Source organism: Panicum virgatum, chromosome 8N (assembly GCF_016808335.1).
Source record: "Panicum virgatum strain AP13 chromosome 8N, P.virgatum_v5, whole genome shotgun sequence".
NCBI classification, from domain to species: domain Eukaryota; kingdom Viridiplantae; phylum Streptophyta; class Magnoliopsida; order Poales; family Poaceae; genus Panicum; species Panicum virgatum.
The window spans coordinates 47,650,507-47,751,447 of record NC_053152.1 but is presented as its reverse complement, the minus strand read 5'-3'; the positions used below and the strand labels follow the sequence as shown (position 1 = coordinate 47,751,447).

The window sequence follows — 100,941 nt, the reverse complement described above, 5'->3', positions numbered from 1 at the left end:
ACTGAACACAACAACTTTAGTTTCCCAATTAGTTCTTTCTTTTTCTGATGCCTCCACATATTTGCTGCAAAGTGTCGCATGCACCACCTATGCACAAGAGGTGGAAATCCATCCATGTGCTCTTTAACACAGCTTAGGAGACCATGGTGCCGGTCAGATATCATACAAACTTGCCTCGAGGGACCCAACACATACAGCCGCACCAGCTTCATAAACCAAGACCAGCTGTCGTTGTTTTCTCCTTCGGTCAAAGCAAATGCTAGAGGGACTAGTTGCCTATCAGGGTCCACGGCAACGGCCATCATTAGTGCCCCCTTATATTTACCCGTCAGGAATGTGGCGTCCACGAGAATCACAGGTCGGCAATGCTGGAATGCTTCTGCACATTGGGGAAAACACCAGAACACCCTTTGTAAAACATGCTTGTACACTCCGTTATGAGGGAGCATCATGTTTCCCGTGTACGTGAACCATCTTATGCCTGGATTGAAGAGAGACATGCCCGTCAACACCCTGGGCACCCTGGCATATGACTCTAACCAATCTCCCCATAACAGAGCTATGTTGCTTTGCACGCCACGCTTTGGAGTACTTCACCCGGTACTAACTTAAAGCGAAAATAGACTCCATAAGCGATGGAACTGAGGTGTCGCTGTCCTTCTGAACAATACCAAGGATCCGATGAGTAAGGTAACATGCGGTGCACTGTGCATGAACTTGCTTCGGCTTCGACGATGCACATGTGTGAGGCTGTTTTACATTGGTGATCTTCCACTGACCAGTGCCACTAACGATACGTGCCCAAACACCCCAAAGACATCCCTGCTTGCATAGCACATCGTAGCGTACCCTCTTGTCTGAATGAACCACATAAAATGGTCGGTGGTGACGCACTGCATAATCAGCCAAGAAAAACTGCAACTCTAGAAGGGAATTGAACTTCATGCCCTTTCGAATCTCTGGACAGTCACTATCAATTACACACTCACTTTCAAAAATAGTTGTCACAAATGGCTCTATCGATCCTGCTAAGGTCCTTAGCATTTGATACCGCAGGGACTTCAACGTGGGCTAACTTCAACATGCGCAACTCCTCGGCGGTATAAATAAATCGTTGATCATCATCAATTGCGTTGGCTCCATCGCCGGCATTATTTTCCTACTCTACTTGGGCCTCTACACCATTACCCTCCCATTCTTCTACCCCGGTGTCTTCACCATCATCGTCCTCATCACTACTATCGTATTCACTGTCCTCCGAACCTAAGAAATATCATCATCATCTGCAGCATCCATGTCATCTTGTGCCTCGAAGATATCTAGCCCCAAATGATCGGAAGCGACTGCCATATCGTAATCCGAAGCACAAGTGGGATTTGGGACATCTTCTACAAAGGTTGACTCTTGAGTCATTCTCAATAGGAAATGGAATTTCATCTACTCTCCCAACTGGTTCTTCTAATCTTGTTCTACGGGTTAATTCAACAACCACCTCCAAACAAATCACATTTGCACGAGCTACTATATCCTTGTACTTTCTCCAATGCATCTCAGATTCCAATGTCATCAAAACATAATGTGCTCTAGCTTTACCACAATCAAATCTACCCCTCAGAGATATTTCATCAATTCCACATGAATGTTTGGAAACCACCCGGTCTACCAAATCCTTATCCTCTACCATATTCTCAAACTCTCCATTTTCCTTAACCATACCACCATGAAAAACCCGAACTAATTCGTCCATCTACAACAAAAAAGAAATCGGAGTACCTTCATCACTTATACAAAGAAATCAACTACAAAAACAATTCTTCACGGTGCCTAGTATCCATGAGTGAAACCCATATTAACATCCCCACTACTCAATCCTAGAAATCATATAAATCGATGCATGCACGTGCTACCTCACGTCCAAATCGAGAGCAGAGTACCATCTACGCATCATCTAAAGCACTAATCATGAGAAAACTATCAACTACGACATTATTTTTCAAATCAAGAACCAAACCCTAATCACCAAGAATCGCTAATATCTACAAATGTGCATGGTTAAAGGAGGAAAAAATGGGAGCAATACCTTCGGGGAAGGGTGGGGAACGTTTCCCCCCACCCCCCCCCCAAACACCGGATTTGGGGGGAATCTGGGAGGGGGGCGGCCGGCGGCGACCCTGGACGCGCTCTGGTCGGGGTGGAGTGAGGGAAGGAAAGGGAGTGTGGGGAAGAAGAGGCCGGTGCGGGCCCAGGACATTGGCCTTGTCGCGCCAGCCCGCCAGTGCTTGTGGCGCGACAGGGAGGGCCACGTCATCGCCGACGCGGCGCAGCGCTGGCTCGGGCCGCCAGCGTGGCCACCCTGTCGCGCCACATGCACTGGCGCGACAGAGGCTATCTGTCGTGCCGGGGCAAGTGGCGCGACCAAACTGCAAATAAAACCCAATACGGGTTGAAATTAAAATAATATTAAAAAAGGTTAAAAATAAAAAAAATCTCGCACCTCCGGGTCCGCTCTAAGCCAACTCCGGCATCCGAGTCGCCCGCCTCCGGATCCACATGCTGCCTGCATGAGCCGAGCCGAGCAGTATGCTACCTACCGGGTCTGGTCCCACGGGGGAGACCAGCCAGCTCCTCTTCGTTGCGCCCGCGCCCCGCCGCCCGGCCCTCCCGCGCGCTGCCGCCGGTGCCCCTGGTGGAGGGTAGAGAGAGCAACCAGAGAGAGGGAGGAGGAGGAGGAGATGAAGGGTCCGTTTGGTTATTAGACCAAGTCTAGCCTGGCTAGAATTTTAAGCCCGGTTTGGCAAAGCCTGGCTTCACAGATACAATAGACCATGTTTGGTTGCTTGATTTAGATAAGCCTGGTTTAGGTATGCTCATGTTTGGTTTCTTATTTTAGTTGAGTAGCATCACCTCTTCTTTGCAGCGGTGACCACTCACCTCCCACCTTTCGTTCTTTCTCAATTATGGTTGGAATTATCTGTTGTCACATAAGGAAACAAAAAAAGAGATGTTCGCACGGAACAAAAGTAAAAATAGAAAGAAGAAGAACAGGAAGATTGATTCCATACCAAATTCCTAATGCGCAAAAGGGAAGAAAAAAAGAAAGGAAGAAGAACATGGAAGATTGTTCGCACGGAAGAAAATCAAAAAAGAAAGAAAGAAAGGAGAAGAACAGTATGATTGATTCCATCCCAAATTCCTAATGCGGGTGGGCCCCTTGGTGTTCCCTGAAGGAGAAAAAATGGAAGAAAAAAGAGCATGATGACGCACTGCTAGCTGACGATGAAGAACATGCTCCAGCTGGTTCCTCTCCCCAGCGATGGGGATGGCGAATCACTGGACCAAGTGGCAGTCCTGCTACTGCCGCCGCCGCCCATCGTGCTTGCCCAATCGGCATGGCCGCATCAAGATCGCAGGTGGCCGAATCGAGCTCCGGGTGACCGTATCGTGGACCAGGTGGCCGAATCAAGCTCGGCATGGCCAGATCGAGGACTCAGGCGGCCGAATTGAATCGAGTTCTGCCGCTTCCATCACCGTCGTGACCTCGAGTTCCAATGGAGATGGAAAAGCACGAAGGCAAGAAGCAGTGCGGTTCGCGGTGAGCACCATCTGTCTGCGACCTTGAGCTCCAATGGAGAAGGAACGCACGGAGGCGAAGCAGTGCGGCGTGCCGTGAGATCCATCCATCAGCCTTCTTCTTCTCCTCCTTCTCCCTTCTCGCCACCAGCTGTGCGGAGGAGCTTCACCGCCGGGGCTCGTCGCTGACCAAGCGGGGGAGCTCCGCCATGGGGAAGGCATCTCTAGTGAGCAGACAACGGGGAAGATCGATGGGCAAATGGGGAGGTGAGCAGACACCGGGCCAAAGCTGAGCCAAGCCTGGCCCCGTGGAGATGCTCGATCTGGGTGTTTCCAGCAAGCCTGGCTAAGGACCCCTCCTTGCATTAGTAGAGCCTGGCTAAGAACCTTATACAGGCAACCAAACATGAGGTACCTGTATTACTGGAGCCTGACTAGGACTTGTGCAGGCAACCAAACGGACCCGAAATGAACAACGGGAGGAGAGGATCTACGGAAAAGGTTCTAGCGGTGCGGAAAGGAAAGCAGATCGAGCCGGCCGTTTCGATCAACCAAAATATGGCCGGGTATAGTAAAGTCTTTACCATAAAAATTATTTAATCAGCTAACTAAATAGTACCGCTTCTAGGTACGGAGCAGGTTCAGCAAACTAAATAGTACCGCTTCTAGCCTTCTAGGTACGGAGCAGGTTCAATAGATGGCATTTTGATTTACTGTGCATTTGATTGCGGTAGAGGCTCCTGTCGCCGTGCTCGCCTGTCGTGCTCAGCGAGCATCTTCTGCAAGTTGCCCATCGGCCATCATCCCGGCACAACAGGCACGTCTCTCCCTGCGCTCGCAGACCCCAGCAGCCTGTCAGGCTCGAGCTGGCCATCCGATGGTTAGGGGTGAGGAGAAGCCCGCAACGACAGCAGTGGCTGGCGAGGGAGAAAGGTCAGGGTGGTGGTGGTGGCGGGCAAGGATAAGGGGGCAGGGTAGAGCCTGAAGTTAGGGGTGTGGCTCCGTTTATGGATAAATATGCTGTAATCGACCAATGCATGTTCAGCGACCTGTAAGAGCTCAAATTCTGTTGCAATTGGACATAGGAGGCAGCCCTACACATCCACCACTACACCACAGAGCTATCAAGGATAAAATGATCCATGAGTAACAGACCCAACAGGCAACACAACTGCCAACCACATAGCTACCAAGGATAAATGATGATAAATGATCACAGAAACACAGGGAGTAACAGACCCAATGTATCTTTTGCCTTTCCAGACATAGTTCAGTAGTTTCCAAAACAATATTCTCAAGCAAACAGACAGCAACAAAATTAAGGATAGTACTACATAGATTATAACAGCACAGGGTCGAAGGCACACGCCCGCCTAGCACTTAATCTCCTTCAACCCGTGCGCAAAGTAAAGGAAGGTCGGGTCGGTGGCTCCATCCTTGTAGTATGCGAACACCAAGCTCCCATCATCATGCATGCTCTCGCCAACAAAGCTGCCACAAAAGTAAGATTTAAGTTATTTTTGATATAGCAACAAAAAGAAGTCAATGATGCACATCACTGAAGGATAAATGGCCACAGTATACAACCATAGTGATAACATAGTGATAAATGGCTACAGTACAACCATAGTAACTACCAGACAACATGATTCCATTACTAAAACTCCTGACACAATATATATGAATATTGGTGCTTACACAGTGCACAATTTGATCTGGAAGAATGGTTTTGCAAACAAACAATCCAATATAACATTTACTCAGTTCCAAAACAAAGGTTGTTTTAGCTGTCTTAAAACAATTTTTTTCATAATCTTGGTCGAACCTAGTGATGTTTTACTTAGGGGACAAAGATAAAATGACCATAACAAGTACGCTTTGCAAAAAATGATGATATGTGAAACAGAAGGAAAATGAAACTTACAACTGAAGGTCCTTGAGCTTGCTAAGAAGATACTTGGTGGCACCCTCAATGCCCTTCTTGAATTCATCAGCCTTCTCCGGATCCAGCTTGGCGGTAAGGTTCTTGATGTAGCGTTTGATAAATGTGACAAACTGCTTCTTGTCAAAGGCAGGTTGTTCCTACAAATAGAAAGGGCAATTAGCACCCAGTACATCCGGGGCCACACAAGTTGGGCGAATAGGATGTTGGAGCAACCTGAAGACGAAATGTGTCGACAATGTCGACAACCTTTACCGCTTGATCGTCAACGCCCTCATCCTCACCACCCTCAGCAGAAGGGTTGGCACCAGTGTCCACGTCAACAGCACCTTGGACGACCCACTGCAAGCACCCAACCAGCATCATGTAAAACAGCAGATTAAACAGACTAATGCAGTACCATGGCATAGGAAGACAAACAAATATAATCGCGCATTACTAAAGCAGATTCATCCAAATTGAATCACTATTGTCTGTAAAACTAGACCATCGGAATAAACTACACCAATGCACCAGGATTTGAAAAGCACCTGTTTTTGCAACTATGAACTGAAAAAGCATCTGTTTTTGCAACTATGAACTGAAAAAAGCCCCTGTTTTTGCAACTATGAACTGAAAAAATCCATAGGACCAATCGATTCTTACATACAAGACAAGACACGCCACATCAAGCAACTAAAGACGCTGCAAAAGTGGTACAGATCCGAGTAACCAAAGGCCACGGGTTAAGTCAAACTAGCTACTGTAAAGTCTGAATGACATGAAGGTTCAATCTGATCGACAAATTAGCTCTACAAACGGGAACTTGAGGAGGCACAGCACTCAATTACAGTCATTGTACAAGACCAATTTGCTGCCCCCTGAAAAGAAACCACTGCAGCATCGCATAATTCGGGGATCTAACGGAGCATAGCTCAGACAACACACGAATTCCGCCCGACGAGTGTCAGGACAGCGCAGAGGAGAGCAGACGTACCTTGCCCTCGACCTCCCAGAGCACGCCGTTCTCGATCTCCTTGTACGGGAACGAGTCGGAGAGGAGCTCGTCGCCTGCAACGACACACACACAGGGAAGCACACGCACCGGTTAGCCAATACTCGGGGGCAAAAAATCACAGCACGATTCAGTGGAATAAGACGACGGCACGAACAAATCCGCGCGCGGATCTACCCATCCGAGCCCAGAAAAACACAATCTTTCGCCCGCAGATCCGTCCATGGCGACTTCCTAGCTCCTACTCTTCCCCAAATCCGAGCCCCGCCCCCGAGGGGGGGAGAACAAAAAAGGAAAAAACAAATCGGGACACAAGAACAAGGCGGCGCACGCACCGGTGAGCAGATCCTGGTAGACCAACATGGCGCCGCCTCTCGAGGAGAACCCTAGCCTGCGGGTGCGAGGGGAGGGGGAGCGCAGCGCAGCGGCGGGCGGAGACGAGGCGCGAGCCGCCGCGGATTTATAGCCCCGGAGAAATATCCGGCCCGCGCTCTGGTCCGTCCGATCCGCGGGGATATTTCGCCCGGACGGCCGGGATGCCCGATCCGGGGTGGGGGTCGGTTTTGGGAAGGAGTCCCCTGTCCTTTGGGGAAATTCGGGAGGGGTCCTCGGCGTGGCGGGGACGAGCTGTCTGGTGGGGGGGCTGTGCGGGCGTCTGGGCCGTGCGATGGGGGTATCTGGGCCGGATATTCGCGCACGGACGGCTGGGATGCGCACGTGCGCCGCCGTGTCGTGGTGGGGTCGGGCCAGCGTCGGCGGCACGCTACCACCCCCGCCCGCCAGGCGTCTGGGCGCAGTGCAGCACGGTTGGATCTCCGTCTCCTGCCGTGTGAGAGTTTCCGTGTCCACGCACGGCTTCGTGCTGCCGCCGACTAGTCAGCGACATGGAACTAGATTTTGCACATGGCTTTCTTTGGGGCAACAGAGGGCTCACTTCAGTGATGGGTTTTGTTTCTTAATTGAGCTTGTTTTGAGAGAAATTGTAGTCACTCTGTTGGTTTGGTTTGGTTTGGTTTGTCAGTCAACCAGTCAGTAGTATTTTTCTCTCAAACCAAATCAGCACCAGCCACCAGCCAGCCAGCAGTACTTTTTTTCATAACAAATCAACAACACCAGTCACAGTCAAACGAACAGAGTGATTATATCGCTTTCATCGAAATGTTACCACTGGTTGCGGCTAAGTATTCGTAATTTGTAAAGCTCAATAATTGCGGATCCATACGCTCACTAGTAGATGATATGTAAGGTGGGGGCGAAGCCAGATCAAAATAGCGTCGGAGTCTTGTCTATTGTGAGACAGGATCTTTGTCTTTCAAGAATAGTGCGGCACAGTGTTTCTTATTAAGTTTGCGCGAATCCATTGGGTTGGCAGACCCAAGTAAGAAAGGGCAGCTCTCGCCCTCATGTAACGTTGCGGTACTACAGCAGGGGTTGTTTAGTTCCCAAAATAAAAAAAATTTGGATGTCAAATCGATTGTTTGACCAGATGTCGGGAGGGTTTTTCAAACACTAATTAAAAAACTAATTTCAGAACTCACCTGGAAACCGCGAGACGAATCTTTTGAGGCCTTTGACCGCATCATTAGCACATGTGAGTCACTGTAGCACTTATGGCTAATTATACACTAATTAGGCTCAAAAGATTCGTCTCGTCGTGTACATTCAAACTGTGTAATTAGTTTTATTTTTTAACTATATTTAATACTACATGCATGTGTTCAAAGGGGAGGTAAAAATTTTTGGGTGAAATTTTTTGGTAACTAAACGGGCTCATAATTCCTCTTTCACCGAATTTGCACGTCGTCTCCAAATTCTTCATAACGATTATGGGGAATCGTAACATTTTATTTTCAAAATATAAAAGAATATCAACATCTCTTTCACCGAATTTTCACAAACTTTCCGAATACAGAGGGAATCCACAACGTTGTGGCCTGTGACTGTTATCAGAGAACAAGACCTCTTTTGGCAATACTAAATTTCAGCATGCGGTCGACCTCAGTCTTTTCCACAGAAAAAAAAAAGGAGCGGGCCGAAAGCGAGGCGCTAAAGCTGGCTGGGAGCCTGGGACAACACACAAGTGGGATTCCATGCTTGCTGCTATGGACGATGGACTTGGGATCCCGATGCAGCAACGGCAAAAGTTTCGCGGCAAAGGGAGTGAGTGAATGGAATAAAGCTGCAGCCAGCGGGCCGCGCGGCCCATCATGTATAGTCGCCGCCCGATTCTTTATTTCTGCATTATCTTTCCCTGCAAATATTTATAGTTTTTGGTTTTGTCATTTTTATTATATTTTTATTATATATATTATAAAGATCGAAAATAACTGAAAATATTTTTCGTCTGGATCCGTCTATCAGGTAGAGGGAGGTGGGAGGAGGTACACCTATAGAAGCCGCTGCCGCCGCAGCCTGCTCAGTAAAAAGGGCAAATGGAGTAAAATTACAGTTCATAAGTTTCGATTTGATACGAGTATTCGGTACATGCGCTGCTGGGTGCAGGGCTCCTGAGACAAAAGATCCGCACCATCTTCGGCGATTTGCATTGTCATGACTCATCATGACCTTTCTCAATTTCTTGTGCCCAGATCAAATTTGAGCTCTTGGAAGCCAAGCCTGTGATCAGCATACCCGAGCCACGATGCTGTTACACGCACATCAACTTCACCGCAAGGTCCAGCATGGAGGAAAAGCTTTTCTTCGCTGAGATTTACCAGTGTGGCAAAAGGCAGGCTCCGAGTGGCTTCATCGTCACTTGCTGTGAGCCATTGGGCTCTGGTTCTGCAGGTGATCACTTCTCTTATCAGACGAACATATTAGCAGTTCCTGTGTAAATAAAAGAATGTACACGTATACAAGTACTACTAAATTTAAAACGAACATGGATGCAACTCTGAATCTTCGATGCAAGAAAAATTGTGATGGGTTTCAGCGGTTAGTGTGTTCGCATCTTTTAGATGGATTTGCTATGATTGCAGTAATAGGTTTTGCAGGATGGCTACTCTGGGGTCTTATTTTAGGTGATCTTGAGAAAACATGATATTTAATTGACAATGTTGTTTTGCTAAATTATTGGAAATCTCAGCTTTGACGGCTATTAGGAGGACTTCATATCTTTTTTATGGTTGGGGGGGGGGGGGTGATAGTGACATAGATGCATTCATACCTACAGTTGCATGTGTTGTTTTTGAGGAATGAATCGCTTAGTACCTGTTGACACAGAATTGCGCCAACACACTCGAATGCGCTAGAACGCGCGAACGATCGTCAAAACGATCAACACCCGCGAAACCCTGGGCGGACCGGTCTAACCGGTACCGCCGACCGGTCTGACCGGTGCAAGCAGGGACTCGCTGGAAACCTAGAACAGCGAGCTCGGGAGGGACCCCGTCGGAGCTCGTGATCGTAGGGTTGCTCTGAGGTCGGCAGGCCACTCAGAACGTCTTCAAACGCCGCCGGGACGAAGGAAGAAAGCAATCTATGGTTGGAAAAGGCTAGGGTTTGAGAGATAAAGTAATGCGATTTTTGTATTGATTCGATTGGGAATAACCTCAATCGGCCTTAGCTTTTATATTTATAGGCCGGGGAAGACGTACCCCTTCACGAGTAGAATTACATGAGGACTCTTTACAAAAAATCTAATTCTACTCGGACTGTACAGACCTGACCGGTCTGACCGGTCGGTCCGACCGGTCAGACCGGTCGACCTCAGCAGATGCCAAATTTGGCTGTCAACATATGCCCCCTGCTTTTTGACGAGTTTCACAAGCCAAAAAGCAAGAACTATCTTGATGTACATGTTTCACACAGGACATACAACTCTAAAAAAACAAAACTAAGGGCGATATACAATACCGGCCGTCTTTGTCTTCATGCACTTTGCCATATGCTAGGATAAAATTTCTTCAAGTATCTCCCGTTAATAGCTCTAGGTAGACGCTCACCTTGCAACGTCTCCATCATATATGAATTACCGGAGATAACCTTGATAATCTTGTAGGGACCCTCCCAACTTGGCGACCATTTACCAAACTTGTTGCTTTTCATCCCAAGAGGCAAAATTGTCTTCCAAATTAAATCTCCAACCTGAAAAGACCTAAGTTTTACCTTCTTATTGTAGGCTCTAGCCACCCGAAGTTTGTCCTTCTCAATTTCCTTCAAAGCCTTCAAACGCTTATCGGTTATCTCATCAATATTATCCATCATCATATCATGATAATCAACAGCGGAGAGGTCATTCTGTTTTGCTAATCTATATGCGTCCAGATTTACCTCAACAGGTAAAACGGCCTCTTGACCATACACAAGCTCAAAAGGAGTAACCTTAGTAGCACCATGTCTAGATATACGATGCGCCCATAACGCTTCGGATAACACTTCATGCCATCTCCTAGGATTTTCTTCTATCTTCTTCTTGACAAGTTTGATCAAAATCTTATTACTAGACTCGGCCTGCCCATTGGCCTGAGCATAATATGGAGATGAATTGAGCAATTTAATCTTGTAAGATTCGGCAAAGGCACGCACCTCTTTTGATATAAATGAAGTACCTTGATCCGTTGTTAAAATTTGTGGAATGCCGAATCTATGAATAATATGCTCAGTAATAAACTCAATTACCTCTTTATGTGTCATATTCTTCAAAGGAACCGCTTCAGTCCATTTAGTGAAATAATCTGTAGCAACCAGCACGAAGCGATGCCCCTTTGAAGATGGAGGATTAATTTGTCCAATGAAATCCAACCCCCAACCTCGGAACGGCCATGGTTTAATAATAGGATGCATCAACGCAGCAGGCACCAATTGCAAATCACCAAACCGCTGACATTCCTCACATCCTTTATAGTACTTGAAACAATCAGATAGCATAGTGGGCCAATAAAAACCGGCTCTTCTAAGTAACCACTTCATCTTAGGAGCCGATTGATGAGTACCACAAATACCTTCATGAACCTCACCCATAGCAATCCGGGCCTGATCCGAGTCTAAACATTTGAGAAGCAAATCTTCGGCAGTTCGACGATAAAGTTTGTCGTCAATTAAAATATACTTAAAATCCAAACGCCGAATATTTCTCTCTGCACCACGACCAGGATCTCTCAAATATGATATAAGAGGGACCCTCCAATCCTGAGCTTCGGCCGAAACAATTGAATCAACTTTTTTAGCCGAATCAGATTTAACAGCTGCATCACCGGTCAGACCGGTCTCTGGACCGGTCAGACCGGTCTGGGCGGTCAGACCGGTATCGCCGACCGGTCGGACCGGTGTGTCCAGAACCAGAAACTCGGCTTTCGTTTGCATCGGCTTGCGAATGTTGAAATATTTTTTCGTAACATTATAACCAGATGCTTGCTGAGCCAGAGCATTTGCCTTTCCATTTTCTTCCCTCGGTATATGTTTAATAATAAATTCATCGAAGGAGGAAATAATATCAAGACATTTATGAAGATATGCATTTAGAGAACCATTATAACACTGGCATACCTTAGATACTTGCTGCACCACCAGAAGAGAATCTCCAAAGGCTTCAACATGCTTCATGCCCATGGATTGCAAGAATTCCAAACCAAATAGAAGAGCCTCATATTCAACTTGGTTATTTGTGCATTCTTCTTCCAATCGGTTTGAAAATTCAAAAACAGCACCATTCGGAGAGATAAGAACAGCACCAATCCCTTGACCATCATCACAAACCGATCCATCAAAGTACAACTTCCATGGTGTGCAAGTAATATAGCCAACTTTTAAATCATGCTTGTCATTAATCCGATGCTCAACAATAAAATCTGCTACAATTTGGCCTCTCATAGATTTTAAAGGTTCACAAGCCAAATCATACTCAACTAAAGCATAAGCCCACTTACCGATTCTACCACTCAAAATCGGTTTCTGTAACATATGTTTGATCACATCGGTTTGACACACTACTATGCAAGTACTAGATAATAGATAATGTCTCAATTTGGTACAAGCATAATAAAGAGACAAACATAACTTCTCAATAAATGTATACCTCGTCTCCGCATCAATAAGTCATCGGCTTAAATATGTAATAATATATTCCTTCCTTTCGGTCTCTTGAGTCAAAACAGCACCAATAACCTTGTCTTCAGCAGCCACATAAAGTCTGAAAGGTACTCCTCTCTTAGGTGCTTTGAGTACAGGTGGTGAAGACAAATAAATTTTAATCTTCTCGAATGCTTCTTGCTGTTTTGCCCCCCAAGTAAATTCGGTTTCATCTTTTAACCGAAGAATAGGAGTAAAAGCATCAATCTTCCCGGACAAGTTAGATATAAATCTTCTCAAGAAATTCACCTTGCCCAAGAACTTCTGTAAATCTCTCTTGCGTAGGGGCTTCAACCTTCTTCATGGCTTCAATTCTCTTAGGATCAATCTCTATTCCCTTCTCATGAATAATGAAGCCAAGAAACTTTCCAGCCGATACACCAAAAGCACATTTGAGTGGATTCATTTTCAAACCATACCGGCGCATCCTCTCAAGAGCAAGTCTCAAATCGGCTAAATGATGATCTAAACCGGCCGATTTAATGACAATATCATCAATGTACACTTCCAAGATAACACCAATTAAATCATGGAAGATTAAATTTATAGCTCTTTGATAAGTAGCACCCGCATTTTTCAAACCAAAAGTCATAACCACCCACTCAAATAAGCCGACAAATCCCGGACATCTAAAGGCCGTTTTAGATATATCTTCTTCGGCCATAAATATTTGATTATAACCGGCATTACCATCAAGAAAACTAATGACACGATGTCTGGAAGCCTCATTAATCAACATATCGGCTATAGGCATAGGATACTCATCTTTGGGAGTAGCTTTATTAAGATCTCTAAAATCAATGCACACTCTAATTTTCTCTGAATCCTTTTTCTCAACAGTCACAATATTAGAGATCCAATCAGCATAACGACAAGACCGAATAAATCCAGCATCAAGTAAATGATTAATTTCAGTTTTAATTCGGTCATAAATAATGGGATTGAAACGCCTAACCGGTTGTTTATAAGGTCTAAAACCGGCTTTAATTGGCAAACGATGCTCAACAAGATCACGACTCAAACCAGGCATTTCATGATACTCCCAAGCAAAACAATCAACATATTCCTTTAATAAATTAACCAAATCGGCTTTATATTCAGCCGATAAATTTTTGTTTACAAAAGTCGGCCTAGGAATAGTCCCATCACCAATATCTACCTTCTCTAAAGGATCAGCTGATGCAAACCCTTGGCCCAACTTATCTAGATCACCAGAATCTTCAATGGCTTCACACATATCGTTCGTACGCGCCCGATATTGATCTAACCTCTGCTGCAGCCATTCTGCGTTGGACCGGTCTGACCGGTCGGGGTGTCCGGTCTGACCGGTAGGCCCTGTGCGCTGAACGAGACAGGACCGGTCTGACCGGTCGGCACTGGCGGTCTGACCGGTCTCCTCTGGAATTTCTGTTGTACTCATCTGATTTACATTAAATGATTTAACCGATTATTCATCGGCTTTAGCACAGCAGAAACAAAACCATCCTTAGTGCAACTGATCAAATCATAATCGGACAGATCCACGCCCGACAAACACTTGACGTTGTCGTGTGCACTAATGGAATCCGAATCGGCTAAAGCAACAAAGGATGAAGTGTCCCCATGGACAATCTCAACCTCATCGCCGAACCACTGAACAAGAAACTGATGCAAGGTAGAAGGAACACACTGATTTGCATGAATCCAATCCCTCCCAAGAATCAAATTGTAATTACCTTGCACTTCTGCGACGAAGAAAGCTGTAGCAAGCGTCTTACTTCCAATGGTGAGCTCCATGGAAGCAACTCCTTTGGCGCTAAGGGGCTCGCTCCCTCCAACACCACTGACGGTCATGTTCGTCTTGATCAGGTCTTCGTCTTGACCACCGAGCTTCTTATACAGTGAGTAGGGCATAAGATTTACAATGGCCCCACCATCTATTAGCATGCGTGTCACCGGTTTCCCGTTGATGTGTCCCCTCATATAAAGAGCCTTCAAATGATTGTCCTCTTCGCTTGGCTTCTGGAACACAGCTTCACGGGGCCCGAACTGAAGATGAGCCAAATCCTCTTCCGGAACCACGAAGTAATCCGAAGATAAGTGCACCACATTGATCTCCATATTGGTGCGCTCTGGAGACACTTCGTAGTCTACCAATTCCTCGTCTTCAGCTGTCGGAGGAACTGTTGAGGCTTCATCAACAGAAGGAGCCGAAATGGGCGGCACTGATTCGGCCGTTACCTCTGCACTGGGCTCGACTGGTCTGACCAGTTGGTCAGAGCGGTCTGACCGGTCCTCATGACCGGTTTGACCGGTCGGCTGTGGCGGTCCGACCGGTCTGTCTGGCTGGTCAGCTGCCTTAGCTTTCCACACCTTGCTTTGAGGGAACATAGGCCTGTATCTATTGAATTCCTCATCCCTCATCTTCTCCTTCTCCTGTTCCTTCTTTTCTTTGCTGCGGAGGCGCTGCAATTTCCTTTTTTGAGTATGAGTTAATCCTGAAGGACACCATCTAGGCTGATGGTACTTATCCGCTGTGCTTTTGCTGCTACCAGCCTCATGATCATTGGCCATAACCGGCTTTTGCGAAGGAACATCAACCGATGCATCTATATCCATCGATTTCTTGCCCGTATCTCTTATGGGCACTTCAATTTCACCGACTTGAATAACATCGGCTTTGGGCTTTTCTGAATCAACCACGGTCTTGTTCTCCCCCCTCTTTTCCTTGACGCGATATTCAAACCTTGGAACAGGAGCTTGACCCGGCTTCTGATGAGACCGGTCTGACCGGTCAGCGTGTACCGGTCTGACCGGTGTAACCTGCTGCCCTGGACCGGATTGGCGTGGTCCCAATCGGTCATGCACTGGCATCCTGAAGCTTTCCCCTTGATAATGTGGAGGATAAGGCATCGGAAAACACTGCATCCATATCCCCCCATGTTCCCATGCCGGATTTGTCGCATTTGAAGCCGGTGGCATCCATGGCATGGTAGCATACATATTCAGAGGAGGATATAACGTGACAACATCACCTCTGCGCCTACTAGATTCCCTCCTTGGGGACGCTGGACGATCTTGACGCAGTGATGAACGCGGTCTCTTTTTTAACGGCCGATCATTTTGAACGGCCTTTGTATACTTGTTCAACAACTGGTTGAAGGTGGGTTTTTGATTAGCAGTTCTTCCCTACACCTTCACTTCGTTGGTCTTCCAAGTACTCACTTCCGGACGTTTCGGCTTGAAAGTCCGGGGACGGTCACCAGGGCGGTCTGACCGGTTGGAAGGACCGGCCTGACCGGTCGGACCGGTCTGACCGGTTTCAGACACCGGTCTGACCGGTCGTGCGTGATCAGCAGACTAATTTTCTGATGGGGAACTTCCTTGCCCCCCGAGTCTGGGATTTCTGACAATGATCTTCAGAGTACTCTTGCCATCATCAGTTTTCTCTTTGATAACTTCCCGGGCAAGGATTTTGTCACTTGTGTTCATCGGTCTTGGATCACCGATGACAACATGCTTTCCCTTAGCTCCTTCGGCTTGTTCCGGCCGAATGAGCACCTTTGGATTGTTCAATTCCAGCGTATGAACAGGGAAATGAGCTTTGTCAATCTGCATCTCAGAAAGTACCAATCGTCCTTCATTAATGGCCGATTGTACCTGTCGACGAAAAACATTACAATCGTTAGTAGCATGAGATGTAGAGTTATGCCACTTACAATATGCATGTCGTTTAAGCTCGTCGGGAGATGGAATAGCATGCGATAATTAGATGTTACCATTCTTAAGCAATTCATCAAAAATCCGATCACACTTAGAAACATCAAAAGTAAACTTCGGCTCATCCTGCCGATTCTTTTGAATCGGCTTGAGAGACGGAACCGAACCGGGTTTGGCCTTTGATGGCCAAACAAATTCGGCGGCATATACTTCCTTACTATCATCATCCGAACCATCCGAATCATGATCAAGAATGTGTGTGTTGGACCGATGAGGCTTGAAAGTATCTTTGGCATTTTTAAGTTTAAATTCTAAACCCATGACTTTGACTTGCAAGAAATTCACGGTATGATATTAAAAGCCCTCAAGTTTCTCTTTCAAATAAGAACGTAAACCATTAAATTCCAAATCCGCCAAATCTTTTTCGGAAATTGTCAAACTAAAAACACCGATTTTTAATCTCTTTAAATCTTTTGAAATAATCCGAAGAAGATTCATCACGTCCTTGCCTAATCGATGTTAAATCCAACAATTTCGCTTCGGTTTCCCCACTAAAGAAGTGATCATGAAATTTACGCTCCAATTGAGCCCAATTGCGAATAGAGTTAGGAGCAAGTGAAGAAAACCAAGAGAAAGCTGTTCCAGTCAAAGATAAAGAAAATAAACGCACACGTAAAGCATCATTAAAACCAGCTTCCCCTAACTGCAATACATATTGACTAACGTGTTCCCAAGTTGTACGAGAATCATCACCATTAAATTTAGTAAACTCAGGAATACGCCAACCAGCAGGAAAAGGAGTGAAATCAAACTCAACGGGGTAAGGTTTTTGATATAAACGTGTAGTACCCATATCCACCCCAAGCTTATTCTTAATCGCGTTTGCCAGATCCTCTTGGAACTTAAGAAGATCGGCTTGATAGTGCTGGCTGGTATAGAATTCAGAAAACCGATGTGCATTAGGATTTCCATGTGCCATCGTCTGTAATGAAGTTGGGATCGGTCCTTGATTAGGTCCAGATCCCTGCGATACTCTCGCTACAGCAGCAATGCGGGGCGGTGTATAAAGTGACAATTCATTAGTTCGGCTAGGGGCAGCCGAACCTGGAATTGTCTCGAGAGGCGTCGGCGACGGCACTGAGTAACCGGTCTGACCGGTCTGGTAACCGGTTTGACCGGTCGTACCGGTCTGACCGGTCTGTGGGACCGGTCCGACCGGTGCTGTGTGCACGGTCGATGATGGCGGGGTTTGCCCTGAAAACGAGTTCGGCGGCATACCATAAAGTGGTTCAGATGTGAACTCAGGGGTAGCCGAACTCGGATCTGATGAGTTAGGATCTGACATAGGTTGTTTACCTTTAAGCGCATCAACATCAGTACTCAATTTAACTAACATGTCACCTGTGGCAGCTTGTGCAGCAATAATCTTCTGATCCATTAAAGATGACATCCTATCAAACATATCAGATGGAGAAAGGCTTACATTGGGGATCTCTTCAACCTTATCCTGGTTAAGCTTGAGAGACGGCAGAACGAACTCCTCCACTCTTTTGACGAGGCCACCACGATCCTTCTTGAAGCCCTTCAAGAATTGTGCCTTTACGTGCTCCTCCACAAGAAGGTAGGCCTTGCGTTCCTCCTCGGTGAGCTCCTCCATGGTAGCCGTGATGATGTTTTCCTTGTTGATTTCTGAAGAGCCCATCTTCTTCAGGGAGTAGATCAGATCGGTTTTAAAACCAGATTAATCTTTCCCCAGCGGAGTCGCCAAAAAGTATGTTGACACAGAATTGCGCCAACACACTCGAATGCGCTAGAACGCGCGAACGATCGTCAAAACGATCAACACCCGTGAAACCCTGGGCGGACCGGTCTAACCGGTACCGCCGACCGGTCTGACCGGTGCAAGCAGGGACTCGCTGGAAACCTAGAACAGCGAGCTCGGGAGGGACCCCGTCGGAGCTCGTGATCGTAGGGTTGCTCTGAGGTCGGCAGGCCACTCAGAACGTCTTCAAACGCCGCCGGGACGAAGGAAGAAAGCAATCTAGGATTGGAAAAGGCTAGGGTTTGAGAGATAAAGTAATGCGATTTTTGTATTGATTCGATTGGGAATAACCTCAATCGGCCTTAGCCTTTATATTTATAGGCCGGGGAAGACGTACCCCTTCACGAGTAGGATTACATGAGGACTCTTTACAAAAAATCTAATTCTATTCGGACTGTACAGACCTGACCGGTCTGACCGGTCGGTCCGACCGGTCAGACCGGTCGACCTCAGCAGATGTCAAATTTGGCTGTCAACAGTACCAACTCATTCGTCATGTTTTTTTCCCTCTCTTGTTAGAAGAAAGAAATAAGCTGGTCCGTCACCGGCTTGATCCGTGATGAACATAGTAATGCCTCCTTTTCTGTTTAGTAACCATTCAGACTAATGCATCATGTGCTATAGTATCCCTGAGTCATCATTATTTCTGAAGCTGCTTCTGTTTGTTTGCCGCAGAGGGACAAAAATTTACTGCTGATTAGGCCTTGTTTAGATTCCAAAATTTTACACCTAAAAACGTCGCATCGAATGTTTGGACGCATGCATAAAGTACTAAATAAAATATATTTGCAAAACTTTTTGTATGAATGGGTTGTAAATCGCGAGATGAATCTAATGAGCCTACTTAATCCACGATTTGCAACAGTGATACTACAGTAATTATCTGCTAATTATAAATTAATCATGGATTAATTAGGCTCATTAGATTCGTCTCGCGATTTATAACTCATTCGCGCAAAAAGTTTTATAAATAGATTTTATTTAGTGCTCTGAAATAGTAAGATTCTCTTTCAAAAATTTACTGCTTCGCCTGCACCGAGAGGATGTTGCATCCGAGGGGTGAAAACTATGTCGCTGGGCACTGCAGTATCCCGTGTGTTCTCAACTATGTGCGTTAGTAAAATGCGTATGTCTGGGGGTGCAAAAACATTATCTAGTACAGCCAAGGGGCATATATATGGAACTCTGAGACCTGTACCTTTGCATTTTATCACTTTACTGCAGGAGACTGCTGACACAGTTACTGAGGCTTGACCTCACCTTTCCACTCTTGAAAGCGCTCGGTTGGTGAGTGCTCATTATTCTGGATGTCCTTGGTTTTCTGAAAGGGTAAAGTCCGTTTTTCAACTCTGAACTATCAGGGTAGTCCGATTTTGGCCCTTGAACTACAAAACCGGACATCCTACACCTCCAACTAACGAAACCGTTTGAAAAACAATCCTGGCTCAGCCAAAGGCGGTTTTGCTACAGTAAAATCTCCGAATTTCTGGAATTTCACACCTCTCTCAATTAAATAATAAAGAAAGCATAGTTAATATTGTCTAAAAATCATGATATTTTTTTGGGAGGTAGATCAAAAGACAAGGAATTTATTTTGGCTAGATGTGATACATTAAACATAATGAAATTTGAATTATAACATTTTAAAAATGGGTAGAATTCAAAATTTCTTGAATTTTTGGGTTAGCTAAACCTTTGATAAAAATAAAATAAAAATATTATAATTCATAATTTTTTATTTAGTTTAATAAGGTATTTTTTAGTGGCCCAAGTTTTTATGAAAGTTTTTGAATTCCTTCGCAATGCTCAAATTTGAATCAAATTTGATTCCTCAAATTTTAATTTATGAATTTTCTATAGAACTTGGAACAATAAAAAGTACCTAACTAAACTAAATAAAAAATTATGAATTATCATATTTTTAATGCATTTTTATCATAGGTTTAGCTGACCTAAAAATTCAAGGAATTTTGAATTCTACCTATTTTTAAAATTTTATAATTCAAATTCCTTTATGTCTATTGTAGTACATCTAGACAAAATAGATTCCTTGTCTTTTGATCTACCTCCCAAAAAAATATCATGAGTTTTAGACAATATTAACTATGCTTTCTTTATTATTTAATTGAGAGAGCACTACAAGAAACCATTTAATCTGTGACGATTTTTGACGAAATTTTCGTAACGTTTTCAGATATCGTCACGGATCTGCAACTATGGCTATAAGGCCCATAACACAGTGACGGTTTATTGATTTCGTCATGAATGAGCCCAAAACCTGTGACGTTTTAGCAAATCCGTTGCAATTAATAAATTTAGAATTACTATCATGGCACAAGGTGAGAACACAAAAATACAAAATGAAAAAGGAAAAAGGCATCACAAGGTGAGAAATCCAAAATACAAAAAGAAAAAAGGCCTCGCACACGGATTAGGAGAGGATAAAAAACCAATCTGTGATTAGGAGAGTAAATTGATGATAAAAAAGCCAAACAGCCGCTCACCAGAAAAAATAAAGATAAAAAAATAGGAAAAAAGAGAACCAGAACAGCAGCCTCCCACTTGCGCGCTTGTGATAAATAAAAGGAAAAAAACAATACAAAAAAGAAAACCAAAATAGCATGTACCGAGCGAGAGTCGAACCACGACTGCGGGCTTGAAGGAGCAAAGCAATAACCACTAAGCTATCACTTTGTTAGCTGAATATTGATTCGTTAAATTATATTTATACTAGCTCTCACAGCGGAGCTAAATTTGGAGAAAAAAAGAAGTGTATTGAGGGAGGGGGAGTCGAACCCGGGTCACCGGTAGAAGACATGAACGCCCTAGCCAGTGCACCGAGCATTTGTTGGAGTTTATTTTGGGTAATAAAAATTTTAGATAGTATTGTTGGAACATGGCCCTGCAATGAAGAACACATGTGTGATTCATCTTTTTCTTTTTAATCCGGAATTAAATTTTGTAGTTGGTATTTCTCCCTCATAAGAAGTCCATATTTGATGATTCTTTTTTCTAACTTTTTCAAAAATTGGAAGATTTTATTTTGTGGCTTTTGTTTATATGTTAATTGCTATATCTTGATTGTTTTCGTATGACATGTTTTACTGCAACTAAATAAAGAATAGAGAAAACATGTTTTTGAATAATAATTGCTAATATAACTTGATATTTTTCAATATTATGGTCAACATAAGGTGGTGTCCAAAATTGAGCTGTATACGGATTCGATCGTGTTATGATGTGTTCAAATTTCAAAGTTTGACTTCAATTACAAGAAACTATATGAGAAATATACAATTTTGTGAACAATTTACTGTCTCACTTTATGCAAACTATTTAAATTTTTTATGGAAAGGTTATAAACCAAAAATATGTTGTCATATCAATTTATAGAATTTTTTACTAGATTTGGATATTATTGTAATTATTATATAGTAATTCGGAGAAAGAAGTTTGAATTATCCCTCGAAGACAATTGAATTTTTCATCCATCTCCGAGACATGGGCCAAAATGGAACATATGAGCCTAAATATAAATTTTCTACAATTTTTGTATCCTTTTGGGGTACACATAGCTCAAATTATAATTACTTTCAATAAACATGCAGAAAGTCATTTAAACCGTCGAAAATAGTAAATGAGTTTGAAAATTATCAAAACTTCTACAAGACAAATTATATGTAGTCTATTATATTTAGAAAATATATTAGTGTATATAAGATAATTATTTTTATATGTTACTTCACAATGGTGCAATAAAATGGGAAAAGAAAAAGAAAAATATTAAATGGGCCGAAACACTACCTAGGATCGTTTTCTATCAGAGCCCAACTTCTCCCGACCGTCCATCTCCGATCCAACGACTCAGATCAATCCATACATGTATAAATAGGCCAACAAACCCTAGGCCAGCCTCTCTCCCATCCCCATCCCCATCCCCATCCCCTTCCCCTCCCTCCCTCGCAACCCTCCTCAGATCCCGCCGCCCCTCCGCCGCCGCCGCCTCCCACCTCCACTGCTGCCGCTTCTCCAGATCCAAGCGCCGCGCCCGCCGTCCCCCTCTGTTCCCACGCCCTTGCCGATTCGCTCGTCACCGCCGCTCCTCGTTGACCAAGGGTGTGGGTGCGGCCGCATCCTCGTCGATCCCTCCCTACGAGCGCGTGTTGGGGCTGGGGGCCATGGTTGCCTTCCTGCTCTTGGTGGTGATGCTGCCGGTGGCCGGACTGCATGTGGAGGTGGGGAGACGGGCGGTGTTCGCCAAGCTCAGCGATGGCGGCCGCGCCTCGGGTGAGGTCGTGTCCTCCTCGTTCTCAGATCGACAAGGGCTCCCGCGCGCCTGGGTCGCGATGTGTGGTCAAGCTTGACCCCCTCTTGTTTGAGGATTGCGTCCACGCCGGAGAAAACATCTACTGGCACATCGGCAAGTTCGGCCACATGCTTGCACGCTAGATTTCTCCTCCCTAGCCTGGCCATCTCCTCACCTCACCCGCCCTCCTCCTCGCCATCCCCGCCCGGCGCCAAACCATGGGGGCCTGGCCGGAACAGGATCCATCCATGGCAGGCCTAGGTCCGACAGCCTCCTTGGCTTCGTGCTGCAAGGCGGCGCTGCAGGGAGCGGGCCGCTCGAGCCAGGCCAGCGCATGCGTACCACTCGCCCGCGCCTGAGCCGCTTGCCTGCCTGTTCGTGAGCGCATGGGCCTGTTCGCCCCTTCCACGCAAGCCTGAGGCCTGCTCGCCTGCTCGGGTGCCGTCCAGGCAAGTGGATCCCTCTGATTTTTTTGTTCCCCATTCAATTCAAGCCATTTTACTTCACTTGCACCTCTACTGGATGCAAAATCCCTCACGATTTCTTCTCAAATGTGCAGTACACGACTGGGATCTATGGTCTTTGCTTGGTCAGAGGTGCAAAGGCAAGTTCCTAGTGCTCAGATCTATTTTTTCTTGCATACTAGTTCATTTCGTTTAGACCCGGAGAGTAAAATGTTTACTTCTTTATGCAGAATTGCAGATCTTTTTCCCCTGACTCTTTCTCTCTCTGATATGTCACCCAGTAGGATTCATTTGTGCTGCTGTGGTAAAGAAATGAAGAAAAACCTTTCCTTAAATCCCTGTATGCATGTTCCTTTCGATTTCATAGTGTGTATATCTGTATGGTGATTTTGTTCTCTTTTTACTACGTATTTTGGATGCCACTGATGCCGTGTGAACAAACTGAGCCTATGTTACTTTTCAGTTTTCACTTTTGTAGCATTTCTATAGATGGCTTTTGAAGTAAATAATTTCTCCACTTCTATAGATGCATTTTGAACAATCTGAGCATTTGTTTTGAACAATAGAACCTGAATTTCTATCTACTGCATCTGGTCTATCGCAAAACATTGCTCCACGAACTAGTATGTGTTCTCTGGTTAAGTGATTCCATTTACCTGATAGCAGTTATTTACAGATAATTATAGGTTGTTTTAGACCTTGTGTTTTTATTGCCACTATCAAATGCACATGCTTTATCTTCAGTGAGTGAGTTTTTTCTGAAACTATAGGTTTATTTGTTGGCTGAGGGATATAACTAGAGCTTTATTTCCTTTTTCTCTTATAAATGAATAAATGAGTTTTATTTGTGAATATGACTAGTGGAGAGTTTATGTTCAAAATTCACCTTAGCAGCTATGTCACTTTGTTTGGACTTAAATCTGATGAGATGACTGAACTAATCATAAGTATTTCTTTTCCCTTGTCAGGTTGCATTACTACCGAGCAAGCTGAGCGTGAAAACCTATGTGATCTATTGTTGGTGTTGCAGGTCTTGTTGGTGCTCTCGAACATTTGCTCCTTTGCTTCTGGAATCAAATTGCTACTTGTATCATGTGCTTGGATTTTTGGTGCTGTAGGTCCTGCTGGTGTGTATTTTGGGTTGTTGTATCTCTTTTCAATGTAAACATGAGATTGTATCCCTTATTTTGGGCTGCTAAAATTTTATATGTATTTTAGGCTGTAATGATCATTCTAGTGTATGGTACGAGAAATTGGATTGAATTCTGGTGTATGGTATGAGAAATTGGATTGAATTGATGAGCTCAATTTTTAATGGGCATGTTTTGTGGGCTCTGATTTGATAGTGGGTAAAAAAATGGCCCAACTGACTGGCCTAGTTCAAAAATTGGCCTGCTAACCAATGGGCTGTCATTGTGACGTTTGTGACGAATTTTATGACGTTTAATTTCGTCATGGATGATGGGTCTGGGCTTGGATGCATGGGCCTAAGAGTGTTTTATGACGGTAAAAAAACGTCATAGATTGCATTGATTTGTGACGATTTTGAAAAAAACGTCATCCGATTTAATCTGTGACGCTCAATATATGACGCTGCCCGAAAACATCATGAACAAAATTTTATGACGAATTTTCAACGATCTATGACGAAATTGTTCTGTCATGGAATAAATGGTTTCTTGTAGTGGAGGTGTGAAATTCTAGAAATTCGGAAATTTTACTGTAGCAAAACCGCCTTTTTGCTGAGCCAGGATTGTTTTTCAAACAGTTTCGTTAGTTGGAGGTGTAGGATATCCGGTTTCGTAGTTCAAGGGCCAAAATCGGACTATCGTGATAGTTCAGGGTTGAAAAACAGACTTTACCCTTTCTGAAATCAATAATTGATTTCGCTGTAGTTGTCTGAACAGCAGCAAGTTGTACCAAGACTGCAGGGGAAACAAAAACACATTTGTCACAATTCCAATTCTGCATTTGATCAGAGGAATACTGCATGCTGAGCTAAACATCATGGCAATACTCAATTAGCTTGCACATTCACCTACTCGATCAGGTCCTTTTTGTAATAACAGCGGCCTCATTTCACTGTCCTTCTCTGAACCTTAACATATACTGTACAATGACTGTAGGAATAACAGTATATTTGTTGCCACTCGCCAAGCTCTATCTTAGGGATGTTTGCTCAAAAAATGTTTCTTAAAGATGTTGAAGAGCATCGCAAAAAATACATAGCTTGCGTAGTCACATACGTAGTACATGGCCAGGCCTTGTGCGATCAAAGTGTAGCATTTTCCAACATTTTAGAAGGCTGAAGATGCTTCACTCTGGAAAGAGCACCCACCTGTCCTTGGGATAAAGCCACTGCCATTGTCCGATTTTTTATACTCTGCAAAGTTTATTTATGTTATCTTTCTCCAGAAAATATTCTGGTCTCGTCCTTGAATGTGCTTAGGATTGGTAGAGCAGCGTACTTATTTGCTGTCAGCGAGAAATCGAAGCGGCAAGACGAGCTGCACAGATCAGTTTCAGTTGCAGTTTATATCTAGTAAGGTTTTAAATAGCCGGCTATAGCTTCCGCTAAAGACAGCTATAGCTGCTAGGCAGGGCAGCCGCTATGGTATTTAGCCCGCTAAAGCCGGCTATAGCTCGCTAAATGCCGGCTATAGCCCGCTAATGCCATAGCAGCAGTCTTGACCTGCCGCTAAACGCCTTGGCCGGCGATTTAAAACCTTGCTATCCAGTTGCAGTTTCAGTTGCCTCAAGGTGTTCTCTCTGAAGATTATGCAGGCACATGGTGGTTTCAGACTTTCAGTCCACCATCATCGAAAGCTAGTAGCCGGTGCGAGCTCACCGTCCATGATGCCCCAGTCCACCATCATCGAAAGCTTAAGCTGTAATGGTGTGAGCTTGTGGCCGCACGCGGGCATCCCCCGAAGCCGGCCGGACGGCCGTCTCTTTGATTTGGTGACCTGTACCGCGTCCTCGACCGGCGACGAGCTGCGGCACCAGCTCGCGTCAGCAAGCATAAAACAGAGCCAAGGCCAGGCCGCCGTTCAGCAGCGGCAGGCGCTCGGCACCACGCACGGCCCGGCCGCGCGCGCGACTTGCTGTGGCGGCCGACCGGGCGGCGGCGGCGAAGACGGCGACACGGCAGGCGGCACGCACCTCTCCAAGTCCAAGCTTGCCGGCCGCCGCCCGCCGGGGCGTCTCCCCAGGCCAGCAGACACGCTTCTGCCCAGAATGGATCGCGAGAGCTCCGGCGAGGTTTCCGGGGCCCTCGACGCCCGGCGGGCACTCACCGACGACGAGCCCGAGCGACGCCGCGCCTGCCTGATGAGGACGACCGAGTCGTTGATGCAGTCCACGTCCGATCCGGGACGCTCGTGCTTGATCCGACGGCTCCCAGGGACCCAGGGGGGACGGTATTTGAAATACCGTCCACCCCTTGGGCATTGTTTCGCTCGCCGTCCGCCCCTGATCACCCGCCTCCGCTGCACGCAATGAGCGGAGCTCATGCCGGCCTTCAGCAGCGGCGCGGCGGGCGGCGCGCTGGGTCGCCGCGCCAGACGGAGCCCAGGACAGAGGCGGCCGCGGCAGCCGGCAGGCGCAATTGTCGCCGGCGCTGGGAGTTGTCGCTGCTGCCGTCGCGACAGGCGAGCCCGGCGACGAGAGCCTCCGGGCCGGGACGTGGTCGGCGGCCACCAACTTCCTCTGGTGCTGCATCTCATCTAATTAGCCCGTCGGTCACTGTCAGGTTTCTTGTTCGTGGTATGCTATTGCTGACAAGAGTGCATCTCGCCGGAGCGCCGCTGGACGACGACGGTTCTGATGGGCGTCGCTTGCCTTGCCTTGCCTTGCCACTTTGCCAGCACGCATGATGACCGAACTTCCTCATGAGTTATCGCAACAAAAAAAAGATGTTCTTGTTCATTAGATTGGTATATAGTAGTCATATACCGAAGTCTGCGTGCCCAATTGATCCTTGGCTCTTATGGGAAGCTAGAACTTGATCCAAAGCCACACATGACACTACTAGCTGCAATGCAAATGCAAAGCCTGCGTCAAACACAAATACAATAGTCCACCATCATTGTTCTCCAATATAATCATACAACATTTTATAGTAGCACAGAAGCGAAGCAAGGAAAATTGACAACACCACAACCATCACAACAGGCTTGTAAATTATATAAGACTAGAGTCCAGCTCTTAGATTACGACTTTTTACCACCCCTAGCACGCGGGCGTGAAGAAGAAGATGTCGTCGAGCCGGTCATTGGTCGGCGAGTTCCCGCCGTACACCAGCAGCCCTCGCCGGCCGTCCTTCTCCCCCGCCGCAAACGCGCACCACCCGCGAGGCCCCGGGTGGTGCTCGGCCCCGGCGCCGTCGTCCAATCGCGTCCACGCGCCACTCTCCATGTCCAGGGCGAACGCCTCCGCCGAGAACTTGCCGGCGCCGAGGTGGCCCAGGTCGCTGGGGTCCACCTCGCCGCCGAACACGACGACGCACCCCGCGACCCCGGCAGCGCAGAACACGCTGCGGGGGCTCGGCTTGTCGCCGGCGGTCTCGACCGCCGACCACCGGCCCGTGGCCGGGTCGTAGCAGTGCACGTCGTCGAGCTCCGCCTCCCCGCCGAAGCCGTACACCACCCACAGCCTCCCGCCGGCGACAGCCAGCCCAGGCCCGCCGCGCGGGCGGCATGCCTCCCTCGGCGGCGGCGGCTGCTCCCACCGCCCGGCGGCCACGTCGTACCCCCACAGGTCGTTCAGGCGGCCGGCGGCGCCGCACCCGCCAAAGACGTAGACACGGCCGCCGCCGCCAGCAGCATCGCCGTCGGCCGCCATGGAGTGGTAGCTCCGGGGCGGCGGGCCGTCGGCGCCAGAGGAGTGCGCCAGAGGAGGGCCCACTTGCCTGCTGACATGTCGAAGGAGTAGAGCTCGTTGAGCTCCTTGTGGCTCTGGTCGCGCCCGCCAAACATGTACACCATGCCGCTGATGGCCGCCATGGTCACGCCGACGCGCGGCGGCGGCACGTCGCCCGTGGCGGCGAGCGGCGACCAGGTCTGGGTCTTGAGGTGGAAGGCGTACACTGTGTTGTCCACCGGCACGCGTGGGGTGAGCTCGCCGCCGAACGCGTAGGCCGTGTCGCCGACGAGGGCGATGGCGTGGGAGCTCCTTGCTCCTGGCCCTGTTCCCTTCTGCTCCAGCTGGTGGTGGGTGATTAATACAGTAAGTGGCAGAGTGATGAATCTACAGTGTCAAATTTGGTAGAAATCTATGCTCATCCGAGCTCCTTATACCCAATCCAAGCAAAACTTTATTACTTTAGCATGGATCAGCTGCTGAAAAGTGACCCGAAAACAAAACAGCTCTAATTAAGCCGTCGTAACATGCATATTATCCTGTTGACTTCCTTCAGGCAGACTAACTAGACAGCTAGCCGTAAATCTATAGGTAGATCGGCTGATAGTGAACGCTACAACTAGAAATTTGGTCCTAAAATCATCTGAAGTTGCTGTTACAGCAATAGTTAGGACGCACGCAGCTGTTGACTTGAGCACAGGACTTTCCTGTCGACCAGCGTTGGCATCAACACAGATCCATTAGAGAATCATCATAGAATTTCTTGCATCAAGAAACAAATCCCTCCCCTCAACTTCCCCCAAATCAGAACCAAAGCCAAAATCCGATCCGGACTTTAGAAAAGTCCTAAAAGAATAATTTGCAGATGGTTGCTACTAAGAATTTGAGCAAGGAATCAGAAAAATTGAAGCTTCAAGGGTAGGGGAAAGGGGAGGCACTCACCTTTACCCAGGTGCCAGCCATTGCCACCCACAGCGCGGAGCTCGTCTGCTTCCTCTGCTTTTCCGTGCTGCTGGCTGCTGCTCTGGTTCGTGCTTGCCCTTGGTCTGACGACTTCTAACCACCGCCTTTGGCAAACAATTGCACTTCTTTCTATTCTTTTCTAATGTTTTGGACGAGGCATTTGGGTGTTTTGTGGGGCAGGTGTCCACTAGATAGTCATCAGCTGCATCACACGTGATCACGTGAATCACTGGGGTGTGTTTAGTTGGTGAAAAAATTTAGATTTTGGTACTGTAGCATATTTCGTTGTTACTTAACAAATAATGTTCAATTATAAACTAATTAGGCTTAAAAGATTCAGCTCGTGCTAATCAAAGACTGTGTAATTAGTTATTTTTTCAACTGCAATTAATGCTCCATGCATGTGTCCGAAGATTTGATGTGACAGGTATTGTGCAAAAATTTTTGGGAACTAAACAAGGCCTGAAAATATCCCTAATGACACGATATTATGTTGTAGACCCCATTTTATACACAGTAAAATTCCTCGTCTCTATATATGATTCACGCACAAAAAGAGATCCAATGAGTGTGGCCACGTCACGGGCAATTCTTGGCCGTCGGATCAGCCAGGATCGTGCCTGGTTATTTTGTAAAAAGGTCCTCACATTTTAATGAAATCAACCAGTGGTCCGGACACCTCTTTCGGAAAATTTTGCGAAAAACTCTCAACTTTTCTTGAAATCAACACACCGCCGCTCGCCGGACCGCTGCTGGACGATGACGGTTCTGATGGGCGTCACTTGCCTCCTTTTCGCCCAATATCCTAGGCGACGAGCCGGACCTTGATGACGGTCCATCAGGAAGAAGCTGCCAAACAGGCAAGCTTGGATCACTGAAGCAGAGTCGTCGAAGATTGACTAGATAGGAGGCACACATCAATGCTCTGATTTACTCTGCAGGCTGCAGCCTTGAGCATTTGAACTGCATTTTTTTTGTTTTATACTCCCTCCATTCATCTATGCAAACACACGGATGAAAACTCGCCCGCCACAACTGACACCAAAAATCTCGCACCCCAGCAAAAATCGGCCGCCCTTCCAAAATTCGCGAATCAATCTACCCCGTTATCGCCGGAAAAAAATTCTATGCAGCCGGGCTGCAAACTGCTCCCGATGCAGCCCCTCTCTAGATTCGTGGCACGCGTACATCTACGAGATCCATGCTCCTCTGGCCGTTGGCCGTAAGAGGCGAAGCAGATTACACGAGTGCGTCTCAGAGAGACGCTGCGAGCACAGACGAGCGACGGGCGAGCCGCGAGCCGAGCGCGGGTATGGAGCGCAGTAGAGCCGAGTATAGCCTTCATAAAAAAATGCGTGGTATCCTATCCGAGGCCGCGGGGAGCTCTGGATGAACGCCTGTCGCCAATCCAGGGCAGGCTGCACGAGCACAGTTTGCAGCCCGACTGCACAGAATTTTTTTCCGCCATCGCCTCTAGTATCTCTCGACCGAAAACTAAATTTTCGTCACCCGCCATCGTCTGATTCAGTCGCCAAATTTCAGACTTGAAAAGTTTCTCCGACCCCCGCCATTCCACTCGAGAATGCATCGTCTATATAAATCGGCATAGAGAAGAACGCCGATCACCAGTCATCCTTGCTCCTATGATTACAGGTGTTGGACCTAAACGCCGATCCACCCTTTGATTGGGATGAAAATTGGGGAGTGGGAGGGTCCTGCTCATGAACTTGATTATGATATGGTGTGGTCTGATTAAGGTAACATTTGTTCTAATTTTACTGTACCAATAAATTTTATCAACCTGACTACTTAGCTTTTGGTTTTGTAGATGGTGGAGAAGGAAGATCAGTTACTCATGGTGACGATGAAAGAACAGACACTGATGGGGAAGGAGCAGGCTCTGCCGTTCCTGAAGGAGGATCAGTTACTGGTGATGATGGAGGAACAGACACTGATGAGGAAGCAGAAAAAGCAGGCTCTCCGTTCCTGAAGGAGGTTATGTTCTTGCTGAAAATGAAAATCCCATTGATGTGAATGCCTCTCGCGTTCCTGATGGACGAGCCGACGCTGACATTGGACGAGTTGAGAGTAAGTTTATGGGCTGGTCTTCGCTTCTCTACTTTGATTTTGGTTTACAAGTGGTACTCAACTTTGCATTATTGAGTTGATGAGTATTCAGATTAGAGTGCTTGGATTAGTCCCTATTGTCAGATTAGTGGCACTGTACATTGTTAAACGGTCTACAGTGCTCTGAGTTTTGCTGAATGTGTTGTTTTGTCCCTATTGTCGGACACTCTACAGTGAAACGATATGTTAAACTGAGGTTCTTTCCCTATTTTGTCGGACATGATAGCTATGTTGTCGTACAGTCTATCTGTGCTGTGTAGCTCTGTTTCCCTATTGTTGGACAGTCTAGCTGTGCTGTGTAGCTCTCTAGTATTCAGACTTGGTTGACTTGTTCCATATATTCAGAGTATTTGTTTGTCAGTGCTAAGATTAGAATCCTTGGAGTAGCACTTTACACCTAGCTGTCTGTAACTGAAAGTTTCAGTTTCTGAACATAGTAACTGAAAGTTGCTGTCTGTTGCTGAACTTAGTAGGAGTATTTTCAGATCATTTTTGCTCAGATCAAGTACATCTGTGTAAGCAATTTTTAATTCTTGTTTGCAGATTCAACCGTCAAAAAGAGGAAACACTACTTGGATGATATTAAAATTGCCATTTATCTAGAGTTGTTGGCCAAGACAGATCCACCTATTTTGCACCGTGGTGTTTCGAAACAAGTTGCTGAGAAGTTCGGTGTGCCAATTAGAGTTGTGCGTAGAATATGGCGCAATGGACAGGACGCTGGTGGGATAGCTGGTGTTAAGAACAAACTGGTTAATTGTGGTCGTAAAAGAATTGAAATAGATCCTGAAGCCATCGATCATGAAGCGTATTTCTTCTTATTATAAGACGTGATTTGATGAAATAGATCCTGAAGCCATCGATCATGAAGCGTTCTAGAGGGAATAGGGCTCCCAAATATGAATTTTTTAGAAATCCTAAGGGGCCTTGCATATAGATGAATGTAGGGAGTAGTATTGATTTGAGAGACATGACATGGCGTTTCACTAACTGCCTGATCCTCCAATGTTTTTTTTTTTGAGAAGCTTGATCCTGCGATGCTACATTGAACAAAACAATATGAACTCTAAACATGCAGAACTCTGTGCCTTTGGCTGCCGCCGCCGGTAAAGGAAGGCGGCGACGAGGCACCGGCTCGCTGCCGCGCGCACCTCCAGCTCCGACGACGAGCTGCCTCCGCGGCGCGAGCTACCTCGCCGCCGCCGTCGCGAGCACGGAGTCCGCGCGACTTCTGTTCCTGTCGCTGGGCATCTGTCGACACGCGTAGCCCGCCGTGCGCTGCCGCATCCGTGCATGGATCCGGCGTGTGCCCACTGCCCACACGGGACACGTCCTGGCCGCGTGCTCGCCAGGCCGTCGGCCGACGAACTCAGGTGCTGCTGCTTCGTGCTCTGGTCTCTGATCGACCGACCGTGGCAGACTACCAGCCTCTTCGCCGGAGCGCTGCCACGTCGCGGGCGTCGCTCGCCACTGCGCTGACGAGGACGACCGAGTCGCCGCCTGCAGCCCACGCCCGATCTGGGCCGCACATGTTTCATCCGACGGCCCTCACCCCTCAGGGACCTCAAGGGTTGGACGGTATGTGAAATACCGTCCACCCCCTGGTCGTCGTTTCGCTCGCCGACCGCCCCTGATCGTCCGCCTCCGCTGCGCGCCGGCGCTCCGCGGCGCCCCAGGACCATCGCCCCTTCCGTCCAGGTCCCCTCCTCCCGTGACCGCGTGATGACACCGGCTCGGATCGCACATGCCATGGCCACGGGCAACAGGCAAGGAGCAAGGAGCGGCGGAGTTCATGCCGGCGTTCGGCAGCGGCGCCAGACGGAGCGGCGCAATAATTGTCCGCGAAAGCAGGGAGAAACGCGCTGCGCGAGCTGGCGTGCAGGGGTGATCGGCGACTTGCTGTTGCCGTCGCGACAGGCGAGCACGGCGACGAGAGCATCCGAGCCGGGAAGGACGTGGTCCTCTGCTGCTGCATCTCATCTAATTAGCCGGTCACTGTCAGGTTTCTTGTTCGTGGTATGCTGACAGGAAGTCAGGAATGCATCTCGCCAGATCGCTGCTGGACGACGACGGTTCGGATGGGCGTCGCTTGCCTCGCTCTCCCCCAATCCTGGATGTTGACGACGGTCGATCCGGAGAAACTGCCAAACAGGCAAGCTTGGATCACTAGAGATCAGTCCTCGAAGATTGCCCAGACAGGCACGCATCAATATTATGATTTAGGGGGTGTTTGAGAGAACTCTGCTCCACCAAAAACAGCTCCAGTCAATAAAAATATACCCAAATAGGTTAGCCAGCTCCACTCCACTTCTAGAAAAATTGATTCCACTCTAGGTTTTTTGGGAGCTCCTTAGGAGATGCTCCACCAAATAGTGGAGATGGTGGTAATTATCCACCTGCCACTGTTTACACATCTTTCTCATACCTTTTCACACAAAAAATAGAAAAGTCAACATGCTGCCCGAGCTCCCAACACCGCGGTGCCGTGCGCAAGTGCTCCCGTCGCCCCTGCCGCTACCCCTAGAGCTCACCGTCGCCGCTACCGCCAGGGCTCATCGCCGCCCATCGCCTACGCAGGTCGCTAGGGCTCGCCCCCCACCAGCCGCCGCCTCCACCCCTGCCGCTCCCGGCCGCTGGGGACTCTGCCCCGCCGCCCATGGGCCATCGCCCCCAGTCCGCCCCGAGGACGTGCTCGCGCCGCCCAGGAGCTCCTCCCGTCGCCGCCCTAGGGTCCCCTCCTGCCCTCGCCGTAGGGCGCGAGGTCTAGCGCGAAGGGGTCGAGCGCGGTGACCACGGCTAGCACCCTGCCGTGGTGGCGCGCAGCGCATGCCAACACGAGGAGATAGGAGAGCGGTGTGGCGGCCGGGAGCGACTGCAGCAGGCGCTTCGTGGCGCGGAGTAGTGGTGGGCACAGTTTCCCGAACTCTGAACCCGAGTTATCCGAACCCGAACCTGAACCCGAATTACCCGATCACTATTTCGAGTAGAAAGTTGAGAAACCTGAATTTAATTCGGGTAATTCGGGTTTTGACTCTCGGTACCCGAATTCTTTTAAAACCCAATAGATATGGCCTAATCCACTGACTTGACCCAACAACCCAATAAGAAATTTAATTGTTTTATTTATTGATTCCTTGTTTGTTTGATTTGTGCAATAATAGCGATATGTTGATTTTACTTTTGTATTTCATCCCCTTTTTTAGTTGTTGCCTAATGGGAGAGACAATAATTTGGCAATTGATGGGATATTTCGGGAAAACCCTAACCCAAACCCGATATTTCGGGTACCAAAGATTTCGGGTATTGCTTTTTTCGGGTCAATTTCGGGTAGCATTTTTAGATACCCGAATTACCCGAACGCCCAGGGCTAGCGCGGAGCGACAATGGGGCCGACGAGGGCGAGGCGGCGGTGTCGAGCGCTTCCGATACGAGGCAGGAGATGCAGAAACTGTCTAAAGGTAGAAGATTAGGTGGGGGCCACATGGAAGTGGGGTAAGGAAAGGTGGGCTAAGTGGGCTGCTGCTTGCACAATGGACCGCGTAGGGTGGAAGGAAGTGGGCTTGTAAGATCTGTGGAGCACAGCTCCCCCAAATATGATGGAGTAAAATTGCTGGAGTGGAATGCAAAGGTGTAGTGGAGTTTGAGTGGAGTTGCTTTTCTTGGAGTTGAGTGCTCTCAAACAAACACTTAGTCTGCAGCGGAGAGCACCGAGCAAGGCTGTATTTTTTTTTATTTTACAATTGAGGCATATATGGATACTGAATTTCACTAACTGCGTCACTGTCAGGTTTCTTGTTCGCGTGGTCTGCTGACAAGAGTGCATCTCGCCGGCGTCCTCCCTGCGCGTTCTGCTTTCCCGCCTAGAACGCAGACGATGACGATCTCATCGGCGCCGCCGACGGCCAGTGCGGATCCTCCGGTAGATCTCGAGAAAGGCGCCGCCGGCCGGCCGAAGGCAGCGGCGACGACCGAAGAAGAGGAGGAGGAGGAGCTGGTTGTGGTGGACCCTTGCAAGGCCATGTATATCAAGGCCACGCTGGTGATCTTGCTTTTCTCTCAATCTTCCCTACTGCTGCTGCATCTGATGCTATTCGTTATAGAATTGCATGCATACAGTTTACTAAAAACAAACTAACAACGGTGTGCCAGCTCAGAAAAGGAATCCTGTGTTCGGAAATACGCCACGCAGCGTAGACCGTCCGCAAGTGACAGCACTGACCTGACCTTAGCGCTAAGCTACTAGCATCCGAGGACACAAGTGCCTTCTTCTTTATTAGTAGTCTGTTAGTTTCTTGAGCATTTGTACACCCTCCTGATAAATGGAGCAGGAACCTTGCAGATATGGAGTGCTTTGTAATCTGTTTCTTGATGAGTGCCTGTGGGCTGTGGCTTCTATGTTTGTCCTGTCAGATTGCTCAAGTCTATGGAGTGCTTTGCAATCTGTTTCTTGGTTATGGTATATATTGTGCGTATACTAAACTCTTCTCTTCTGGCAGCAGTTTTTGCGTCGGATCCTGATTGTGGAGGGGCTCTAGCCCTTTTCGTTGGCGTTCGAGATCTGGGCTCCTTAATGGGCCGATTGCAAAGCTTAACAGTTTGGCCTACGTCCCTCTGATTGCGATTATGAGAAGACATGAGTAGTACTTTGCGGAGCATTATTAGTACCACATCGCCTGGTCAGAGCCGCGAGGCCGATGAGTAGGATACAAAACAAGGGGTACCGCAGCTTACCAACTCATACCTTTCTCGGCCTTTTGGCTAAGATCAAGTGTAGTATCTGTTCTTATCAGTTTAATATCTGATATGTGGGACACATGCCCACAATGATATTAAATTTATTTTTTATGGGAGAGGATTTGCTATGATAGCTTGCTATCTGGCTCCTCGTGTGTTGCTCTAGCGTTGCACTACTGCTTGAGCCTGGCACACCCCAACCAAATCAAAATTTAAAATTTCTCAAGATGTATTTTGATAGAATTTTGTTTTCTAACACCTGCCTTAGCTCTGCATATGGTATATGCAGTGCTTTGCACACACAAGTACTGAATACTCTTTGCTGTCGACCTATTTGGTGAGTGTCGATGACGAAAAAGACAAAAGAGGTTGTGTTCTCTGCATTGTTATGGTTTCCACTATCCACTTGGCACCAATATGCAACCCCAGTTCTTGCAGACGAGTACAAAGGAGCGGGCCGAAAGCGAGGTGCCAAAACTGGCTGGAACAACACCAAGTGGGATTCCATGCTAATGCTACTGCTGCTGCTATGGACACCGATGGCCAAGCTCCGGCCTTGCAGATCCCGATACAACTTCTTTTCAAAAAAAAAAATCCTGATGCAGCAATGGCGGAAAGCTTAGGCCAGTCTCAATAGATGGTTTTATGACATTAAATATTATCAATATTGCTGATATGATAAGGAGAGAGAAGGATGAAGTTTCATAGGATGTGAGGAGAATCTCATCATCACCATAAAACCTATCTGACAAAGTTACCTAGTCCTAGACTAGATAACTATGCCATGAAACTACGTACCGAGACGGGCCTTAGCAGCAAAGCGAGCGACTCAACCTTTCAAAAAAAGGAAAAAGAAAAAAGAAAAGCGAGTGGGGTTCAACCAATCTATACACCTAGTATCTGGGGATTTGCGTCCCTACCCGTGTTTATATCTTCCTGTGATTGCTTTCAAACAACAAGATACAAACGAGGATGAATCTTAACAAGCGCATGCATGTCGATGATGTTTCATGTTTGTTTTGTAAGGAGCAAGAAACTGTAACCCACCTTTTTCTTTTATTGCTGTGTTGCCAAAGCCCTCTGGATTTACCTTTCTGACATCTTTCATATATCCCTTGGAGCTAATTTTGAATCTGTTGCCCGTTGGTGGGTTAGCAATAGAAAATATAAGATTTTGAACAGTTTCTGAGCCACATTGATGTGGTATTTATGAAAATTCCGTAATGAAATGTGTTTTCAAGGCAAAAGTTGGATGGGGAAAGCTGCTACTACAAAAACTATGCATCATGGTGAAAAAGTGGCGGATCTTGTTCTCAGAAGGGGATTTGGAGCTGCTGGATCAAACGCTGACAAGCCTCTACTCCAAATTGGTGCAACCACTCGGCCTCCCCAACGTGTCCCAGAACTCTCCTACAAGATCATCGCCGGAGAACAGATCAAGTTTGGGAATGTTGCCTGGGAGAGTCTCTACCAATGCTCACTGGGTGACCTCTGAAGATGATGGGTTGTCGACTAATGCGACCCATGCTATTACTGCCTTTTCTCCTGTACTACCTAGTTTTGCTAGTCTTGAACATCTAGCTACTCTGAACTCTCGAATTGCTCTGTTGGACATGCTTTGTTTCTATGAAATAAAGCGGGGAACCTTTTCTCTAAAAAAAAAGAAAAGTGAGCGACTGAATGGGATAAAGCGACTACCATTGGGCCGTGCAGGGCTGGCTAATTTGCGGGTGACTGTTCCGAGAGCCTCCGTGCAGTCGATTTGAGAGACAAGTAGCATCCATGTGGTTCCTAGCATTCTGGTTTCTTTTGCTGCTACCGAGGCGCAGCCCAGCAGTATATATAAGATTTTATTTGCAAATTTATATAATAAATTATATAAACAAGTTTTTATAATAATAGATAAAAAAAGTTTAAGTACAGAATTATTATACAAAGAACATCGATAAACTTTTACATACAAAATTTTTAATCAAACAAATTTTGCAAAACCAAATATTCCAAACAGTGTGGAAAAAATTTGGAGACCAAAATTTAAAGAAAACAAATGTTGTGAACACAAAATTTTGAAAACAAATTTTAAAGAGAAAAATTTAACAACAACAAAATTATTACAACCCAAAATATATAAAAAAACAGACACACGTTACGTTGAGGAGCACCGAGCATGCCTGCAGGCTGCAGCCTGCTTGCCGATGCTATCTCCGCTGCGCTGCCAAGGTCTCGGTGCGCGGCTCCGTAGATAAGTTAGATAAGGACGGGTCGATCGGAAATTGCACGGAACATGCAGTTTGAGCGGTCACCCGTAAAATTAGTTTTGCGGGGCCGTGCGGCCCATCATGCACTCGCCGACCGATTTTTAATTCTGCAAAGTTTATTTATGTTATCTTTCTCCAGAAAATATTCTGGTCTCGTCCTTGAATGTGCTTAGGATTGGTAGAGCAGCGTACTTATTTGCTGTCAGTGAGAAATCGAAGCGGCAAGACGAGCTGCACAGATCAGTTTGCAGTTGCAGTCGAGGCGCCGCGCCGCGCTCCCGCGCCCGCCTGACGAGGCCTTGACCAAGCCTGACGAGGACGACCGAGTTCGCTGACCGCAGTCTACGTCCGATCCGGGGCGCTCATCTTTGATCCGACGCAGGACACCAGGGGTGGACGGTATTTCAAATACCGTCCACCCCTGGACGTTGTTCCGCTCGCCGTCCGCCCCTGATCGCCACGCCGGAGCTCCCCAGGACCGCCGCCCCTTCCGTCCAGGTCCCCGCCCGCCCTCCCGTGACCGCGTGATGACACCGGCTCGGATCGCGCCGGCCATGGCCACGGGCAGCAGGCCAAGGAGCAAGGAACGGCGGAGTTATTCATGACTGCCGGCGTTCAGCAGCGGCGCGCTGGGTCGCCGCGCCAGACGGAGCCCAGGATGGAGGTGGCCGCGGCTGGCGCTCGGCACCATGGACGCCCGCGCTCGGCGGCGCAATTGTCGGCGGCGCTGGGAGTTGTCGCTGCTGCCTGCCGTCGCCGGTCCGTCGCGACAGGCGAGCACGGCGACGAGAGCCTCGTGGCTGGGACGTGGTCGACGGCCACCAACTTCCTCTGGTGCTGCATCTCATCTAATTAGCCGGTCACTGTCAGGTTTCTTGTTCGTGGTATGCTATTGCTGACAAGAGTGCATCTCTCCGGAGCGCTGCTGGACGACGACGGTTCTGATGGGCGTCGCTTGCCTTGCAATCATGGACGACAAGCCTGACATTGACGACGGTCGATCAGGAAGAAGCAGCCTGCAAACAGGCAAGCTTGGATCAGGACAGTTTTCAAGTTCTGAAACTTGTAGCAGGATCCGAGGTAGTAGTAGTAGTCGTGTTCTTCCTGTGTAGCTTGAGAACTTTGTAAGCGTCCGCTTGATCCTTTCATGCTTTCCTGGTGGTTCATGCTATTTTTTTTGGGGGAATTAATTATTCAATCAGAGGAGCTTTTTGGGTTTAAATTTTTAGTGAAGCTTCTGTCAAATTTGGCCGTTGAATATAGCATCTGGGCTCTTTAGAAGCTTATGCTCTTTGTACAAGCTATAAACTCTTCTAGCATCTTTTTTTTTTTGTCAGATCCTCATCGGAGGAGCTCGCTCTAGCCCTTCTCGTTGGCGTTCGAGCTCTGGGCTCCTTAATGGGCCGATTGCAAAGCTTAACAGTTTGGCCTACGTCCCTCTGATTGTGATTATGAGACATGAGTAGTACTTGCAGAGCATTATTAGTACCACATCGCCTGGCCAGAGCCGCGAGGCTGACAAGGAGCATACAAAACAAGGGGCACCCGGGCTGGGCAACTCATACCTTTCTCGGCCTTTTGGCTAAGATCAAGTGTAGTATCTGTTCTTATCAGTTTAATATCTGATATGTGGGACACGTGCCCACAATGATATTAAATTTATTTTTTATGGGGGAGAATCTGCTATGATAGCTTGCTATCGGAGTCCTCATGTGTCGTTCTAGCGTTGCACTACTGCTAGAGCCTGGCACACCCCAACCAAATCAAAATTTAAAATTTTTCAAGAAGTATTTTGATAGATTTTGTTTTCTAAGGAACGTATGACATATCTTTGATGCTAACACCTGCCTCAGCTCTGCATATGGTATATGCAGTGCTTTGCGCACACAAGTACTGAATACTCTTTTGCTGTCGACCTGAACTTCATTTGGTGAGTGTCGATCACGAAAAGAGAAAGAGGTTGTGTGTTATCTGCATTGTTGTGGTTTCCACTTTCCAATTGGCACCAATATGCAACCCCAGTTCTTGCAGACTTGTACAAAGGAGCGGGCCGAAAACGAGGTGCCAAAGCTGGCTGGAACTACACCAAGTGGGATTCCATGCTAATGCTACTGCTGCTATGGACACCGATGGCCAAGCTCTGGCCTTGCAGATCCCGATGCAGCTTATTTAAAAAAAATTCCGATGTAACAATGGCAAAAACTTAGGTTAGTTTCAATGGAGGATTTCATAACATTAAATATTATCAATTTTGCTGATATGACAAGAATAGAGAATGATAGAGTTTTATAGAATTTGAGAAGAGTTTCATCACCATAAAATTCATCTGACCTAGTTACCAGACTAGATAATTATACCATAAAAATGTGCACTAAAACTGGCCTTAGCAGCAAAGCGAGCGAGCGACCGAACCTTTCTAGAAAGGAAAAAAGAAGAAAGTGAGCGACTGAATGGGATAAAGCGACTACCATTGGGCCTCGCGGCCCATCATGCAGTCGCCGTCCGATTTTTTATTATGCAAAGTTTATTTATGTTATCTTTCTCCAGAAAATATTCTGGTCTCGTCCTTGAATGTGCTTAGGATTGGTAGAGCAGCGTACTTTGTCTGCAAGAAATCGAAACGGCAAGGCGAGCTGCAGAGATCAGAGGTCGGTTCATCACAAACGCATGCTGCTCTCAGTCTCAGTTGCAGTTTCAGGGGATGCATGGTACACTCTGGAACAGGCTGAAGGTGTTTGTCGCACGCACTAGCTAGCTGTGTTCAGGCAAGTCACCGGACGGTGGTGTTCGCTGGAGTGCTCAAGGAGACTCTCTCCACTCGGAGCTGCCACCGGCCATGGCAGACCGAAGCTCGATCGCCGCGGCACGCCGTCTCGTCTCCCGGTGCATGCAAGCTAGTTCGACCGGCGACGAGCTCCGGCGGCACCAGAAAGTCAGCAACGCTGCAGCGCCGCGCGCCGCCTGACCTGGATGACGGCGTCGCCGACCCGACCGCAGCCCACGCCCGATCTGAGCCGCAGATGTTTGATCCGACGGCTGCCCCAAGGGCCCTCGCGCCCCGTCCGCTCCCCCGCCGTTCAGCAGCGGCGGTGCCGACTCGCCTCGCCGCGGCAGGCACTCGGCACCACGCACGGCGCCGGCCCGGCCGCGCGCGCAGGGAGAGATGAGCGGCGCGACTTGCTGTGACGGCGGCCAGGCGAAGACGGCGACACTGCAGGCGGCACGCACCTCTCCAACTCGATCTCGAAGGAAGCTTGCCCGGCCGCCGGGGCGTCGTCTCCCCAGGCCAGCAGACTCTTTCGCCCAGAACGGATCGCGAGAGCATCGGCGAGGTTTCGGGGTCCTCTTCGACGGCCGGCGGGCACTCGCCGACGACGAGCCCGAGCGACGCCGCGACCGCCCGACGGGGACGACCGAGTCGCTGACCGCAGTTCACGCCCGATCTGGGACGCTCGTGCTTGATCCGACGGCTCCCAGGACCCCATGGGTGGACGGTATTTCAAATACCGTCCATCCCCTGGGCGTTGTTCCGCTCGCCGTCCGCCCCTGATCATCACGCCGGAGCTCCGCCGCGCCCCAGGACCACCGTCCCTTCCGTCCAGGTCTCCCCACCCTCCTCCAGTGACTCCTGTGACCGCGTGGCGACGCTGGATCGGATCGCACCGGCCATGGCCACGGGCAGCGGGCAAGGAGCAAGGAGCCGAGTTCGTGCCGGTCGGCATTCAGCAACGGCGCACTGGGTCGCCGCGCCAGACGGAGCCCAGGGCAGAGGCGGCAGCGGCAGCCAGCTGGCGGTCGGCGGCGCTGGGAGTTCTTGCTGCTACCGTCGCGCTCCGTTGCGACAGGGGAGCACGGCGACGAGATCCTCCGGGCCGGGACGTGGTCAGCGGCCACCAGCTTCCTCTGGTGCTGCATCTCATCTAATTAGTCGGTCGGTCACTGTCAGGTTTCTTGTTCGTGGTTTGCTGACAAGAGTGCATCTAGCCGGCGTCCTCCCTGCGCGTCCTGCTTTCCCGCCGGGAACGCCGACGATGACGATCTCATCGGTGCCACCGACGGCCAGTGCGGATCCTCGCCTCCTCGGGTAGATCTCGAGAAAGGCGCCGCCGGCCGGCTGAAGGCGGTGGCGACGACCGAAGAAGAGGAGGAGGAGGGGCTGGTATCAAGGCCACGCTGGTGAGGCTTGATCTTGCTTTTATCTCCATCTTCCCTACTGCTGCTGCATCTGATGCTATTCGTTATAGAATTCCATGCATACAGTTTACTAAAAAAAAAACTAACAACGGTGTGCCCGCTCAGAAAAGGAATCCTGTGTTCGGAAATACGCCACGCAGCGTAGATCGTCAGCAAGCGACAGTACTGACCTTAGCGCTAAGCTACTAGCATCCGAGGACACAAGTGCCTTCTTCTTTAGTAATCTGTTAGTTTCTTGAGCATTCGTATACATCCTCCTGATAAATGGAGCAGGAACCTTGCAGATATGGAGTGCTTTGTAATCTGTTTCTTGATGAGTGCCTGTGGGCTGTGGCTTCTATGTTTGTCCTGTCAGATTGCTCAAGTCTATGGAGTGCTTTTCAATCTGTTTTTTGGTTATGGTATATATTGTGCGTATACTAAACTCTTCTCTTCTGGCAGCAGTTTTTGCGTCGGATCCTGATTGTGGAGGGGCTCTAGCCCTTTTCGTTGGCGTTCGAGATCTGGGCTCCTTAATGGGCCGATTGCAAAGCTTAACAGTTTGGCCTACGTCCCTCTGATTGCGATTATGAGACATGAGTAGTACTTGCGGAGCATTATTAGTACCACATCGCCTGGCCAGAGCCGCGAGGCTGACAAGGAGCATACAAAACAAGGGGCACCCGGGCTGGGCAACTCATACCTTTCTCGGCCTTTTGGCTAAGATCAAGTGTAGTATCTGTTCTTATCAGTTTAATATCTGATACGTGGGACACATGCCCACAATGATATTAAATTTATTTTTTATGGGAGAGGATTTGCTATGATAGCTTGCTATCTGGCTCCTCGTGTGTTGCTCTAGCGTTGCACTACTGCTTGAGCCTGGCACACCCCAACCAATCAAAATTTAAAATTTCTCAAGATGTATTTTGATAGAATTTTGTTTTCTAACACCTGCCTTAGCTCTGCATATGGTATATGCAGGGCTTTGCACACACAAGTACTGAATACTCTTTGCTGTCGACCAGACACTTGGCACCAATATGCAACCCCAGTTCTTGCAGACGTGTACAAAGGAGCGGGCCGAAAGCGAGGTGCCAAAGCTGGCTGGAACAACACCAAGTGGGATTCCATGCTAATGCTACTGCTGCTGCTATGGACACCGATGGCCAAGCTCCGGCCTTGCAGATCCCGATACAACTTCTTTTCAAAAAAAAAATCCTGATGCAGCAATGGCGAAAGCTTAGGCCAGTCTCAATAGATGGTTTTATGGCATTAAATATTATCAATATTGCTGATATGATAAGGAGAGAGAAGGATGAAGTTTCATAGGATGTGAGGAGAGTCTCATCATCACCATAAAACCTATCTGACAAAGTTACCTAGTCCTAGACTAGATAACTATGCCATGAAACTACGTACCGAGACGGGCCTTAGCAGCAAAGCGAGCGACTCAACCTTTCAAAAAAAGGAAAAAGAAAAAAGAAAAGCGAGTGGGGTTCAACCAATCTATACACCTAGTATCTGGGGATTTGCGTCCCTACCCGTGTTTATATCTTCCTGTGATTGCTTTCAAACAACAAGATACAAACGAGGATGAATCTTAACAAGCGCATGCATGTCGATGATGTTTCATGTTTGTTTTGTAAGGAGCAAGAAACTGTAACCCACCTTTTTCTTTTATTGCTGTGTTGCCAAAGCCCTCTGGATTTACCTTTCTGACATCTTTCATATATCCCTTGGAGCTAATTTTGAATCTGTTGCCCGTTGGTGGGTTAGCAATAGAAAATATAAGATTTTGAACAGTTTCTGAGCCACATTGATGTGGTATTTATGAAAATTCCGTAATGAAATGTGTTTTCAAGGCAAAAGTTGGATGGGGAAAGCTGCTACTACAAAAACTATGCATCATGGTGAAAAAGTGGCGGATCTTGTTCTCAGAAGGGGATTTGGAGCTGCTGGATCAAACGCTGACAAGCCTCTACTCCAAATTGGTGCAACCACTCGGCCTCCCCAACGTGTCCCAGAACTCTCCTACAAGATCATCGCCGGAGAACAGATCAAGTTTGGGAATGTTGCCTGGGAGAGTCTCTACCAATGCTCACTGGGTGACCTCTGAAGATGATGGGTTGTCGACTAATGCGACCCATGCTATTACTGCCTTTTCTCCTGTACTACCTAGTTTTGCTAGTCTTGAACATCTAGCTACTCTGAACTCTCGAATTGCTCTGTTGGACATGCTTTGTTTCTATGAAATAAAGCGGGGAACCTTTTCTCTAAAAAAAAAGAAAAGTGAGCGACTGAATGGGATAAAGCGACTACCATTGGGCCGTGCAGGGCTGGCTAATTTGCGGGTGACTGTTCCGAGAGCCTCCGTGCAGTCGATTTGAGAGACAAGCAGCATCCATGTGGTTCCTAGCATTCTGGTTTCTTTTGCTGCTACCGAGGCGCTGCCCAGCAGTATATATAAGATTTTATTTGCAAATTTATATAATAAATTATATAAACAAATTTTTATAATAATAGATAAAAAAACTTTATGTACAGAATTATTATACAAAGAACATGGATAAACTTTTACATACAAAATTTTTAATCAAACAAATTTTGCAAAACCAAATATTCCAAACAGTGTGGAAAAAATTTGGAGACCAAAATTTAAAGAAAACAAATGTTGTGAACACAAAATTTTGAAAACAAATTTTAAAGAGAAAAATTTAACAACAACAAAACTATTACAACCCAAAATATATAAAAAAACAGACACACGTTACGTCGAGGAGCACCGAGCATGCCTGCAGGCTGCAGCCTGCTTGCCGATGCTATCTCCGCTGCGCTGCCAAGGTCTCGGTGCGCGGCTCCTTAGATAAGTTAGATAAGGACGGGTCGATCGGAAACTGCACGGAACATGCAGTTTGAGCGGTCACCCGTAAAATTAGTTTTGCGGGGCCGTGCGGCCCATCATGCAGTCGCCGACCGATTTTTAATTTTGCAAAGTTTATTTATGTTATCTTTCTCCAGAAAATATTATGGTCTCGTCCTTGAATGTGCTTAGGATTGGTAGAGCAGCGTACTTATTTGCTGTCAGCGAGAAATCGAAGCGGCAAGACGAGCTGCACAGATCAGTTTGCAGTTGCAGTTTCAGGGATGGTACGGTCTGGAACAGCCTGAAGGTGTTCTCTCTGAAGATCATGCAGGCACATGTGCGCTGGCTGCTCATCACATTACATCCGATCCAGTGCCTTCCAAATCAATGCATGTAGCGATCTGTTCCTTGGACCAGGGAACGCAATCACGATCGAGGCGCTGTAATGGTGGTTTCAGACAGCCCTTGAGTCCACCACCATCGGAAGCTCTAGTAGCCGGTGAAAAGGGGCATATATCAGAGGAACAAGTCACCGGACGGCGATCAGTGTTCGCTGGAGTGCTGAACAAGACCTCACCGTCAGTGGCCATCAGCGTTGACGGCGACGAGCTCCGGCCGTCTCTTTCCCGGAGCTCGCGGCCGCACGCGGGCATCCCCCTAAGCCGGACGGCCGTCTCTTGATGCGGTGAGCTGTCCCACGTCCTCGACCGGCGACGAGCTCCGGCACCAGCAACACCGTCGGAGTTGATTGCTGCCCTCCCCTTGGTCCAGGCAGGTTCCCTCCCCCAGAGCCCGTGACGCCACCATCTCGCATCACCAAGCAAAGAAACAGAGCCCAGGCCCGGCCGCGCGCACAGGGAGAGACGAGCGGCGCGACTTGCTGAGGCGGCCGCCCGGGCGGCGGCGGCGGCGAAGAAGCTTGCCGGCCGTCGGGCTGTCTACCAAGGCCAGCAGACACTTCTTCGCAGAACGGATCGCGACAGCTCCGGCAAGGTTTCCGGGGCCCTCGACGGCCGGCGGGCACTCGCCCGAGCAACGCCGCGCCGCGCTCCCGCGCCCGCCTGACGAGGCCTTGACCAAGCCTGACGAGGACGACCGAGTTCGCTGACCGCAGTCTACGCCCGATCCGGGGCGCTCATCTTTGATCCATCCACCCCCTGGACGGTATTTCAAATACCATCCACCCCCTGGACGTTGTTCCGCTCGCCGTCCGCCCCTGATCGCCACGCCGGAGCTCCCCAGGACCGCCGCCCCTTCCGTCCAGGTCCCCGCCCGCCCTCCCGTGACCGCGTGACCACACCGGCTCAGATCGTGCCGGCCATGGCCACGGGCAGCAGGCCAAGGAGCAAGGAACGGCGGAGTTATTCATGACTGCCGGCGTTCAGCAGCGGTGCGCTGGGTCGCCGCGCCAGACGGAGCCCAGGACGGAGGTGGCCGCGGCTGGCGCTCGGCACCATGGACGCCCGCGCTCGGCGGCGCAATTGTCGGCGGCGCTGGGAGTTGTCGCTGCTGCCTGCCGTCGCCGGTCCGTCGCGACAGGCGAGCACGGCGACGAGAGCCTCCGGGCCGGGACGTGGTCGACGGCCACCAACTTCCTCAGGTGCTGCATCTCATCTAATTAGCCGGTCACTGTCAAGTTTCTTGTTCGTGGTCTGCTGACAAGAGTGCATCTCGCCGCAGCGCTGCTGGACGACGAGGGTTCTGATGGGCGTCGCTTGCCTTGCAATCATGGAGCCGTTTGGGCGTCGCTTGCCTTACATTGACGACGGTCGATCAGGAAGAAGCAGCCTGCAAACAGGCAAGCTTGGATCAGGACAGTTTTCAGTTCTGAAACTTTTAGCAATGTTGTGCTTATTCCACTATTAATTCAACTGTTTATTTAACTAGCATAAACGCACGTGCAACACGCACGTGATTTAAAAATTCTAATTAGATTTTAATTGGAACATGTATTTAATTAAATTTTAATTAAATTACTATTCAAAATAAAGTCTAAAATATCTGTCGTATTAAACTTCACAGCTATCTCATTGATTAGGTCAACACAGTCTAATATCCCTAATGACACGATATTATGCTGTACACCTCATTTTGTAGACACAATAAAGTTCCTCATCTCTATATATGATTCACGCACCAAAGGAGATCCAACGAGCGTGGCCACGCCACGAGCAATTTTTGGCCATCGGATCGGCCGGGCGGACGGTCTAGATCGTTCCTGGTTATTTTGTAAAAAGGTCCTCACATTTTAATGAAATCAACCAGTGGTCCGGACACCTCTTTCGGAAAATTTTGCGAAAAACTCTCAACTTTTCTTGAAATCAACACACCGCCGCTCGCCGGGCCGCTGCTGGACAATGACGGTTCTGATGGGCGTCACTTGCCTCCTTTTCGCCCAATATCCTAGACGAAGAAGCTGCCAAACAGGCAAGCTTGGATCACTGAAGCAGAGTCGTCGAAGATTGACTAGATAGGAGGCACACATCAATGCTCTGATTTACTCTGCAGGCTGAAGCCTTGAGCATTTGAACTGCATTTTTTTTGTTTTATACTCCCTCTCCCTCCATTCATCTATGCAAACACACGGATGAAAACTCGCCCGCCACAACTGACGCCAAAAATCTCGTACCCCAGCAGAAATCGGCCGCCCTTCCAAAATTCGCGAATCAATCTACCCGTTATCGCCGGAAAAAATTCTATGCAGCCGGGCTGCAAACTGCTCCCGATGCAGCCCCTCTCTAGATTCGTGGCACGCGTACATCTACGAGATCCAGCACTTGTGCGGCCCCGGCTTTCAGGTGCGCGTTATGCTCGCGGCTCGTACGTGCTCACGGCAGCTCCCTCTGATGAGTTTTCAAGCCAACTAGTTGCTAAGGGCCGGGTTCCCATGGCCCCGTTTGGTTTCCTAGAATTCTAGAAAACACTTTAACCGCTAATTACGGTGTCAAACTAAGTCAATTTACAAAACTAACTCCATAATCCCTGCGCTAGAAACCTTGAAGAATCTAATGAGACTTTTGACCGCGTAGTTAGATGATGGTTACTGTAGCATTGCTGTAGCCAATCATCGATTAATTACCGTCATTAGATTCGTCGCGAAAAGTTACACCCATCTCATAAAAGGTTTTGCAAATAGACTTCATTTAGTACTCCATGCATGTGAGATTCTCTTATCGGGATAGTGTACCAGAGTTGCTAGAAGGAACCAAACAAGGTCCATATTTGTTACATCACATCTGCACCTGCACCACGCGCCAACGGCCAACGAGGTAGCCTTCAAAATCGATAGCAGTTTGCATTGGAGTTCATCAACGCCGCGATGCGTGAGATGGGTGCGGCTGTCTCCACTCGACGTGTACATGGAGCTCATGGCGGAGCACCCTCTCTGATCTTAGCTAGTAACATAGAACTCGTATTAAATAAGAGAACATAATCAAGCAGCCTTCTAAACAACTCTAGCTCCAAATAACACTATAGCAGGCTGACCAATGGCACAAAGCTGACCTCGGGCCGCGGCTGCTGAGATGGAGCTCCATCTCAAAGTAGTCACCATCCTCGGTTCGACCTCACAGCTGCGGCAAATCATCGCCGTACGGCCGTAGCAGTAAACGCGAGGCTCCTCTGGCCGTTGGCCGTAAGAGGCGAAGCAGATTACACGAGTGCGTCTCAGAGAGACGCTGCGAGCACAGACGAGCGACGGGCGAGCCGCGAGCCGAGCGCGGGTATGGGGCGCAGTAGAGCCGAGTATAGCCTTCCTAAAAAAATGTGTGGTATCCTATCCGAGGCCGCGGGGAGCGCTGGATCAACGCCTGTCGCCAATCCAGGGCAGGCTGCACGAGAACAGTTTGCAGCCCGACTGCACAGAATTTTTTTCCGCCATCGCCTCTAGTATCTCTCGACCGAAAACTAAATTTTCGTCACCCGCCATCGTCTGATTCAGTCGCCAAATTTCAGACTTGAAAAGTTTCTCCGACCCCCGCCATTCCACTCGAGAATGCATCGTCTATATAAATCGGCATAGAGAAGAACGCCGATCACCAGTCATCCTTGCTCCTATGATTACATGTGTTGGACCTAAATGCCGATCCACCCTTTGATTGGGATGAAAATTGGGGAGTGGGAGGGTCCTGCTCAGGAACTTGAATATGATATGGTGTGGTCTGATGAAGGTAACATTTGTTCTAATTTTACTGTACCAATAAATTTTATCAACGTGACTACTTAGCTTTTGATTTTGTAGATGGTGGAGAAGGAAGATCAGTTACTCATGGTGACGATGAAAGAACGGACACTGATGGGGAAGGAGCAGGCTCTGCCGTTCCTGAAGGAGGATCAGTTACTGGTGATGATGGAGGAACAGACACTGATGAGGAAGCAGAAAAAGCAGGCTCTGCGTTCCTGAAGGAGGTTATGTTCTTGCTGAAAATGAAAATCCCATTGATGTGAATGCCTCTCCCGTTCCTGATGGACGAGCCGACGCTGACATTGGACGAGTTGAGAGTAAGTTTATGGGCTGGTCTTCGCTTCTCTACTTTGATTTTGGTTTACAAGTGGTACTCAACTTTGCATTATTGAGTTGATGAGTATTCAGATTAGAGTGCTTGGATTAGTCCCTATTGTCAGATTAGTGGTACTGTACATTGTTAGACGGTCTACAGTGCTCTGAGTTGCTGAATGTGTTGTTTTGTCCCTATTGTCGGACACTCTACAGTGAAACGATATGTTAAACTGAGGTTCTTTCCCTATTTTGTCGGACATGATAGCTATGTTGTCGTACAGTCTATCTGTGCTGTGTAGCTCTGTTTCCCTATTGTTGGACAGTCTAGCTGTGCTGTGTAGCTCTCTAGTATTCAGACTTGGTTGACTTGTTCCATATATTCAGAGTATTTGTTTGTCAGTGCTAAGATTAGAATCCTTGGAGTAGCACTTTACACCTTGCTGTCTGTAACTGAAAGTTTCAGTTTCTGAACTTAGTAACTGAAAGTTGCTGAACTTAGTAGGAGTATTTTCAGATCATTTTTGCTCAGATCAAGTACATCTGTGTAAGCAATTTTTAATTCTTGTTTGCAGATTCAACCGTCAAAAAGAGGAAACACTACTAGGATGATATTAAAATTGCCATTTATCTAGAGTTGTTGGCCAAGACAGATCCACCTATTTTGCACCGTGGTGTTTCGAAACAAGTTGCTGAGAAGTTCGGTGTGCCAATTAGAGTTGTGGCGCAATGGACAGGACGCTGGTGGGATAGCTGGTGTTAAGAACAAACTGGTTAATTGTGGTCGTAAAAGAATTGAAATAGACCCTGAAGCCATCGATCATGAAGCGTATTTCTTCTTATTATAAGACGTGATTTGATGAAATAGATCCTGAAGCCATCGATCATGAAGCGTTCTAGAGGGAATAGGGCTTCCAAATATGAATTTTTTAGAAATCCTAAGGAGGTAGGAGAGCGGTGTGGCAGCCGGGAGCGACTGCAGCAGGCGCTTCGTGGCGCGGAGTAGTGGTGGGCACAGTTTCCCGAACTCTGAACCCGAGTTATCCGAACCCGAACCTGAACCCGAATTACCCGATCACTATTTCGAGTAGAAAGTTGAGAAACCTGAATTTAATTCGGGTAATTCGGGTTTTGGCTGCTGGAGCTCCTCCTCCTCCATGACCCTCCCCAGCAAGAAACAGATTCGTTGTTCGACCAAGAAGGCATCCGTGCAAGTTCGTCGATCTCTATCCGTTACAGATAGTGCGGAGGATTTGATTCCCGTGTTGGGGAAAGAGACGACGGAGATCGAGTGGGCAGATATGGAGTGATTCTTAATCTGTTTCGTGATCAGTGCCTGTGCAAGTCTATGGAGTGCTTTTCAATCTGTTTCTTATGATATTCAGTTTTTGTCAGTTTTTGTGTCAGATCGTGTCTCGTTGGCGTTCGAGCGCTGGGCTCCTTAATGGGCCGATTGCAAAGCTTAACAGTTTGGCCTACGTCCCTCTGATTGCGATTACGAGACATGGAGTAGTACTTTGCGGAGTATTATTAGTACCACATCGCCTGGTCAGAGCCGCGAGGCTGACGAGGAGGATACAAAACAAGGGGTGCCGCAGCTTAGCAACTCATACCTTTCTCGGCCTTTTGGCTAAGATCAAGTGTAGTATCTGTTCTTATCAGTTTAATATCTGATATGTGGGACACGTGCCCACAATGATATTAAATTTATTTTTTATGGGGGAGGAACCATTATGATAGCTTGCTATGCACACCCCAACCAAATCAAAATTTAAATTTTTTCAAGATTCTAGATGTATTTCATGATAGATTTTGGGTGTGTTTAGTTAGTGAAAAAGTTTGAGTTTTGGTGCTTAAAAGATTTAACTCGTGCTAATCAGTTAGATTGTGTAATTAGGATTTGATGTGACGGGTACTGTGCACTTTTTGCACACACAAGTACTGAATACTCTTTGCTGTCGACCTGAACTTCATTTGGTGAGTGTCGATGACGAAAAGAGAAAGAGGTTGTGTGTTTCTCTGCATTGTTATGGTTTTCACTTTCCACTTGGCACCAATATGCAATCCCAGTTCTTGCAGACGTGTACAAAGGAGAGGGCCGAAAGCGAGGTACCAAAGCTGGCTGGAACAACACCAAGTGGGATTCCATGTGCTAATGCTGCTGCTGCTGCTGCTATGGACACCGATGGCCAAGCTCTGGTCTTGCAGATCCCGATGCAGCTTCTTTTTAAAAAAAAACCCCGATGCAGCAATAGCAAAAGCTTAGATCAGTCTCAATGGAGTTTCATGATATTAAATATTATCAATTTTGCTGATTGCGGTGGCACGTCTCGTCTGTTGACTAGCTGATCCATGTATGGGGATGGGCAGCCACTACTTGTCTCTGAATATTATGCAGGCACATGCATGTGCGCTGGCTGTTCATCACAATCCATCCATCCGATCCGGTGCCTTTCAAATCAATAAGAGCTAGTTGAAGTTGCGGCTGCGTGTAGTAGCGATCTGTATGTTCCCTGGACCAGGGAACGCCGGAACGCAAAATCACGATCGGCACACGGGCGGGCACGGCCGCCTGGGCGTTGTCTCCCCAGGCCAGCAGACGCTTTCGCCCAGAACGGATCGTGAGAGCACAGGCGAGGTTCCCGGGCTCCTCGACGGCCGGCGGGCACTCGCCGACGACGAGCCCGAGCGACGCCGCGCCCGCTTGACGGGACGACCGAGTCGCTGACCGCAGTCCACGCCCGATCTGGGACGGTCGTGCTTGATCCGACGGCTCGCAGGGACCCCAAATACCGTCCACCCCTTGGGCGTTGTTCCGCTCGCCGTCCGCCCCTGATCGTCACGCCGGAGATCCGCGGCGCCCCAGGACCACCGCCCCTTTGGTCCGGGTCTCCCCATCCTCCTCCCGTGACCGCGTGGCGATGCTGGATCGGATCGCACCGGCCATGGCCACGGGCAGCGGGCAAGGAGCAAGGAGCGGAGTTCATGCCGGCCGGCGTTCAGCAGCGGCGCGCTGGGTCGCCGCGGCAGCCGGCAGGCGGTCAGCGGCGCTGGGAGTTCTTGCTGCTTCCGTCGCGCTCCGTTGCGACAGGGGAGCACGGCGACGAGATCCTCCGGGCCGGGACGTGGTCGGCGGCCACCAGCTTTCTCTGGTGCTGCATCTCATCTAATTAGCCGGTCGGTCACTGTCAGGTTTCTTGTTCGCGTGGTCTGCTGACAAGAGTGCATCTCGCCGGCGTCCTCCCTGCGCGTTCTGCTTTCCCGCCGGGAACGCCGACGATGACGATCTCATCGGCGCCGCCGACGGCCAGTGCGGATCCTCCGGTAGATCTCGAGAAAGGCGCCACCGGCCGGCCGAAGGCAGCGGCGACGACCGAAGAAGAGGAGGAGGAGCTGGTTGTGGTGGACCCTTGCAAGGCCATGTATATCAAGGCCACGCTGGTGATCTTGCTTTTCTCTCAATCTTCCCTACTGCTGCTGCATCTGATGCTATTCGTTATAGAATTCCATGCATACAGTTTACTAAAAACAAACTAACAACGGTGTGCCCGCTCAGAAAAGGAATCCTGTGTTCGGAAATACGCCACGCAGCGTAGACCGTCAGCAAGTGACAGCACTGACCTGACCTTAGCGCTAAGCTACTAGCATCCGAGGACACAAGTGCCTTCTTCTTTATTAGTAATCTGTTAGTTTCTTGAGCATTTGTACACCCTCCTGATAAATGGAGCAGGAACCTTGCAGATATGGAGTGCTTTGTAATCTGTTTCTTGATGAGTGCCTGTGGGCTGTGGCTTCTATGTTTGTCCTGTCAGATTGCTCAAGTCTATGGAGTGCTTTGCAATCTGTTTCTTGGTTATAACTTAGAAGCTTATGGTATATATTGTGTGTATGCTAAACTCTTCTGGCAGCAGGTTTTGCGTCGGATCCTGATTGTGGAGGGGCTCTAGCCCTTTTCGTTGGCGTTCGAGCTCTGGGCTCCTTAATGGGCCGATTGCAAAGCTTAACAGTTTGGCCTACGTCCCTCTGATTGCGATTATGAGAAGACATGAGTAGTACTTTGCGGAGCATTATTAGTACCACATCGTCTGGCCAGAGCCGCGAGGCCGACGAGTAGGATACAAAACAAGGGGTACCGCAGCTTACCAACTCATACCTTTCTCGGCCTTTTGGCTAAGATCAAGTGTAGTATCTGTTCTTATCAGTTTAATATCTGATACGTGGGACACATGCCCACAATGATATTAAATTTATATTTTATGGGAGAGGATTTGCTATGATAGCTTGCTATCTGGCTCCTCGTGTGTCGCTCTAGTGTTGCACTACTGCTTGAGCCTGGCACACCCCAACCAAATCAAAATTTAAAATTTCTCAAGATGTATTTTGATAGAATTTTGTTTTCTAACACCTGCCTTAGCACACACATATGGTATATGCAGTGCTTTGCACACACAAGTACTGAATACTCTTTGCTGTCGACCTATTTGGTGAGTGTCGATCACGGAAAAGACAAGAGGTTGTGTGTTCTCTGCATTGTTATGGTTTCCACTTTCCACTTGGCACCAATATGCAACCCCAGTTCTTGCAGACGAGTACAAAGGAGCGGGCCGAAAGCGAGGTGCCAAAACTGGCTGGAACAACACCAAGTGGGATTCCATGCTAATGCTACTGCTGCTGCTATGGACACCGATGGCCAAGCTACTGGCTGGAACAACACCAAGTGGGATTCCATGCTAATGCTACTGCTGCTGCTATGGACACCGATGGCCAAGCTCTGGCCTTGCAGATCCCGATACAACTTCTTTTCAAAAAAAAAATCCCGATGCAGCAATGGCGGAAGCTTAGGCCAGTCTCAATAGATGGTTTTATGGTATTAAATATTATCAATTTTGCTGATATGATATTGCTGATATGATAAGGAGAGAGAAGGATGAAGTTTCATAGGATGTGAGGAGAGTCTCATCATCACCATGAAACCTATCTGACAAAGTTACCTAGTCCTAGATAACTATGCCATGAATCTGTGTACCGAGACTGGCCTTAGCAGCAAAGCGAGCGACTCAACCTTTCAAAAAAGGAAAAAGAAAACAGAAAAGCGAGTGGGGTTCAACCAATCTATACACCTAGTATCTGGGGATTTGCGTCCCAACCCGTGTTCATATCTTCCTTTGATTGCTTTCAAACAACAAGATACAAACGAGGATGAATCTAACAAGCGCATGCATGTCGATGATGTTTCCTGTTTGTTTTGTAAGGAGCAAGAAACTGTTACCCACCTTTTTCTTTTATTGCTGTGTTGCCAAAGCCCTCTGGATTTACCTTTCTGACATCTTTCATATATCCCTTGGAGCTAATTTTGAATCTGTTGCCCGTTGGTGGGTTAGCAATAGAAAATATAAGATTATGAACAGTTTCTGAGCCACATTGATGTGGTATTTATGAAAATTCCGTAATGAAATGTGTTTTCAAGGCAAAAGTTGGATGGGGGAAAGCTGCTACTACAAAAACTATGCAACATGGTGAAAAAGTGGCGGATCTTGTTCTCAGAAGGGGATTTGGAGCTGCTGGATCAAACGCTGACAAGCCTCTACTCCAAATTGGTGCAACCACTCGGCCTCCCCAACGTGTCCCAGAACTCTCCTACAAGATCATCGCCGGAGAACAGATCAAGTTTGGGAATGTTGCCTGGGAGAGTCTCTACCAATGCTCACTGGGTGACCTCTGAAGATGATGGGTTGTCGACTAATGCAACCCATGCTATTGCTGCCTTTTCTCCTGTACTACCTAGTTTTGCTAGTCTTGAACATCTAGCTACTCTGAACTCTAACGGGCGCGCTTCGAATACACCATGAGGATGTACTCTCGAATTGCTCTGTTGGACATGCTTTGTTTCTATGAAATAAAGCGGGGAACCTTTTCTCTAAAAAAAAAAGAAAAGTGAGCGACTGAATGCGATAAAGCGACTACCATTGGGCCGTGCGGGGCTGGCTAATTTGCGGGTGACTGTTCCGAGAGCCTCCGTGCAGTCGATTTGAGAGACAAGCAGCATCCATGTGGTTCCTAGCGTTCTGGTTTCTTTTGCTGCTACCGAGGCGCAGCCCAGCAGTATATATAAGATTTTATTTGCAAATTTATATAATAAATTATATAAACAAATTTTTATAATAATAGATAAAAAACTTTATGTACAAAATTATTATACAAAGAACATGGATAAACTTTTACATACAAAATTTTTAATCAAACAAATTTTGCAAAACCAAATATTCCAAACAGTGTGGAAAAAATTTGGAGACCAAAATTTAAAGAAAACAAATTTTGTGAACACAAAATTTTGAAAACAAATTTTAAAGAGAAAAATTCAACAACAACAAAACTATTACAACCCAAAATATATAAAAAAACAGACACACGTTACGTCGAGGAGCACCGAGCATGCCTGCAGGCTGCAGCCTGCTTGCCGATGCTATGTCCTTTGCGCTGCCAAGGTCTCGGTGCGCGGCTCCTTAGATAAGTTAGATAAGGACGGGTCGATCGGAAACTGCACGGAACATGCAGTTTGAGCGGTCACCCGTAAAATTAGTTTTGCGGGGCCGTGCGGCCCATCATGCAGTCGCCGACCGATTTTTAATTCTGCAAAGTTTATTTATGTTATCTTTCTCCAGAAAATATTCTTGTCTCGTCCTTGAATGTGCTTAGGATTGGTAGAGCAGCGTACTTATTTGCTGTCAGTGAGAAATCGAAGCGGCAAGACGAGCTGCACAGATCAGTTTGCAGTTGCAGTTTCAGGGATGGTACGGTCTGGAACAGCCTGAAGGTGTTCTCTCTGAAGATCATGCAGGCACATGTGCGCTGGCTGCTCATCACATTACATCCGATCCAGTGCCTTCCAAATCAATGCATGTAGCGATCTGTTCCTTGGACCAGGGAACGCAATCACGATCGAGGCGCTGTAATGGTGGTTTCAGACAGACTTTGAGTCCACCACCATCGGAAGCTAGTAGCCGGTGAAAAGGGGCATATATCAGAGGAACAAGTCACCGGACGGCGATCAGTGTTCGCTGGAGTGCTGAACAAGACCTCACCGTCAGTGGCCATCAGCGTTGACGGCGACGAGATCCGGCCGTCTCTTTCCCGGAGCTCGCGGCCGCACGCGGGCATCCCCCGAAGCCGGACGGCCGTCTCTTGATGCGGTGAGCTGTCCCACGTCCTCGACCGGCGACGAGCTCCGGCACCAGCAACACCGTCGGAGTTGATTGCTGCCCTCCCCTTGGTCCAGGCAGGTTCCCTCCCCCAGAGCCCGTGACGCCACCATCTCGCATCACCAAGCAAAGAAACAGAGCCCAGGCCCGGCCGCGCGCACAGGGAGAGACGAGCGGCGCGACTTGCTGTGGCGGCCGCCCGGGCGGCGGCGGCGAAGAAGCTTGCCGGCCGTCGGGCTGTCTACCAAGGCCAGCAGACACTTCTTCGCAGAACGGATCGCGACAGCTCCGGCAAGGTTTCCGGGGCCCTCGACGGCCGGCGGGCACTCGCCCGAGCAACGCCGCGCCGCGCTCCCGCGCCCGCCTGACGAGGCCTTGACCAAGCCTGACGAGGACGACCGAGTTCGCTGACCGCAGTCTACGCCCGATCCGGGGCGCTCATCTTTGATCCGACGTCTGTCAGGACACCAGGGGTGGACGGTATTTCAAATACCGTCCACCCCCTGGACATTGTTCCGCTCGCCGTCCGCCCCTGATCGCCACGCCGGAGCTCCCCAGGACCGCCGCCCCTTCCGTCCAGGTCCCCGCCCGCCCTCCCGTGACCGCGTGAAGACACCGGCTCGGATCGCGCCGGCCATGGCCACGGGCAGCAGGCCAAGGAGCAAGGAACGGCGGAGTTATTCATGACTGCCGGCGTTCAGCAGCGGCGCGCTGGGTCGCCGCGCCAGACGGAGCCCAGGACGGAGGTGGCCGCGGCTGGCACTCGGCACCATGGACGCCCGCGCTCGGCGGCGCAAATGTCGGCGGCGCTGGGAGTTGTCGCTGCTGCCTGCCGTTGCCGGTCCGTCGCGACAGGCGAGCATGGCGACGAGAGCCTCCGGGCCGGGACGTGGTCGACGGCCACCAACTTCCTCTGGTGCTGCATCTCATCTAATTAGCCTGTCACTGTCAGGTTTCTTGTTCGTGGTCTGCTGACAAGAGTGCATCTCGCCGGAGCGCTGCTGGACGACGACGGTTCTGATGGGCGTCGCTTGCCTAGCAATCATGGAGCCGTTTGGGCGTCGCTTGCCTTACTTTGACGACGGTCGATCAGGAAGAAGCAGCCTGCAAACAGGCAAGCTTGGATCAGGACAGTTTTCAGTTCTGAAACTTTTAGCAATGTTGTGTTAAAGCTTATTCCACTATTAATTCAACTGTTTATTTAACTAGCATAAACGCGTGTCGCACGTGATTTAAAATTCTAATTAGATTTTAATTTGAACATGTATTTAATTAAATATTAATTAAATTACTACTCAAAATAAAGTCTAAAATATCTGTCATATTAAACGTCACAGCTATCTCATAGATTAGGTCAACACAGTCTAATGTAAGATGGGACTACAATTGATAATTGGGAAGAAATTATATGCACCTCATCCACAGTCATCCACAGGGAGGGCACTCTTGCAGTTCAGGTTGCGGCTTCGTGTCAATATAGGAACATCTCTACAAGCTCGCTGCTAGATACACGTCCCTTACCCATTGCAAACGCGACCATACCAGTCTTGATGGCCAGCATCAATCATGTTCCGCACCGTCTCCCGCTGTCCCGCAGCACCTCTAGCGTTTCGCTCGGGAAATCCTGCAGCACCTGCGCCATGGTAGCCACCGAAGCGGACACGATCTCCCACAGGCCGCGAAGAGTGCATCCGGCCACGGCTGCCGTCGAAGCTGCCGCCCGCGCTGAGCGTCGCTGCCGATGCTACAATCCTCGCGGGGAGCTTGGTTGGAAAGGAGGATGTGCCCTTCTTGAGCGGCACCGTGGCGAAGGCGATGCTGCCGTCCCCCATGGGGCGGAAGTTGAAGCGGCTGTGGACGGAGGTGAAAGGATCGAGGCCCAAGAAGGGGGGTTCAATTGGGATTTTTTCAAATTTCAACCTAGTCCTTAACCTAGACTAGTATTGCTCAATCTACAAATTTGAAACATAGTCACTAGAGCACGCTAGCAAAAGGTTCTTAGGTAGGTAAACACACTATCATGATCATTTTGTCTAGATGGAGGCACACTAGCAAGATCAAAATCTAAGCAAGAGATCACACTACCATACAAGTTGTCCTAGTCAATCTACAAGCAATCAAAAGCAAGAACAATAATAAATGGAATTAATTGCTTGAAATAAAAGTAAGAGACACGAGATAACCGGATTTTTTTCCCGTGGTATCGAGGAGTTGACGCTCCCCCCTAATCCACGTTGGATCACCCACACAAGGGTAAAGCTCCCTTGCTTCATCAAGGAGCAAGTGATCACTAAGAATGCTCCTTCTCCATCTCCGGAACGGCGAGCTTCACACCGTGTATAATCTTCTTGTCTTAGGGCTCCCACAAACTCCAAGAGCTCACCAAGAACCTCCCGATCACCGAGACCGGCTAGGTGCCGTAAACACCAACAGTAATAAGCTCCTAAGCCTTCACTTGACCTACACTCAGTTGGCCTAGCTCAGACACACTTGCTATACTTGCAAAGGTTGAAATCTTCAAGGTTGAAGCACAATTAATGTACTAGATCTTCACTCTTTTGCTCAAAGCACTTTCTCTTCTTCTCAAGGGTGGCCTCAGGTATTCAATGTGTCAAAGGCAGTTCAAATGAGCCAATGAGCCAGGGGGTGCCCTTATATAGAGTGGAGAGGGTCAAATAGCCGTTAGAAGTCCACTACAGAAAAATCGTGACCATCGGAAGAACCGACGGGTGAGAAATTGAAGGCATCGGTTCAACCGGTCTCTCTGTGTCCAAATAATAGCCGTTGGGGGTTCTGACACAGTATCCAGGCTTGCGTCATTGCACCAGTGCATGATCCGTAGGGGCATCGGTTCAACCGGTGCTGAAGAGGTTCACTGATCAACTCAAACAAGCTTTCTGGAACATAGTACATCCAATACACCGGTGGTTAATTCTGAAGCGTCGGTTCAACCGGTGCTGAAGACGAGTTGAGGTCCACCAAACTTGCTCTCTGGAACAAAGTACATCTAATGCACCGGTGCTTTACTTGGGACCATCGGTTCAACCGGTGATATAGAGTGACTTGACTTGATTTCAGCTTGCTTCCAAGAGAGATAGACCGACAGGGCGTCGAAACTTTCGCCAAGCATCGGATGCTCCGATGATAGGGGCATCGGTTAAACCGGTGCTGCTGTTTTTCTTCATTTTCAACTGAATTGACTTGGATTTGAATGTAACTTCGATTGTTTCTTCTTCCAAGTGTTGTGTTGACTTCTATTGACCATATTGGGCTGTTTTTGAGCAAGGGTGCAAGATATCTAAGGCCAACTCAATTTTGGTAAATCTACTAACTCACGGACCCCTCTTAATAGTACGGTCAAGAACTAGAAACTATAAAACCTAGCTAAATCAAGTGTTCTTCATCTCCTTGTGACACTTGAGACTGAAAAGATCCTTAATCTTTCAAATTTAGTCCTTGGCACGCATGATTGTTTTGAATTGAGGGGTCTCCTTTCATATTTCATATGAGACTAATCCAATCATTGATTTTTACTTCAAAACACATGTTAGTCGCATACGGTTGTCATTAATCACCGAAACTTACCATTACCATCTATCGGCCTAGATGCGCTTCAGGAGCCGTTAGTGCCCTTCCCGGCGGCGTAGATGTCGGTGGAGTTGTGCGTGAGGGAGCAACTCAGGTTGTGCGAGAACACCGAATAAGAGTAGGACATGTCGGAGTTGATTTGCAGGCGGGTATAACCGGGGTGGATGAAAAAAAAACAATTAGTTTTCGGCAGAAACATCCTGTAACATGCTGTTTTTATGGGTCTCCACCCCCTCCTCCCTCCCTCCCTCGACTCTAACAGACAGGTCCAATGTGAGGAGTAAGGTGGGTCCGATTTGAGTAACAAATATTTTTAATTGTTTTCAATCTTTATAATATAGATAACTTTGAAATGATCGATCGAAGCAATCAAGCAATGTAAGCTGCTGGAGAGAATCTGCACAAGATTATCTTAGTAGGAGCCCAAGGGACCTATAATTCCAATTGAGTAGCTTGACACCCTTGGAAGCGTTCGCTTGATCCTTTTCATTCTTTCCTGGTGGTTCATTCTTTTTTTTTTGGGAATAAAACTGGTTCATGTTATTCACTTGGCGAAGTTCGGGTTTCAATTTTTAGTGAAGCTTCTGTCAAATCTGGCCGTTGAATATAGCCAGCACACATGATGACCGAACTTCCTCATGAGTTATCGCAACAACAAAAAAAAGATGTTCGTGTTCATTAGATTGGTATACAGTAGTCATATACCGAAGTCTGCGTGCCCAATTGATCCTTGGCTCTTATGGGAAACTAGAACTTGATCCAAAGCCACACATGACACTACTAGCTACAGCTGCAATGCAAATGCAAAACCAGCGTCAAATACAAATACAATCGTCCACCATCACAAATATAATCAGACAAGCGAAGCAAGGAAAATTTAACACAGCCATCACAACAAGCCTGCAGATTGCCCTACTAGTACTATACATTGCAAATGCACACACCGAGAGAAGAGAGCTGGCAGCCACCGCATGTAGGCGTGGTGATAATGGATCATGATCCTAGCGGGTTTTTTCACGATCCAACTTATATAAGATTGGAGTTTAGCTCTTAGATTATCTAGGCTAAATTATAAGACTCTTTACCACCCCTAGCACGCGGCCTCATGAACGGGCGCGGGCGCGAAGAAGTAGATATCGTCGAGCCGGTCGTTGGTCGACGAGTTCCCGCCGTACACCAGCAGCCCTTGCCGGCCGTCCTTCTCCCCCGCCGCAAACGCGCACCACCCACGAGGCCCCGGGTGGTGCTCGGCCCCGGCGCCGTCGTCCAGGCGCGTCCACGCGCCGCTCTCCGTATCCAGGGCAAACGCCTCGGCCGAGAACTTGCCGGCGCCAAGGTGGCCCAAGTCACTGGGGTCCACCTCGCCGCCGAACACGACGACGTGATGCCCGATCCCGGCGGCGCAGACCACGCTACGAGGGCTCGGCTTGTCGCCGGCGGTCTCGACCGCCGACCACCGGCCCGTGGCCGGGTCGTAGCAGTGCACGTCGTCGAGCTCCGCCTCCCGCCAAAGCCGTACACCACCCACAGCCTCCCGCCGGCAAAGGCCAGCCCGGGCCCGCCGCGCGGGCGGCACGCCTCCCCCGGCGGCGGCAGCTGCTCCCACCGCCCGGCGGCCACGTCGTACCCCCACAGGTCGTTCAGGCGGCCGGTGGCGCCACACCCGCCGAAGATGTAGACCCGGCCGCCGCCGCTGGCAGCGTCGCCGTCGGCCGCCATGGAGTGGTAGCTCCGGGGCGGCGGGCCGTCGGCGCCGGAGGAGAGGAAGGCCCACTTGCCTGCTGACGTGTCGAAGGAGTAGAGCTCGTTGAGCTCCTTGTGGTCCTGGTCGCGCCCGCCGAACATGTACACCGTGCCGCCGACGGCCGCCATGGTCACGCCGACGCGCGGCAGCGGCACGTCGCCCGTGGCGGCGAGCGGCGACCAGGTCTGGGCCTTGAGGTGGAAGGCGTACACTGTGTTGTCCACCGGGACGCGTGGGGTGAGCTCGCCGCCGAACGCGTAGGCCGTGTCGCCGACGAGGGCGATGGCGTGGGAGCTCCTTGCTCCTGGCCCGGTTCCCTTCTGCTCCAGCTGGTGGTGGGTGATCAATACAGTAAGTGGCAGAGTGATGAATTTTAGGATAACTGAGAAACGAAATAGTAACAAATTGATCTACAGTGTCACGTTTTCAACACAGATCCATTCGACAATTTCTGACTTTCTGCGGTTCTGCCATCAATTTGTTTTTCATCAGTACCGACTACTACACTCCATGGCAAAATGATCTTGCATCAAGAAACAAATCCCTCCCCTCAACTTCCCCCAAATCAAAGCAAAGCCTAAATCCGATTCCGACTTTAGAAAAGTCCTAAAAGAATAAATTGCAGATGGTTGCTACTAAGAATTTGAGCAAGGAATCAGAAAAATTGAAGCTTCAAGGGTAGGGGAAAGGGGAGGCACTCACCTTTACCCAGGTGCCAGCCATTGCCACCCACAGCGCGGAGCTCGTCTGCTTCCTCTGCTTTTGCTGTGCTGTGCTGCTGCTCTGGTTCGTGCTTGCCCTTGCTCTGACGACTTCTAACCACCGCCTTTGCGAAACAATTGCAGTTCTTTCTATTCTTTTCTAATGTTTTGGACGAGGCATTTGGTGTTTGTCGGGCAGGTGTCCACTAGAGAGTCATCATCTGCATCACACCTGATCACGTGAATCACTGAATCTAGTATACTACGACCCCTAAAAACACGCCAGTTATTACTTTTGCTAAGTCTACCCAACTAATATCCCTAATGAGACGATATTATGCTGTACACCTCATTTTGTAGACACAATAAAGTTCCTCATCTCTATTTATATGATTCACGCACCAAAGGAGATCCAACGAGCGTGGCGACGCCACGAGCAATTTTTGGCCGTCGGATCGGCCGGGCGGACGGTCTAGATCGTTCCTAGTTATTTTGTAAAAAGGTCCTCACATTTTAATGAAATCAACCAGTGGTCCGGACACCTCTTTCGGAAAATTTTGCGAAAAACTCTCAACTTTTCTTGAAATCAACACACCGCCGCTCGCCGGGCCGCTGCTGGACGACGACGGTTCTGATGGGCGTCACTTGCCTCCTTTTCGCCCAATATCCTAGGCGACGAGCCTGATCTTGATGACGGTCCATCAGGAAGAAGCTGCCAAACAGGCAAGCTTGGATCACTGAAGCAGAGTCGTCGAAGATTGACTAGGTAGGAGGCACACATCAATGCTCTGATTTACTCTGCAGGCTGCAGCCTTGAGCATTTGAACTGCATTTTTTTTGTTTTATACTCCCTCCATTCGTCTATGCGTACATCTACCAGATCCATGCTCCTCTGGCCGTTGGCCGTAAGAGGCGAAGCAGATTACACGAGTGCGTCTCAGAGAGATGCTGCGAGCACAGACGAGCGACGGGCGAGCCGCGAGCCGAGCGCGGGTATGGGGCGCAGTAGAGCCGAGTATAGCCTTCCTAAAAAAACGCGTGGTATCCTATCCGAGGCCGCGGGGAGCTCTGGATCAACGCCTGTCGCCAATCCAGGGCAGGCTGCACGAGCACAGTTTGCAGCCCGACTGCACAGAATTTTTTTTCCGCCATCGCCTCTAGTATCTCTCGACCGAAAACTAAATTTTCGTCACCCGCCATCGTCTGATTCAGTCGCCAAATTTCAGACTTGAAAAGTTTCTCCGACCCCCGCCATTCCACTCGAGAATGCATCGTCTATATAAATCGGCATAGAGAAGAACACCGATCACCAGTCATCCTTGCTCCTATGATTACAGGTGTTGGACCTAAACGCCGATCCACCCTTTGATTGGGATGAAAATTGGGGAGTGGGAGGGTCCTGCTCATGAACTTGATTATGATATGGTGTGGTCTGATGAAGGTAACATTTGTTCTAATTTTACTGTACCAATAAATTTTATCAACGTGACTACTTAGCTTTTGGTTTTGTAGATGGTGGAGAAGGAAGATCAGTTACTCATGGTGACGATGAAAGAACAGACACTGATGGGGAAGGAGCAGGCTCTGCCGTTCCTGAAGGAGGATCAGTTACTGGTGATGATGGAGGAACAGACACTGATGAGGAAGCAGAAAAAGCAGGCTCTGCGTTCCTGAAGGAGGTTATGTTCTTGCTGAAAATGAAAATCCCATTGATGTGAATGCCTCTCCCGTTCCTGATGGACGAGCCGACGCTGACATTGGACGAGTTGAGAGTAAGTTTATGGGCTGGTCTTCGCTTCTCTACTTTGATTTTGGTTTACAAGTGGTACTCAACTTTGCATTATTGAGTTGATGAGTATTCAGATTAGAGTGCTTGGATTAGTCCCTATTGTCAGATTAGTGGTACTGTACATTGTTAGACGGTCTACAGTGCTCTGAGTTGCTGAATGTGTTGTTTTGTCCCTATTGTCGGACACTCTACAGTGAACGATATGTTAAACTGAGGTTCTTTCCCTATTTTGTCGGACATGATAGCTATGTTGTCGTACAGTCTATCTGTGCTGTGTAGCTCTGTTTCCCTATTGTTGGACAGTCTAGCTGTGCTGTGTAGCTCTCTAGTATTCAGACTTGGTTGACTTGTTCCATATATTCAGAGTATTTGTTTGTCAGTGCTAAGATTAGAATCCTTGGAGTAGCACTTTACACCTTGCTGTCTGTAACTGAAAGTTTCAGTTTCTGAACTTGGTAACTGAAAGTTGCTGTCTGTTGCTGAACTTAGTAGGAGTATTTTCAGATCATTTTTGCTCAGATCAAGTACATCTGTGTAAGCAATTTTTAAATCTTGTTTGCAGATTCAACCGTCAAAAAGAGGAAACACTACTAGGATGATATTAAAATTGCCATTTATCTAGAGTTGTTGGCCAAGACAGATCCACCTATTTTGCACCGTGGTGTTTCGAAACAAGTTGCTGAGAAGTTCGGTGTGCCAATTAGAGTTGTGCGTAGAATATGGCGCAACGGACAGGACGCTGGTGGGATAGCTGGTGTTAAGAACAAACTGGTTAATTGTGGTCGTAAAAGAATTGAAATAGATCCTGAAGCCATCGATCATGAAGCGTATTTCTTCTTATTATAAGACGTGATTTGATGAAATAGATCCTGAAGCCATCGATCATGAAGCGTTCTAGAGGGAATAGGGCTTCCAAATATGATTTTTTTAGAAATCCTAAGGGGCTTTGCATATAGATGAATGTAGGGAGTAGTATTGATTTGAGAGACATGACATGGCGTTTCACTAACTGCCTGATCCTCCAATGTTTTTTTTTGAGAAGCTTGATCCTGCGATGCTACATTGAACAAAACAATATGAACTCTAAACATGCAAAACTCTGTGCCTTTGGCAGCCGCCGCCGGTAAAGGAAGGCGGCGACGAGGCACCGGCTCGCTGCCGCGCGCATCTCCAGCTCGGACGACGAGCCGCCTCCGCGGCGCGAGCTACCTCGCCACCGCCGTCGCGAGCACGGAGTCCGCGCGGCTTCTGTTCCTGCCGCTGGGCGGCTGCCGACACGCGTAGCCCGCCGGCGCGCTGCCGCCTCCGTGCACGGATCCGGCATGTGCCCACTGCCCACACGGGACACGTCCTGGCCGCGTGCTCGCCAGGCCGTCGGCCGACGAACTCAGGTGCTGCTGCGTCATGCTCTGGTCTCTGATCGACCGACCGTGGCAGACTACCAGCCTCTTCGCCGGAGCGCTGCCATGTCGCGGGCGTCGCTCGCCACTGCGCTGATGAGGACGACCGAGTCGCCGCCTGCAGCCCACGTCCGATCTGGGCCGCACATGTTTCATCCGACGGCCCCCACCCCTCAAGGACCTCAAGGGTTGGACGGTATGTGAAATACCGTCCACCCCCGGTCGTCGTTTCGCTCGCCGACCGCCCCTGATCGTCCGCCTCCGCTGCGCGCCGGCGCTCCGCGGCGCACCAGGACCATCGCCCCTTCTGTCCAGGTCCCCTCCCCCCGTGACCGCGTGATGACACCGGCTCGGATCGCATAGGCCATGGCCACGGGCAACAGGCAAGGAGCAAGGAGCGGCGGAGTTCATGCCGGCGTTCGGCAGCGGCGCCAGACGGAGCGGCACAATAATTGTCCGTGAAAGCAGGGAGAAACGCGCTGCGCGAGCTGGCGTCATGGCGTGCAGGGGTGATCGGTGACTTGCTGTTGCCGTCGCGACAGGCGAGCACGGCGACGAGAGCATCCGAGCCAGGAAGGACGTGGTCCTCTGCTGCTGCATCTCATCTAATTAGCCGGTCACTGTCAGGTTCTTGTTCGTGGTATGCTGACAGGAAGTCAGCAATGCATCTCGCCAGAGCGCTGCTGGACGACGACGGTTCTTATGGGCGTCGCTTGCCTCGCTCTCCCCCAATCCTAGATGTTGACGACCGTCGATCAGGAGAAACTGCCAAACAGGCAAGCTTGGATCACTAGACTAGAGATGAGTCCTCGAAGATTGCCCAGACAGGCACGCATCAATATTATGATTTAGGGGGTGTTTGAGAGAACTCTGCTCCACCAAAAACAGCTCCAGTCTATAAAAATATACCCAAATAGGTTAGCCAGCTCCACTCCACTTCTAGAAAAATTGATTCCACTCTTGGTTTTTTGGGAGCTCCTTAGGAGATGCTCCACCAAATAGTGGAGATTGTGGTAATTATCCACCTGCCACTGTTTACACATCTTTATCATACCCTTTCACACAAAAAAATAGAAAAGTCAACATGCTGCCCGAGCTCCCAATGCCGCGGTGCCGTGCGCAAGTGCTCCCGTCGCCCCTGCCGCTACCCCTAGAGCTCACCGTCGCCGCTGCCGCCAGGGCTCATCGCCGCCCGTCGCCTACGCAGGTCGCTAGGGCTCGCCCCCCACCAGTCGCCGCCTCCACCCCTGCCGCTCCCGGCCGCTGGGGACTCCGCCCCGCCGCCCATGGGCCATCGCCCCCAGTCCGCCCCGAGGACATGCTCGCGCCGCCCAGGAGCTCCTCTCGTCGCCGCCCTAGGGGCCCCTCCTGCCCCCGCCGTAGGGCGCGAGGTCTAGCGCGAAGAGGTCGAGCGCGGTGACCACGGCTGGCACCCTGCCGTGGTGGCGCGCAGCGCATGCCAACACGAGGAGGTAGGAGAGCGGTGTGGCGGTCGGGAGTGACTGCAGCAGGGGCTTCGTGGCGCGGAGTAGTGGTGGGCACAGTTTCCCGAACTCTGAACCCGAGTTATCCGAACCCGAACCTGAACCCGAATTACCCGATCACTATTTCGAGTAGAGAGTTGAGAAACCCGAATTGAGAAACCTGAATTTAATTCGGGTAATTCGGGTTTTGACTCTTGGTACCCGAATTACCCGAATTCTTTTAAAACCCAATAGATATGGCCTAATCCACTTACTTGACCCAACAACCCAATAAGAAATTTAATTGTTTTATTTATTGATTCCTTGTTTGTTTGATTTGTGCAATAATAGCGATATGTTGATTTTACTTTTGTATTTCATCCCCTTTTTTAGTTGTTGCCTAATGGGAGAGACAATAATTTGGCAATTGATGGGATATTTCGGGAAAACCCTAACCCAAACCCGATATTTCGGGTACCAAAGATTTCGGGTATTGCTTTTTTCGGGTCAATTTCGGGTAGCATTTTTAGATACCCGAATTACCCGAACGCCCAGGGCTAGCGCGGAGCGACAATGGGGCCGACGAGGGCGAGGCGGCGGTGTCGAGCGCTTCCGATACGAGGCAGGAGATGCAGAAACTGTCTGAAGGTAGAAGATTAGGTGGGGGCCACATGGAAAGGTGGGCTAAGTGGGCTGCTGCTTGCACAATGGACCGCGTAGGGTGGAAGGAAGTGGGCTTGTAAGATCTGTGGAGCACAGCTCCCCCAAATATGATGGAGTAAAATTGCTGGCTGAATGCAAAGGTGTAGTGGAGTTTGAGTGGAGTTGCTTTTCTTGGAGTCGAGTGCTCTCAAACAAACCCTTAGTCTGCAGCGGAGAGCACCGAGCAGGGCTGTATTTTTTTTTATTTTACAATTGAGGCATATATGGATACTGAATTTCACTAACTGCGTATTCTCCCCTTAACTGATCAATCAACCATCGTGCTATCTATCTAAAGATGATACATGGGGCTGACTGTGAGTAACTATTTTTACCGTTCTGCACAAATGAATCAGCATAGGAGGATCTCAATACCATGCTAGCTATTTTGCTAGAAGCATGTCATCCATCTCGTGAATGACAACATCCATGCTATTCATTTGAAAAACTAATGGCGGATGATGAGGGGGAGGAACCCTACCCCCGGCTGCTGCTGCTGCTGGAGCTCCTCCTCCTCCATGACCCTTCCCAGCAAGAAACAGATTCGTTGTTCGACCAACTGGAAGGCATCCGTGCAAGTTAATCGATCTCTATCCGTTACAGATAGTGCGGAGGATTTGATTCCCGTGTTGGGGAAAGAGACGACGGAGATCGAGTGGGCAGATATGGAGTGATTCTTAATCTGTTTCGTGATCAGTGCCTGTGCAAGTCTATGGAGTGCTTTTCAATCTGTTTCTTATGATATTCAGTTTTTGTCAGTTTTTGTGTCAGATCCTGTCTCGTTGGCGTTCGAGCGCTGGGCTCCTTAATGGGCCGATTGCAAAGCTTAACAGTTTGGCCTACGTCCCTCTGATTGCGATTACGAGACATGGAGTAGTACTTTGCGGAGTATTATTAGTACCACATCGCCTGGTCAGAGCCGCGAGGCTGACGAGGAGGATACAAAACAAGGGGTACCGCAGCTTAGCAACTCATACCTTTCTCGGCCTTTTGGCTAAGATCAAGTGTAGTATCTGTTCTTATCAGTTTAATATCTGATATGTGGGACACGTGCCCACAATGATATTAAATTTATTTTTTATGGGGGAGGAACCATTATGATAGCTTGCTATCAAGGTCCTCATGTGTCGCTCTAGCATTGCACTATTGCTAGAGCCTGGCACACCCCAACCAAATCAAAATTTAATTTTTTTCAAGATTCTAGATGTATTTCATGATAGATTTTGGGTGTGTTTAGTTAGTGAAAAAGTTTGAGTTTTGGTGCTTAAAATATTTAACTCGTGCTAATCAGTTAGATTGTGTAATTAGGATTTGATGTGATGGGTACTGTTCACTTTTTGCACACACAAGTACTGAATACTCTTTGCTGTCGACCTGAACTTCATTTGGTGAGTGTCGATGACGAAAAGAGAAAGAGGTTGTGTGTTTCTCTGCATTGTTATGGTTTCCACTTTCCACTTGGCACCAATATGCAATCCCAGTTCTTGCAGACGTGTACAAAGGAGAGGGCCGAAAGCGAGGTACCAAAGCTGACTGGAACAACACCAAGTGGGATTCCATGTGCTAATGCTGCTGCTGCTGCTATGGACACCGATGGCCAAGCTCTGGTCTTGCAGATCCCGATGCACCTTCTTTTCAAAAAAAAAACCGATGCAGCAATAGCGAAAGCTTAGATCAGTCTCAATGGAATTTCAAGGTATTAAATATTATCAATTTTGCTGATCACGGCGGCACGCTGTCTCGTCTCTTGACTAGCTGATCCATGCATGGGGATGGGCAGCCACTACTTGTCTCTGAATATTATGCAGGCACATGCATGTGCGCTGGCTGTTCATCACAATCCATCCATCTGATCCGGTGCCTTTCAAATCAATAAGAGCAAGTTGAAGTTGCGGCTGCGTGTAGTAGCGATCTGTATGTTCCCTGGACCAGGGAACGCCGGAACGCAAAATCACGATCGGCACACGAGCGGGCACGGCAGGCGGCACGCACCTCTCCAACTCGAAGCTTGCCCGTCCGTCAGGGCGTCGTCTCCCCAGGCCAGCAGACGCTTTCGCCCAGAACGGATCGTGAGAGCACAGGCGAGGTTCCCGGGCTCCTCGACAGCCGGCGGGCACTCGCCGACGACGAGCCCGAGCGACGCCGCGCCCGCCTGACGGGACGACTGAGTCGCTGACCGCAGTCCACGCCCGATCTGGGACGCTCGTGCTTGATCCGACGGCTCGCAGCGACCCCAGGGGTGGACGGTATTTCAAATACCGTCCACCCCTAGGCGTTGTTCCGCTCGCCGTCCGCCCCTGATCGTCACGCCGGAGATCTGCGGCGCCCCAGGACCACCGCCCCTTTGGTCCAGGTCTCCCCATCCTCCTCCCGTGACCGCGTGGCGACGCTGGATCGGATCGCACCGGCCATGGCCACGGGCAGCGGGCAAGGAGCAAGGAGCGGAGTTCATGCCGGCCGGCGTTCAGCAGCGGCGCGCTGGGTCGCCGCGGCAGCCGGCAGGCGGTCAGCGGCGCTGGGAGTTCTTGCTGCTTCCGTCGCGCTCCGTTGCGACAGGGGAGCACGGCGACGAGATCCTCCGGGCCGGGACGTGGTCGGCGGCCACCAGCTTCCTCTGGGGGCTGGGGCTGCATCTCATCTAATTAGCCGGTCGGTCACTGTCAGGTTTTTTATTCGCGTGGTCTGCTGACAAGAGTGCATCTCGCCGGCGTCCTCCCTGCGCGTTCTGCTTTCCCGCCGGGAACGCCGACGATGACGATCTCATCGGCGCTGCCGACGGCCAGTGAGGATCCTCCGGTAGATCTCGAGAAAGGCGCCGCCGGCCGGCCGAAGGCAGTGGCGACGACCGAAGAAGAGGAGGATGAGGAGCTGGTTGTGGTGGACCCTTGCAAGGCCATGTATATCAAGGCCACGCTGGTGATCTTGCTTTTCTCTCAATCTTCCCTACTGCTGCTGCATCTGATGCTATTCGTTATAGAATTCCATGCATACAGTTTACTAAAAACAAACTAACAACGGTGTGCCCGCTCAGAAAAGGAATCCTGTGTTCGGAAATACGCCACGCAGCGTAGATCGTCAGCAAGCGACAGTACTGACCTTAGCGCTAAGCTACTAGCATCCGAGGACACAAGTGCCTTCTTCTTTAGTAATCTGTTAGTTTCTTGAGCATTCGTATACATCCTCCTGATAAATGGAGCAGGAACCTTGCAGATATGGAGTGCTTTGTAATCTGTTTCTTGATGAGTGCCTGTGGGCTGTGGCTTCTATGTTTGTCCTGTCAGATTGCTCAAGTCTATGGAGTGCTTTTCAATCTGTTTTTTGGTTATGGTATATATTGTGCGTATACTAAACTCTTCTCTTCTGGCAGCAGTTTTTGCGTCGGATCCTGATTGTGGAGGGGCTCTAGCCCTTTTTGTTGGCGTTCGAGCTCTGGGCTCCTTAATGGGCCGATTGCAAAGCTTAACAGGATATTACAGCCCGGTTTGGCCTGCGTCCCTCTGATTGCGATTATGAGACATGAGTAGTACTTGCGGAGCATTATTAGTACCACATTGCCTGGCCAGAGCTGTGAGACTGACGAGGAGGATACAAAACAAGGGGTGCCGCAGCTTAGCAACTCATACCTTTCTCGGCCTTTTGGCTAAGATCAAGTGTAGTATCTGTTCTTATCAGTTTAATATCTGATATGTGGGACACGTGCCCACAATGATATTAAATTTATTTTTTAGGGGGGAGGATCTGCTATGATAGCTTGCTATCAAGATCCTCATGTGTCGCTCTGGCGTTGCACTACTGCTGGAGGCTCTGGCGTTGCACTACTGCTGGAGCCTGGCACACCCCAACCAAATCAAAATTTAAAAATTTTAGATGTATGTATATGTATATATTGATAGATTTTGTTTTCTAAGGAATGCACGACATGTTTGAACTGATAGTTATACTTATTATATAGTATTATTTGATATATGTTTGTGTTAGCGGAAGACGATAAGTATTCGTCAATAATCCACCCACCGCCACAGGCCCACAGTGACAGAAAGATAGCAATTTCACATATATCTAGATTACATAAAAGAAAAACATCTTTTTAACACCAGCAGCAGAAGATGCAACCTGTGAGGCTTGAAAGGATTATAAAATCTCATCTTAATCACCATGTCACCAATCAACCACCACTAAGATAAATGTACTTGAAATCGATACAAACAGAGCTCACTGGCAGAAATTCGGGATAAGTATGCAACTCGACGACCTTTGAGACAAGTCAATAACAGGAAGTAAAACTTGCTTTGGTTGCAAGCTAGGAGCTCAATTAGGATTGTACTACAACAGGTCCTCCAACCTTCACAGCCAAATGAGTCTCTGGTCGGACTCCAACAAACTACAATTGAGGCATTGCAGCGGTACGAAAAACTATGAGTAATCATACAGGGAGATGCTTTTGTCATCTGACGCGCTAGCCAGCCGGCCTGCACGGACTCCAGCTCCACCAGGCGGTCGGAAGGCAACAGCCCAGACCTGGTCAGAGTGGTTGCTCATTGTCTGCACCGAGCTCCTCATGTTGATGTCCCAGAGCCGGACTGTGCGGTCACTGGATCCCGTTGCCACTGCCAAGCCATCGGGGCTCACATCGATGCTCAGCACCCAGCTCGCGTGGCCCGACATGGCCCCAATGAGGGCCTTCTCCTTGGCATCATAGATGTGGATGTGGCGGTCATCACAGGCCGTGAAGAGCACATGGGGGTCTACAGGGGAGAATACCATGGACCGCACCGGCATGTGGTGCCCCTCAAGGTGGTGGAGGAACTTCATGCGGATTGCGTCGTACACAGCGATGGTGCCGTCCATGGACCCACAGGCCAAGAGCTTTCCATCAGGGCTCCAGGCAACTGAGAGGACAAGCTTGCCACTGCCTGTCTTGTCAGGGCGAGCTCCCTCAGGACGTGGGATGGCAAGGCTCGTAATTGGCTGCCACTTCTCTGTGTCCCAGAGCTTTACTGACCCACTTCCACCACCAGCTGCAGCCAGAGCATTACCCTGACAAAGAAAGGATATGGTTAGCCTATCTCAATAGCAATTGTGTTGAAGAAAAAACAACCAATTCAAGCAACTGGAAGCGTCAGCAGGATAATTCTATTAAACCAGAAATCCTAGGAACAACAAGCCTGAAACAAATCAGGTCTTAGACAAAGAAAATACGGTAATTAAAATTGCCTAACTATGCTGACTGAATCAGTGCAGGAGAGAAAAGCTGAATGATCAGCCTACACAAATCAACCGTGTAAAGATCAAATACTACACACTGACCATGCGAACTGGAACCAGGATAGATTGAATTGGACATAGACATGTCTGTCAATATGCAGTGATGGCAAGCATACTGAGTATGGGGAAACTCAGCCCCAATTTCAAGTTCCAACAAGTTTTAGACAATGACACAATTAAAAATATTATGCGACAGGATCAATTATGATCCAGAATATAGCTATGTCAACCACATGAAAAAGACAATGTTTAGCCGTATTAATAACAGCTTTACTACTTCGGCAAATCACTTACTCTGTTTCTCAAGCTCTTGCATACAATCCACATATGACAAGAATTAGATTCATTTCATACAAATACAAGTTTCAAGTACTCAGGAAAAGGCTTTCTTGAATATAATTAAGGCTTTGAAAAATTCCAAAAGCAAAACATGAACTCCTAAATTAAATCCACCCCCATAACTACTGCACTTCCGACAAACTGAATGTATTGACAGTATGTAAAATAGTAAGGTCTGCTTTATTCAAACAGAAGTATCATGAAAACCTGAACAGCACCATTATATGAATTTAGGCACATGGGTCAGGAAGAAGTTCTCATAGCTTTGCAACCATGTGCAAAACTAGTTATTGAACTGAATGATTCACAACAACAGCCATATTCTACTGAAGCTATAAGAATACCAAATCAGCAGTAAGCATAGGTGATCACAAAAACCTAAAGAGGGGATCAATTGGCCTTATGCCACAAATTTATTAGGACAACAAGAAGCAAAAATGAAGTGAAGGGTTAAGCTGGCATGCCTCAATGTTGATGAAGCAACAAAACAATTAACTGGACAGACTTGCCTTCCACTTCCACATGTACCAACCAGGCAACCACAAACCTCACTTATGCAAAGACATCGATGGCAGATTGGAAAACCTCCATGTGTAATATTTTATTTTTCTTTAACTATGCAAAATACTAGCTGTTCTCATTCCAAGGCCATATTTTTACTGTTGCATTTTCACTGAATCCAACAAAAATGACTAAGCCATCAGAGGAATACTCAAAATCTTTTATTTCACCATGAGTAAAGTCGCAGATACGCCAAGGTTAATACAACTCACAAAATCTATATCAGAACTTTCAAAAAAGAAATGTAAACCAGGACAGCACGTTATGCTTGAAATAACTAGACTATTCATATGCAGTAATTTGATTTCCCTAAACTATGCAAAATACTAGTAGTAATCTATCCTAGGCCATATTTTTATCATGGCATTCTACACAGCAACCTAAGAAAGCGACCAGGCCATGCGATGAATTCTCAATATCTTCAATCTTCCCTCTCTAATACTAGTTCTAATAATTAGCAAACAACACACGAAATCCAATGCAGGGCAGCATTTTTGCAGCACTCTATACCCGAATTAACTAGAACTACCACACATTTCACAAAAATCTCACATATTTGACACATTCCCCATCGAACCTTCCAACATTACAGCAAAAATCACAAGAAAGCAGCCATTTTTTGCCCTGAAAATCCCAAGTCCTGACTACGGGGGTGGGCCAGCCGCGCTCACCTTGGGGTGGAACTGGACGCCCCAGACCTCGGACGGCGGCGCCTCGAGCGTGGCGACGGAGGCCCCCGAGTCGACGTCGAAGACGCGGACGAAGCTGTCGAGCGACACGGCGGCGGCGAGCGCGCCCGCGGGGTGGGCGGCGAGGGAGACGACCCCGAGCGCGTGGCCCCTTGCAGGGGGCCCCAAGGCGGCGAGATCGTCGGGGCGCCAGGCGCGGACGGTCTCGTCGAGCGCGCCCGTCAGGAGCACCGCCGTGGGGCGGTGGTCGGCGGCGGGCGCCCACGCCGCCGCCCAGATGGACTCCTCGTGGGCGCCGTCCACCGACTTGAGCCCCGCGAGCTTCATCGCCCGAGCTTGACCGGCACCTTGTCGGCGAGGGGAGGGAGGACGGCGGGGGAAACCCTAGATTGGCGCGCGCGCGCGATTTGGTTGGGGTGGGGGGAGTGTGAGGAAGAGAAGGGCTTTGTGGCTCGTGGGTTTTAGAGAGTTTTTCATGAAGCTTTAGGGTTTTTATTTTTTTAATAGATACTGCAAATCTGAATTAGATTTTGTTTGGATCCTCCCCAACTAATGATTAAGTAGCTAATTGATAATAATTTATCACTAGCTAGATGTATTTGAATCCATCAGCTAATTGCTATTTTTTTGGCCCCAGAAGTGGCTCAAAGGTTAAAAAGAACTTTATACACAATTAACTCAATTAACTAGTGTTAGCGGGGTTCAATTAGCTAATCGCTCTGTTCAGCTGGCAGCCAGCAGTGCTTTTTCCACATCAAATCAGTATCAGCCACCATCCACTAGTCAGCTAACAGTATTTTTCTCTAACAACAAATCAGCACAAGCTATCAGTCACATCCAGCCGAACAGAACGAAATATTATAATAAAAATTAGTTGAGAGATTTAACTACTTCATTAGCTGATCTGTTTGGAATAGTGATTCCATTAACTGAACGGCACGAGGGACTCCTCGGCCACCAAGTTCTCCATACCCACGCAGACTCCGTCCCAGAGCAGAACGGAATTAGGAGAGCACTTACATCCACGCGCTGCCAAAGCATGCGCCACACTATTACAGACTCGAGGACAGTACAAAATATCGAAAAACACCAAATTTGATGAAACCAGCACCTTGATCTCAGGAATATGGCCTCCAGTTGGAGCCAAAGAGAATCAGCTGCCCTTGAGAGCCGAGCGAAGCATCATGGAATCCGTCTCCACCACGATTCTGGACATCCCCTTTTCAATTGCAGCTTTCAGACCAGCATGACAAGCCAAGACCTCGGCATGAAATGCATCCATCGCACAAGGTATACCTCCAGCACCAGCATGTATGACCGCACCCTCTGCATCTCTAATGACAAATCCCCAGCCGCCACATCTTGTTTCAGCAATATAAGAACCATCGATATTAATTTTCAGAGTGTCTCCCACTGGTTTGCACCAGCGTTTGGGAGTGCTACTCTGAATCAAATGCTCTTTGCTTCCTATTTTCAGAAACTCATCAGACTGTACCATAATGACATACGCCAGCTCTGAAATTGATCGCCTCCTCTCGCCTTCCCGGACCCGATTTCTTTCTAGCCACCACTGCCATAGTAATGTAACTACTCTCAACTGCATATGCTCCTCCATCTCCCAAATCAAGGACAAGAACATCTTGACAGACTCCTGGCTAGCCAATCTGCATCTGACCTCCTCCATATTCAGTTCCCTGCAAATTTGCTTAACCCATTTGCACTTACAGAACAGGTGCCCTCCATCCTCGTCCAAACGGTTGCACATCACACACCGAGAGTCCAGCTCCATCCCCCTTCGTTTCAGATTGGCACGCACTGCCAAACTGTTGTGCGCCAATCTCCACAAAAAATGCTTGATCTTGCCGTGACAGTTAATAGCTTGTGGAAGACGCTGTGGTTAATAGGGCAGTGGTTAATAGGAAGTTAGAGCTGTGGAGACGCATGTTAGAGTCGAAAGGGTCCAGACTTAGTAGGACCAAGACCGAGTACATGATGTGCGATTTCAGCGCGACTAGGCATGAGAGGGGAGACGTTAGTCTAGATGGACAAGTGGTGGTCCAGAAAGATACTTTTCGGTATTTAGGATCGGTGCTACAAAAGGATGGCGACATTGATGAAGATGTTAGGCATAGAATTTCAGCTGACTGGTTGAAATGGCGGCAAGCTTCTGGCATCCTTTGTGACAAGAGAGTGCCACAAAAGCTAAAAGGCAAATTCTATAGGACAGCAATTCGTCCGGCGATGTTATACGGTGCTGAATGTTGGCCTACAAAAAGGCGACATGTCCAGCAACTGAGTGTAGCAGAGATGCGGATGTTGCGGTGGTTTTGCGGGCACACAAGGAAGGATAGAGTCCGGAACGAAGTTATTCGGGATAGGGTCGGGGTGGCACCAATTGAGGAGAAACTTACTCAGCATCGGCTGAGATGGTTTGGACATGTCCAACGAAGGCCTCCTGAGGTGCCGGTGCGTAATGGGGTTCTTGAGCGGGTCGATAATGTAAAGAGGGGTAGATGTAGACCTAAACTGACGTGGGATGAGTCGGTTAAGAGAGACCTTAAGGATTGGAATATTTCTAAAGAGATAGCTTTGGATAGGAGCGCTTGGAGACTAGCTATCAATGTGCTGAACCTTGAACTTATTTCGTTCGGGTTTCATCTCTAGCCTACCCCAACTTGCTTGGGAAAAAAAACTATGTTGTTGTTGTTGCTGCTGCTGCCGTTGTGACAGTTCAGTTTCCACAACTTTTCGCAAAAAGCATCATCCCCTCTCGCATTAGCTGATGTCGAGGCCTGACCTCTTCTACTTTCCCACAACAACTGATTTCTGTAAACCTTGTATGCTGATTTCACTGAAAAAATTCCATGAACATCAAGGTGTCATGCTGTTGATGGCTATTAAGTCCAAAATATATACCATTAACTCGTACATAAAGACATGAAAAAGAAACATTAACAGTAGTGGTAGGAGTTATTACTAACAAATTCCACGAGTGTTGGTGAATTGTTGATTTCAGGAGCACAAGTCCGGATTAAGATGAAAACACGACGAATACGCAGACAGACGTCGCAGACGATCGTGTCCTACGTAACATGAGCAAAGGAGGCCCACAAACCAGACCAAACCGACCAACCAAGCCCTGGCACCGACCATCTGATATCAGGACCCACCAGGCAGTGTACTAGAGAAGGACGGTGGCCAGAGGCGGCAACAAGGGGTCGGGCGACCCCACATGTCAGCCTTTCAGGTTGAGTTTTGGCGGGAAGACCGATCCTATCCTCCCAAAGACGGTTTGACATGTTTCCATATTTAGAGATGGCGGGAACCGACCTCTCAAGCTATAAAAGGGGCCTCCCACCACTCTCACCACACACACCACTCAAGAGAAGATGTAGTGCTCCATTCCAAAGGCGAGGCCCTGCCTAGGCTAGCGCTTAGAGTAGGAGGAGGGTGAGGAGTATAGTTCGGGGAAGCGCCGGGCCTGTCGGCGGTCTTCTCCGGTCTTGTACCTCTACGGATGGTGGCTTCCTTCTGAGTAAAGTAAGTTGGTATTTGTGATTCCTGTTCGTACATAGTACTATTACTTGAGTGAGATCAGTTCTCTTACTCGCGAGTCCGTTGCTCCGTATTTATACGGAGTGCTGTAGTTTGCTACGGGTCGACAGATGTAGTTAGACTGCAGTAGTAACCAGTAGCGCAGACGTGGTGTCTGGGCTAAGGTTTACCTTCGTTTGCCTTATATCCCACGGTCTGTGAGATAGGCCGCAGGTGGTGACAGCCCTGTCAGTCCTTCGTAGTCCTCCACGTTCGGATATAGCATAGAGCTGTTGGCCGGAGTCTCCTGACCATTTCAGGGGTAGGCCGGTGCCCAAAGCGAGTATTCTGCCCAAGAGATCGACCTTTAACTCATCTTTAGTGCTACCGCAGGAATCCTCTCCATCCTCGCCACATATTCTGGTGTGTCCTTGGACCGACTAAGTTAGGAGCTAGTGCACACATGTTCCCTGTGGATACGATACCCTTGAATACTCACGGGTGAAAGCTACAACGGTATCCGTGCGCTTATGGATTTATTTCGCAGTCGTTAAAATACCCAACACATGCTAGCACATCATCCAAGTCATTATGCATTGGGAGTGCTCTAACCACCTCTGCATCTTCCGGCCATAGTGTTTGGTTCAGCAGTTCCTCATCCCATCCCCCAGTAATTGGATCAATCAGCTCTGACGCCCAGTTTAAAAGATTGCTTCCTCTAGGTGTAATCACTTTCCTGGTAGTTCCTCGAGGTATCCAAGGGTCCTTCCAGATGTTCACCCTTTCACCATTACCAATCCTCCATATCACACCACTTTCCAGCACCTTTATGCCGCGCATAATACTTCTCCAAGTATATGAAACTGTACCTGTCTGTTTTGCCTTGAACAGGTCCCCATGAGGAAAATACTTTGCACCCATAATTCTAGCACACAGGGAGTCAGGATTTTGGACAAGTCTCCATCCCTGTTTCGCCAACATGGATAGATTGAAACTGTGAATGTCCCGAAACCCCAGCCCCCCTTGGCATTTTGGCAAAGTCAGCTTTTCCCAGCTGATCCAATGGATTTTTCTCTCCTTTTCTTGCTGGCTCCACCAGTACTTCCCAATCATCATGCTTATTTGATCACACAGCTCCTTCATCAAATCAAAACATCCCATGGCAAAGGTGGGAATAGCTTGTGCCACAGCCTTAATCATCACCTCCTTCCCTGCTCTTGACAACATTTTTTCCTTCCACCCTTGAATTCGTTTCCAAATCCGTTCCTTCAGGTAACTGAACACCTGTGTTTTGGACTTACCTACATAAACTGGAAGCCCCAAGTACCAATCATTCATTGTTTCTCTTTGTATGTCCAGGGCCTGCATAGTCTACCCTTTTCGCAGCCGCTGTATTTGGACTAAACATCACAGTGGACTTCTCCTTGTTGATCATCTGTCCCGAGCACTCCTCATATACTTGTAAGATTCCTTGTAGCTTCTGCTCATCATTCCCATCCGCACGACAAAGGATTAGTGAGTCATCCGCATCATTCCCTGACAGACTTTGACCCCTTTAATCTCCCCTCCTGTTCAGCATTTTCCAACAGCGCTGAGAAGCCTTCTGCACATAGGAGGAACAAATATGGTGATAATGGGTCGCCTTGGCGGAGGCCTCTCTCCGGGAAGAAAGCTTCTGAAAGCTCTCCATTAACTCTTATTCTGTACGAAACTCTTACATTTGCTTGGAGTACTATTTGCTTATTAAGTTAACTTTCATGTAGTTCCCTCTTTTGTGGATCATATGACACCCATGACATATCAAAGCCCATATACTTTAGAGCCCATATGGCCTATGAGGACTTTCTACATATACACATAATCCGTAATGGGCCAATTGTCTTATGAAACTCCCAAGTTTAGTAACAGAACATCATGTTTAATTAGCAAGCACATGTCTGTTTAGCTACACTGTGTTCCTCTATTCTTGAGATTTCCAGAAGAATTGGTTGGTGCCTGCTTGCTTATAGCTTGCACGATTATTGTGCAATTCTGCAATATTATGCCGTTCTCTTCGCCAATTCTGCAAGCTAAGCTCATGTGTGCCGCACAATTATTTTGCTATCTTCTTACGTAGACAGGAGATTGGAGCAATATTATGGCCTCTTTTGTTTCTGATTATCTGGAGCTTATTTTTCTAAGAAGCAAGATTATAAGAGAAGCCAGTTGTTTGAAGAATCGGCTGTCTAGATAAATTAAGCTTTTTATAATCTTGATTATTTTGAATCGATTGAGTTGAGTGGTAAAATATTTGAAATCAAACATTGAGTTTGATTTCAAACATTAAGTTTGCACCAACCCTCGCTCGTTTGGCCGCTAGCTAGCTCCCACAGGATATATCGGAGCAGAGATTCTCCGATCGATCATGGTCCTCTCTCGCTCGCTCTTTCGTCGACGCCCTGCAACCAACCAAAGACGACAGCTTCCTTCTCTTCCAACAGTAGCTCTTTGCAAAAGCTGCAGGCAGGGCAATGCCAGCCACATGTGCCACATCAGATCGATCGATCTAGTTGCTTGTGGGCAGAGGGGATGCATGAGAGGCGTACGTGTGCACACGTCACCACAGCCCTGACCACCTCTGTCTCCGGTCCATAACATCCACTACTTGGCTGCCGTAGGGCACCTGTCAATAGAAACCCTTGGACGCACTCGGACCTCATATCTAAAGCGTTAAAATTTAACAACCAAATTTAGCTCCTGCGTGTGGCGTGGGTGCCTTGTACATAGAATTAAAAATTAATTAACTGGATTAGCAATCCAAAAAACCACGTGCTACTTCACATATGGTTTTTCATATAGTTTTCCCTTTCGGGAACCCCAAACTTTAAAACAAAGAAGGGAAAAGATCAACTTATGGTAGGTATTTTATAATAGACATGGTGGCTATCTTGCAGGGATGGTACTAGGAATTTTATGAGTTTTGGAAACTCTCGCAAGAATTTCACTCTTGGAGGCTCGGACTCTCCTTCCGATGCCTTGTTTTTTTGAAGCATGTTCTCCTTGTATAGTGCTGCGAAGAGCGCTGAGGCCTTCACACTTCTTATCTTCTTTATCAAGCTTATTATTGTTCTGTGGCATGGCGCAGACTTCATCGGTATGGAGGGAATTTCTTTGGCATGGCGTTAACTTGCATGGCGCATGACCTTAACTAGAGTTACTGCTTTACTTTTCTGGAACAAGTTACTATGTTGAATCTTACAAAGATCGAAGTGTAGATTTATCCATGCAATACTTCTGCGGTGCTTATATTACGACCTCAGTTATTTCTATTAGTATTATTTTATTTTATATATGTGTGTTTTGGATTTTGCAGAAATTATATATATATATATATATATATATATATATATATATATATATATATATATATATATATATATATATATCCTTTGAGAAATCGATTGGATAGAGCTCCAGATCGACCTCTGCAGGGCGCGACGGATTCGGATCGAGGGCGATGTGAACAGATGGATGGGCGCAGGGAGAAGCGGCGGCGAGAGCTCAAGGATAAAGCGTGGCGACTTGGCGAGGATCCGGACGCGTGGTGCTGGTATGGTCACGTTGGCCACGTGATGTGGACGGCGTCCGAAATTCTCCTCCTCGATTTGCAATTGCAGCCACAACACAGATGAGCACAGCTCCAACCACAGAAACCTTCCAGCATTATTGCCCACAGCCACCACTGATCGCCGTTTCAATCTCTGTGTGTGTGGGTGTGTCGCTCGAGCAGCAGCATTGCATTGCCCCCCGCCACTAGTCCAAACGCAGTAGCAGCCACCAATAAAAAGTCAAGGGAGGCTGCTGATCTGGGTGGTGTGGCAGGACGGGAGCGGGAGCCCCAAACGCGAGGCCGGCGCTGTGATCTGAGGTGGTGGTAACTGGTAAGACGCCCGCCCCCGCTCGTTCCCCTCCTGCGATCTCCTGGATGGATGGATGGCTTCCGTTCCCTTTTTCTTTCGCCTTCCTCCCACTCCCGATTTCTTGGCAACGCTTTTTTGGGCCTTTTTCTTTTATATTCCAAGAAGTTTGGGGGCGGGGAGGATGTCTCATCATCTATAAAAGATGCATTTTTTTCTCAACTAGTACCTACCAATTCGGTTCCTCGATCTGCAGCCTCTGCGCCTCTTCAACTGACTCCTCCCCCTTCTCCCCGATCCGCAACATCTGCGCGGCGGGGATTGGATTGGGCAGAGGAAGCAGACCACCGGGGGCCTGTAATGCCCCGTCCAAGTGTGTGAGCGTATAGTGAAAACGTATTTTGTAATAGGCGTGTCTTATCCTGGTGGCGTGAGTGTGGTGGGGATATATTACCCAGAGATGCTGTACTGAGACATTATCGTTTTGCTTGTGAAGAACACAACCCTGGGTTGCCGGCGTCAGGGTCCTCCGCCCTGCCCGCTTCCCTTCCGAATCCGACTCCTCTTGTATGTTTCTCACGTCGTGATCTGATTCGCGGCCACGGGGCATTACATTTGGTATTAGATTCAGTTATCCTCGGCGCGCGGCTGCTCAATTAGTCTTGCGTTCCTCCAATCCCCCAGTCGAATCCTTCAATTCTGTGATTCTGACTCGCCCCGCCGATTTCGTTCCGATCTCGGCGTCCACCGCCACGCGACGGTTAGCTGTTCCTGCGCCGTCGCCCACAGATTTGCTATCACCGCCTAGGTTAGTTTGGGGATTGGGTGCTCTATCGCGGAGCAATCTCTCGAGTTTGGGTCTGCATCTACGGGCGCTGCGTCGAATATCTCGGCGCAGTTCGTGGGTTCCGGCATGTGACCGTTGTATTCCGTCGGCCTAGTGACGCTCTCGAGCCTCTTGGGGTAACATCAATTCGAGCGGCGGTCGCTTTGCTTCCGGTGTGGTCATCACGGCGCCCCCAAGCCTTCAGTTCAGACTCAGTTGGTGATTTCGGCGATGGAGCAAGCGGCGCTGCGAGCGCAGGAACGCTGGGATCAAGTCGCCAATAACTTTGATCTGTTGTTCGCTAGAGTCGACGACATCCTCGGCTCTCAGATCAAGTTAGAAGCGCAGTATGATATGACAACCAAAGTGGTCGAACAGATGATGAAGGATCAATAGGTGTTGGCCCAACAGATCGAGCTTACTGGGCAAGCAGTGGCTCGGCTGACGCTGAACTCCACGAGACCCCCCGTCGGTGAGCCACCAAGTCCCACGGTCTCCGACGCTTCCACAGACAACCCGTTCCACCAAGGTCCCCAAGGTACATCTCATACTGTCCCTCACCAGCGTCAGGATAGAGGTGTTCATCGCAGTGGTGTGGATGGGACGCATCGTCTTAAGCACGCCCTCCTTAAGCTAGCTTTTCCACGTTTCACTAGTTCCAACCCACGAGTTTGGCATTCCAAGTGTCAAGATTACTTTCAGTTGTACAATGTTCCACCTGCTATGCAAGCCATGTTTGCTTCTCTCCATATGGATGACAATGCTGGGAAATGGTTGCAAGTATTTAAAAGGAAGCATGGCCTCACTGATTGGCAATCGTTCATTTCTGCGGTGGAGGAAAAATTTTGGGCTGCTGACTACAGGGATGCTATGGGGGAACTTCTTGAGCTGACTCAGACAACCACTGTTGAGCAATATGCTGCTGATTTTGAGAATTTGCAGTATGAAATTTGTATGCACCATGAGGGTTTTGATGATTTATTCTTTGTGTCTCAATTTGTGAGAGGTTTGAAATATGAGATAGGAGCTGTGGTTCAGTCTCAGTTACCTCAAACTGTGGACAAAGCTATTATGTTAGCCCAAGTACAGCAGAAAGTACTTGAAAAAGGGAAAGTTAAGCAACCCAAGTTGCAAGGGCCATCACGACCGTAGGCTTGGCCTAGTCATCAGGATTCTAAACCTGGTGGAACAAGCACTTCCATGTCCAAGGAGAGGCAATTGTTGAATTACAGGAAGGCCAACAACTTGTGTTACTACTGTGGGGAGAAGTATGAACCTGCTCATGCAGCTATCTGCACTCAGAGACCTAAAGCTTAGGTGAATGCATTGGTGGTCAATGACCTGGACCTCCCTCTATCTGAAGAAGTTGTAGCTCAAATAGAATTGGAAGATTCTCTCACTACAGAATTCTATCAGCTCTCTCTGAATGCATTGGCTGGGACTGAGGAAGGGGCAGCTATGAAACTCAGAGCATTAGTCTCGAACAAAGTCATCTCACTTTTGTGGATAGTGGTAGCACTCACAGCTTTGTCAGTTCCCAGTTTTTGCAGCAAGTTGGTATTACTCCAACCCCAACAATTCCCACTCCTGTCAAGTTGGCTAATGGTCAGGTGCTGATCTCGGATCACTGGGTTCCTCAAATGGTTTGGTGGTGTGATGGTTTCACATTGGTGTCTGATATGAAAGTGTTGGATATAGGAGCCTTTGATGCTATTCTGGGTTTTGATTGGTTACAAGCCCACAGTCCCATGGTGTGTGATTGGGAAGCAAGAACTACAGAATTCACTCAAAAAGAGGTGTTGGTGAAGTTGAAGGGTGTCCAGCCACCCACACAGGATGTCTCTCTCTTGTCAGCTGACAGAGTATACAAGTGGCTTAAGGGAAATGTCATTTGGGCATTGGTAGTGGTGACACCACCTCAGCTGAACCCTTCTTCTACAACTGATCCTGAGATTGACAAACTTCTGGAAACCTATAAGGATGTGTTTGAGGATCCCAAGTCTTTACCCCCAGAAAGGATGTATGATCATACTATCCCCTTGCTACCTAATACTATTCCTGTGAATTGCAGACCCTATAAATATTCTCCAATGCACAAAGATGAAATAGAAAGACAAGTGAAAGAGATGCTTTCAGCTGGGATAATCACCCCAAGCACCAGCCCCTTTGCCTCCTCAGTTCTGTTAATTCAGAAGAAGGATGGTTCCTGGCGGTTCTGCATTGACTACAGGAGATTGAATGACCTCACTATCAAGAATCGATTTCCCATGCCCTTGATTGAAGAGATTATTGAGGAATTAGTGGGTAGCAAGTATTTTACTAACCTGGATATGAAGTCAGGGTATCATCAAGTCCGTATGAACCCAGCAGATGAGTATAAAACTGCCTTCAAAACTCACCATGGCCACTATCAGTTTAAAGTTATGCCTTTTGGTTTAACTAATGCTCCAGCTACTTTCCAGTGTATTATGAATGCAATATTGGCTCCATTTCTCAGGAAATTTGTGATGGTTTTTCTTGATGATATTTTGATCTATAGCCCAGATCTTCCCACCCATGTCTCTCACTTGGAACAAGTGCTGCAGGTACTGAGACAACACCAACTATATCTGAAGAAAAGCAAGTGTTCCTTTGCTCAGTTACAAGTACAGTACCTGGGTCATATTATTTCAGAACAAGGAGTGGCTACTTCAGTTGAGAAAATTCAAGCTATGAGGGACTGGCCAATTCCCAAGACTGTGACTGAGGTGAGAGCTTTTCTTGGTTTGACTGGATACTATAGGAGATTTGTTTATGGGAGCATAGCAAAACCACTAACCCAGCTGCTCAAGAAGAAATAGTTTCTATGGGCTAATGCTGCCCAACAAGCATTTGAGGCTCTTAAACAAGCTATGATTAGTGCCCCTGTACTGGCTCTCCCTGATTTCACTGAGGTGTTTGTGGTGGAGACAGATGCCTTTGACATTGGTATAGGCGTTGTGCTGATGCAAAGAGACAGACCTATTGCTTTCCTGAGTAAGGCATTGGGGGATGCTCACTGAAGCGTCCCCTCATAAGAGAAGACTTAAAAGTGATACAATATCAGTCCCAGGAGGCTGATAACATTTTATTACATCAGATGGTACATCACCGTACAACTCTACGCGGAAGTGGGCAGCGAAGCGCCACTATCGCGAGGATAACAACTAACACCCACACCACGATATTAACTACGAAGAGGGGGTCATCAGAGTCTTGCGCCATACGGAACTTCCTGCGGGTGACCCTATCCACAGGCAAGGTTGGGTGCAGGTTGGAACCTCTACTCAACGTCTTCGGGAACGAAGTCTGGATCTTCCTCTGTAAAAATTAAGAATGGGGTGAGTACAAACGTACTCAACAAGTCCAACCACACCCACGGAGGGGGTATAACAGGATAAATCAAGGATAAGGGTAGGGTTTAATTTGCAGAAAGCTGATTTTTATGCAAGGGTTCCTTTGAAAGAAAGGATTTTCAAAGCAAGTTTTTCGAGTAACACAGGATCCAAGTTTTAAGTTGCTACCGGACTCCTCATCCGCCGTAGCACATGGCACAACTGCTGGACACTTTCCCAATACAACTCACGCCAACCCATCCAATCCCAAAAGAAACACTAGTTATGTGACCACACCGTAACTCGCCCAGTACTGTGTGCACGGCTATTCGAATAGATTTTAACTCTGCAGAGGTGTGCAACTTTACCCACAAAAAGGGTACCACAGCTCGATCACCTTAGTGTCGGCGCAAATCCCAACAAAGCCATTACTCACCTTAGCTAGACCTGACTAGCCATCATGGGATCCACCAAGGGGTCATTGACCTATCACAGAGGTTTTAACCGGGGCATAAGTCACACAGAGCTAATCCCTTCTCCTTGATCATCCGTTGCTCTCAGCTCTCCTGATGGCTATCAGACTAACTAGTGGGGTTTATGCTAAGCCGTTGCCCATTCAACGGTCGAGTGGTTTGCACGATAATGGAGTTAGGTGAGATGACACACCAACTCGGTCCTTAATTGTGACAAGATGGATATCTCCCTTCCTTGCTCAACCACACAGGCACGAGCACACCATTTGGCAAATCACACAGAAGTGCCATCCATCCTGTCTAAACTTATCTTTCGAAAATTCCACATTTTTCCCTTCCCACACACTCACGCATTTTCCGTTTATAAAACAAGTTGTATCGTGTTTAAGGTCTTAAGCGCTCTAGCAGCGATTAACGTCCAAACAAATCACATTCAGACATTAATCTAGGTGGTCAAGGAATGGTTATAACAAATCAAGGGGGTGGCTATCCAACCATGTTTTCAACAGGCAAAACATATGCAATTTTATAAAATAGGACAATAGGTTGTGTTTATAAAAACTAGGACAAAATATGCATCAAAGGGCGGGATTGAACTTGCCGTCTTCAAAGCCTTCCGGGAAGTCCTGATCGAGGTACTGTCCTTCGGGTTCGGAGTCGCAGAACTAGTCCTTATTCGCTTGCTTGTAGTATTGCTCGTCGACGGGCTCTCCCTCATTCACACTATGATCTACGACGCATACAACCAACACACAATCAAGAAAAAGAAATAAAAGCTTTATCGCTGAGCTCGATTCGGAAACAATTAAGATATGAGGATAGGAGTAATATTTTTGGTCGGTTTTCTATTGGCATGGCCAAAACTATACTAGGAATGGCGTGGTAAAGTTTTAGTTTGATTGGAGATTGTTTGGCGCATGAAATGATAGGTTATATAAAGGTTTAGGGTTTAAATATGGATCCAAGGGCTACTTTATAATTATTTTTGAGATAGCAGAGGCTTGGTTGTAATTTTAGAAAGCATCGGGGTCACTTTGGAAAAGTGTAGGGGCATATTTAAAATTAAGTTTATGGTGGAAGGGTTTATTTGGATAAAATGATAAAGGAGGGCTTCTTTTGCAAAAAGGCCAAAGGGTGGAGGGACTCTTATTTGAAAATGGGAAAGTGCAGGGGGTCTGGGCAAAATTGCCCTTCTCCTTCCTCTCTCCCGCGACCAAAACAGGGGAGGGGGGAGAGGGCGGCGTCGGCGGCCTGGGCCGGCGGCCCTGGGGGCTTGCGGCGGCCGGGAGAAGGGGGGAGGGGCAGGGCAGCGCCGGGGACCGATTCCCCTCCCCAATTTCGGAGGAGGGGACCCGCAGGGAAGGGTGCGACGGCCCTGGCCATGGCGGTTGGGCGGCGGCCATGGGCAGTGCGAGCAGGGGCGGCCAGGGACGGGTGTGCGCGGGGAAAAGGGAGAGGGAGGGCCCGAGCACCTACCTCGGCCCTTGGCTCGAGCAGGGAGGCGGCAGGGCGGGCCGGCCACGGGAGGCAGGCGTGGCGGGCGGAGGCACTTGCGGCGGCGGCGTTGCAAGGCCGGAGAAGGGGCTAGGGGTGGCAGTAGAGCTTGTGGGGGTGGTGAGATGCGCGGGGAGCCTCTTTATAGGTGGAGCAGGTCGGTGGAGGAGGGGCGCGGCGGTGATGGTGGCCGGCGAGCTTGACGGGGCGCCACTAATGGCGTTCGGCGTCACGGGATGGTGGCGCGGGTGGCGAGGCCAACACAGGGCGACGCGACGGCTCGGGCAGGGCCGCGCGGTACGCTAGGCACTACGGGCTCGTGGAGCACGTGGGTGCAGTGCACGCGTGCGGCCAGGGCACTGTGCGGCCGGCGGCGACGGCTGGGCACTATTGCGTGGCTCTGTTCGCGCGTTCTCGAGCATCGAGGCGGCATAGGTGATGGGACGAGACGGGTCGAGCATAGGCGGTGTGGCTGCGAGCGGGGAAGGCGGCGTCCCGGGGAGCTCGATGCTGGGAGAGGAGCCGGCGTGGGGCACGGCGAGCGGCGCGGCCACGCGGTGCGCGTGCGCACGCGTGGGTAGGGCGCGTGTCGAGGCGGCGAGGGGCTCGGCGTGCAGGGGCGTGCGCGCGCGTGCGAGCGTGGGGTCGGCCAGGAGCGGGCACGCGCGCAGGAGCAAGGAGCGGGGTTGGCGCGGCGGCGAGCTGCTCTGCAGCGCGCGGGGGAGGAGAGAGGGAAGGAAGGAGAGAGGGAGGGAGAAAAAGAAAAGAAAAAGGAAAAAGGAAAAAGAAAAGGGCAGGAAAAAGAAAAAGAGGAAAAGAGAGAGAGGAAGGAGAGATCGCTCGGTGGATTCCGCGGCGGCGACCGCGGCTGGTCGCGCACGAGCGCCGGTCGGGCGTGGCGCACCGGACGAGGAGGAACAGGGAGACGGAACAGCGGTTGGATATCGGGACCAGGTTTTCAGGAGATCAGGCGTGGAATGATTTTGAATGGACCGAGCTCAACGATTGAAAAGGGATTTTGAAATTATTTAGTGCGTGATTTGATTTGGTAGATTTTCGGGATGTTACACTCACAAGAGCAAGTCTATTTATGAGAAGGAGTTCCTAGCTCTGATCATGGCAGGAGAAAAGTGGAGGCCCTACTTGCAGAGACAGGAATTCATCATCAGAACTGACCACAAGAGTTTAGCATACTTAACTGAGCAAAATTTACATTCTGATCTTCAAAGGAAAGCAATGACTCGTCTCATGGGGTTACAGTTCAAAGTGGTTTACAGGCAAGGCAAGGAGAATGCTGCAGCAGATGCTCTCTCTAGAGTAGGGCATATGTTTGCCATACAGGCTGTCTCTACTGTGCAACCAAAATGGATCCAGGAAGTGTCAAATTCCTATGCTACTGATCAGAAAACTCAGTCTCTGTTAGCCAAACTATCCTTGTCTAGTTCAGATGAGCAGGGATTCTCTTTGGAGGCAGGAATCATCAAATATCATAACAAGATCTGGGTGGGTCAGAATTCTGCTATTCAGACCAAGATCATAGCTGCACTTAATGCCAGCCCAATTGGGGGTCACTCTGGACAAAAAGGCCACTTTTCAGAGAGTCAACAGATTGTTTCACTGGAAAGGATTGAAACAGGATGTCATCAGTTTTTCTGCAACAATGTGGGGTCTGCCAGCAAGCTAAGCATCCTCACACTCTACCTGCAGGTTTACTTCAGCCCCTACCCATTCCTGAGGGAGCATGGCAGGCCATCTCCTTGGATTTTGTGGAAGGCCTACCCAAGGTGGAGGGATTTAGTGTTATTTTGGTGGTGGTAGATCGTTTTACCAAGTATGCCCATTTCATGGCACTTAAGCATCCTTTCACAGCACTGTCAGTAGCCAAAGCATTGTATGACAATGTGATCAAGCTCCATGGTATGCCTCAATCTATGGTATCAGATAGAGACAAGGTGTTTACCAGCACGGTTTGGGCAGAATTGTTCAAACTGGAAGGGGTCCAACTGAAGTACAGTACAGCATACCATCCTCAAATGGACGGGCAAACCGAGCGGGTCAACCAATGCCTAGAGATGTATCTCAGATGTACCATCAGTGAAGTTCCTCATCAGTGGAAGTCTTGGCTGCCGCAAGCGGAATTCTGGTATAACACCACATTTCATTCTTCTCTCGGCTGCACACCATTCAAGGCTTTATACGGCTATGATCCTCCCATTGGTGCTCTACCTGACTCCACGGTCAGTCCTCACCCCTCTATTGCTGCATTTGTGGCTGATCGTCAGTTCCAGTCTTCTGTGCCGCGAGATCATTTGGCCAAAGCTCAGGTTCGCATGAAACTGGCTGCGGATCGTCATCGGTCAGATGTCACGTTTCAAGTGGGCGACAAAGTGTTTTTGAAACTTCAGCCTTACGTTCAAACCTCCATAGCCAGTCGTCCTTTCCCAAAGCTGGCTCTGAAGTACTATGGACCGTATACTATTTTGAAGCGTGTGGGTACTACAGCATACAAACTGGATCTGCCCGCGGATAGCATGATACATCCGACTTTCCACGTTTCTCAGCTGAAACCGTTCCGGCCCGACTTCACACCGGTATACTCTGACCTTCCTCATTCTGTTGATTTACTTGCTGTGGATGTGGTTCCAGAGACCGTGCTCGACCGCCGTCTGCTCAAGAAGGGCAATGCAGCAATTCCACAAGTGCTGATTAAGTGGTCCAACCTGCCGACGTCTTCGGCAACATGCGAAGACTTCAAAGTGGTGCAGCAAAAGTTCCCAGACGCACAGGCTTGGGGTCAAGCCAGTTCTTCGGCGGGAGGAGATGTAATGCCCCGTCCAAGTGTGTGAGCATATAGTGAAAACGTATTTTGTAATAGGCGTGTCTTATCCTGGTGGCGTGAGTGTGGTGGGGATATATTACCCAAAGATGCTGTACTGAGACATTATTGTTTTGCTTGTGAAGAACACAACCCTAGGTTGCCGGCGTCAGGGTCCTCCGCCCTGCCCGCTTCCCTTCCGAATCCGACTCCTCTTGTATGTTTCTCACGTCGTGATCTGATTCGCGGCCACGGGGCATTACAGGGCCGTGCCGCCGGCGAGGTGAAAGCGAAGCCTACCGAGCCGACGGCCTGGTTGCACGCGCCGCCGTGGTTTGTGGGGATTGCGGTCGCCGACTGGACCATTGGTGCGCCCTTGCCCTCTTCTCTTTTTTTCTCGAAGGCGGGGCAGGAGAATTGCCCATCAATACGTTTAAGAAGAAGAAAAAAAAAACTTGCCCTCTCCTGTCACCCCCATATCCTTCAGCCCACTGAATCTGCAGCTTTTGCCATGGCCATATGCCGCTGGTGCTGCTCATGAGTCCATACTTTCCTTGCCAATATTGCTCATGCAGTTTTTTTTCAATAATAATTGGTGATTGTTTTGCAGCAGGGGCTGACAGCTAGCTAGGAATACTTCCCAAAGTTGTGGTCTTTCGGCTGCAGCGCCCTTCTGATGGTGTCAAACATTGTGATGGCGAGTGCTGATCCTCCATCTGCATGTGGGGGCGCCTATCTGCTGTTCCATGGCGAGACCTTGTTTCCGAACGGCGTCCGCGCCACCCTCTACACGATTGCGCTTGCATACTGCTTCATCGGGTTGTCCGCGATCACTGCCCGGTTCTTCAAATCCATGGAGCAGATCATGAAACACTCCAGGGGGGTGGTCGGTGTGGACCCACACACGAACATGCCTGTTGTGAAGCAAGAGAAGGTGTGGAACTACGCGATAGCAGACATTGCTCTCCTTGCTTTTGGCACCAGCTTCCCTCAGATCTCTCTGGCTACAATTGACGCGATCCGAAATCTGGGTCAACTCACAGCAGGAGGTATTGTGAATTAATATTTAATAATTGCGGTGAACCTTTGCAGTGTAACAATACTCGACTGTAGTGCACTAGCTAATATGGCATTTTTGATTTACAGGTCTAGGTCCGGGCACCCTCGTGGGTTCTGCTGCATTTGATATGTTCCCAATACATGCTGTCTGTGTGGTTATGCCAAGGGCAGGCTCTAAGAAAAAGATCTCAGACTTGGGGGTTTGGCTCGTTGAGCTGTTCTGGTCTTTCTGGGCATATGTTTGGCTGTATTTTATCTTGGAGGTATGCCATATGCCTCTGTTTCAAATAGGCGATGTTTTCACATTTCCCAAAAATGCATATCCAACCTATAGTCTATATCACAGGTTTCAACAAGATTATAAAATTTATTCATGATGATTCCATACATCATTTTCACATGTCGAATTAGATATTCAAAAGATACTGGCATTACAATTCCAAAAACTCCTACTGTATGCATAGCTCTGTTATGCAAGGACATGTAGTAACAATGAGTACTTTACACTGCATGAAGGTGTGGACACCTGGACCCTGGAGTAATCACCCTCTGGGAGGCCTTGCTGACAGTCTTGCAGTATGGATTGCTTCTGCTCCACGTATATGCACAAGATAAGCGGTGGCCATATGTATCAATCCCATTGTATGATCATGATCCCAAATACTACCTTTCCTTCACTAACTTCTCTTATGATCATGTACAAGTGTGCACATTGCTTATGTTTGTAAGTTCAATTTGTTCCAATCAGTGTGAGAAGTGATAGGCCTGAAGATTGGGTTCCAGAAGAAAATGCTTCAGTTGATTATGACAACTGTGATGAAATTAGTGAGACACTCCCTGTAAGCGCTGACAAGGACATTATGGATATATATGGTTCCTACCATGATGCAGGTATGCCACTTCCTGATTTTTTATAGTGCATCACTAAATAGGCTGTGGTGTCGTCACAACTTTTATAACTTTGGAGGATTTAGAAGATAAAACAACGACTAGCTAGAGTGCAAGGGATTGAATTAAGCATTGATTGCAGTGCTACTTTGTCTTATATAATTGTAGTTTCAATCTAAGGTTATATTATTTTTTTTGACTCGGATCTAAGGTTATATTATGATTACAATTTACTTCTTGTGAATTGGCATCCTAGTAGTTATGTGCAATGTTGGCATTCATTACATTATTGCTCTGATTGTCCTCCCAGTGGAAGTTTGAACACAGGTGGTCAATTTTATTTTTTATTTTTATTTTTTACTGTTTGTCTTCATATCCACACAGAAAACGTGGAGGTGAAATTAGGGATTATAGTATAGATGTTTGATATGTGCAATGATTATTTGAGCCAGAAATATGTTGTATAGTTGCACAATTGTTGAATCTTAATAGTTGTGGGTGATCCTTGTATATAATCATACACGTGTAATATTAGGGCTTATGAAAGTTGTACTATATTTGTCGATTGCGGACAATACATTGGGCATATGCACCAATGACTGGAAGGAGAAAAATAAGATTGAAGCCAAGTTTTCATACTAGAATGTTAACTTCACTTTCAGTACAACTTTTCTAATGACATTTTCTGTACCGCTGAAAGCCTATACTAGTCTTCACTGAATCCAGCAACATGATTAAGCATGGTGTGAGGACAGGAAATTAACGTCGCATGAAGACTCTCAATCGGATAACAAGCATCTTTGCTGGCTGCACAACTGGCATGGATATTTGCAAGTGTCGATGTCTCTGTTATGCTGGTTGGATATAACCGGCATGGATGAGAGTTTTCTTTTCTTTTTTCTTTTTCTTTTTGAGCATGGCATGGATGAGAGTTAGTAGCTGGCACAGATGAAGATTTTTATAGTAGTTATTTGTGAATGGGGAAACATATTATACTAGTAAGATGCATGAAGATTTTTATAGTAGTTATTTGTGAATGGGGAAACATATTATACTAGTAAGATGCAATTTGTAATGAAAGCTATCATGAGACATGTATCATATGAGTTGGCTTCATACACACGAACTGATACACTTCTTTAGTCAGACAGCAGCTCCATGATCAACCAAGGTAGTTCTGATTACTTCTATTGATTGCAATGAACAATCTTATTGACCTTAGTAGTTGGAGTGTATATGGATAGTTCCGTGACTCTTATGTTATGCATCGTTGTGGAAAATGGCTCCATAAACAGTCATAAACAGTCATTTGTTAGGACATATTCTCTTGTACGAGGAGAAAAATAAGCATCTATCTTGTAAACTAGTATTACTAGAATTAGTATTTAATAGTTTGAAGCACTTAATTTTTTATTGAGTACTCGACTGTTTATTTTTTTTAAAATAGCATGCAAGATGTTAGTTAGAAAAGAGGAGAATTAATGTACGCCGTAAATATAACATGAGGACAAATTTGATAAGAAAAAATCCATGTCTTGTCCCAGAAGGGAGCAGCTCCTACTACAGTTTTTCTTATATGCATAAAAATCCTTATATCACTCTGGATGCTGTCAAGCGATGTTGCTGGTTCAATTTTTGTACCTTTGAAGCTGGCAATTTTGGAGAGTAAGAGGTAAAATGCTGCATTCAGATCAGAGATAATTTTGAGAGTGTGCCTAGGGATGAAGTTTCCATGAGTGTATTCTAGTGCGGAAGAAACAGAGGACACTGACACGATTTGTCTACCTTCAATATCTCATGGAAGTGGTAGCCGGATGAACCAACATGGCACTTTGCTAATAGCTGCGGAAATGAGAACATGTGTGGTATTTATTAAGAGATACTAGTCTGATGCTACTTCACAAAATTGAGATGACTTTTTAGTTAGTCACCTAAAAGAGCTGAGGTATCAATCATCATCTACTCCTTGGTACACACGCAGAACAAATGAATGGACCACTCTTGGTCCTACAGACATAACTAAAAATTCCAGACCACCTATTAATCGATTTCATTTTTTTTGAAACATAATTAATCGAGTTCATAACCATGAGCAAAAACATTTTCCATGTGACGCAACATGATTGTGTGCCGCAAGAGAGTAAAAAAGAGTACCACGACTCCACGAGCAGAGAAATAAACAGAGTAAACAAGAGTGCTCAAATAAACAGAGTAAACAAGAGTACCACGACTCCACGAGCAGAGAAATAAACAGAGTAAACAAGAGTAAACATTTTCCATGGAACCAGAGTGCACAATAAATAATGAAATAGCGAGATGCCATTCTCATTAAATATTGTGTAGTGTTCAAATGACTCATGGCGAGAAGTATGCCATTGCTTGGCTCCTTGTATGCCCCCCACCCACTCTTCCGCAATGTTAAATGGCCCCCACACAGCCAGATAGAAACATCTCTTGATTCTTGCAGAATAGTCATCTTCCGCAATGTTAAATGTCTCCATCAACACACTTCATCGAGGAAGGGGATAGTCATCGTGGTAGTTTGCTTATCTCCAATATCCTATGAGATTAATGGTAAAGCAGAGATGGTCTTTCAATAAAACTATATGCCCGTATGCCCGGTTACTCTCCATAGAAGTGCAAGGGTATTTAAGCACTCTCATCAGGGAACGATGGAATTTTTTCCCCTCTCATCGCAAGGTGCATGATGTAGTCAGTCATTCATAACAGCTGATCAATTGGCCATCTACTCTCTAATTACCTGCTACAAAATCCAACGTGCATGTTTAGTTCGCCCTAGTAGCCGTATGCATTTATAAGCATCGATCACGCGTGATCTCGGATGAGACTTGAATGACGAAGATTCTTCAGGAAGCATGAGGTTCATGCTTGCTTGTTGAAACGGAACAATGAAACAGACATGGGAACTGAATTTCAGAACGTAATAAGCGAGCAGTTGGCATCTATCTCGTTTTTGCTTCAAACACTGTCGCGGTTTCGGCAGCAGATTCTCGGTTCGTCGTCCTGGTGCACTAGTGCTGTTTGTCTGAAGCTTCCTTCCACATCGGATCACTTGGCCAAAGAACTTTCTGGTCAGAGCCTTTCAGTTTCAGGTCCCAGGATGACTTTTGCCCTTCCGCTGCCTCTGTTAGGCTTACCAAAGGGATGCTTCGATCGGATCGGATCTGAATCCATGGTGGCAACCGAGACGGCTACTACGAGGAGCTGCTCCATGACCGTGCAACTCCGAAGCTGGCCGGCGATCGATCTGAAACTCCACCGTTGTTCGTGGCGAATAATGCGACGGCGAGGCGGCAAGTTGCCAAGAGGCCGTCGCCATCCTTGGAGCGGTGGGGTTCGCTGCCGCATCACGCTCCGCTCCGCGCCCTGGCCACTCCGCCATGGCGCACCTTGCAGCCCCCGCGCCGGCCTGGCTGGCGACGACGACCGGCTCCCCTGCTGCAACCCCCGGCCGATCCTCTCCCGCACATCTCCGATCCAACGGCCGAAAGGGGCCGAGGGGTGGACGGTAATTGAAATGCCGTCCACCCGGCCGGTAATTCAACTACCGTCCCCCCCGGTCGCCGCGAATGCGCCGCCTCCGCTGGCTCTCCGTGCGGCTCGCCGGAGCGCCACCCCGTCGAGGGGGTTTCCTCTCGCAGGGTTGAGGGGGCGGCGCCGGGGCGACGGGCATCATCGCGTCGCCGCTTCCAGGGCGCGGGCGTGCAGTCGCGTTCCGGCGAGTCACCGCGTGCAGCAGGAGATGGGCGTTCTTTGCGACGGCAAGAGGTGGATGCATGGCAGGAGGAACGCGATGGCACCTAGGGCTGTGGGTGTAGTAGCCTCGGTGGACGCGACGCGAGGCGGTGATGAGGCAAGCAAGACCGCGAGAGCATGCCGCCGGCTGGCCGCAGGGGCGTGTCGCGGCGCACGCGGTCAGCTAGCAGGAGCCGATCGAGGAGCGCTCAGCTCGCCGGTCATGGCCGCTGCAAGCAGCCGGTGGAACGAGGAACATGCATGACAGGGAGAAGCCTCCGCGGCGCGGTGCCCCTCCGGCGAGCCACTCGGGGAGCGACGGAGGCGGCGCGCCGGCGACGACCAGGCGGCAGGTCAGGTGGACGGTGTCCGGAATGCCGACCGGGTGGACGGTATTTGAAATACCGTCCACCTCTAGGCCCCTTCTGTCCGTCGGATGGGAGATGTGCGGGCCAGATCATCGTCTGCAGGACAAGGGAGCCATCGTCCTCGCCTGCACCGGCCGGCCTCCGGCGCGGGAGTTGGATGGCGGAGTGGCCGCGTAGGCCTGGTGGAGCGCGGGAGCAGAGGTGACGCGCGCGGCAGCCGGAGAAGCCGGCGGAGAGCGTGGAGGTCGTCGGCTCGCCGCTGGGCAAGCGGCGGCAAGTTGGTGTGGTCCTGGTCCTCTCGCTTTCGTCGGCCAGGGTCAGAGAGTGTTGAAACACACGACACGTTCTCCGGCGAGCGGCCATGGCCATGCCCATGCGGCGTCATGCTCGATCTACATCTTTCCGAACGTCCGGCAGACGGGACGGCGGCGCAGCCACGCAGCTCGAAAGGTCCGCCAGCCGTTCTCATGCACACGCACACGCTGCAGTTCTTGCATCGCAAAGAGGCAGAGTCCATGAGATCTTCCAAGCCCAGCCGTGGCGCTCCCGAGCGGCGGCGGCGCTCCTGCCCGCGCGCGCCGCCGGCAGGAAACAAGATCATGACGCATGAGGACTAAGAGCTGTGCGATCGCCGGTGACCCCGTTCAATACAACTCTGAAGCAGGTCGGTCGGTGGTCTGACGACGAAGATCCGTTCTTGACGAATGCGGCGGCGAGGCTGCCGTTTCCCCGGCCGCGACCTCCACCGGCGGGATCCTCCGGCTGCCGTGGCACGCCCCGCGGCCCGGCCCGGGCCCTCCGCCATGGCGCTGACGAGGATGCCATTGCTCTGGGACTGAAATACGCGGCCGATCTCGCCCGCACATCTCCCATCCGACGGCTCGTACTTACCCAGGGGGTGGACGGTATTTCGAATACCGTCCAACGGGTTGGCATTTCAAACACCGTCCACCCTCTGTCGTTGCCGGCACGCCGCCACCGCGGCTCGCCGGAGCGCCGCCGCTTCGCGGAGGTTCCTCCCTCTATCTCCTGCGCATCTGCTTCCTCCTGAAGAATCCTACATTCTTGACTCCGCACCATGACCGGCGTGCGGTACTCTCAGCTCTGCTCCTGCCCGCGTGCGCCGTGCCGGCCTACGCCATGCTCTCGCCTCCATGACCGCCGCGCGTCCACCGAGGGCGGAGGGCTACACCCTCAGCAGGTGCCATCGTGGTCTTCTGCCATGCCATCCACCCCTGTCCGTTGCAACATCGCCTCCTGCTGCACGCCGTGGCCCGTGGCTCGCCGGAGCGCCGCTGCGTGCCAGCCTTGGCAGCAGCCACGATGGCCTCGACCGCCTCGAGCACGCGCGCCGCGCGGCGACGGCTGCTGCGACGGTCACCATGGCGTGTCCTACCCTATGGGACAATTGGGAAGCAGTGACGCGTGAACGCACCCTATCTTCCTCTCCCTCTCCCTCTCCCATCAGTGATCAGTCCCCACCTCAACTTTTCCCCAAACTCTATCTGACCCTGATGCGTTCTTGATTTTGATGGGATTCTTGATGAAAAGCAGATCGGGCTCGGGGGGAACATGACCTACATATGTGCTGATTCCGTGTTGAATAGAACTGGTTGTTCCATGGTGACACCCAACCAAACATGAGCAGTTTTGCATGATGATTGGGGAATTGTTGGTTACTGTTTGTTCATGTCAGGGCTTGACTATATTTATTTGCAGAATATTGCTCTGAACTGTGAATCGATTCAGATGCCATGGTTAATGCAATCGGGTGTCCATGTCTTTTGGTTAACGTTGCTATTAGTTTGTTCAGTGTCGAGTCTAGTTCAGTAAGAGCCAGATGAGGCAGGGCTATTGTTTCAGGCTTCAGAGTCGAAGTAGTTGTGCGATTGCAGGTGTGATCATGCCTGAGTTTTAGGTGCCGCTAGGGCCTTGTTTACATGGTGATTAAGATCTTATCTAGTTGTGCTCCGGATCTCGGCCGGAGGTAGACGGGCGTGGTGCTCCTGAGGCTGGCGACGACCACGCGCGCACGAGGACGCGGCACAGGCAGAGGATGTGCCCGTCGGTGTTGGCGCAGCGCGCTGCTTTGGCCGACGACGGGTGCAGTGGGTCCGGCCCGCGGTCGTGGCAGTGGCGGCGCGCGACTTCGAGGCGACGCGAGGGGCTATGGTTGGACAACTTCGTCCCGGCGCGGCATGTTGGGGTGGCACGGTGACGGCGCCGCCCTCGGTGGTCCGCTTCGGGTGGGTTCCCCGTGCGTTCCAGTTCTGGGCTGGACGCGCAGTGGTTTGGGGTTGGGATGCTCTGGGCGAAAGCCCTTGCCATCCGTTTGTTGACGGTGATGGCGGCGGCGTCTTCGGATTCTCCCCGTTGGGGGCATCATCTTCGAGCCCCACCCACCTCTGTTTGGGTCTCTGGGCAAAAGCCCCGTCTAGCTCCTAGACGAGCGACGGCGGCGCCACTGGCGTCGTAACCTTCTTGGAGGCGCCGCTCCTTGAGACCCAACTTAGCTTGGAAAGTTGGCGACCGAGGGTGGTGACGGATACATGTAGGAGGTCGAGCTAAAGGGGGTTGACAAGCTCACGCCGTGGCGTCTCGCTTGTTGTGATGTCGACCAGGGGTTGCAGCATGTTTGTTGGCTTGGCTGCTTGCAGCGGGCCGCGGCGGCTGGCGCTGCTTAGCGGCTGTCAGTTCGGCGTGGCAGTGCTTGCGGCAACGACAACATGGGGCAACTAGGTTTGCAGCGGATTGCGGCGGGTGGCTCAGTTTTGCTGGAGTTACTCCGGCGTGGTTCATCGTCGGAAGATGGCGCAAGCGACAACTCTGGCTTGCTGTCATGGCGACGGAAGCTACATGCGTGTGTGGTGCAACGAGTTGCTGTCGACCGACAGGCGCGTTTCAGCTGTTTGATGAAGATCTTAGAAATAGGGCAATACTATTCATCTCTCTGACGGCAATACAATACACGGATCCGTGACATGGAGTACTGAGGCGGGCGTGGCGAGGCCCCCGCGTATGGTGTCTTCGGCGTGGCGACGAGAGTGAGGAGGAGTCCGACGGCGGGCGAGGCGAGGCCCCCGTGCGTTGTGTTTTCACGGAGGCGTCTGCGAGGCAGCCAGCGAGAGGTCCGAATTCAGTGGTTTCACTCTGTCGGGGGGGTGGGTATTGTTGCAGCAACTCTACGGCGTCGAGTCCCGCATGGCGGTGGCCTGTTTGGTGCAGGGCTGTCTATTTTCTTGGTTTTCTCTCTCGGCTTTGGACTGCACCTTGGCGGCGACTTGAAATGTAGGAGAAGGTGGTTTGCCGTACCGGCTTGGATTTGTTTGGCCAATGTTGTCTTGCGGAGTTGCCTTGACTGTGTTGATGCTCCAATCCAATCGGTCAGGGTCTCTCAAAGTTGTTTTCGAGTTCTCCCCGCGTTAATGTCCCAATCTAACCGGGTGAGTTTTAGTTGCAGTTCCCCGTGTTGACGCCCCGATCCAACCGGGCGAGTCCTATTTTTTTAATTTTCTTTCTTTTTGTTTTCCTGACTATGGCCTCCCAGGGCCTTTGTCTTATATTTTTCTTCTATATCATTGAAACTCACACTATCTTGTGTGGTTCGTTTAAAAAAAAAAGATCTTGTCTAGTTGTAATCACGGGCTATAAGTAAAGGATGAAAACAAAGAAAAAGTTGCTGGCTTTCATAGCACAA

At 48.8% G+C, this 100,941-nt stretch overlaps 2 protein-coding genes, 2 long non-coding RNA genes, 7 other non-coding genes and 1 pseudogene across 12 annotated transcripts; 9 read left to right on the top strand and 3 right to left on the bottom strand.

The window, feature by feature from the left end:
* Window positions 1–4,770: 4,770 nt before the first annotated feature.
* Window positions 4,771–7,003, bottom strand: LOC120685716 (translationally-controlled tumor protein homolog). The gene is made up of 5 exons (XM_039967791.1): window positions 6,842–7,003; window positions 6,489–6,562; window positions 5,729–5,854; window positions 5,495–5,652; window positions 4,771–5,061 (listed from the first exon to the last, which is right to left on the bottom strand). The coding sequence occupies exons 1-5, from the start codon at window positions 6,867–6,869 to the stop codon at window positions 4,944–4,946; spliced, it is 504 nt and encodes a 167-aa protein (XP_039823725.1). The 5' UTR covers window positions 6,870–7,003; the 3' UTR covers window positions 4,771–4,943.
* Window positions 7,004–22,039: 15,036 nt separating this feature from the next.
* On the top strand, window positions 22,040–24,181 carry LOC120686301. 2 transcript variants are annotated; one of them, XR_005680128.1, is made up of 3 exons: window positions 22,040–22,776; window positions 22,962–22,998; window positions 23,097–24,181. It is a non-coding gene; the product is annotated as an uncharacterized LOC120686301 (long non-coding RNA). The 2 variants fall into 2 exon arrangements; XR_005680127.1 differs by lacking the exon at window positions 22,040–22,776 and having other exon boundaries at window positions 22,858–22,998.
* A 2,719-nt stretch (window positions 24,182–26,900) lies between these two features.
* Window positions 26,901–62,767, bottom strand: LOC120686772 (annotated as a pseudogene).
* On the top strand, window positions 35,554–35,750 carry LOC120686970. Its single transcript, XR_005680476.1, has one exon. It is a non-coding gene; the product is annotated as a U2 spliceosomal RNA (small nuclear RNA).
* On the top strand, window positions 39,370–39,566 carry LOC120686972. Its single transcript, XR_005680478.1, has one exon. It is a non-coding gene; the product is annotated as a U2 spliceosomal RNA (small nuclear RNA).
* Window positions 42,681–42,877, top strand: LOC120686971. The gene has a single exon (XR_005680477.1). It is a non-coding gene; the product is annotated as a U2 spliceosomal RNA (small nuclear RNA).
* LOC120686975 lies at window positions 50,952–51,146 on the top strand. Its single transcript, XR_005680481.1, has one exon. It is a non-coding gene; the product is annotated as a U2 spliceosomal RNA (small nuclear RNA).
* Window positions 53,492–53,688, top strand: LOC120686973. The gene has a single exon (XR_005680479.1). It is a non-coding gene; the product is annotated as a U2 spliceosomal RNA (small nuclear RNA).
* A 6,134-nt stretch (window positions 62,768–68,901) lies between the features above and the next one.
* LOC120686968 lies at window positions 68,902–69,098 on the top strand. Its single transcript, XR_005680475.1, has one exon. It is a non-coding gene; the product is annotated as a U2 spliceosomal RNA (small nuclear RNA).
* Window positions 69,099–71,547: 2,449 nt separating this feature from the next.
* On the top strand, window positions 71,548–71,746 carry LOC120686974. The gene has a single exon (XR_005680480.1). It is a non-coding gene; the product is annotated as a U2 spliceosomal RNA (small nuclear RNA).
* A 304-nt stretch (window positions 71,747–72,050) lies between these two features.
* On the bottom strand, window positions 72,051–75,220 carry LOC120685958 (WD repeat-containing protein VIP3-like). Its single transcript, XM_039968109.1, has 2 exons — window positions 74,765–75,220; window positions 72,051–72,965 (listed from the first exon to the last, which is right to left on the bottom strand). Exons 1-2 carry the CDS (start codon window positions 75,107–75,109, stop codon window positions 72,342–72,344), a joined length of 969 nt encoding a protein of 322 aa, XP_039824043.1. The 5' UTR covers window positions 75,110–75,220; the 3' UTR covers window positions 72,051–72,341.
* Window positions 75,221–79,375: 4,155 nt separating this feature from the next.
* On the top strand, window positions 79,376–80,515 carry LOC120684407. The gene is made up of 3 exons (XR_005679281.1): window positions 79,376–79,588; window positions 79,676–79,777; window positions 79,893–80,515. It is a non-coding gene; the product is annotated as an uncharacterized LOC120684407 (long non-coding RNA).
* Window positions 80,516–100,941: the final 20,426 nt, after the last annotated feature.

Coding starts and splice junctions, on each gene's coding strand:
- LOC120685716 (XM_039967791.1), bottom strand. CDS start 6,869: ATGTTGGTCTACCAGGATCTGCTCACCG. Junction 5,855..6,488: donor TCTGGGAGGTCGAGGGCAAG/GTACGTCTGCTC, acceptor GGGTGCTTGCAG/TGGGTCGTCCAAGGTGCTGT. Junction 5,062..5,494: donor AAGCTCAAGGACCTTCAGTT/GTAAGTTTCATT, acceptor CTTTTGTGGCAG/CTTTGTTGGCGAGAGCATGC.
- LOC120685958 (XM_039968109.1), bottom strand. CDS start 75,109: ATGAAGCTCGCGGGGCTCAAGTCGGTGGACGGCGCCCACGAGGAGTCC. Junction 72,966..74,764: donor GCGTCCAGTTCCACCCCAAG/GTGAGCGCGGCT, acceptor TTTCTTTGTCAG/GGTAATGCTCTGGCTGCAGC.